This window comes from Aythya fuligula, chromosome 1, assembly GCF_009819795.1.
Source record: "Aythya fuligula isolate bAytFul2 chromosome 1, bAytFul2.pri, whole genome shotgun sequence".
In the NCBI taxonomy this organism is placed as follows: Eukaryota; Metazoa; Chordata; class Aves; order Anseriformes; family Anatidae; genus Aythya; species Aythya fuligula.
In genome coordinates this window covers 118,539,362-118,642,250 of record NC_045559.1, presented here as the reverse complement: position 1 = coordinate 118,642,250, position 102,889 = coordinate 118,539,362, and the positions used below count along the sequence as shown (strand labels likewise).

The 102,889-nt window shown below is 37.6% G+C and overlaps 2 protein-coding genes across 2 annotated transcripts; one reads left to right on the top strand and one right to left on the bottom strand.

Annotated features, from left to right (window-relative positions):
• Positions 1–22,285: 22,285 nt before the first annotated feature.
• On the bottom strand, positions 22,286–69,834 carry RPGR (retinitis pigmentosa GTPase regulator). Its single transcript, XM_032197470.1, has 15 exons — positions 69,786–69,834; positions 68,220–68,345; positions 61,633–61,725; positions 59,422–59,484; positions 57,679–57,837; positions 56,035–56,184; positions 47,355–47,513; positions 35,429–35,584; positions 34,768–34,892; positions 33,054–33,236; positions 31,944–32,109; positions 30,613–30,716; positions 27,620–27,685; positions 24,861–26,540; positions 22,286–22,312 (listed from the first exon to the last, which is right to left on the bottom strand). Exons 1-15 carry the CDS (start codon positions 69,823–69,825, stop codon positions 22,286–22,288), a joined length of 3,297 nt encoding a protein of 1,098 aa, XP_032053361.1. The 5' UTR covers positions 69,826–69,834.
• A 2,505-nt stretch (positions 69,835–72,339) lies between these two features.
• On the top strand, positions 72,340–99,744 carry OTC (ornithine carbamoyltransferase). Its single transcript, XM_032180873.1, has 10 exons — positions 72,340–72,416; positions 76,768–76,906; positions 77,499–77,580; positions 83,653–83,740; positions 89,042–89,195; positions 95,636–95,758; positions 96,079–96,132; positions 96,242–96,391; positions 97,550–97,687; positions 99,685–99,744. Exons 1-10 carry the CDS (start codon positions 72,340–72,342, stop codon positions 99,742–99,744), a joined length of 1,065 nt encoding a protein of 354 aa, XP_032036764.1.
• Positions 99,745–102,889: the final 3,145 nt, after the last annotated feature.

Here is a 102,889-nt window from a genome sequence, read left to right as displayed (position 1 = left end):
AAAATCCAAACCCCTGAGGCCACAGCCACTCTTGGGTCACCTTTGTGATTTTTATTTTTTTTTTGGCTGCTTTTTACTATCCCTGGGTTGTCAACTGCAGGGGTTTCTGCAGAGCTTAGTGCATGAGCTTGTCTGGGATGCTCTTCTTCCACTACTGTCGAGCTCTTGGGTTGCTTTAGGTGCCCTGGGAAAGGCAAAAGGATTTAATGGCTTACATAGCTTTGGAGTTACAGCTCAACTTTAGATGCAAGTGTGAGCATAACTAACAGTGTGAGTGTATCCTTGACAGACTGGTTGAAATCAGCCCTGTAGACGTGGCGATACTGAGATGTGCATTCGTTCAGATGGGATTTGGCTCCAGAGCTCACCTGTGCAATGCAACCCGTATTCTGTGCCTTTGTTAGGATGGCTGTTAGGCAAAATCACCCAGAAGACTGAGGCTTGAAAGACAACTTCAAGACATCTTTAAAAAACTTCTCCGAACTTGTAACACAAGTTAGATTTTTGTGAAGTCGTTTTCTTGCTTTTAATAGGAGAATGGATTTGGTACTAGGAATGTATTGAACAAGTATCACATTTCTTGAATTTGAAAGTATAGTCTTGGTCAATTTTTCTTCTCAGCTCAGCTTTCACACAGTCATAGAAAAAAATTCCAAATATTTAAGTTTGTGGTTATTTGCAGTTCCAGGCACTACTGGCACTGCACAAGAAATAACCACCATGATTTTCACTGAAGATTCACAGTTTCTGACTGTTTAGAGGAAATGAAATGCAGTTCTCAAATAAATAAAGCTCTTTAAAAATAAAATTAGCCATGAGTATGGGATGGAAGCGTGTGGGAATGTCTTAGTTAATGCACAATACGACCCAAAGCAAAGTTAAGTGCTGTTGGAGACTTACAGGTATATTCGTAATATGCCTGTGACTTAATTTAAGCACATAATTTCTCTTTCATGCTTTTTTAAATAGAGGTACAGAAGTATAATTTTCTTAGTCTGTACCACAAATGCTGTCACTTAGCTACAGTTACAAAGATAATACAAAAACAGCTATTGATGGGGGAGAGAAATTCAGTAAAGTACTATTTTTTATAAAGTTTAACAATCCGATTTAAGTTTTTCACTGATTAGTAAAGAATGGTAAGAAAAGAAAAAAATAAGAAAACAATGAAACAAGCCTAAAACAACAACCCAGCTGCATGTAATTAAGCTTTGGAAGCCCCAGCTAAGACTTTATTAGTCATGATAAGAAGATGACAAACGGGGGGCCCAATCCAGGAAACTATTACACTCGTGTTTTTACCGCGGTGAATTGTCCTGGTGAATGAGAATGCTCCAATACTTAGAGTTACTCCTGCTAATTTCTGCAGAAAGCTCTAAAATATCAATAATTTAGCACTGTGCAGTTCTTACAGTTCTTGAAAGTTTATGAATGACTCTTTTGTCATGCAGCAACAGTCTGAAATGCTTGGTTGTTGCTCTGTGTTTACTGTTACCAGACCTTCTTCTCAGCATCTTCTGCCTACCAGCTCGTGGGGCTCAAGTTTTCACTCTGGATGTCAGCCTGTTGCACGTGAACTTGGTCTCTGGTCCCGCTCTGGGGGCAGTCTGGGTGTTTGCAGGCCGGTTGGCTGCACTCCGGTGTTGGGATGTTTCTGTGACTCTGACGATGACAGGATGGAAAAGGAAGAACAGACTGGGACTGACCTGCGGAGATGATGGGAAGGAAGAGAAGTTCTGGGGTGGGCGCTGCTGTGGTGAGGCATGGGAAGCACCAGGAGGGAAAAAAGGCAAAAAAGCATCTGGGGAAGACAATGCCAGAAAGAGGCAGATGTGTCACACACAGATCAATCCTGGGAATGAAATACAAAATTTCTCAATCTTACCGTAATGCTGCTCTCAACAAATCCCACCGTCAGCGCCTGTGCTTCAGTTCACACAGAGTAGGTGCTTCATTCGGTGCTGCTTGCAAAAGGCTTCTCCACTGCTGATACACTACCGAAGTGCCTGTCAGAGACCTTGCTCATTTTGCATTTTAAGTGACATATTCATCTTTTCTAATAGAAAGATTTTGTTTGTTTTCTACAGACAGAAAAGAGAACACTAGAGACTAGGCTTGAAGACTTTTAGCTTCATCACTGATAAAAATATCAGAAGGATGTAGACCAATGGAAATTCTAAAAGCTTCCAAAATGGAGATAATTATCAAACAGTTTCTTGCATGCAACACCATTCTTTATTTAATGGCTTACGCCTTGACAAAAATATTGAAGTATATACTGCTCTGGCTATATACTTCAGGGGAAAGAAATGTTTTTCAGGATGGCGTGTTCCTTCCCCAAGCACATCCCTCAACAGTGCACCCTGTGCCAGTGATCTGACCCAAGTCTCTTTGCATCTTCACAGATATTGGTGGCCTCATGCTCTCCTGTCCTGCAATGGCATAAAGACTTTTCCTCATTTTCTCCACTAGTTTTTTTTTTTTTTTTTTTTTCTGCATAAAATTTCAACTCAGAGGTCTGGGTCAGTCGCATACATCGCATACACGTAGTATGCATACGTAGCAAGTCTCCAAGAACACCGGTTGCATTTTCCTCCTTCCATCTGGATGACTCACAGTTTTTTCAGCAGTGACAAAACAGAAGGGAGGGGGAGGGAGGAAGAGAATATTGGATTCTTAGTTAGATACTGTAGAATATTTTCAAGAATAGTATGAGCTGTATCAGCAGATATATATATTAATGTTTGATAGATGTAATGAAGAACAAAAGCTCTGTATTTTTCTATTTTTTAAAGCTGTTAACATCTCTTAAAATTGTAACTGGTAAGATCTCTTCAGTTTTTGATGAGTTTGATTGGAAACAGCTGTGTCCAAACTGTTTCAACATAAAATGAGAATGGGCTTGAAAATGAAAGATTTCTTTGTGTATAAATAAAAGAACAGCAATTTAGCCAGATTTAGATTTTGCAATGTTTTTGTTGAGCCATTACTATCTGAAAAAGAGACTGGTAATTATATTCTGTGATTGAAATGCAATTCCAGCACTGTCTTAGAAGCAAATAGGTTGACGTTTGAGTGACACCTGATCAGTAATAAGGGATTGAGCAAAGCAGATCCACTATCAAAGCATTAATTTTCCCAATTCTCACCACTAGTAGCGATCTCATCACACTTAACTAGGACACTATTTGTGTTCTTAAAGGAATTCAGATATCACGCAGTATGAAAATATCCTAATCCTTCCTTGCAAGTAGTATGAACTACATAGCTCTTAAAAACACTGTTAGGACATTTCCAGATTGTTTATATTTTGAAGAGAGAAAATTCTCCAGGGATGCTGTGAATGGTTATCATTTTCATATCCAACATCTGGGTATCTTTAAATTTGCTCAGAATTGGATTTTAATAGCCAATTCAAATATATATCTACTGCTAATTCACATACTTAAGATTTTTTGAAACTTTTTTTTTTTTTTTCTGTTGTTTAGCATCCATGCTGCAAGGATGATGTCGTAAATCTGAGTGAAGCATTATTACTTCATCTGGAGGTAGACGTCCAGCATCCTGACAGTAGTATCAGGTGTGGTCGTGTAACTACTATGTTGCTTTATGAAGGACCCTTTTCTCAATCAGCAGGGAGTCTGGCCAGCACTTTCAATGGAAATTGAGTACAGAATGAGAATGGGTTTTGGGTGCAAGAAAGCATTTCTGATACACTTGACTAAATGAAAAAAATGCTAGATGTCAAAAGGCACCTGTAAAAGCTGGCACTTAACATCTTATTCGTGAGTTCATTTCAAGTCAACCCCTCCTAAGTTAATCAATAATCACATAAGATTAGGTTGTGCATACATGATTGTCGGGACTTACATTAGATTACCATTATGGTATTAATTCATTTCAACTACTCTAATGACAATAACATGACTTAAAACCTTCCTTAGGGATAAAAGTTGGACACAGCTTGCCTATTATATAACTATTTCCTGGAAGAAAAAGGAAAACGTTATACGAAGTTCATTCGGTATTTTAGTATAACCTTTGGGTATAGAAAGTACTGCCTGAACAGCATGTTCTCTCCTTTTCTATTTCAGTCATCACAAACGTCCATAGGAATGATAGATGCAGGAATGAATCCTGTGCTTCTGGAAATCAGCAAACAAACATATATAAACATACGTATGAAATGGTAATTTCTGGTCATATATATAAATTATTGATCATTTACAAACATATACTCACACATACATATGTATATATATATGTATCTTAGTATATATACACATACTTTTATGTGTCAGCATATATATTCATGTATACATAGGCAAGATATATGAAGGTTTTTTTTCAGACCAAACATTTACCTGAACTTCTGTGTTAGAGTTTTCCCACTGAACATCTACGTATACATTCAGAAATACAAGTGATTTGTTTTTTCTGCCCTTAAATGTTTATGAATGTATTTCGCTCTTACACTTTACAAAAAAAAAAAGCAAAACAATAGCACTATATAAAAATGTTAAGGTACTAGAGGACCTTAAAGCAAAAAGCGATAATCCAGACAAGATAAAGCTTTCAGATAATTCTGAATCAGAAGAATTGATAGAGTGAGTATCTTTAACTGCTTTTTGGGGGCCCGGGGAAGGAAAACTGCTGGCTGCAGAGCCTGGGACGATAGAGTTACACCTCCGAAGAACACAACCTCCACCTAGTGGTAGCTCCGATGATGAAATTTTAGAAAACCAGAAATCCTGAAGCACGACCTCAGTTGTAAAAAGGCTGTGAAATCTAGGAATAAAGATATAGATTATCTTTGGGAAAGTAACAAACGATACAAAAATATACCGCAAATGTTTCTACATCTTTTTGTTATTGTTTAGTTGATGAAAGCCTTTTCATAATAAAAGCAACTTACATTTTTATCATAAGGGTTATGAACTTGTTAAAGAAGTTTTCAATTAATACACAGATACATATAGCTTGTTTTACTTGTTTATTCTTTTTTATTTCTGAGGAAGACATGTAAAAAAGACATCTGAATGGATTAATTTGCTGCTGCTTTTTCCTAAGCAAACTGGACCATCTGGTATGGTCCAGATAAATATACAAGTTCCTGAAACCAGCTTTGGTGAACATCAGCTTAGACTCCATTGCATAAACTTTGGTAGCATTAAGTTCAAGGATACTTACCACTCCAACGTACTATTTTCCTCTTAAATAGTTCACATTTAAGAGAAGTATTTGTCCTTATGGTAATAATTTCTGTGACTGAATTTCTCCCCTTAAAAATAACTAAAGCTCATTTAAATTACTGGGGGCACTATTGGTCTATCCCTCCTTTCCCACTTCACTGTTCCCAATACTATCCAAGCAGAGCAGAAATGACATGTACATTTTGGAAAACAAGAAAATGTGTAAATATAATGCACACTGGGAAAAAAATAAAAATCTCATGTACATTTCATTGCAGAACTCAAGTATAGCCCAAAGGAAAGTAACAGTTCAAAACAAAAAGATCTTGCGTAACTCTGGCAACGCATGACCCAAACATCCAGTATTCCTAGGTTTTCTAAAGAGATCACCTGTCCCTTGCAAAGTATTATGACAAGTACTCAGTTTAGCATTAATTCTTTATTTTATAATTTATCCTATGGCTTGTGTATATTCATAAAAACTATGCATATCTGAGTAAGGGACAAGCAGATTCATCAGAGTAAGGGTTATACTTCCTATTTATCTAGATTAAATGTTCAGAAATCAGATTTCATTTAGAGGGAATGCTGGTAATTAGAATAGTGGGTTTGTCACTTTTGCTTCTTGGACTAATTAAAACAACAAAGATTCTGCTCATCCATGCCAGTAACGGGATTCATTACTCATTCTTTCTAATCACCATCTGAAGAAAAGCCAGGTTGCCTGCAAAAAGTGTGAATATATAGCCCACAGCAATCTGCTTGTAATATCGAGGTATTCCATAATAACTACTATTGCATTCTTCTGTAAGAAAAGCTTCGCTGGAGACTGACTAAAGTATGGATGTTCAAAGACTATAGCATTAGGATCCAACTGAAACTACAGTAAGGATGTCCACCTTTTATTCTGTGAGGAGAGAGTCCCGTCACCTTACGTTTTTTTCAGCAGGAGTGAAGGCATTCAGCATCTCTCAGAGATGAGAAGTTTGTGCAACTCCCAGTTTGGCAGGATTCTGACTTACATATTTATGTCATTGTTAGAGGTACCGTTTTCAATGGAACTGCTGCCATTTATGAAATGAGGCACACAGTTAAGTAATTTCCTCAACGAGGGCCTACATGTTATATACACAGGGTGTTTATTGCTATTTTTCTAAGTCTAAACAGAAAGAGGCACATGTAAGTGTGTACTGTCTTTTGTACCAAGTGAGTACATCTTTAAAATGTGAACTTCAATATTCTCACCCAGTTTGTTAAGTCAAATAATATCTTAACATCAAATATTTATAGTTTTGCAGGAGCATCAAACTGAAAGTGGTGATCTGTAGACTGAAACAGAATAAAGTTATTTAGCAAAAACCATGAAATGCCTGTATTCAACTTTTCACGTAAAAAAATATATTTTGTTTTACAACACTAACAGTTAAGGCCACAGAACTCCAGCAAGATTCTGATAGACATATCAACTGCAACTATTAAAATTACCAATAAATACCAAGAAAATGGTCTGCATGTTTAAAATCACAACAATCAGATCAATCAAAGCAACCATCAACAGCTTCAGCAACTCATAACTGTTTTCAAGTATAAATTGTATTATGTGCTTTAAGACTGTCACATTCTTACATATTATAACAGTGTTAGAGTAATATACAAGTAGCAGATTTCATCCTTCTATCCTGGTTAGTCACAGTTTCCTTGGAATTCTCCAATGTATGGTTCTGATTTTCATCTTTACTGTCTTCACCAGATAAATCTTCCTTTTCTTTTTCTTGTTCACTCTGGAATGGCTTTCCAGATAAATCCTCCTTTCTGTTACATACGTTCTTCTGGCTTGTCAGTGGCTTTCGCTTAAACAGGGAAAACTGGAGTATAAAAATAAATAAATAAATAAAAATGCCTTTTGAATATAACAGGGTCAATTTAGGTCACAAATTTATCCTTGGTGAAATAAATCTTTTTCTTTTTTTTTCAAAACAATATGACTATTTAAAAAATGCTAATGAAAAACACCCCGCTGCACCATTTGAAATGTGTTAAAGTAGCAGAAATTAATAAAAGAAGTTAAAATGATTTAATTTTGCCAAATTGCACATTATACAGTTTGTACATAATAATGCAAGTGGTGCAAAATTATTTGTACTTCTTTCAAACAAGTCTGAGAAAAGAGCCAGAAATAAAGGCTCAGATCAGCAAAGCCCCAAAGCAGTTAATGCTTAATATGCTTCATTATAACCATGTGTCCCATTAAAGTTAATAACAATATCTTTTTATGTCAATGAGACTACACACATGCTGGAAGTTAACTGGTGCTTAAGGACTTTGTTCAACAGGAAACACAGCAGCCAGTCTCTGCAGAAGCCTTTGGGTCCTAAACATGTAAGAAGTTCCATGTAGAGTATACCTCAACATACACATATATATACATATATATATATCATAAATCAGTGCATGTTGGAAACAGATACAAGATCAACTAGCTGAACTGCTGCTTTCAGGAGGAAACATGGTAGAAAAATTATTTAGCTAATGTTTCATAAGAATCAACTCCTTAGCTTTCACCTCACTGAAACCTGATGTGAGTAACAACCTGTCTTTTATGGGTGTGCTGTACACAATCAGGTGATAATGGGCTTTTCCTCATTCCTACTGACAGAAATACTATGATTTATTTTAATAGAACATCTTTTCTTCTGTTCTTGCTAACTCTTACTAATACATAATAGCCATTCACTGTTAAAAAACACTCACACTAGGCTAATTAAAACAAAGTATAACAATTTGCAGACTGACTTATATACTTGCTTGTAGAAGAAATCAAATTAAACTAACCATCAGTTACATACAAAACTTTTTTTTTAATAATAAATTGTAATTCATTAAATAATCTCTTTTTTGTACCAGAGGATTTCTGCCTATGAGAGGGTCAAGCATCACACAGTTATTCTTTAAGGGCAACAGAAATAACTCTGGGAATAGCAGAGAAGTTCTTTGAAACATCAAAAGTGTAGTTATGTGGCTTACTTGCAAACTAATTATAGCAATGTCTTTCTTATTTTCATTCACTTGCTATTTCTTATTGCAAAATTTACCACTGGGTATATGCCTTAGAGAATTGCCCATTATAAGCTTCATCAGAGCAAATGTATCAACAGAAGACATTTTTTAATAAAGGAAATATATTGCATCTGTATATTACATATACATAGAAAATATATAAAAAATAAAGGAAATAAAATTTAATAAAGGAAATATATTGCAATATTTTTAGCCTAACAGGAGTTAAAGTCATAAAACTGCCTCTTAACTTTTTATAGCTTCGCAAAACAGTTGTTTTTACTGCAACAACACAATACTTAAAATAGCTACTTATGTTTTGTGTTATTCACGATGTAAGTTCCAGTTTTGTGACTGTTCCATTTACATTCCCTATTATGAAATACAACTTAGTTTTATTTTTAACCTTACATTTTTTCTCCCTCACATAAGCTGGTGTAAAACCAGAAGACAGCACAAACATACAGACGGCAAGAAGGAGCGCTGGAGATTTGGGTGATTACTTTTAAAAGACTGTTGTCTTGTTCCCTTCAGTCTGTAGTCTGAGTCGGTGTCTCTTCCCAGGTACAATGCTGTATTTTTCCTTACTAACATTTCCATTTTAGGAGGAAATCTTGGAAGATATTTTTGTGAGTTGAAAGGGTACACTCAAGTTAGTGTGGAATTCTGCTATCCCTAAATGTATTCCATCTTAGCTAAATCTTTAACAATTGGTGTGTGTGTTTGTGTGTTGGCTATTTATTCATTCCTCCTTGCAAATGGGGACTTATCATTCTCTCTCCTCCTCCTAATGGCAAAACCTTCGTGAGGCCCTGGCTTACACCTGAGTCCAGTCAAGTCACAAATGAGCGACAGTTACAGCATAGATATGTGCTGGACATGCACACAACTCAACTGAAGGTTTGTGGGTGATGGGTGTAATAATTTGGATTTCATGAGAGAGGTGTCCGTTGTCCACATGCAAGGTGCACATTTACTCCTACCACGCAACCCTAATAAAATCTGCTTTGGCAATAGAGTTGTATACTTCGTTTGACTTTCATTTGACTTTATTTGAGCTTTATTTATTTTATTTGACTATATTTCACATTTGACTTTCATTATACTTTCATTTACTACTGAAGAATTAACAACTTTTTTCCTTCCCCTGTAAGACTTTTGCATTACTTCCAAGTCTAGTTTGATCACTCATAATAGAGTTTAGATACATTAGTTCCCACTATCTCAGTTTACCTTCTAGTTTCCTGTTTTTAATGTTCAAATAAAGGCAATGTTACAAATGGACAAGGAAAAAAAATCCAATGGTAAGAGCAGCTTGTAATACTTTGAGACACATTAAGAACATGAGAAGACAATGGGCTACCACATGAAAAAATCCTAACAAAAAATACTAAATATCTGGCCTTTTTCCATAATAGTAGCTATTAAATTACATTAAGCTACAGGCATTATCTATCTTCTCTATCTACCTAAGTCTATATATTATCTCCCAAGCACTAAATGATCAGATGAGGGGAAATGGCCTCAGGTTGCACCAAGGGAGGTTTACATTGGATATTAGTAGACATTTCTTTACTGAATGGGTTGTACAGCACTGGAACAGGCTGCTCAGGGAAGTGGTTGAGTAACCATCCCTGGGGGTCTTCAAGAAACGTGTCGATGAAGAACTTGGTAGCATGGTTTAGTGGTGGACTTTTTGTCCTAGGTTAAAGGTTGGGCTGGATGATCTTAGAGGTCTTTTCTAAAACCTGAATAATCCTATGATTCTGTGATCTAGTCTACAGTGAATTATGACACTGCTGTAACGTCTGGATACGTCCATAGGCAGTAGTATCCCATCATTCTGCAGTGCAGTTCCACTAATGTTATCATCACTCTCAGCTTTCAGTATGAGCATTTTCTGTTCTTTCCCTAACTGTACCTGTCATCAACATTTTGGAGTCAAAGAGCCAGGAAGCATGTGGCACATCTAAGGTTATAAGACCCTCTATAATTTTAAGGGCAGGGAGTAGAAGTATAAAATACACACCAACCTGCATGTCTTACAATCTCTGTCAGAAAAATGTTGATATACATGCTTAATACACAAGCTTCCAATATGAAGATGACAAAATATTTAATTTTGATCCATGGTCAGAGCATAGTAACAAACACTTCCACAGCAAGCAACACACACAGGTATCACAAAATAAAATCAAAATTTAAACAGAAACAACGGGTGGCTCAGCCGTGTAACTGGTTTTGCAGTTCAGGTAAATGTGGGCATTTGCTTCATCTCTGCAACTGACCACTGACTTCTTGGTCACTACTAAAATTAGAAGGAAAAATTAGGCTGCATACCTTCTTTCTCCCAGCTATTCCTTCAGCTATTTGGTCCTCAGTGTTCTCTGAAGAATCATTCACAGTATGATTGCCAGTGCTTTCTTTCTCTACAATAATATAAACCTTTATATTAACTTCCTTCCAATTCTTGCAAGTTCGGATCAAAAAGACCTCTTATTCAAATTATATATGAAGTAAAAGTCACTAACTAAAATGTGTATCTTAAGCAATCAGAGTATTCAATTCAACTTGATGCCCAGCCTGACAAGAATGTTTTTTATTTTTTTCATTTCTCCATATTAAGGCCCGTGTATTATTCTCCAAATGCTTGATTTTCCAGAAAAGAATAAACATGGCAGTAAGATGATATAAAATGTTTTGACTTGGACACTCATAGTTTCCTATTGTGGACATAACACAATGTCTTGTACACAGATTTTGAAAATATATTCCAATTTGGAAAAGCTGACTTTTAGGGCAAGAGTTATTGTTCAGCATTAATCTTTATTCCATAGAATCTTCTGGTGAAGGAAAAGGTTTCCAACTGAGTTGATATTCCCATGTTTCAATTTTCCTATACTCTCTGCATGAATGATACAAATTTAGAACTTAATACCAAAACTTCCAGCTCACTGAATGATGGAAAATATGTAAGCATCCATTCCACGAAAGCTGTTCCAGTTATAATATTGAAGATAAATGGCATGGCTTCTTCATTATTAAAGGGAGTTATCTTTTTTTATATCACCATTATTTTTTCTTACAAAAGAACAATTGCAGATTATTCTAGAATTTCTAAAATTCTAGAGAAAGAAGCTTTTTTGAGTTGTCTTGCATATAGGGGAGCCAAATTCATGCTCCCCTGCTTTCTAAAGGAATATCTGTTATCAGCCTGCTCAACTTATCCTCAAAACTACAAGCAACATCTAGACTCAGATCTTCAGCCTCTTTGAACGGTGTTCAGAAATTACCACGTTCCACCGAAAATAATCTGTTTATGCACAAACATAATGAGGAAATGGCATTGGTGGGTGGGATTACAAAAGACTTCTGACGAGCTAGTCCACTGACATGAAGAAACATGGCACCTAAAGTTGCTTGAGAAATAATCCAGTTACCAATATTTCACAACTAGAACTGCTCTTTTTCAGTAAATCAATCCTTTTAAGAGAAAGTCTTTTTTTGTGGACTCCATCCAAAACGTAACTGGGAAAAGCATTGTGGTTTTTTTGTTTCTTGTTTTTTGTTTTTTTCTTGCAACTCATTAACAATTAGTAATATTTTTTGCCTCTCAAACTTCATTTTCTCTCAAGAACGTCTTAACCAACCATTGACAGCAACTGTATTGTTCAGTATTTTTATAATAGAGATTATTTTATCTTTTGAAATGTTTTATATTTTATTTAGAATTTATACAATGGTCCAGTTCTTAGGAATTGTACTCTTACCCTGCTCAATGATGGTCTCTTTCTGAGTAGTCTCTTCTGTCTATAGAGAGACAAAACAATGAAATTTCTACTTTCAAACTTGCTAAAAAATAAAATGTTTAACTATAAACACCTACCTATGTATTCTTCCCTCTACTAAGACCACCCCAAACAACTTCACATTTCTAAGATAGCTATATTAAAATAAATGCAAGTTAAAGAAACAAATTATTTCACAGACAATAATTTAAAAGGAGTAAAAGATTTTACCTCTGCAGTTTCCACTGTGGTATTACTGCTTTTCTCTCCCTCGGGTGTTTTACTATGATGTTTCTTTTTTTTGGATTTTTCCTCCATTGCCTCTTTGTCTGTTTCTTCTCCTTCTCCTACTGCTTCTCCTTCTTCTTTTGCTTCTCCTTTTTCTTTCTCCTCTTCCTCCTCCTCTTCCTCTTCATCCTCGTCTTCATCCTCATCTTCCTTCTCCTCTTCTTCTATTTCTTCCACTTCTTCCACTTCTTCCTCTTCTTCATCTTCTTCATCTGTCTCCTCATCTCCAGATGAGTTTTGTTCCTTTGACAAGATGGCCAAAAAAGAATTTTGAAATGCATGCTGCATGATACTATTGTGCTGCTAACCATACACCAATTCATCATACACACCACTACTTGACTAAGAACAAGAAAATGCAAAAGAAAATGTTCTAAGGTAGATAAAATCAGACAGGAGTCCTTATTCAAGGTTCACTCTCAAACAAGGACTCTCAGAAATATAACTGTGCCCTCAGATCTGTGCCTTCAGAAAAGAAATATTATGTCTCTTATCTGTGAGCACAGTTGACTTAGCTCATGTTTACACCACAAAGTCTTACATTTTGATATGCAATATCAACTGCTTTGCCACTGCATGACTTACTTTTTCAAAATGGGGAAAAGACTTCTTTTTCATCAGAATAATTCTGCCTATGTTGAAAAGCAAGGGTTAATATTTTCACAGATCCTTTCACCTGAAGAAAGTGTTTAACTCAGCCAGAACTTTCGTGATGCATGGAACAAATTTCCTGTTACCATATGTAAGGGCAAAAAGTTCATGAGCTGCATGCTTCTGCATCAGCTTCCCCTTCAGCATCTAATACCTGTGGAGAACGTGCTACATTCTGTGAACGGCTGTGAAAGTGGGCTATCAGCAAAGACCACATGCTGATGCTACAGGGAGCACCTGGAAACCAAAAGCATCCCAGTAGTATGTTATACCGCCAGCTACATATGCCAGGAAAAAAATAAAAATAAAATTAAAAAAAAGGAAATTTCAACTCTAACAAAAGAAAATTAAGTGCAAAGTATTTGGGTGAGATATCTTTTCACACAGCGTGTAGACTGAACAGCACTGCTGACACACTCCATCCTGTTTAGACATACTATTTCTACATTGCCATCTGGTCCTGTGACCTTGTGTGCTATTGGGAAGTTTCCCAGGAGCTGTGCAAAAAGATTCCATGTGGAGATCCCACTGTGGTTTCCCTGGGGCTCTGCACAGTGGAAAGTCATCGAAAGAACACTAACAATAACTGCAAAAATCCTGTCTGCTGGCATTTGGAACAAGGATAAGGAAAATGACAGCAGGTTTCTGGAAGGGTGTGAACGTTTTTTGAAATGTCCTTGATTTTTTTGTTTGTTTGTTTTAGTGAGAAATTTGATTAGGAAAATAAACATGACAAACTCTTTATGCACTTGATTCTTCTATAATATGTTCAGACATCTATGATGGAAAGCAAAAGCAAATAACTCTTTCACCTCTCTAGGAGATGAAAAAGGTTGTTTCTTAGATATCAGTATATCAAATAAAAAACTGTACTCAAATAAAGTATTTGAAATAAAAGTATTTCAAATAAAAACTGAAAATGTTTTCATCTTAACTCCTTTGGAAGTGGTGTTATGTATCATTGGTATACTTTACCTGTAGGCTTCAATGTACCACTATAGGACACTGCAATATTAAATACAGAAGTGTTTAGAGATAATGCATGCACAAGATTTGCAAAAAAATGTAAAAATAATTCCACTAGATAAAATTCTGACACACAATCTTCCAGAGGACTGTAAGGTTGACATGGAATTACTCAGAATGGACATCTGTGAAAAAATAATTTTCTATTTTTGATTTCTTTACAATTAAGACAGTTTTCAGAGATATTAAGCATATTAATGGTCTATGGAAGAGACTCCATTTAGTCACTGCAAACTGGAGAAAATTTATGATTAATAGCACATGTATGCACTATGCAACATTCCTCTACTAAATGGAGCATAAGGTAAAGATAGCTAAATGTAAAAGAAAAGTTTTGTCCAGCTTTGAACCAACAAAACCATTTATCCCAGTTTATAAACACATATAAGTATCTCTAGCTGTGCTGACATGGGGATATTATTCAAGCAATCAACAACAAAAATGCTGACATTCTGTCTAGTGTAGTTAATAAAAGTAGTTAGGATTTGAGTTCTGAAGGGCCATGACATATTCACATCAAAATTAGTTCCCAAAGCCAAACTGATTTGAAAAAGCTCTTCTTCCAATCCTCACTTGTTCAATTACATAATGCAATCTCAAAAATCACCTGTACTTCTGGCCTCACCTTTATTCACACTTCATCTCCAGCTTTCCATCTACTCACTCCTGCTTTCTCCCTCATCTAAATATTCAGAACATAATATAACAGTGCAAAGCATATTTTCTTCCAAGACCATTTCTTATGCACAGATAATGTGTCTAATGACAAGCAGCATATCCACCAGAGGTAACTAAGAAAAGCTAACTTGGTGTTTATACCTACTGTTAAACTGAACGGCCTCCCAGCCAGACCACATTCCCACCGACTATACTTGCAGCTTGGCAGAGGTGTCCCTGGCTGTCACCTCATCTTCTCAACTTCTAAAGTAACCCATTTTCAATGATAACTCTTGATAGCATAGTTTACTTACTGTCACTTTTGCATGCTCATTTACAGGCATGTTTTGGAGAGTTTTGACCAATGTAAGTGAACAACAGATGAGCATGCCATACTACAGACATCCTTTTTTCTTTAAAAGATGAAACGTCAGGCCATTAAAAATACCTGAATAGTTTGACAGTACTATTTAAAGCAAATATACATCCTAGCATAAACACTGCACTATTCTCCATCATCATGCTTTAGAAGGTTTATCTTCTTGTTTCACTTTATGTTCCCTGGTCATAGAAAGATAAAGCTGTAAAAATAGCTTCAAGAGTTTTAAATCTAAAGTTGAGACACTGAAAAGATGACTTGGTCAAGGACACACACAGAAAGTCAATAGCAGCAAAGAATATACATGGAAAGTACTTGAAATGGCTTTCATTTAAGCCTGAGATTTCAGTTTCTTCAAGGCCAAAAAAGTTGTCAGCCCTACGAAACAACCTTTTCCATAATGCTGTCAGACCTCTTGTCATGCTCTAGCCAAAAAACAATCACAGTGAAGTTTGAAGACATGTCCCATGGTAAACCTTGCTCAAACGACAGCTGGGAACCAAGTTTCTCAATATTGCCTTCACTGTTTCACATAATTTACAGAATCTGAGCTCTAGCAGCCTGGCTGTCCATATTGAACATTTCAGAAGGGGAAGTCTTATGGTATCTTTCCAAGTCTCCTCAAGAAGTCAAAATATTTTTGGTTTGCCACCATCAATTTATGTTTCTAGGGAAGAAAATCTCAGAACCACTGACAAAATATATCTGGATCTTCTCAAATCTTTTTAAAATCTTGTGAAAACTCACCAACAAAAAGAAATCTGTAATTCCTATGTGTACCACTAAGAAATTCTGGGAAGTTCTGGTCTACAGAATAGATATTTCTATTTGTCTAGGAAACTGCTCATAATCCACAGAGGAGTTTATTATAAAGACAGCTGAGAATGAGGTAGTTAGCTACAGGCTTCTTTGGCTACCTTCTGCCAAGCAGCCACAAATTTGCAATTGCTTATCAAGAGTTTTTAATCATGGAAGGAACAGATTCCCCCCCTTACCTGTCTAGCCTTTAGATGCCCCAAAGTATCCTGTGGGTCTCTTACATAGTACAACAACTGAACTAAATACACCCCTAATAGGAGTTTCACTGTGAAGAAGACTCATGGAAGACGAGTATGAGCTCTATAGAGGTTGATCTATGGGCCACAGCACATAATGCTGTCATATGGGAGTTAATGCTCACTTTGTAAAGCACTGGTAAGAACAATGACAAAATACACTTCTACAGACCGATCCTTCTTTTTTGATGCAGGATTGAGGAGGAAGAGGTATAGGAATTACAACTTCTGAAGATCTCCGAAACACTAATGCTTGTCAATGTCACTCCTGAATTGTCTATGCTGGGAAAATACACTATGCTAATATTTTACTAACAAGGCATATAAAGTAACAATGTTAACCATTGATTTACATATAGATGAAGAAGACAATAAAAATAATTCTGTTTACCCTTTGTGGGTTAGAAATATATGGATGGGTAGGCACATAACATTTTGTTGATATTGATCTTGCAAGGATGTCAAGATATAGAATGTGAAGTGACTGGAAATACTTTCTTACAAAATTCTTCATAAGGCTAAGATACATACCTCACAGTTATTTAGGGGTTACAGTGAAAGCTTAATATCTTAAAACCCATATAGGGCTAGCCATGTCATTAGGAATTTGAACTGGACTTTCATTTTGTAGCTATTAATATAGAAAAGCTATTAGCTCAGCTATTCTAACCCTTAGAGAAGTATTTTCCACTTCAATGATTATTAAAGAAAAAGCTGTACAGATTAAAGATAGAAGTATTCAAATGAGAGTACTCAAATGAGAGATTTAAAAGCTTATTCTTTCACTTACAAGCAGTGAGGCAGTCAAAAAGCCAAAGCAGGCTTTCCTTGTATATTTTCATGAAGACAAACAGGGGAGCTCAGCTGAATACACGCAGAAGAATTTTCAGTAAACCGCAAAGCCCATCACCATACCTTGTCTAAAAATTAAAATCTGGAATCCTACGAGGTTTTATTTGTTTGGTACTTGGATAATTCTATGTCAAGAGCATTTGACACAGATTATCTGATACTTTTAACAGTCCCTTAACAGGGAAGACTTGTGTCATGCAAGTGTCCTGGAATATTAATGTAATGCTGAACTCGTAATTTCCTGCACACTGTGCAGACAGTCAAGCAAATGAAAGTAATTTTTATGTAAGGCATGAGTTTCTGTTCCTACATGTCAAGCAAAAACTGAACTCTAATGATAGCTGTGTTTTTTTGTTAATATGATGGAAGAAAATGTTTCAAAGTATTCGATGCCCACACAGTAATACAATGACTACTATGAATATGTGACGACAAATTACTACAATAGTATTTGTGACACTACAATTGCATCCTCTAACAGGACGGTGTCACTTGAGAAACCTTGAGTAAAATAGTGAATAGCTGTAAACAACGTAGATAGAAACTGAACAGACTCATTTTTCGTTGTTGTGTTCCTAAGTCATCTCTGACTGCACTTTACTAAACAAAATAGTTTGTTTACCAGAAATCAAACAAGAGGGCCTGTAAGTTTCCACAGATCTGTCCACTTTTGTTGCAGGCTGGCAGTATACATACTTTGCATTAAAAATAAATCTGATTGCATTTTCAGGACTTCAGATATCACTCAGAAACAGTACAGTGATGTTCAGTACACAGTACTAGACAGCCCTTTGTTGCTGCCAGTACCTTATAGATTATTTCAGCTGGCTGGGATGTAATTAGTCTGTGGCTTGCCGGCTTGTTATTGTAGGAGTAACTGAAGAAAGATACCTCTCTGAATTTTTGTTTGAGTATAAACAACTCCTTAACAATGCTCGAAACCTTAATGTAAAACTACTTTCTAAAAAAGGCAGCATTTGTACTTTCAGGTTTGCTTTAGATTTTGACTTAATCTATTAACTACAAAAATGATTTAAACAGAATTACCTAAAAGATACTTTCTCCAGCAAGTCAGAATAAATTTTTATTATTCATTTCCCAAGATAAGTCAACATGTGAAATAGCTCAGATGCATTACAGCTTTCATATACAAAACAGTATCTTCTCCAAAAAGTCTGCTTTCTTTGGAGAACAAATAACTAATATCAGTTTCAAAGGTGAAAAGAAAAATAAACAAGCAAAAAAACCCAACCAACTCTGCAGAAGTAGCGTGTTTTATGAAGAATCACAAAACAAGTTGAAGACGATTTACGTCAAATATAATTTCTTATACACCATTTTACATAAATACCCTTTAATCTTTAATCACTTGAAAAAAGCATACCAAAACAAATCCTAGGTACTTAAGCAAAACAGATGAAATATGAGCAGCTTCAAATCAGAATATATTATCTCAGAAATTTGGTGTGTCTTTGAAAGATATTATGCTGCGTAAAAAAAAAAAAAAAATGAATTCTTAATGTTAACAGACAAAGGGTCTGTCAAAAGTATGTTGGGAATGGATGGATGCATTTTCTGCATTTTTTTGAAATTCTTATAGAAAAATGTTTACATTGTTCTGTTTTTTCTTGGAAATGACAGTAAGTGTCCATTTTGCAGTAGTTCTGCTGCTGCGTTTCTAATAACGAGAGGCATTTTGCGACTTGGCTAAACACTGGATAAAATGAAAGTAATTATTTTAAACTTCCTTTTAAGAAAATCCAGCCTCTGCCAGGGCGGCTCACAGCCCCAAACTCGTATTAAGATGATGATGATTGCTGAGTTTCCAGATGAATGTCCCAGCAGTCTCTTGTAACATCACTGGTATAGAGGAAGAGGGAAACATTACTCTTCAACACTAGAGTGATCTACATCTCCTCAGGTATAAATGCAGATGAAGGCTTTGTTTAATACATAATTCTAGTTACAGCTACCTTTGTTTAGCTCACTCTCAATATGTAACCACAAATACTTTACATTTCACACAAACCACTAATACAATTCTGTGTGAAAGGAGGACTACTTATTACAAATTACAAAGCTCCAGACCCAGAAAATTAAACCTGGGACATTCCATCAGGCTGCCCTGTAACCTACCCATCACCCAGAGGAAGAAAAGTGTACTTGCTTTGTCTTTTTGCAATAGAAAAGTAAAGCCTCAGTAACTCTCAGCAGTGCAATTTTTTGACGCCAAAGATATCTCACGAAAATCTTTCACTATGCATAAGCAAACCTCTCTTCTCTGCATTAAAACATATGAAAAAGTGTAAAATATGATAAGTGTAAAATATTATGACTTAATGAGTGACTTCAGGTCAAGAACATGCTCAGAACTTAACTGAGGACAGAACTATAGGTTTGCCATTGGTGCAAAAAAAAAACATTAACTCGGTTGCTCGTAGAATGCTACAGGACTAAACATCACCATTTATCTGAATTGCATACCTAGAAATGAGTTGAGAATTTGCCCTTGTGTATCAGATACCATGTAGTCTATTACAGGCTACAGATCTGACAACATTCTTTTGTCTGAAGATCCTGTTATTTCTGAACTTGATTTGGCTTCCCATAAAACTAATTTTAAAATTAAAGACATACACAAAAGTTCACAGTTCATAAATCTAGTCTATATGTCCTAAAAAAAAGGTCAGATTGCATTAAAAATATAAAAATATGCTTTGCCCTTTAATTTTTTTTTATTTATTTGTACCAGAAAGGGTATCTCAGCCATGCATTTGTCAAATGACTACATTCACACTGCAAATTCAGTTTGCTGTTCCGAGAAGTAAGATCAATAAAGTATCATTCCTTTATGGAGAAAATAAGCTAAAAGTTACCTTTTAGCTAAGAAAAGCTTGGGGGAAAATGTAAAAGCAATGGAAACAAAAGCTAAACGTCCTTTTCCTAATGGCCCCATACTGAAGAATAAGGATGTACCTACCCAGATAAGACACCAGAACAAAACATAGTTAATCCAAACCAGGTATTTTCTGTAGTTTGGAGAAAGACAATTTTGTTTTTCAGTACAAATTACACAAAGAGAACAATTATTTGAATAGTTTGATATTTTCAGGTATAACATGACAAAATCTAAATGCTGAAATTTTGCAAGCATGAGGGAAAATTTATGGTATAACTTATTCAGAAATAATTTGGGAAGAAGTGAACCATGATATCACAGGGCTTGCTGTTTTTCTGGAGAGTAAAGACAAAAGCTCATGGTGAAGATTTGCAGAGGGGGTTCATTGTATAAAGTGAATGGGTGACAAAATTCAATGTTGACAGATATAAGTGCATGGAAGGTGAATACCAAAACCTTGAGCATTCATTTGCCCTCAAATTGACAAAGAGAAAATTGACAATGTCAAAATATGTTTAAAATAAGCATTGGGTGGATTACACGGTAACAAAGAGACTTGAAAACCCAAAGAAAGTCAGAGTCGGCTTGAAAAGAAGTATAAAAGCACCAATTTGTGACATTAGGGGAGGGAAGTGGGAATAGAAGAGTGAACAAAACTGGTTGTGATACTACTATGGGCTCCCTCACCAGCACCAGGACCTTCCTCAAGGCCTGAGAGAACAGCCTCTCTGCCAGATGCCTGCACGCCAGCTGCTGGACAGGCTACAGTATAGAAGCAGACTCACACCTCGTGTGTATGGGTTGTTACGGGGTGCTTTCTCACCAGCATGGGGATTAGCAGATTGAAGGAAGCAGCTTGGGTACTGATAAATCTCAAACATGCTGATCTCTAACAGGAGGTGTTTGGCAATAGCTGATTTGCCCGTCCCCCTGAAAATCAGGCATGTGCTTGTAACTTGTGCCTGGTGTGAGGAGACCTGTATTTATGTGCAATTCTGTGAACGTGCTCTTGAAGGTGTATGTGGGGATTTGAGTTTCTGAAATCAGCAGCAAAAGGCTGCTCAGAAATTTGCATCTGCTTATTAACATGTTATGGAGGTCTAGTATTGTTGGTACCTGCTGTGTTACTGCTATTGATCTTGGATGTGCAGTTCATTGATTGCTGGTTAACTATTATTAACATATCAATAAACCACTTTGATCTCATCTTGGTTTCAACCACAGAGTTGAACACTTTTTCCCTGTAACAACTATGAGGAAATAAATCATGAGAAAATTAATGCTCTTCTCTAATACAGAGACATCAAATGAAAGTATCACGACAGATTCAAGACAAAGAGAAGAGTTACTTCTTCATACAACATTTAAGGTAATCTAAGAATTGTTTGCCAAAACATGGACCAGACACAAAATGCTTCCATGGGTTCAAAAAGTTAGTGTAAGAAATTAATGAAGGAAAAAAAAGGCTATTATATACAACAGATACAACTTCTGAAGCAAAGATTATTGAAGGCTGAGTGGTTATACAGGAAAAGTATTGTTACATACTTTTATTTATTTTTTTGCCAGGCATTCACAGGTTGCCTCTGGCAGAAATAAGACATCGGGCTAGATAAACCTTTGGTCTGGGCAGTTATGTCTGTTGTTTTCTCTCTCTATTTCAGGATTTTTTCTCCACTAGAAACTAGTTTGAGAGTACTTCTGCCATGTTGTTTAAGTACTGCACATAAATCTTTTTTTCTATAGTAAATACCAAGGACGTGCTGAATTTCCATAAAACCACAACTACCAAGCTTTATAAATCTGCATGAGTCAAATAAAACAAAATTCCACTCTAGTTATGCTGATGGAGTTCCAAAGTCCCCCCAAACATTGGCATAGTGTACAATTTATGTAACTGTTAAGTGGAAAACCATCAGAAGAGATGCAGCAATGCTCTGCTTTTCCCCTACCACAGGAATGATCCACAAAGCAATATAAAATCAGTTCTCATTTCAAAAAATTTTTATCCAGACAGAATAAAGACGAGGAGATGCCCACAACTTGGCTTCTTTTACACTCCAAGGAAACATTGGGAAGACTTATACTACCAGCATGTGTAAAGAGAGCAACAACAAATGGTCTCCACTTACCTAAGGATCTAGATTATAAACTACACCCAAACAGTAAATGAGGATTTATTCCCATGTGGAACCCGAAATCACTTGTTTCAAAGTGCTCTCGTGTTGTTGTGTTTGTTTTTTTTCTCTCTCTCAAATATTATTCATAAAAAATAACAGAATTTTCTTAGCATACAGCATTCTTCCAAGACTGAATTTCAGAATCGCAAACAAGTAGGCATCGTATCCAAGATGCCCATGGTCAATAAACATGGTTTTAGGTCTATAAAAATACTTATTACTATAATATTAATAGTTAATATTAATAGTATAGTATTAAGTTTAGTCACAGTAACATCCTAATCTTTCCTAAGAAATAAAATAACACAGTTTAGTTAGTTTCAAACATACGTATTTTCACAGCACTCCATTACTAGAGTAAGCTGCCTTCTTAGGAAGTGCATTTAACTGTTAAAATATTCCAGTCTATCACAATATCAGGATACTTACCCTTTTCCAAAGACTTACACATACTCATGTCAGCATAACATATTCCAGAAAGTTCCAAAGGTTGAAAGTAATTTCACGGGGACAAAATACAGTCACAGGAGTAAGTATTCTTGCTATAGTTATTGCATGCAGCATGTTACTGAAATCGATCTTACCTTCAAACATGGTACATGAAAGGGGTGATTGAAGTAGGAAAGGTTGAACTGAACTAGAAGCTACTGGCAAATCATTAATCTACCACAGTCTTTAGAGAAAATAAATTCAGGAGACACTGTGTCAAAGATTGTTTAATGTCAGTTATCTTACAAAACAACATTAAAAATGATTCATAATCTCAATATAATCACCCATTAACATTTTTATTGAGTGATGTTTACTCATTTTGGCTTCTTTCTTCTCCTGCACTCATTTTAAATAAGTTTTAAATAATAATTCTTCCAGGAAACGTCAATACTGAGATCTGTTTACAAAATTTCCTCAGACCACCTATTATCATAGTAATAACTAATAATGCTGAATGACGAGAGTTCATTTCCCTTCTTTTGCTGGTTCAACCACTATTAGCACAGCATTTCAAAATCACAAAAATAATTTTCAAGATCTTTTTGTGCATTTTAAGGAAGCCTTAGAAATATTAGCATACTTTGTAATTTACAAAAATAGTTTAGACTTTCACACCACTTTTGCTACTACTCCATCTAGTTTCTTGGTTTACTACAGTATCTTCTTTCTGGAGATCACTGACATGATATTTAGGAAGGGTAAACACAAATCTCCTCCAACGAGAAGAAGCTTAAGCTCTGATCCTGAAAACATACATATATACTTCACACTGCAACAAATACATTCCCCTCCTTGGGAACCTTAAGAGTTAGATGACTAATGTAGTTTAGACTTTTGTAGGCAGCTATTGAATCTTTTTCATCTTTTCTGTCAAATTACCTAACGTGAGAGTCAAAAATTATCACTAAGCAAATGTATTCTGACTATACTGCAATATAGGCCTAATTCTGAGGCTCTTGTTTGTCTTTTTGCACATAATTGTGCACACAAAAATAAGAAGTCAACCTTAAGGCCTTTGGAAAAGCCTAGGCCACCATTTACCCCAGTTTGCCTTTCCATTTCCCTCTCATATACTGATCCATGCAGATTTGGCAAATTGTTCTTTCTTTAATTTATGTTGAATACTCAAACAAACATTTTATATAAACAGAAGAAAAGTAGTGAGAATTAATATGGTAAAATAACATTTTAAGATGTGTTTCTTTTATGATTTACTGACACTCTTTTTCATATAAGGCACATTAACAAGTAAGCTGCAACTAAAATTCATGTATTACTTCAAAAAATCTGATTCAAAGGCAAAGATTACACTATTAAAATGTGTAATTCATGTTATCAGCATGAAGTTATAATCTGAGGCATACACACTTTCCTTCCTCAGCAACTGTCATATATGATTAAGATGACTCTGCAAATGACTTATCTCATAAGAGCTTCCCGAATCTAAACATTTCCTTCAGTCCTTTTCAAGAAATAGGCACTTCAGTATATGTATAATAAAAAGTTTTGGCTACATTTTAAAATCAGTATACCACAGTTCCAGATCTTCCTGAGTAGGCTTAAAATGCATATCCAGTAGTCCATACTACTTTAGAGTTAAATAATGAGGCAGCACATTGTTCCAAAATTGTTCTGAATTATGCAAACCATTTGCTACACACTGTTTGGACTTAATTTTTTGTTTAGAGCTGTTTGGTACAGCAGAACTCTCTGTCTTCCCTGGTTTCCTGGTTTGGCTTTTCTTTTGTGGAAGCTTATTATTAACAATTTTTATTTTACCTTTCCCCTTTTCTTCTTCCTCCCCTTCTTCTTCCTCATTTTCCTCTTCTTCCTCCTGTCCCTCATCCCCTTCATCTTCTCCTTCCAATTCTTCTTCCTCCTCTCCCTCTTCCCCTTCTTCTTCCTTCTCTTCCCCTTCTTCTTCCTCTTCTCCCTCTTCTCCTTCGTCTTCCTCCTTTTCCTCTCCTTTTTCTTCTTCCTCTTCCCCTTCCTCTTCCTCCTTTTCCTCTTCTTTTTCTTCTCCCTCTTCCCCTGCCTCTTCCTCCTCTCTCTCTCCCTCTTCCTCCTCATCTCCCTCTCCCTCTTCCTCCTCACCTCCCTCTCTCTCTTCCTCCTCAGCTCCCTCTCCCTCCTCCTCCTCAACTTCCTCTCCCTCTTCCTCCTCAACTTCCTCTCCCTCTTCCTCCTCAATTTCCTCTCCCTCTTCTTCCACTCCCCTTTCTCCTTCTTCTCCTTCTCCCTCTTCTTCTTCCCCTTCCTCTTCATTTCCCCCCTCCTCTTCTTCCTTGTTTTCATCTTCTTCTCCCTCCTTCCCTTCTGTTTCTACCTCTGCTTCTTCCCCTGCCTCCTCCTCTTCTCTTTGCTCTTCCATTTCATCCTCCCCATCTTCTTCCTCTTCCACTCCAACATCCCCCACCTCCTTAGCCCTCTTATCTTCCTCTTCTTGTTCTTCTTCATCTCTCTCTTCCTCTTCTCTCCCTGACAATCCTTCTTCTAACTCCCCCTCTTCACCCTCATCTCCTTCATTCTCCCTTTCTTTTTCTTCATTTTCATCTTCTCCTTCCTGTTCTGCCTCTATCTCCTTTTGTTCCTCCCTGTCTCTATCTTCTTCTCCTTCCTCACTCTCATCACCTTCCTCACTTTCACGCTGTTCCTCCTTTTCTTTTTCAGTTTGTTTGTCTTTTGCATCCTCCTCCTCCTCCTCCTCAATATTCTGTTTTTCTCCCTCACTTAATATTTCTTCTTCCTCTATCAACCTGCCTTTCTCATCTCCTTGGTCTGTGCTATCTTCTGGATGATTTTCTTCAACTTCTGCATTCTCATTCTCAGTGTCTCTTTCAACCTGTGATTCATCTCTTTCATCTTCTTCCTCATTATCTCTTTCCTCTTTATCTTCATCTCTTTCTGCTGAAACCTCGTCTCTACCTTTCTCTACCTCAGTCTCTTCTTCTTCCTCCACTAGTTCAACTTCACTATCAACTGTTTCATTCAGTTGATATCCATTTTCTTTTTCACTTTTACCCTTTCCACTCTCTTCACTTTCCTGTTCTTGATTAGATTCCTCATCATTCTCGATTTCTAACTGTCTCTCTTCATTAGATTTAGCTTCTGAGTTTGTCTCTTCTTCATTTAGGCTTTTTATATCAGTGTCTTCTACATAGTCTTTCATGTTGTTTGTAGCTTGCATCTCTTCAATTTCACTAACTTCTTTTTCTAAGTCTGAATCTTTTACATTTTCTACTGTTTTCATTGCTTTCTGGATCTCTCTGCCTTCATAATGGTCCCCTCCTTTTTCCCTACTTTTAAGTATGTATTTTGTAAGGTCATTACAATTTTCTTCACTTGAAGATGATGACATAGTTACTGCTCTTTGTTTCAAAATCTGATCCTTTTTTTTAAACTCCCTCCCCTCTACATTATTTTCTTTCCCTATGACACTGATTCTTTCACATTTATTAGATTTTTCATCAGCATTCTTTATTTTGTTTCCACTTTCTACTGCTTCTTGACTTCCTTGACTTTCAAAAAGATTGGATTTTTCTGCAATTAAACCAGTCTGGAGCTGATTACTGGATGCAGATGGAAGTACATCTATTTTAAGGGATTGCTTAGATCTAACAACTTTTGACGTTTTATCTGAATAATTTGCTTTTTCAGTCAGAATTTGTTTTTCAGTGGGAAAACTATGTGTTACTTCCTCTCTGGCAATTTCAGGATTTTCTGAATATTCTTTTTCCCTTTTCACTAATATACTTTTGTCCTTGGTTTGTTGAACACCACTTTTCGAGGTACTAACACTTTGTGCATGCTCAGATTTACCTTTCGTTCTAATTTTTTTGGCCACAGGCTTCCTTACAAAGGCACTTTTTTCTAAATCTGCATGTTTTCTTGGTGACTCTGAAAGTGAAGACTGCTTTTGTAAAGAACCAGAGTCTAATTCTGGACCTTTCTGCATGAAATCAGAATCAATAGTTTTCAGCCCACCCTTACCATCTTTTTTAAGTTTCACATTTTTATTGTTCTTCTATTCCACATGAGAAGCAGAAAATTAAAAAGAAAGAAGGAAAACATTAAGGACAAATGACAGCAAAAGAAAGACTACAGAGACATCTGAACAAGAAAAGAAACAATTTGTGTGATGGGAACAAAAGGTAACATAAAAGGTGGAGTATTTCAAATGAAATTAATTTAGATGTATATATATTAGAAGAATATAACATCCTGTTGATGTCAAATGTACTGTTTTTCACTGTCCAAGCACTCAACGTGAATGCAAAACTAACTGTTCAGCCACTATCACATCCCATAAGCTAGAGTAACAGCAAGTTGTGAGAGTGGTAGTGTGAACAGAAGGAAAGAATAACGCTTCTTATACACCTTTTTCCACCTGTCCCCTTGGGAAATCTTCTGATTCATTGTTATGTTTTTTCTATTAAGTTTGAAAATCTTTTGTCTTTCTGCTTTGAAGTCTACTCTTATTTAACAAATTCTGCAAAATCTTTTTTTAAATGTAGAATGATATGTAGAAAAATAATGAAATATACCAAAATGACAAAACACTGTTATTGTTTTAGAAGTAGAGCAGAGTAATAATTTCAAGATATTTTAATTTTATAATTAAGACCAGTATTATTGGTCCTTTAAATATATTCAACAATGTGTTTTGTTTGTTTGCTTGTTTTTTGTAAATAAAATCTTTACTTATTTCGTGTCCCGAAAGTCAGTTAAACCATTCTGGTATCAACAGAAGACATGTATGTTACCGGAATAAATTACAAAGTGTTTATGATATCCTCTTGCTCCTTAGACTGGGAGAGTGCTATACACTCTCAAACTGCTCTGGACATGCAAGTTCTATGTGCCTGCACAAATCCTCCCTGACTTCAGCTAGCTTTTTATAATTTTACGTCTTGGATATTCCTAATATTAGCAAAAAAAGACCTATAAAATTTGTCTAGCTTTTGTTAAAACTCAGAAAAAAACAATGACATACTTGGATAATACAAGGATTAAAAATATTTTATATAAAATATTTTAAACATATTTTATATAAAAATATTTTAAACATGAGTATGAATATAAATATATAATTAGTTACAGTACCTTTTGTTTTTGGATTGGCGATAATTTTAAGGACTGGTCACCGGAATTCAATTTCATCACATGTGTCTGCAAAGAATGAGATCTCAGAATGAATATAACTAGTAAGGAAGGGTTGCACAATGACATCGTATCAACATTTTCAAAAAACTTTTTCATTGGAGAATCTTAGACTATTTTTCAAGCCTCATGCTTGCCAACTACATTGCTAGTTAAATGAAAGCTATAGTTTCTGTAAAGGAACTTAAATCTTCACACTATTTCAAAGGAAATATGCAGTATAACATTTAAAAAGGTTCCTGTGTATCCTTACCATTCTCATTCGGTAAGGAAGATAGGTAAATGTTTGTCTTTAGGTTAGGCTTCTAAATGTTATATGAACTTAGTCTATTGCTTTTATTTAGCTGATAACTTTTGAGTCAAAAAGCACTTTAAAAATCCCTGAGCTAGAGATTAAAATACTGATTTTAAACTTATTATTTATCAATTTTCTCATTGTGTTGTCACTAGATGATACACATCTAACCAGTAAACACTTTCATACATGTTAAAAATGTGAAAGCACCCCAACAAGTAGAGGAAAATTTGATTAACAGAAACTTATACCTACTTCTATATGCTAATTACATTCTTGCTGACAGCAAAATGGCAGGGCCTCTTTGGAACATACATTTCGTAAATAAGCTTACTTAATTAAAAAATTAATAAAATCATAGATTCTTATGTTCAGACAATTATTAATACTATGTGGGCTGCAGATTTTCACTACCTGAAGGTTAGTGCTTTGTTTCTGTTCTCATATACATAAGCATATTGCATCAACTGGCACTTCCTCTTTAAAACAGTTGCCAAATTAATCATTTCTCCAGTGAAGGAAAGGGATCAGGTAATTTGCCTTTTCAGGTCATCTGGTTCTTGGCTGAAAGGACAGTGAGTTGCTCCTCTGAAGAGCAGAGGAGGCAAAAGGAGACCTGAACAAGAGAAATGACTAGGCAGCACCATCTTCCATCATAACTGTTACTTTTCCAGCTACCAACACTCTAAGGGACAATCAGACTTCTTCAGAAAAAGGCTTCTGAGAAAATGCTGGATCTTGCAGTGAAGAACTGTTGAGCCCCCGAATAAGCAAAGCAAAGTTGTAGTCAAAAACTGTAATCAGAGTAAGTTTTCTTTTAAATTTACAACTGCTATTTCAATTATGACATTACTAGTAAGTTAAAATCTGAAGAAGCGGTGCTATTTGATTAAATCGGGAATGCACACAGCTTTTGAGAAGTGTGAGAAATGCAAAGCACAGCACCATCATGGCATATGACCACTGTTATACTATTGCATAGCCAGGTTGAGAAGAAGTCTGTATGATTATTCAAACTCATATATTTTATACCCACTCCTTCATTTATTTCTTACAAAGAGTGAGAGTGGTAAGCAGCTTATATGTCTATATTGGAGACTATGGAGACTGAAAACTACATGCCTTCTTTTAGTGCCCACAAGCACATTTTATATCCACTTCCCACCCAGTGTGAAGTTGTGGTTACAAATTGAACACTTTACTACCTTAGCATCCCAGCCTTCCGCTTAACATCCAGTTTGATTCCACAGCCTTGAAAGAACATGTTCAAAGAAACACTATAGCAGATTTTTTCATTGTAATCTGATGCCTTTATCTTTGTCTCAGCAAGAAAAATATAAAAGGCAAGGCAATGAAGAATGCTACTAGGTGGGCAAGAACAGTGAGATTCTTGCCATTCTTTCCCATATACTATAAATGAGTAGAATATACTCTCTGCAGCTGATAGCTAACTGCTTATGCTTTAACCACCATATTCTTTTTCAAGACAATGGGCATGGATAGTTCTGGTTTCTGACTTCCAGAACTTTATCATCAACATGCCATTAAAGGCTTTTCCTGCTCAAACACTGGTCAACAAAATATGTTTCCACAGTTTAGAAAAAATTAAACATCTATGCTGTAACAGCTTACTTTCATTTAAATTCATGAAGATCAATTGGTTTTGTTTTTTTATGTTGACAAGTTTACCTGACAAATGTTTTTCAAATCTACTGTTTCATTCTGATATTTTGAAACTGGCTCATAATGGATACAAAAATAAAAAGGGGAAAGAAGTCCATTATATAAAGGGTGCGATGTTATGTCTCAGTAAATTAATTAAAGCCATGTTGTTCATCACATCTGAAAACAATTTTTTCTTGTAAACGAAGTTTTCTAAGTTTATATGGTATGCACAGATTGTTAAATTACTAAGTACTTGTTAAGTACAAACAAATTCCTGTAAAATGTGCAATCCCCCCAGTACAACTGACAAGATATCTTGAGCTGAGTCCACAGTGATTTGCACATTTGTTTACATTCCACTGAAGGAAAACAAAAACTCTCTTTCTGCTGCACTGGGTTAAGGTCAGGATATGCCCTACCTGCTGAGAGAATAAAATGTTTTGGGAAGATGCACAAGTGATAAGGTGAACAGTTTTTAAATAAGAAAAATATCTGGGAACATGCTTGAGGATCACCAAATAATCAAACTGTCTCCATTTTGGTCTTCCCTCTAATATGTTCCACCTATACTAAAAAAGCTCTCTGAGGAACAGAGAGATCTGTTTCTCTTCCTGCAGTTCTCTCTCCTGGAAATCATCAAGAGGAAGAAGTTCAGAGATAGAGATCACTATGGGGTATCCAGTGCTCTTCTCCTTTTCTTTCTGATATCCAGAGCAGAGTGTTGGGAGGGGTTGTGGTAACAACTGCTTCAATGTCATAATAAAATATCACTTGGAAAAGGAAAATAAATGTTTTCATTGTATAACGATGACATGAAATGTATGCTTGTTTAATAGTATGTCATTACTTCTTCATGCCACATATGAAGTTCTGTGCTACACAAAAGTTCTGTACTAGAACTTGAAACGTGACTTATCTGCGTTGTCCCCCTGCACAAAAGCAATCAACTCACAGATTCATTAGTGGAATATATTACCATGTTTAGGATGTCAGTTGTATCTCCAAGGTTTCTGTCTTTATTTTCATTATCTGAATCTTCTGCAGAGCCTTCACCAGGTTCATCTTTTTGATGATTCTTTTCTTCAAGGTAAACAAATACCATCTGAGTAAGTGATATATATCAAGCAGTACAGCCTATTCTTGTAAAAGAGAGATTACTGGTATTTTACTAACATTGGGCTGAAGTTCTGAGATTCCTCATCCTCCCAACCTAAGACACAGCAGAAACACTTCCACCTCATTTTGATCAGTATTAACATTAATGGTAGCTCAAAAATCTAGCCTCAGTGCACTGCCGATCTCTGACCATTTCTGCAGGCTTTCAAAGGATAAATGTTACAAGGAACAAAGCTTTTTTTTTTGGATAATCTGTCAATAATAGTGTAGCAATTACAGTAAATTATCTGCAGTCATATTACCTACATTGCACATTACCTGTGTAGAGGATGGAGAGTGAGTTTAGTAACTCCAACGCAGCATTATGAAAATGTACCTACATTCTCGGGTTCATTACGTGTATTACTATTTTCTTATGGCACAAAATCCTAGGTTTTGGACCTCAGAAGACTCTAAATGCACTTCAAATTTCACTGCAATGCTTTCCTGGAACCACTATAGACATGCTAGTAACTCTACTAATAATAGTTTTAATTTTAGCTGAATTAATTACTGTTAAATTGGATTTGACTGTCCAATCAATCTGAACTAATTTTTACATGAAACACTGCATTCTGCACTCTTCAGCATTCCTTCTTCCAGGAAATTACACACCCCAAGGAACTCAGATAACTCCTGTACTGCTCTAGAGAACCTGTGCACAAGTCCAGCACAATATCCATCACTGTTACCCAGGTTTTGGCACTAGGTAGGATATTCCAAGCCCTTATTATATTAGACCACAAAAAGTGAACAGTACTTTTCATTTCCAAAGGAGGAAGAAAGCTTCTGTATGAATTAGTATACCTCTTTTCTTATCCAAGGTCTCTGTTAAACCTCCCTGAGTCTTTAAGATGTTTCCTAATCACTTTTTCTCTGTAATTCTTTTTCATCATGACAACAGAGAAAGTGGTTACTGATCTTTTTATAAAGTTGTATTCCTATAAGCTTGTATTTCTATAAGCACAGGAACCACAATCTGAGCATTGTTTTTCCTTCACTCATCCCTTCTCTAAATCTTTATGCACATTTTCCAAACATGAACCAAGTTTGAGGCCATTTCTTGTACATATTTCTCAACTCCTGTGTCTGTATTCTGCCAAACACTCATTAATTCTCAGAAAAGAGTAGCAAAATGTGGTGACAATTCACCTTTTTCATGATGTCTCTCCTCCACAGGCACAGCTTTAGGATGACTTGTTGCAGAGAAACAGAGCGGGGTGGTGTTGCTAGACACGTGCAATGAAGATTTTAAGAAATGATCTCCCAGTGGAGGCAGAGTTCGTGACATTCGAATCAACTGTTCTGGTGACCTTTCCTTTAGAACATTAAAAAAAAAAACAAAACATATATTGAGAAAATCCTTAAGATAAGGGTAGAAAAATTAAACATAAGTAACCTCCCGTACATAAGAATGATGTTTTCGTTCATTTGATGATATACCATTCTAACTTTGTTATACAAGTATAAACTTGATTTCTTGAACATATTGATTATTTGTAATCCTAAAAATTGGAGAGATGTATAATGGGATATTTGAGATGGTTTCTACACAATAATCTCAAGCAGTCTTAAAATATAGAAAAAGAAGAAAGAGAACTTTTATTTTTATTTAAAATAAAAATACTTGTTTCTCAATTGCATTGAGGTATTTGATCCACAGCATCACTACATTTTTACAAAATAAAGGAAAGTATTCTGTTGTGTTTTTGTGGTTGAGCTGGATTTCAGACAGGAAAGTGAGATGACCATCTCACTGTGCTGCTCAAGGAAAACACATGCAATATGTAGCTGGAAATAAAGGAGAAGAAACACTGTTGCAAGTAGCAAGAGGATCTTAAGATTGTTTTAAGACGATAATGAGAGATTCTCTTTGAAAATGTATAAGCTATAAACTTGCTCAATCTATCCAGGACTCAGAGGAAACATCAAAAGGAGTCAGATTCTTTCTTATTTAATTGTATTTCTAAGATATTTTGAAAAATGCAAAGGAACAGAATACATATTTTAGAATTAAAAAAATACAAGCCCAATTGGAGTGCTTTTCATACGCATAAACAAGCAAAATCTGGCCAATAGCTATGTTTTTACCTACATCAATTTTGGGAAGAGGGTGGATATTCATTCTTCTTTTTACACATTAAAATTAAACACATATTTGAATGAGATACATTTGTTTGCTGAGTATATGCTGCTACTTCAGTTTAAAAAGTGACTGTTTCCCACAAAAAGTACAGCAACTCTCAACAACTCTCAATTTACCCTCTCTCGACGTCGCATTCGTGCTGATGTTAGTTGTAAGGTGTTTGTTACTAGTGACTCTCCACTCACGTTAGAGATAGTAGCAATCAAACGGCTCTCATATAAATCTTCTAAGAGTATTTCTTCAGATTCTTTAGGTCTCGGAGTAGCAAAAACAAGCATGTGACAACCACCACAAGCCACCTACAGCAGCAAAACAAAGTTCTGATTATTTCATTTGCAAGAATATAAACAAGGATCTCATCCCCAGGGACTTAGATCATAAGAAAACTAAAACAAAAGTAAGCGATACTAAGTTACTTCAAATCTAGTTGCTTTAGTTAAATAAAAGTACATAATTATGATTATTAATGACTAATGATCTATGTTCATTTTTCCTCACTAACATACAATATATTTGCATTCAACAACACATTAGGTAAGGCTAAGAAACTACTGATACAGAAAAAAAAAAAAAAAAAGATATTTCCACTGATTTTCAAAGGACTGTTGCTAATTATTTTCAGTGAGCCAAATGTAGACAACAGATAACTACAGTAATATAAACCCAGGTATTTTATTACAATATCCACAAAATGTAATGTAAAGTCCTACAACCTCGAATAGACAAGGTATTATTGCTCAGAGGTTTCCCTTTTAAAAAAGTTTAAAAGCTGTACCATTTCTGACAAAACTTTATTAAACTCTATGTCCTGTAAACAAACAGCACTGAAAGCCATGTACTTAAGTCTCAAATTTTGCTCAACCTCTAGTAATGTTTGCATTTTTCATGTTGGCAATTCTATTATGTTTATTTCTTAAAAACCCCAGGACATATATACGAATAATGCTCTTAAAAAGAAAAGAGTACTTCTCGTTTCTCATCCCATATGGATTGCAAAAAAAATAAATAATAATAATAAAAATCTGAAGATTTTACAAATATCCCACTGTACAAATAATCATTAAAATTAAATAGATATTTAAATAGATATCATTCTGGTGTTTTCAGAGAAGATTTAGTGTCCTTCTCAGCCTCCCCCACCCCAACTGCCAAAACCAAAAAGAAACTAGTATTTTCTTTTATGACTACTACCGGCTTTACAGACTAAAACACTATAGCCCAGTGCTACTGAATAAAATCCCCTGAAACAGCCTATATGTGTAGTCCAAAGAAACACATTCCAAACTAAAGGTGTATGCGATAAGCAAAAACAATGTCCTTTTTGTGTTTCCCTTTGTGTTATCATGGAATCACTGAATGGTCGAGGTTGGAAGGGACCTCAGGAGGTAACCTACTTCATCGCCCTGCTCAAACAAGGGCTACCTAGAGCAGGTTGCCCAGGGCCCACGTCCTACAGCTCTTAAAGATCTCCAAGGTGGGAGTCCCCACAACCTCTCTGAGCCACCTATGCCAGTGCTCCATCACCCACACAGCACAGGAGTGCTTTCTGATGTTCAGAGGGATCCTCCTGTGTTCTAGTTTGTGCCCACTGCCTCTTATCCTGGCACTAGGCACCACTGAAAACGGCCTGGCTCCTTCCTCTTCACACCCTCCCTTCAGGTATTTATAGTCATTGATAAGGTTATTCCTGAGAATTCTCTTATCTAGGCTATCAACTAATTAAACGTTGCAGGAAAAAATCGTTCTATAATGAGATTTCAGCTCTCACTAATAACATTTCATAAGAATCTAAACATCTTGATGTCTGAGAAGCATGACAAAATGTTTTACCAAAAGGACTGTGAAACTCAAAAAATTAGAACACAGAGCGGGGTCAAACTGATTCGCAAAATTCTCTTCTCCAAGGCCCAACTTGCCGTGTCGCCCATCTCCAAAAGTAAACATGAGGCCATTCTCTGCATGTAGAAAAAAAAAAAGATGTTATTAACAACAAAGATTCAACAGAAAAACAGGACAAAAACATTACGAACAAAGTAACAGGCCATGCAAGTAAGGAGTTTTTCTCTTCCCAAAGCAAAAACTGAACAATTATTTTTAGATTCTCAACAGATGAATATGATCTAAAAGTACGTATTTTTTCAGACAAAGAACTGGCTAAGATTAGAGTTAGTCTAGACATTTGGGGGAAAAAAATGAAACAATAGGATTGAAACTGTGTAGCAAAAAAAAAAAACAAAAAAGGCTTCTAAACAAGCATACTTGTTAGCAACACATGATTATGAGGTTACAATTCTCCAGGAGATGTTGTATACAAAACTATGCATGGTTGTGAATCTCAAATTCCTAATATTGAATCTGAATTTGTCACTAACTCCTTAACCTTTAGAAACCAGTACATTTGCAACGTCTTCTTCTACTACTCATTTTATAACAAAAGCTTTAACAGCACAGAGAAACTACAAGTGCATTTCTGAATTTTTCACATACATACCTGCTATTACAGCAGTGTGATTTTCCCCACATGTAACATTATGTATTTTACGTCTCCTCAAGTGTTTCACAGACTTTGGTACTGAAGTTTCAAAAACAAGAGTGCCATGTCCCAGCTGCCCATACTGTCCAAGTCCGAAAGTATATACATCTGTCTCTGAAAATGTACAGGCAAAGTTAACAATAAATATGCTGCTACAGGAAATTCTTTACTCAGAGGGTGGTGAGGCACTGGCACAGGCTGCCCAGAGAAGCTGTAGGTGCCCCATCCCTGGAGGTGCTCAAGGCCAGGCTGGATGGGGCTTTGGGCAGCCTGGTCTGGTGAGAGGTGTCCCTGCCCATGGCAGGGGGGTGGATCCAGGTGGTCTTGAAGGTTCCTTCCAAACCAACCCATTCAGTGATTCTATGATATATTATAACCTGCTTTCTATTAGCAGAATGAAAGCCAAATGACATCAGCGCTAAAAAGCACTGTTTTAGCAATTAAAAAAAATACCACCTAAACGATTAAATTTATCAGTTAATAACAAAATAAAGTAGAAAAGAGGCAACAATATGCAGGAAATAATTTTGAATGGTTCAGTATTGAATATTTTTAACATAACTGCAAACAATCCAGACCACATGTACACATAATATTAGCCAATGCAAAATTTTATGGGAGTTCATGCACCACAATTAACTCAAGACCACTATGTTTAGTGCATTTTCAAGTACAATAGTCTAATCTTAAATTCTGGTTACCTACATATACACTGTATGACCCCAAATGTAATAGAACAGACCTCTTTAAAACACAACTGATATGTGTGGAAGAAGATCCTGGAACAATAACGGAAGAGGTTTCAGTATTGTCTTTGGCTACTGAATCAACCCAGCATGAAATACAGAGAACATTATAACTATGTTATCTTGTTACAGAACAATAATCTTTCCACGTTTATATTTTTTCCATTTAATGGACTGTCTGTGCCAGGAAAAAGAATGTGATGTTCTCCAAGACAGTAATGATTGTTGGTGTGTCCATCCCTTGCATTCCATCACAACAGGAGATGATTGAGAAGCTTAGAAATCTTGATGAGGTGATGCATGAAATGAGAAACTCAAAGACTACGTATTTTTGGGAAGACATTCTTGTAATTTTACTTCCTGTGTGGTTTTGCTTGTTTGTTTTTATTTAGTTGCTCGTTTGTTTGTTCTGTGTTTGTTTTTGTTGTTGTTGTTGTTTTTCTGCACGTAGGCAACAAAGGAAAAGCTAGAAAAATACTAACTAAAACTTGTAAAAACTTAATGAAAATCTGTGAAGGATTGGAAAGGACAAAAAAAAAATATCCTACCTCAAGCAAACAGTACTGTGAGTTGGGAGCAATATATCCTTACATCATTAGTATGAACACAGTGCAGAGCATGCCTGCTCTTGCCACATGGATGCCATCACACCAAAAACTTCAGCATCTTCAAGAACAAGACAGGAATAGGCATTTACAGCTGAATGTGTGAAAAAAGAATCAAAGGAGAATCTTTCCTTTTTGAGCATTTTGAGTCAAGGACAGAAGGTCACTGGAATAGCCAAGTAAGCGTCAGTGCCACAAAAGTAATTTATTCTGTGCAACTCTTTTGCTGTTGTTCTTGGACCAGCAACAAACCGCAGAAATATTAAAAACAAATTATGTTACCATTCACTCCAAACTAATCTTTCACTACCTTCAGGGAAAGAGAAAGCAGAGAATGGAGCAGATTTGATATTACCACCACAGTAGCACACTTACTGCTTTATACTGAACTCCAGTTTCAGAGGAACTATGATGAAATACTGCAATACTAAATATGGAAATTTTCTTTTTAGAAAACAGTTTGTCCTTTCTGCCCCTTTCAAAATTTTTCAATATGAAGATGTCACAAATTTGCATCACAAAATAAAAAAAATTAAAAAAAAATGGTTTCACACTATTTCAGATTGGAGATGCAAAATACTCATCAAAGTCATTTTTCTACTAAATATAATAGCAAAGCTCCCTCTACTGGAAATTGCAGTGTAAGAAAGCACTGAGCATCTCTGGGGATCTTTAAACAATCAGAATTTTTCTGTGACATTTTGACTTTCTGGATAAGAATCAGTAAATGACCCCTGAAAGACACCTGACTGTAAGTGAACTGAAGAAGTCTAATCTTCATTTCAGTAAACAGCTTTCTCAGGATGGCTGATTCCATAAATCCTATTTAAAACTATGCTATTTGTCTTACTTCTTTGAAAACCAGAAACTCTTGTAATTTTCAAAATATTTGTCTCTATCTGATTCACATAATTATTTTGAGTGAAGTTGGAGTGTTTTCGTATTATCTTTAATCTTGGGTTGCGATATGCAATGCCTTTTTCATAAAACAAGCAAGACCTCTAGAGGCATTGGTGTTTAGGATGTTAACTTCAAAAGTACAGGATACTATTTTCTTCCCCCAGTGCTACTGTCAATGAGGAGAAGAGATCAATCCAAAACCAGTTCAGAGTACCTTCATAAGAAAAATGAATTCCTCTTCTGCCTCTATATACCACAGGCACCTAAATTTTGCTCCTCTTAAAATTTGCTTATTAGTCCATTATCAAGGTATAGAAAGGCAAAAACCTTGCACCGTTCTTAAACGATTCATCTCTTGTGCAAAAGCGAGGCCTAACCTCAGTAATAATTCCACTTAGCAGAAGTGGGGATAAACAGGAGTCTGTAGCAAAGCAATCTCACAGACTTTGTGAGCAAATGACAGAGCTGAACTCCATCCTGAACTTGTGTTTCCACCTTTACAAGCTTCTTCTGGAGTACATAAGAGCTCTTCAATCTCAATGACAGTTGTCACTATAAATTTAATAGTCCTAGGCAAAAATGTATGTGTATATATTTTAACACATGCTATTTGCTGAAAGAACTGAAGGAGCTTCAAGAGTCTCCAAGATCCATGCATTCCTTGCTACACATTTAAGGCTACATACAAAGTTAAAAATGTGCAGAAGAATAACAAAAACAGTTATGCTCACAGATCTCCATATGTCTTCATTTCCCTTGAACGTTATTACTATTACTCTGTCAATGGGCTATTCAGTCTTACTATAGCTTTATTTTTGAACAGCTTATGCAGAAAAATGTTACCGTAAAAATCAGCTGTTGACATAATACTCAGTTTTACCACAGCTCATAATTGGATTTGGAGATTTCCGTATCAATAGTATGCAGACTTAAGAACTGTTTGAAAAATCTCGATAATCCTATACAGTTTGAACAGTCTCTCAGTTCTGTCATAAAAAGGTAGAGCTTTTTCATCCTTCTCATTCTCTTTCAAAAGGGTATCTTGACTTCCTTTTCTTTTTAAAAGACCTTAAGACAGAAGATAAAAAAATCCATCATTTTACATGCTAACAAACTAATGTGTTGTATTGTAATGTCAAGTGACCCATTCTCCAAGAACTGCTTCACTTCTTTCCTTTGAAGAGATATCTTTGCTTTCCCTCCCTTCAGAGAATAAAAGGAGGTAGTGTATCCTTTTATAGAGAGGATTATTCCCAGAAGACCTGTCATCATTTGAAAAAAAAAACAAAACACTGAGGCCACTCCCAATCATCTGTTTCTTCTCCAGCTTCTAGATTCACAAGTTGCTTTCATGCTACTTTTTAAAAGGCTTTATTGAAAAAGTACACAAGTTGGGATTGCTGCGCTCTCATTTCTTTTCAAGGTGATGGTACCAACAGCTTCCATTTTTGGTAGGAAGCTTTGGCAAGAATCATGGATAACAGTTGTTTTAGTCTGAATGAAAGAAATCATCTGAAATGAGGATATGAGCTTCATGAACTGGCTGCTAAGACCGTTATGAAATGAGTAAGATTGTGCTGCTATAAAGAGAGAAAACTTTTGCAGCAACTGAATTTTAACTGTTCTTCTGTTTATTCTCTGGAACAAATGCAAATAGTAAAGGAAGAATTAACAATAGGAGTTGTAGAGAAGATGTTACCCAATCCTATATTAAAAATCTCTAAAGCCTTGTATATTTAAAAAGTTTTAGTTTTTTTTCTTTTTCATTTTCTTTTCATTTTTTCCCCTTTACTACTGTTACCAAGTAATAGCGGTATTTAATTTTTTGTTCTCTGGAAAAAAAAAGTTTCCCGTTTTGGAATTTCAGACCACAAAATCAATTATTTTCCAGTTTAGGCTCTACCATTTACTCCAATACATTGCTGGAGAGATTCCAAACAGCAGTTTGATTTAATAACCCAGATAACAATGGTTCTTACCATGTAAAATTACCAATAGAGTAGATAAGACAGTCATAAGAAAGAAATCAAATGAAGTGCTTTGGAATAGACTAATTATGCATGAGAGTCAGGAAGAAACTTGTCTCATACTCAATAAAATAACTGGATTATGCTTTCTCCTAATTTGATGATCCCTAAGTAGAACTGATGACAAGAAACGAACAAAGATGTACAACAATTTCTCCCTATGACATTTGCTCCTATCTTATTCCTATGTTAAATGAGATAGATGAAACAGAAGAATATACAATAACCAGACACTCACTCCTTACTGTTTAAGACTGAAATGGCACACCCCGAAAAACTGGAAAGACCCTGGAAAGCTGAAAACTGTATCAGCATACATGGTGTTACTAAAGCCAAGCAGTACCCATTTGTACATGACATGAAATTCAGGATTTCTGCAAAATTGGAAGTTTAGGAATTTATTAATTTAAGAAACTGAGCTTAAAAGAGATATAAATGTTTCTGAGGCTCTTTGAAGCTATATCCCTCTTCAGAATTTTGAATTTGTGGTCATACCACTTCATCTTGGGATGCAACACACACTCTAGTACATATTCCATGTTGACTTTATGGTGCAAAGCCTAAAATGCATGTATACTACACTCACTTTTTAAATGGTTTCAGAGGCCCTATATAGCTTGTTTCCCAAATACTTTTCACAAGTTTGAGTCAGAAAAATTTCTGTATGTCAACACCACTGACAATGCACCTTTCGTTTTAGATATTTCTATTAACTTTACTCTTTTGTTCAAAGTGCCTGAGGCAGAATTTCATAGCTGTAGCCTATTTAATGACAGGATCATAGATTTAAGAATACCCCAAATTGGAAGGGAGCAACAAGGATCATCAAGTCCAACCCATGGCTCCACACAGGACTACCAAAAAATAAACTGTATGCCTGAGAGTGTTGTCCAAATGCTTCTTGACCTCCAGTAGGCTCAGTGCCTTGACTGAGCAGAGCCTGCACCAGTTCCCAATCACCCTGTCACTGAAGAACCTTTTCCTAACATCCACCCTGAACGTCCCCTGACAGCCCCATGCCATTCCCTTGGGTCCTGTCGCTGGTCACCAGTGAGCAGAATTCAGTGCCTGCCCCTCCGCTCCCCTCGTGAGGGAGCTGCAAGCTGCTATGAAGTCACCCCTAAGCTGTCTCTTCTCTAGGCTGAACAGAGTGACCTCAGCTGCTCCTGATACATGCTGCCCGCTAGACCCTTCACCATTTTTGTAGTCCTCCTTTGGACACTCTCTAATAGTTTTATATCCTTTTTATACCATGGTGCCCCAAACTGCACACAGTACTGGAGGTGAGGCCGCACCAGCACAGAGCAGAGCAGGATGATCCCTTCCCTTGACTGGCTGGCAGTGCTGTGCCTGATGCACCCCAGGGGATGGTTGGCCCTCCTGGCTGCCAGGACACACTGTTGACTTGTATTCAATTTGCCATCAACCAGAACCTCCAGATCCCTTTCCACAGGGCTGTGTTACAGCCTCTCATCCCCCAGTCTGTACATGTATCCAGGATTGCCTCATCCTGGGAGCAGAATCCTGTTCTTGGTCTCGTTAAATTTCATACAGCTGGTGATTGCCCAGCCCTCTCACTTGTCAAAATCTCTTGGCAAGCCCCCTCTACACTTCCCTGTTGAGGGAGTCAACACCTAATTTAGTATCATCTGCAAACTTACTTAGCATGTTTAGTATTAGTTAGTTGAGTCCCGTGTCCGAATGATTAATAAAAACACTGAAGAGAACTGCCCCTAAAACAGTCTTTGGGAACCCCACTAGTGACTGTCTGTCCCCATTTAAATGTAACCTCAGTTATTATAGCCCTTTGACTTCCAACTGTGCACCAATTGTTCGCCCATCGTATTATATACTTGCCTAGCTGTATGCTGGATGTTTTGTCCACAAGGCCCCTCGCTACAAGAAAGACATCGAGGCCCTGGAGCATGTCCAGAGAAGGGCTATGCAGCTGGTGAAGGGCCTGGAGCACAAGTCCTGTGAGGATCGGCTGAGGGAACTGGGGGTGTTTAGTCTGGAGAAGGCTCAGGGGAGACCTCATTGCTCTCTACAACTGCCTGAAAGGAAATTGTGGGGAGCTGGGGGTTGTCCTCTTCTTGCAAATAACTAGAGTTAGAACAAGAGGAAATGGCCTCAAGTTGCACCACACAAGGTTTAGGTTGGAAATCAGAAGACATTTCTTCTCAGAAAGAGCAGTCAGGCATCGGAACGGGTCGCCCAGGGAGGTGGTGGAGTCCCTATCCCTGGGGGTGATCGAGGAAAGATTGGACCTGGTGCTTAGGGATATGGTTTAGTGGATGATATTAGTGGTATTGGTGGTAGGGGGATGGTTGGACCAGATGATCTTGGAGGTCTTAATGATTCTATAAGGATACTGTGAGAGACAGTATTGAAAGCTTTGCTAACATCTAAAAAGATTACATCATCTGGCTTCCCTTGGTCAGCTAGGTGGGTAACCTTGTCATAAAAGGAAATCGAACTAGTTAAACAGGACTTTCCCTTTGTGAACCTGTGTTGGCTATGACCAATGACTGTCCTGTCATTCAAATGTTATTCAGTAACTCCCAGAATAATCTCCTCCATAACATTACTAGGCACTGAATAATAATAGCTGAATTACATTTAAAATCTTCTGTCTGACCTTTCACTCTTATCACAGCAACTATCAATCTTTAAGCATTTTTGTCAGAGGATATCGTTTTCTTTTTCTCTTGACCCAACTGGAACTACTGGCACTCAGCACTTTGATCATCAACTGACAGCTAAGCCAGCACTGAATTTCTTATGTGTCTTCTATTCCATCATCTATTTCCATAGGCAAATAAATCTTACATAGCAAGACACTGATTTACTATGGTGTTTTCTTCTTTTTTTTTTTTTGACATTTATAGTTCGCCTCTGTGTTCTACTTTTATCTCCTGTAAAATTTAACTCTAATGCAAATATCATCCAGGTCTACATCTTCCTACAAAATCTCTGTAGAAGTCATTTGTTTTAATGAAATTTTATCACATGAAATACCATTAAAACAAAATATCTTTTGGTTGGTTTGAGATTTATGGTCAAAAAAATCAATAATGATAATCTAATTCTTTCTGCTGAACTTCACTTTATAACCCATAAAATAATGCTAGGATTTATATATTTGCTAGCTTTAAATTTATGGTAATTTTTTTCCTAATAATGATAATCTGATTTAATGTAAAGAAATTTATTTCATGACAGAATGCTGCCAGGGTGAGACTGTATGTTGGTGAAAGAACAGAGACAAAGCCTTTGAAATGTAGACAAATGTTTGCATTATTTCCCAGATTGGCTACTGTTGTTTCCTCTTCATACTCTTCCCAAAGGAGTTTTGATTTACCCAGAATCTTGCAGCTTGTCTCACCATTACACATAACTATTTCCAGCACATCACTTCTACCTTTATTCTCTCCAATGACTTGCAGTACAATATCACATCAAATTACTTAAAATCCCCCCCAGATAGATTTTCAGTTTATATTTTAGAAACTTTGATTTCATAACCTTGAAGACACTCTGCCAGATTGACAACAGATGACTACTTAGCATTTCCAAAATACAGATTTAAGGACTTACAAAACCTACTTGTTTTTATAGCTTTTGCATTTTGATAGAAGATTAATTACAGGCATGCTATACAGTTGTGGAATTCATAAAAGCTAAAACTGATAATTTTGAAATCATCTGTTGAATGAAACACCCCTTCATCTCTTAAAACACCCCTTTCCTGCTTCTATAGTATTTTATAACTATTAAATCCAATGAATAGAAATTTTGACAGGCAGATGGCAACTCAAACAGGATAGTAAGGAAAGGTGGAGAAGAAGGGAAGTTTTGAATTACTGAAGCTCCCAGTAGTAAGATACATGGTTAGATTAAAACAAGACAGCCACAAGAAAGGCTGTAATGGGAACATGGAAAGAACTATGCCAGCAGATTACAGAAAAACATAACATGCTTTCTGAAGGAGACGGCAGACTGACTGTTCCATAATACCCTGCGTCCTTCTTTGTTCACAGAGATACCACAACCACTGAGATGCCCCAGTTTTCTAAATGTATCCATCCTTATGAAGGAAAATTCTACCTAACTTAACCTGTGTTGCAACCAGAGTCCTACTCTGAGATCCCACCACGAGAACAATTCATTACCTTATTTCTATGGAGGAATTTATGCCAGTGAAAAGTAGTGCCATGTCTCTCCTTAGTTTTCTCTTTCTTAGCTTAATCGGTTCCCCTTTTTTAAAACTTTCCTCTCAGGGTATGTTTCCTTACCCTTTGATATCCCTGTTGTTTCACTACGGACTCTCCAAATCATTTTATGCCTTTTCAAAAATGCAATGATCAAAATGTACATGCTGTCCCAGCAGAACTCATAAAAGTCCTTCATGTAGTGGAATGTAAACTTGGTGGTCTTGCACATGTATTGGGTTTATGTGGCAAGGTTTTAGCAGCAGGAGGGCCGCAGGGGTGGCCTCTGTGAGAAGAGGTCAGAAGCTGCCCCATGTTAGATAAGGGCCAGTGTCAGCAGGCTCCAAAGGGACCTACTGCTGGCCAGAGTCGAGCCAGTAAGTGATGTTTGCAACCTCTGGGAGAGCTGATTTAAGACAGGGAAAAAACTCTGCTGTTCCACAGAGGCTGGGAGAGCGAGGAGTGAGAAGCAGCCCTACAGACCTCCAGGTGAGTGCAGAAGGATGGCAGGAGGTGCTCCAGGCAGGCAGCAGCAGTTCCCCTGCGGCCTGTGCAGGGAGAGGCCCCTGGTGGAGCAGGCTGTCCCCCTGCAGCCCATGGGTCCCACATGGAGCAGATCTCCACGCTGCAGCCCCCCCATGGGTGGAGGAGCCCCCGTGGAGCAGGTGGATGTGGTCTGGAGGAGGCTGCGGCCCATGGAGAGCCCCCGCAGGAGCAGGGGGTCTGGGGGGAGCTGCCGCCCACCCGTGGGGGACCCGTGCTGGAGCAGTTTGCTCCTGGGGGATGGATGGACCCCATGTGATGGAGCCTTGTGGGAGCAGTGCTTGAAGAGCTGCTGAGACAAAGCATCAGGGACTGACCGCAGCCCCCATTCCTGTTCCCCTGTGCTGCTCAGGGGGACGAGGTAGGAGAGGGTGAATGGGTGGATAGGTGGTTTTGGTTTGCTCTTAGTTCTCGCTGTTCTAGTCTGCTAGTGATAGGCAATAAATTATATTAATCTCCCTACACTGAGACTGTTTTGCCCATGATGATAATTGTTTAGTGAGCTCCCTGTTAATCTCAACACTTGAGCCCTTTTGATCATATTTTCTCCCCCTTTCCCTTTGAGGAGAGGGAGTAACAGCAGTTGTGGTGGGACTGCCCAGCTGGGTAAAACCACAGCACAAAGCTTCTTTTTACATATCTATAATGTTACTACTAACAGCACTTCTTTGCAATGTGCAGTCCTCTATAGTTCCATACCTGATCCCAGAGAATCCCTGTTAAAAGCTATTCAAAAGCCTCATGAAATTCAAAAGATAGTAAGATCTAGTGGCCATTACCTTCTGATAGGAGAAAATTGTATTGGTCTTATAATATTGTCTGAATTATCTTCCAGTAGTTTATGAACAGGCTGTTTAATTGTCTCAACACTTCTACACAAGTAAAGAAGTTACAGTGACTGATCTGTAATTTTCAGGGTCTTTAGACTCCTCATCCCTCCTTCCGAAATTTTCAAGACTTGCATATTTCTATGTCTATCGACTATGTCTATAGTCTCATTTCTTGAAGTTGTTCAGGTTGAATTTTCATTAGGTCCAGACTGTTTGGAAACATTCAATGTAATAATAAAGATCTAACTTATTTCTCTGTTCTTTCCAAATTTCCTTTTCCATTTTACTATTTGTGTATTACAGCTGATTACAAAAGACATTGCTTTTCTCTCTTATTACTTTTTTTTTTCTGTCTAAAACAGTCCTCCATATTGACAAAAAAAATATAATTAAATTAAAACACATAAAATAATGCTTAAAATAAACACTTAGCTATTTTGAGGCCAAATGGTAGGAATTTTTGTTCTGACAATGGCTATGAACCTCCTAAATTCCTACCTCCTAAAACCATAACATTATTTTGCATACTCTGAACCCATCTATGCAATCAGCCAGTGAATGCATTTCAACAAATCAAATTATGACAAACAAATGTATACTAAAAATAACATTTTTTTCAGTTTCTCATTCAATTTTCTAGAAATACAGTACCATTCTTGGCGTGTTTTAAGTGCTGTATAGCATCCCATTTCCTTTACTCACTCACTCACCCAAAACTTTAAAAAGTATTTCTTATATGCACAAAAAGTAGTTAACTATCATTTTCTCTGGTACTTACCGTACCAGGCATCACCTCAAAGGTGTGAGATGAGCCATTTTACCCCACCCACTGATACCCTCTGTAACTGATGGAAATAGCTGTAATCACTGAGAAAACTTCCCATTCAAATCAGCTGGTTGAGATATTTCAAAATGTGCTAAAAAAGATTTGTAAAACAGTAATATAGACCATATTTCATCTTCCAAGAACTATAAATTCAACTCTGTGAACTACTATATAACAGTTTTATTCAATGATTTTTATATACTTGTATGATATATTTAATATGCTGTATCTGTACTAGATTTCACACATGTGAAAGATTCTGCTCACCTTAATACAGAATTCACCTGAAGTCACAGGTGTTGCCTGTATTACAAGAGATATTTAATCCATTTAGGCATCCACTAGATTGTGCATTTTTTTTGCTATTTAAACAGCTAATTGAAAAGTGACTTTCTAAACACCGCATATTCTTTGTCATTTAAATTTACTACAGATTGGAAGCTTTCATCTAAGGCTTCCTCCCCACACTCCCAACACCAATTTCAGGCTCCTCAGAAGAAAGAAACATTGATCATTGGTGTTGCGGTAGGAGGTGCTAGCCTGTTAGGATCCCAGTAAAGAAGGCACTCAGACTTGTAAGTATCTCTTAAAATGCTATTTATTAGGGATATTTTATTAGGGATGTTTATTAGGGATTATTTATTAGGGATAACACTATAAATAAAAAGAGTTTAGTACAAATAGTCTTACATCCCTTCATATGCTGGGAATCCTGCGCTACATGGAATTGAATGGGCCTTCAATCATGCACAGAATGCCATAGAGATCCCATCCCCAGAAAGGGATGAGATCATCCCTTTTGGTCAATTGAGCTCTTACAGAGTTTTCTTACAAGAAAAAAAAATAAATCAATTCATCACTTACACTGTCATGACATTCACATAATAATGTGAAGTTTTAGATAAAAGCAAAAGCACTCAGGTGAGATAACCATTGGTACTGAGTAGGAGCTGCCTGTAAGCTTTCTGTTACAATTAGCTTGCAAAGTTTATCCTCCCGCAAAAGGGATAGCACAGCTCAGTGCAGGCCTGCACTTATTCAGGTTAACCATCATGTGGATTTCTACCTCCTTGATATACAATGGTCTTCTGGTTAGCATCACTACAGAATCTTACTTTACAGTGGGATGTACATTCTTTAAAGCAAATTGAGATTACTAAGTTATAGGGCTGTACAAAGGCAATTAAATACCTTACCTGTAAGCACTACTGTGTGTTCTCCACCACAAGCAACCTTATTAACCTTTTCCATAATTCCCAGTACAGGCTGTGGGACTCTATTGTTCTTCAGCTGTTCAGGCAATAATCCCAGTTTGCCATTCTCAGGTTCTCCAAAAGTATAGAGTTCACCATCTCCTGTGAAAATACAGAAGAGAAGAGGATTCACACAAAGCACTCAGAAACAACTCTGGATAATCTAGACAGCTGCAGACACAAGTCAGTAAGACAGAAAAGTGTATGAACCTTACAGGACAACTGAACATATCTGTATGATGTCCAAATAGCTGTGTATGTATGCCTTAATGGGACTTGGAGGAGCTAAATTTTAACACCACCCTCTCCACAAGATATGAACCACAGCATTTAGCCTGCAAGGAATATAGCCAGGGAAAAACAAAACAATAAACATCCCATGTCAGAGAGGTCATTATTCCTTCTGTTATCAGTATTCATGTCAACTGAAGTCACTCGTAAGAGTCTCAGTTAAAACAGAAATCTTGATGGAAAATACACACTTTCTTCTTGTGAGATACAGAGAAAAAATAAAAAAGCTGAGTAAATGATATGAAATTGCATGAAGTCCAGATAACAAGAAAAGAGTTACAGATCCAACAACAGTGGTTCCACAGCAATAACTCCACCAAAAATAAGTTCAGAAAAATACTGAGAGGTCTTTACAAATACATTCCTGCAGCCTCTTTCTGATCTGCCAGAAGATGATACCAGAAGAGCCTTCTCATTTACCCAGTCTTTTTATGAATTCAGTTCAAAATTTGTTCAATCCAAAGTTTGGGTAACTTATTTTACTTTCAAAGTTTACTTTGTTTCATCTTTCCAATCTCTCCTTTTGATTTTTCACTACTGTTGGAGTCTGAAGTACCATTCAATATAGCATCCTTCTACAGTAGTTAAAGAACTAACATGTAAAATGTACTTTCCATTGCTATATTTACAATTTATCTACTCCTGCCTTTACCTACATTTCTGATTTTCTGTGCTAATGGGCCTCCCACTATTCTAATGGGTCAGAGTGAGGTTTTGATGGGAAATGTTTCCTTACTGTCATGAACGGCTTTAAATTAATAGCTGAGTGTTCTCCACTCCAGAGAAAAAATGAGTTCTGTGGAATAATATCTTCTTAGCAAATCATGGCCCAAAATTTATATGTGAAAATATTTACCAAGCAAAAATCAACACACACTATTTTGTAAGGAAAAGTTTGTTTTTAAATCTCATTTGGATATAAAAAAGCACATGGATAAGCAGAACTCTCACATGGAGCTAGTCCAAGATAATTAAACATTTAGACTAATGTAGGAGCTGTCTGCTCAAGGAAAATTTGAAGACATAGCTACACTTACGTAATCCACATAATAACAAACCACATGCTTATACTCCATTACTAATGCTCAGTCATCAGAAGCACACATTTGCAATACTTTTGGAAATGTGTACATTTATGTTTCTGTACAAAATGTACTTTTGCTTTCAGAGGGATACTTTTAGTGTTCACAAATTTGCTTTTACAGAACTCAGAGGCATTACTATTGCACTATGCACAACAAATGTATGAGAGATTTACTCAAAAGCTCTAAATTCATTGCCAATATTACAGCTGAATTAACTTTAGAAATGCTGGTCTTTGCCCAATGACATTGAAAATAAATGTGCTCTCAGTGTTTCAAAGCTGAAGCCTTATTTAGGTATTCAGAACTGTCCATTAGAGAAGTCCCACTCTCTCCACTGAACACAAGCAGGGAATAAGAAAACAAACTCACTACTAGTTTTATGTTAGCCTTTTTTCTTAGCATAGCTGCTATATTTGTTACTTTTAATTCCACTTTGTCAGCCAAAACTTAAAATTTGGGAATTTAAGGTCAGTGACAATGACCAGAAAAATAAGCTTACACAGAAATAGAAAATGCGATCTAAAAGTAAACGAATGCATCAAAATGCAAAGTAGAAAAAATGAAGCTATACATGCTTTCTAAAAAGCAAATGAGATTAGCCATATGATCAAAATTAAGTCAATAAAAATGGAAGAATATAATTCAAAATGAACTGAGGTTTATTAAAACTTGAGTGTTACAAGCCAAGGCAGGAATGGAATTTTTTTGAATTTTTAATCCTGAGATACAAAAGTCAAAACTGGTGTCAGTTAGAAATGGGTCTTTTTTATTCATTTTTCCTGACTTTTACTCTGGCAATACACTCATTTAAAACTTCCTTTTGCATGAATAAAAACTGAGCAAGAATTTCAGGTAGCAAAACTGCACCTTCACTATGCGTAACTATGGGACGACTAGTTACGTGTTTTCATTTAAGTTGTCTGATATATTCCAATAGATAAACTGGATTCAAAATGTTTTTCCTGGCAAAGTCTTTTGCCAGTGATGCTTTTTTTTTTTTCCTCTGTGGTGCTTGACTCAACTATTTGTGCTGAACAGTGCCTACAGCAGTTGGTGCACACACAGAGCAGCACAGAGACTGCTGTTGCCAGGACCTTCCATAAAAATGAGTAGAATAGAATAGAATAGAATAGAATAGAATAGAATAGAATAGAATAGAATAGAATAGAATAGAATAGAATAGGTTTAGTTTAGTTGGAAGGGACCTACAAAGATCATTGAGTCCAACTTTTGGCTAATCAAAAGTTAAAGTACGTTATTGATAACCTTATTCAAAAAAATGGATAAGGTCTCAAACACAGACAGACATGGGGCATCAACCACTTCACTGAAACCAGTTCCAGTGTTTGACCACCCTCACTGTAAATAATTTTTTCCTAATATCTGGTCTGAACCTCCCTTAGCACAGCTTTGTGCCGTTCCCACATGTACTATCAACAGTTACCAGTAAGAAGAGAAGTGCCTCCCTCTCTATTTCCCCTCCTTAGGAAGCTGTGAAGAGCAATGAAGTCAAGAAGGGTTCTGATGCATTCAGAAAACCCTTCAACTATCATGTCTTTTAATGAAACAGTGCTTCTCCTCACATCCTCTCAGAGGAAGTAATTCTGGAGCTGTCATGCTGATCTAAGATGTATGCTACCTTTAGATACATGTATCTAAATTATGAAGTATTTTCTTCAAATGAAGCCTGAGGATAGGTTTTCAACGAATTTTACTTATAGAGAGAATCTGAAGTATGTCTCATGTTTTATGGTAACATAACATTCTGGACAAAAAAAAAAAAAAAAAGAAGAAGAAAAAAAAAAGTTATGCATTTTTAAAGATACCTAAGCTTCAAAACAATTTAAATTCATAAATCAATCAATTAACTTGAAAATTCTGGTGGAAAAAATGTATCCCATAGTCAAAGCACAACAACAGCAAAAAGGCCATTTTTTTATAAAAGCCAAATTCCTGCTTTAAACAGAAACTGGGTCCCAATCCTCAGTGCAAAGCTATAACCCAGCACTTGCATCAAAAATTTAGAACCTGACTTTGACGGCACAATATTTATATCTAAAGCTCACAAGACCTACCCAATTTGGCCTCTGCCTTAGTCAAAAAAAAAAACTATTTTATATGGTTTTATATGGGTTCTTAGTTTTTCAAGATTACATCTGCCTCTCCCAATGGTATGGAGTCTTCAAATACCACGCTTCTAGGCCACTAAGGCCAGCAACTGAACTAATTGTCTTTTCTGAATAACTGACCACAGATGCAATCAGGGAATGACAATCATACAACTATACGCAACATCAAGTTTCTTGCAGGGTTTCACAGGAGTCAAGTTATTAAGAGTGGCCACCCACAATGCATTCACAGAGCCACATTATCTTTGGCAAGGTAAGGAATCAGGTTAGCAGCTGTATTTCCTACCTACCATCATCAGAGGTGTAACCACATCCTCCTGCCTGTCCTTATTTTATCATTCATTCCTGACATTTTCTCTTTTCTTTCATTAACGGCATTCTCACACAAACCATTTAAAATGACACCAATAATGTTACAACGCTCCATTTATTTGCAAAAATCTGTGCAGAAATGTTTTTGTTGCATGCTTCCACACTCTTCTAAAAGGTATTTCATAGCCACTTCAACGTGTTTTTTTAAAGAAACGGTAGATAATCTCAGCTGCTGAGAAGTGTATTTCATTTCTAAACTATGTGTTTAGACTTCTCTGTTTGGTTGGATTTTCTATTTTAATTCCGATCTTTATTCCTATGTGCAGAAACACTCCGAATAGGCCTCAGTAACAAATACTTTGCAGTTATGTGCAGTAGCATTTTTTAAATTCTAAAATATTAGCCTAATTAATAACAACAACAACAAAAAAGAATCAACTACAGTGTAAGAGTTTCTATAACCAAACAATTCCATTGACAACAAGAGTTGTTGACGCTCTCACTGGAAGACTTTTCCTGCAAGAGGAAATAACAACAACAACAAAACTTACATTTTTGGGGAGGTAAGTATTAATGTCTTGATATTCTCAGATCTGCCATATATTTTTGGAACAAATCCATAAACCCCAAAAAGCACTTAGGGGTTAACTGCTAATGCAATTCTCTTTGAAGACACCACAGCATTTTTTAAAAAACACTACTGCACAGTAAATATTAATCCAATCACAATCTAATTAATAGGATTAGAGATTCGAATGGTCAAGCTTCCATCGACTTCCCAAACTAATCAAGTTTATTACATTTTTTAAACTTAATAATCCAGCTAACAAAGATAAACCCATTTACTAAAGCAATTTTTGAATACATTACATATCCCTTTAAGGCAAACTGTAGTCTAAAAATTATGAAGAATACCGATAAAATGTAAATAGGATCCAGTCAAACTCAGATAAATTTTCATAACAATTATGTGTGTGTAGCGCATCTGCATTTTAAGGACATTCTGTTCAAAATAAGTCCATGGAAACTGGTTATTCAATTTTTTTCCTCTCATATGAGTCTTCGCACATACTAAACTTTCATAGTGTGGTATGTTTTTGGTATCACTAAACACAGGGCACAGGAACATGTCAAGGAAATAAGCAACAAGGAAATAGAAAATTATCATTGCTCCTCAAAGATAGTGAGTACTGTAGAAGACAGAAGAGATGAGATCTGGCTGATGGCAGGAGACAAAAGAATTGAATCACTCTATGATCTCGAATAAATAAAGAAAAAAATAAAGGAAAAAATAAAAGTATTTTTTCCAGATTAATTTGGTTGACACCTCCTCAAACACTGGAATTCTAAGCATGGAAGTCTTTGGAATGGATGACCTTTAAAACTGGTCCTTAAAAACAACTGTGAATTACATAAAAGGAAGGAATTTGGGGAACCCACAGATCTCTCTATGAGAAGATATCTTCTCAAGGAGAATTTACTTTAACCTTGCTTATAGGTAATGGTTCTGGCAGGGGAAGCATCAGAAGATGTTTAATATATTCAATTCCTTTGTATTTCCAATAATGTAATTCTGCTTTAGACACCACAGCAGTGCTTAGATACATCGGGGTTTCCTGCCCTGCATCTCCTTCAGAGGACAGATGAAGCTATACACACTTGCTAAGCTTAGCACTTTCCAAAAAATTGTTCCCTCTGGAATGAGTGTGGCCAAAGACTAGTCAAGTAAAGATCTGTAAATGGACTCAAAAAGTGTTGCTACACTCTTTCAGCTCCTTCTTTCTCTGTTACTTTCTCTGGGAGACACTGCTCATATGGGTCTTATGTCTGCAAAAAAAACTTTTTATTTTTTGGTAGAATCAAATTACAAAACCACAAGATCAAATGCCACGTAATTTCTATAAAACATACTTCTATTTACTAAAAGGTCTGCATCAAGATTATACTCCTCATTGACTGCTACTGTACTTTACAGTACTTTTCTGGTAGTTAAGCACCTCAAAACATATGCCTACTGAACCTACTGAAACAATCTTCTTAAACAAAAGCAGTTTCAAATAAATAACATCTTTAATTAAAAAACAACAACAACAACAACAAAACCCTCAAATTCCTACAACATAACCTTTTTTTTTTTCTCAATTGTTTCTTATTAATGAACATCCTGACCTGGAGAGGGCACTCTGTGACCATGCTATGTATTCTAGTGTGTCCTCATTAACCACCTTACATGTTTTAACCCAAACATGCCTGCGATCCTACCAGCCCACTTAGCCAGGATGCAATTTATGTTAATTGCAAATATATTAAGAAAGGGAACCATATGGTGACATGGTCATCAGTTCAATCCTGCTACACATATCAAGATCTATATATATCCTGAAACCATGTTTTATTATTAAAGATTGTATACTATTCGATGCTTTTTAAAGTACAAGACATGTTTAAAAAGACAAAATGTGGTAATGATACAGTACTGTAATAACTGGCAAAAGAGGTGTTGGAAGTTTGCTAGTGACATTTTCTTCCATTTCCATCTGCACAGTAATAGCAATCACAATCTAAAAACGTTCCTTTGTATTGTGTTGAGGGAATTAACATTGATTATACACCCACCTGAACTATTCCAAATAACTCTTAGAAATACAAAATCAGTTTTTTTTCCAGATATTTCCTCCAAAGTTATATATCAAAACCACCACTAACTACTTTAAATTCTAGTGCACATGATAAAATCATACAATCAAAACATACGGAAAAAACCCTGTGCTAGACAAACTTTAAAACATAATTTAAGGCATAATTCAATGACTAAATGGCAATTGAGGGAAGAAAAACCTATATCTCTCTTTTATAAGAATATTCCAGATACTCCATAATTATCTGGTTTGCCATGTTCTACTACCCCTCAGAGGCAGACTACTGAGGATGTGAACCACTGTTCTGAGCCAGTCTGGCAAGTACTACAAGCAAGTCTCTTCCGTAAGGAATAAAAGAATCCTACCGGTAATAAAAGCATCACCTTTTTTACACTTAAATTAAATTAAAACTCTGTGCAACAGAAGATATTTTCTCTAAAAAAGTCCAACACTAAACTTCTATGCTAGTTACAGTATCAGTCAAAGAAAACTGCAAGGGCCCAAAGGAAAATAAATTTTCTTCAAATTTATTTTTTCCCAAAGGAAAATAATCCAAAAATATTTCTAATTCCACCATAAAAAGGTCATCTGTGTGCCAGTAGTTTCAGGAAGGTAGAGTCAGGATCAATTTTTGCAGGATTTCCAGATATTAGAGGCTGAAAATTAAGATCTCCCATCCCACAACCAGGCTTGTTTAAACAGTAATGGGTTCAACAAGTCCTCATTTTCACTGGTGATAACCAGTTTACCTTCCTATTAATATTTTAAGGGGCTCCATTTCTCTCACTCAGCTGTTACCCTAATTCCTTTTTTTCATCCTCCTCCATTAACAATTTCCACTTCCTCAGAGCACCTGGCACACACTGTTATCTCCTTGCTCTTAGATGCTTGCCCTCAGCCCACCTTTTAATGAGCGCTTTGTCAGATCCCATTGCGATCTTGTCTGAACTTCAGCTCTTGGCTCTAAGGCAGAAATACAGACCTTCTTACAGACCTCCTTGAATTAATTTTTTTGGTTGTTTTTTTTTTTTTCATTTATTTCAAGTTCAGGAAGATGTAGACTTCCCAACAGGTGCTGAGCTCCTGATCAGTCAGAAGTCCTTTGTTTATTTAATGTAATAAGGCATTTGTAGTAAAAGTTGCATACTACCAGCGTAACACCTAATTAATACCTCGACACCGTAGGAAGCTCTCATTCTGTTAACAGCATGTTCTTAGAGAGCTGTATAGATATTCTGTGTGGAAAAGTAATATTTATCAAGTTGATGGAGTAGTTACTGGGTACCTATTAAAGGCTTTACAATCAAAACTATTGATCCTTCAAAATCTTTAATTACTCTAATTTGCTATACTGTGAAGCTTAATAATGTTAATATATGACTGAGAGGAATTCATAGCTGCTCACATTTAACACTATCCGTACTGACTGATAAATTCAACCACATTGGCATTGTTAATAAATGAGTGGTATCACCACTTTGTAAAGAAAAAAAGAGGTGGGAATATGTAGAGGTGGAAAGCAGCAGAGAGATGGCTTGGAGAACAGACACCAACTTATTGTAGTGTATGCTTCTCCTCACAATGTATATCGCCTGTTTAACTGACTTAAGAATAAGGCATAACATCGAACTTTGACAACGATGTTCCACTGCTAGTAAATGAGATTAATTTTACCTCAAAATACAGTAAGTCTACTCAATATTTGTATTTTCTAGATGATCATCACACAAACAAGTGTAATTTCAAGAAAAACTGGATTATTGAAACCACGGTATTAATCTCCATTTGTCATAACCTTCATGAAAATAAAATTATATATAAAACATTCGTTCTTCCTAATATTCTTCACTGTGCATATGCAGAATATTTACTGCAATTTTTTTCTCATGGGATTGTTAAATCAATAATAATAAACGATTAGAGAGTAGTTATATATAAGTTTTCCAAATAAGTTATATGGTACCATGTTTTAGAGAACCTCTCTCCGATAAAATCTCCCAGTGTGATACAAAACCACACAGATGACTTTCTCTTTCACATAAGAGTTTATAGCAACTATGGCCTCTATAGTTTCAAAAGCAATGAATGTCTTATTAACTACCTTTACCAAGAAAACAATCTGGGAACCAGTGATTTGTCTCCGCTCACCATTATCTCATCCTCTTACCTGTTATCAAGGCAGAATGATAATAGCCACAGGATACAGACGAAACGGGTTTTCCAACATCCACTTGACAAGGGACACAGACATAAACTTTATCAGCCAAGCCAATCTGACCTTCCGAATTATCACCCCAGACAAAGAGCTGCCCATCCTCTAAAATGAAGACACAGAATGTTAACGGATTTCAAAGCAAAACTACACTACTAAAAAGTTAACTTACCTATTTAAGAAGCATTTCATAAGCTCTGTGTACAACACCACTAAACATCGTTATGTCAGGGACATAAAGTGATATTTAACACAATGCAACAAAACAGTCTGATGTATGAGGGTATTCCCTAAGCTTTTCAAGAGTGACTCAGAACACTTAGTGATCCACTGATATTAGACCATAAATAGCACCAGTACAAGAGCAATCCTTCAAAACATTTCTTCAAAAAGAGGAAGACTGAGAGTGTAAGACAATTCAGTTGCCAGAAGTCAGCATGAAAACAAGGTGAATTGCAGGCATATTCTCGTTTCCAGTAGCACGTCACCACCTTCCTGTTCTTCCAAACCTGTTCTCTATTCTGACTTTGGTACTCATCTCCCTTATTCTTTCCTTATCTTTCAGTTCTCTTCACAGGTTATTATATTGCCCAGCTTCATTTTGTTTTACTTAAACTATCACAATAGCTGTTCCAGGTTTATTAAGACCAGCCTCTGGTGACACAAAGACCAATGGCAGCAATAAGAAGCAAAAACAGGTAGTGAACAACGTGAAAAATCTCAAGAGTTTTCTAGAAGAGATAAGGTCTTCTCTCTGCATATTTCTTATTGGTGGGAAATAAGCTGTGAATAAAACAACTACCACATATAAAGCTACTGGCTAGTGCTGCTTGGCACTAAAACCATTCAAAGTTCATTTACAAATCTTACAAGAATGTTTGCAATTGTCACAAAAAATACAAACCAAAGAAAAGCTGGCTAACATCTTTCTTGAGCATTCCTCTGCTCTGTTGCTTTCTGAAGTCATAGACTCAAAAATTTGTCCTACACGTGTACAGAAACAGTTGCTTTGTAACAAGTCTTGAGAAATGACAGGGTAATAAAGGACTATGGCTGAATATATTATAGCTGCGTAGACTTCATCAAGTCATGATCATGTAATGTCGCATTGGAGAAGTAAGTCATAGGTGAGGCCACTCTCAGAATTAGTAATGACACTATTGTGTAGCCTGTACCAGCAGACCAAAATAACCATAGTGAAAAGTAGAATTAGAGAATCTTCATTTCTGTTAGATTCATGTTTTGCAGCTGGCTTCCCCGGAAATTAATTGGAGTTTTTCCCATTTGAGAGTATTCATTCTGTCCTTCCTTTGTACAGATTCTGTAAGTAGTACAGAATGAGACCAGTTGCAGGCCATTGCCCATGGAAAAGTTCCATTCTCACAAAAATTTTAACAAGTTATTCAGCAGTCACCTTTCACCACATTGTGCTGAAATAGGCAATTGTTTATAAAAAAAATAATCTTAGGTTTACTGGGGAAAGAAGACAGGGGCACAGAAAATATACACATATATGCAGACAGAGAGAGGGAATAAATGTTTCCCTGAAACACCAGGCTCGAACACACATAAATAGATTTTATTAGCTGTTGCTCTTACCAGTTACTGCTGCTGAAGTGTATGATCCAGCTGCTAGCTGTTTGATCTTGTGCTCGTTGGTAAAAAAACTAATTAAATGAAATGTGGTCCTTTCCTCGGTGTCACCTAATCCCAACTGACCTTCACTGTTACCTCCAGCAGCATACACATTTCCTTTTTCTGCATATAGAAAAGCACATGTAATACACAGAATGAGGATATTCTCAGCAGTGGCAAGAAGTCGGAGAAATTGCAGAAAGTAATTTAATTTTCTATGGAAAAACATTACAGAGAAGTCGGGGTCTACTGCCCTGAAATATTCTAGAGTTGAAGCCAGATGTTCTTGTTGTAATTAGCGGGGAGGTTTTCCTGCACACATTTAGATCGGAATAGTCTAGAGGCCTTACATGTCTGTGAACTGAATGTGTTCCCAATCATTTTGGAGGCTGATCTGAAAAACAAATATAACCTGAAGTTCTGCAAGAGTCTTCATAAAATTACTACCTGTGGCCGTAACAGTTGGAAGCAGCTCCTTCCCTAAAGAATTTATAGTTTAATTAAGATAAAACAGGGGAAAAATGGAGAATGATGTCACTGGCAAGAAAATTAAAGTCATACTAGTACATAAATTCAAGAGATACATAACTTGATAGTTTTGAACAGTAGGAATGAAATACATTTTTACTTACATTTTTATTAGAAATCTTTTACTCATTTTAATATTTAAATCACTTTCATTAATTAGCTTTTATTTTGTTTTAGAATCTTAAAATTGAAGTTAAAGCTGATGATTGATATCTTTAACTTAAAAGAACTCCAAAATTTATATTTTTAATTTTAGTATGTTTCGTATTTAAAGTGCTTATCTACGATGAAAAAGACAAGGCTCATTAATAACACAAATCCCGACACAAATGTGATAAGCAACTGACGTACAATTTACAAATGGTCCATGCTATATAAAAGGTCACAAATTATTTAGCCAGAGTGTACGCTAAAAGTGACTAATATTTACGCTGTGCAGTCTTGCATACTCAACTGTTATTAAAATGTTCTGTTTTATTCTAATAGGCCTATTTACAGTGCTCATGGTTTCCACATGTGTAAACTCCCTAATAAACAAGCAATCCTCTTTATCACATTACTGCAAGCTACAGCATTGCTACCACAAAGATGGCTATTCCATTACACAACTTTTAGAACCGTGACAATAATTTGCATCAATTCTCTATATACTCTCTCCCTAAAAATGTATTTATTTTCAATTTAAATTTAAAGTTTATTTATTTATATCTTAGTAAAGTAACTTATCAGTGAAACAGCAGACTACTTCGTCTAACTAAAATGCAACAAACTTTGAAGACTTCAAAACATAATGTTCTAGTATCTTTACTCAAATACATAACTTCATGCTAATAAAGATACATTCCTTGTCAAAGGTAAATTTGAGCACTGATACATAAAAACACTAACATACCTATAAAGGTAATAAACGTAATATTGGTAATTGTTAGCCATACCTCTGTAGGCAACAAATTTTTTCATCTCTGTGCTATTAGTGAACTCCTATAACATATTACTTTCTAAATGCATTGCATAGAATAATCCAAGCATTCAAAGAACTGGATATCAAAAAACAAGTTTTAACAGCCAGTTTAGCTTTTTCTTCTTCTTTCCTGAACACTCACAGGGTTACCAATGTAATTTGGCATTAAAACAACAGAAAAAAATCTACCTTCAATATGTACATAGTATGTTACATACCTGTGTAAACTAAAGTGTGGTTTCTTCCACAAACAGCAAGTTTTGTTTTTTCTGGTTTTAAAGCTATGCATTAAAGGCAAAGAAGAGGATAAAGTTACAAACAGTCTGATAGTTGGTTCAATAACAAAATGTTCTATGCTCCAGAGAAAGCTATGATTTTTTTCTTATTTTCACCTAAAGAACGACTACAATGTTAGTTGACCATTTGATCTTAGCACATGACTTATTAATTGGGATTATCCCAGAAGAAAACAGACATAGCTTAAAAACTTACAGCTGTTATACTCAGGATAACTTGATGATGACTACTTTATCCAAATGCCACATTCCACAAAATTTACCATTTACAGGATACGCCTCAAAGAATACATCAATTTGCAGTACAAAATGCATGCTTAGAGCTTTCTTCATTTTTCATTAATAATATTGTTCTTAATTCACTCCTTCACTTCTCCCACTATTTTAAATCTTTAAAATCATACCTTTTTTTTTTTTTTTGGCCTGTCAACCATACCTTCCCTCACTATGCACAGCTACTTTCTTGCTAGACTTTTGCTTTGTACTGACCTTTTGTTAATCACTAAACTCACAACTGGTAAGGGCAGTCTTACCTGGACTATTGCCTAAAATAACATATTTTGCATATTCCATCCTAACTCAATTTCAGCTCAATTACCAGCCACCCATGCATATCTTCTATGCAGTCAGGTCACACCAATTTACCTTATACAATACTCATGATGCTCTTAAAACAACATTATTTTTACATAATGTATTTTTTTCCACTGCACTGGTCCATGAGAAAGGCAACAACCATCATCCCTTTCACAAAAACCTTTTCAGTCCTTCCAAATCAACCTTCATCAGCATCATAACATTAAAATTAAACTCCCTTCTTCCTACTGAATAAATCTACCGACTTAAGCAAGAACTCTCTCTGGTGTATCATATAGACACAAAAAAAAATTGTCCAAACCATTTATACCAGTTTAGAATCACAGTATTTCCAATATTAGTTTCTTCCTAAAATTTAATTTGCTGCTTTATATCCCACCACTGTCTCCTACATCAGCCTGATAAGCTCAGCAGAAGCCTGTACTCCCTAACCTCCCACTTATGCTAATCAATCACATCCAATGAGCCGTGCAATATTGACAGCATTGCTGGCAGTTTTTCATAACCAATCACATTAGTCTCCAGTTAAACTCCAGAACTATTTTGTCAGAAAATGAGCAGCCACAACTACTTGGCCCTGAGCAGAAACTGAAATGTGTTTTTGCAACATTTGCCGAGAGCCAACTGATGCCTGAAAGCTAGTGAGAAAAGCTCCAGGTCTTCCTCCTGCTGCCTACTGCCAAGAGAGGAAAGATAACCCCTTTGTGACATTTTTTCAGTGGAAACCAGGTCTCTTTTGAATTGCTGTCATCTCTCTGCTTTTTGTTGGTTTGTTTTATTCTCCATTGCAATCTGACAATAAAACAGAATTTGACACCCAATCCATTCAAACCAAGGTAAGAATCAATCTCTCACATGGCTGACAGAAGATGTGAACCTGAGAGTAGTTGCATTCTCCCTCTAAAGTGAAATAAAGAGAGGAGCAGAGAAAGAATAGTAGAATAAACTAAATTAGGAAGAAAACAGCTTGAACAAACACAGTAATTTGTTTTCAAGCAATAAACTAACAGATCGATCTGCTCACAGAAAGGATGAGGATAAACATTTAAATGTGAAAAGGAATGTGTTAATGGGATAGATCTGATTTGACATAAGTAAGGGGATAGGGAAGAAAGTATTAGTTTTGCTTGACAAGATAGAACTGGCTAGGAAAGATTCAGAAGATAAAAGAATGCAAAGAAAACATATTTTACAGCATATGAAGCAATATGGACATTCATTTTACTGTTTTTCTACACTTCATACAAATATATTTCCATTTATGCCTCCTCAGGCACATCTTACACTGCTAAAAAGATGAAAAAAGATTGGATTCTATGTATCTGAAGTTATTTTCAGACACAAAAGGACCCAGAATCTGGAACTGAAGGAAAAGTAGCCAGGCTTCCTTTTAAACTATCTTTATGAGCTTGTGCAGTAATATGCTACACATGATGAGTAAAGAAATCAAGAGTCTGTTACTCTGGAACTGCATCCTATAAAGCACTTTTTCACAAGGGTATCCTTTCAAAAGGACAAAAGAAAAATTAAACAAACCTTTAACACATGTTGGTTTGCTGACAGTATTCTTTGATCCTAGTCCTAATTGGCCCCAGTTGTTGCTGCCGAACATGTAAAGTTTACCATTCCCTGAAAGAAGAGGCACAGTTAGAATCCGTATGAGTGTTTGAGTATCTCACGCAAGATGAGATGGTCATTCACACACTGTATTATTTAATACATCCTTTATAATGGAAGATCCAAAATTAGGCACTTCCATACCGAAGTGTAAGCAATAATTAATAGCCTTGTGATTTCTCAACGTAAGAGTAGTAATTGCATTGTGTACGTGTCCAGTAAGAAAACCCCTGCCAGAAGGAAGGACAAAAAGGCAGAACAGACATTCTCTCCTGTAACTACAGCACAGATAATGCACTCATCATAAAATAAAAAGGTGTTTTCTTGGACAGACCCTGGAAGTGCAGGAAGCAGTCTCTACAGGGCTTCTTGTAAAATAACAGTACATTTCACTGAGCACACACACCTTTTACTTCAGAGACAGGGATGAATAATGCAGCTATATAACCAATGCAAACACAAAATTCCAATATTCGGATTATTTTATTGTCAGTTGGCTAGGAATGGTGGTTGTTTTTGTGTGTGTTGTTTTTTTTTGTTTTTGTTTTACTGCTAAATCTCTTAAAATGATTTACAGATCTGCACTTCCATAGAACATAGCTTATGATACATTTTCAAACATGTTCACAAGTTGTATGGGTTTTCCTTTGGACATATCAGGCCTACTACAAGAGCCTTTTTGCTTCTCTGCATCTTCCATCATGGATTAACCCAGTACTCTGCGTATAAAGAAGAAATGCATAAAAAAAACCATGCAGTCAGGGAATTTTGTGTGCCTAAATGAAAACATTAGATTAGAAATCTTCAACAGGTATAATGCTAAAATTTTATTTCAGAAGCTGTTATGACATAGCAATGAATTTGCAGGTTTGACCATTACGAACAGTGAACTGAACCATTAATCTCATTTATTTTTTTAAACTATTACCTCTTGTAAAGCTGTAAAGTTCACATCCAAAGACAAAACCCCTCCTTCAGCGTAAATCTTTGCAAAACAATAGAAGCTGATTTGTCAAAAACAACCCAACACCACAAACACAAAAACCAAAAATCCCTTTTACAACTGTTCAAACAAGATTGTTTGCTTTTGCTCCAGCTCTGCAGGTCTCTGTAAGTTAGATTCCATCACGGAGCCGTCATGTAGATAAACTCCTGGTCACCAGAGCCATCAATTATCACATGAGCACAACACATTTCCACACAGCAATGCCAAAATATTATGGCTGTTTGTACTTCAGTAGCACAGGTTCCTCATGAAGGTTCTGAATGCGATTTACAGAGACTTTGCTATATGATTTGGAGATTTTTAAAATACAAGAATACTGTTATAAAAATACATTTATTTTCTTAAATACAACCACACATTTAAAATAAAATAAAAAGTACTCAAAATGAAACGTAACTAGTAACTAGAGTCTCAATCCAATTGTCAGATTTGACAATTTATGGAACATTGGGCTGTGTGTCAATATTAAGTCTTTCCAATAGGTCGAAAGGGAAAAAATTCTGAGGTCAAGACAACGCTTACCAAATTTCACTAATAGCATTTATATCACCATCCCAACTTTGGTAATGAAACCATGCCAAAACACATGCAGAGGTGTGTCACTGAGGGCAAAACACACCCTGACAGAGAAAAATTTATTAGCAAATAGCATCCTACTTTGTATCCTTACTTTATGCTTTTCAAATGCCTGTGATGATGGTAGTACTCGTGGGAATATGATGCCAAGTTGCCATAATTCAGTTTAATTACATTCTTTTTTATCTATTCAGAATTCCAACAGGTCATGCTTTTAATCCTATAATCTGCTTTTTCTTATATCAACATGTAAGTTCTCAGACACTGCGTTACAAAATCAAGAAGCTTAACAGATGAGAAGATTTTTTTTTATACATATATTCTTTACCAGCTGAGTGACAGCCTCTTATAATTTCAGGCTTCCAAGATTTAGTGTAATAGAAAATAAGAAAACTGAGACGTGGGTAATTCAGACGGTGAATAAAAACTAAGGCACTACAGAGGAGCCGTATCAAATGCCTGTAATGAAGCAACATTTCTGGGTCCCTACACCAGACCAGGTTTTAGAACAGGCATAATATGGTCAGGAGACACTACAGGATTTTGTATGCAAAATGCCCAATTTTCATAACTGTTTACAGAGTAATCTCTAGTCATCACCACAGATCCACTAACGTGAGAACTACTTTCATGTCAGGCAAACAGCCAAGGATCATTTCAAAACATTGAGAACACCGATTGCTTGTGTCTTTTTTTTGCGTCCGTTTTGGTGTAAATACACACAACCCGTGGCCATCTGCCATAGGGCATAGCAGGCAGACTGGTCCTCAACAGTAAGATTACGATTCTGGGCAAAAGAAAGGATACAATAGGGTATTAAGAAAGGGACTACTTGGAGTGTTTTGATAATGGAAACATACACCAAACACCAGTCTCCACCCTCCTTCTGATGCAAAACTGGGCTACTTCTCCAAAGTATTTATGCATTGGCACATCACTGATGTTACACCAACTCCGAGCTATTAACAAAAGCAACAAGGTGCTTACATCTTTTGAAACAGCAAATTTTGTAAGAGACTTCAGGACGAGGATACTAACCAGGAAATTTCCCATATGGGGATGGCTACCACCACTGTGATTCCTCAGAACCCCATTTGTTGTGTGCAACCCCAGTTCATGAAGCCTGGCAAGAGGCATTATTCAGCAGCTGGGGAGTACAAGCTGAAATACTCCACATGCTTCATAATATCAACAGGCATCCATCCATCCCTATCACCTGTGTTTTAGGCATTTTACCCCTTGCTTTCTACATGGTATTAGTGTGGGATAAAGATAAAATGGGAAGAGTACACACAGACATTCAACATTACGAGATTCAATTGAGAAGCTATATTGAGTATTTTGGACAGATTCATACGCCAGGCATCACGATTTTTTTTTTGTATTTATTTGTGCTGTTTTGTGAATAAACTCTTAACACATTGTTTGAAATTTGTACACAATTCGAATACATCTCATGAAAATGGGAATGACATCCATTTTCTTAGGCAAGTCACAATATTCTCAAAAGTTTTATTGAGCAGTAAGAACAGTCATGCTTAGGCTATTTAGCGTCATACAAAAAACAGCACAGTATGTTGCTTGCTCCTAAACGTATCAAAAAACTAACACAAACACATAGTAATCTTCCTCATTTTCCCCTTACAGCAGAGTGCATAAGACACAGAAGTCACGTTCTGATGGCCTGCCAACAGGCAGAAAGAATAGATGGAGTATTAAGTCCAAAGACCTGGAGGGATTCCAATGTCTCTTTTGTGTAAACTGTTGAATATTTAATGCCTTAGGTAACTTGAAATTATATGCATACTATCTTGTTGTGCTTCTGCGTGAACCTCCTGGAACTCCTGTTTTTCCTTTTCATACTTCTTTCTTTACCCTCTTGCACCAGGGGCTTCAATTCTCTCCAGAGCTCTGAGTCCAGAAGATACATTTTCTGCCATCACCATTTCCCCCTTGTGAACTGGATCGGTCTCTTCGATAGAATGTAGGCGATCTGCCTAGGATACTCTAATTAAGGCCAATAAACAATAAGACAGCTGTTAACTTTAAGAGGTTTGTAGAAAATAAAATTATTAATAGAAAGGTACTGGGAATAGATCCTTAAAATATGATTAATGCCACTTACTTCATACCAGCTCCCAAGAGGATGAATATATTCCTTTACAAAGACTACAGTTACAAAAGATGCAGGGAGTGAACTGTCAGTAAACTGTTCTTGGGACAAAAAATATAGGAATGGGGCAAGAAATTTTGTTAAACATATTACAAGGGATGCTGGAAGAAAACTGCTCAGACAACTGCTTAAAAAATCTGCTTGAACATCTTAGTCAAAATTGTGCTTAAGGCAGAAAGAGAATGAGGAAAGAAATATAAAAATTCGATCCCAAATTCCAAAAGCAGAGGAAGAAGTGTTTCCCTGCCTAGCTCAACAAGCCAACTCAACGTCAGCAAGAAACTATCACTGATTCGTTAGATTCCGACATACAGCCATGGTATGTAAATGCAATTTATTTTGGACTCAAAATCCTAACCTAGAAAGCCAAAGAGCAGTTTTTTTATATTCACTTTACACTTTTCTCCCCAGAAGTCATATGGGAATACTGACGTTGGAGTAGATGAAAGAAGTATTTGAAATGTTCTGAATATTTTGTCTGAATGCTGAATATTACTTCCTGTACATTTTCTTCATTTGCATTTAGTCAACATTCAGTGCTAGATGTCGCTGTCTTTCCTGCCCAAAACCAGCTGTAAGGAATGTTTTGAGTCAGTGTGCATGACAGTTTTGATCGTTGAGACATTTAAAAATAAATCTGATGCATTTCTATCAGATTTGAATCTACCTCAAATTCCCACTGTCCCCTAAATAGATAGTTCCCCCTACTCTTCCAGGGGGTGGAAAATAAAGGAGTGTGAAATGCTGTGACCTGTAAAGACTGAAAGTAATAAGAAGCATGCAATACACACCTGCTTGAGATACCTTCCCTTCCTCAGCGATGTTTGTCTTGTCTTTCTTCCAAGTCAGGTTCAGATGGATTTCAAGGAACTCCTGCTTTTCCACATGGTCTGTGTCCTTCTCAGTAAACTCATTACCACCATGCCCTTCTGTGGCTTTTTTATTCCAGGTGTTATTGCAGTTCAATGTCATTCACCAAGGGCTTTAATTCCACCGTATCATCTAACTCCATCTAATGGCAGAAATGTGTGGTGCACATGTGCATGCACAGGTGTGAAGAAAAAAATGAGGGACAAAGATTTTCTCTTTTCCTTTTTTGCCATTTGCATGACTCCTGCAGTTTCACTCCCTTTGTTCAGTGTTGGTCACTATTTCACCCTCACTTTTGCTTCTACTTTATCATGTCCCCAAAAAACTTTTGGTATCAAAGATTTATTTATTTATTTTTAATTCATGTTTCTACAGTTCCCCCTCTACAAAAGCTTTAAGAAAAAGATGATCTTATTTAGAAGTATCCCACATGACTTATCCACACACTGCAGCAAAGGCCAGCGAGGGAGACCGTTTTCAAAATATGCAGTATATATTAAAATATCAGGGAGAAGGAGAAAGAGATGTACAGAAATGGTGCTACATGCATCCCTATCTAAGTTGACTTCTTCAGAAGCTTTATTCAAGTGGCCACTATTACAGGGACATGGGAATTAGTGGATTGTTGCTGATTAGTGTAACAGCGCTGGCATAAGCACATGCTGAAGGAGTTAAAGGAGGCAATTTAAATTGACCACTCTGAAACTGAGAATAATACTAGTGTTATTTCAAACTGGATGTGGGCATATGAAGGGATACACTAAAAAAAAAATAAAAAAAAAAATCGAGAGGAAAATTTCACAGTGCCCTAGGTTATGTTCTGATTAATTTTATGCAACAGGCATTTTAATAGTGTGGGTTCAATCCAAAAAAAAGTGTGAAGTTTTGTTCAAAACATAATCTATTCATGCATAATTCATCTTCTATGAAGTTAGGCTTGAAAAATTCATCGTATAATTTCACTTCAAATTGTTCTGCAGTCCATGAAATCTATATTCTTCTTTTATCATGTTTGGAACTGTTCATTCTAAAAAATCCAGCATTTCCAAATTTGCTTGGGGATATAGCGGGAAAAAAAAAAACTCAAGAAATTATTTAATGAGCAATGACAAAGATACAACACTGGGTCCTAATGAGGAATAAATGCACTTCAATAAAAAACATCCTGAAAATATGCATAGGAATTTCATGATAAAAAAGTACGGTTATCTATCTGAAGTTGGTTGTCAACATAATTAACACACGTTTTCATCACAAAAGAGTAGTCTCTTCCACATAAGAAATTGAATGAACTCTCCGATGAGTATTGCTTCCAGCATTTCAAATAAATGAAAAGGAACATCAATAACGACGGTTCAGTGTATTGCTTCCGAGCTTCTCTGAATGCTTTTGCAATTTATTTCTGATTTTAGTAGGATTTGCTAAAGTTCTTTGAGTTGTTCTTTCAAGGGTTGTTTTCAGTTTACAGTTACCTAATAATTCAGAACTTCCTTTCAGAGATACAATTTTGTCTATCGTTTCAGGCAAGTGAACTTGTCAACTGAGTTCAACAGATACTATTTACTTTCACAACACAAACCTATATACTTAAGATTGTCTACTGGACACCATCAGATTTACAAGAAACATTTAAGCTGAACAAGGTCACACTTATTTTAAATCCAACACGATACATTAGGTTATTACACATTCATTCATGTTCTTGGGCATGTCTTGTGAAAACCTTCATTGACTCCTGTTAACTTCAAAGGCATCCAACAGCCCCAGTGTGAAGAGTTCCCTCTCCTCTCCACACTTCAAATATTACCTCAGAATTGAAATAAGAATCCAAGCTGTCCAAATGTATAACCTTTTATCATACACTCCGCTTCCGATACTGACCTGTAACAACAGCAGTATGCTCATCTCCACATGATATATGTACAGGCTTGTCATTTTTGAACCAGAATTTGCTAGGAACATTTTCTGCAAAGCTGCTTTTTCCAAACGTGAAAACAGCACCTGATTCTAAAACAGAAAAAAAAAAAAAAAAGTCAATTTTAGTGAATATAATTTTTTCCTAAGACATTTTAAAATAGCCATTTCCTATTAATCCATTTGCACATTTTAGATACCTATCTTTTTCCTTAAAAGTAAAAAAAAGCATCTGAAGTATTTTTTCCATTCTGTTTCATCAAGACTATTTGATTTTCAGGCTCACATTTTAGTCGGCCTGATACTTGTAGCCTCCCTGAATTTCCTAGAAGAACAGATACTGCTGATGATACATTGTATTCTGAAGACACAGAAACTTACTTGAAAGTACAATGTACTTTATCACTACCCCCTAAGAAAAATTACTGGATGCATAAAGCAAAAAGGACTCTGACAAACTGTCCCCAAAAAATACACTCAAAAGCTCATCCTGAAAGCAGGTCGAGACGAAGAATTCTCACTTACGGTCATACTTGAATTCAAACAGGTTTTCCAAATTGGATTAGAGAGAGAGACATACACACTGTAAAGAGGTGACAGGCTCCAAACTGACCACTCCTCCTCACCCATCTGAAAAGATACATGTGCTCTCAAAATGACCCCCTAAAAATAAAATCCTCAGCCTTCAAAACACGGGATGCAACAACTGTCCTTGTTCGTAAGACTGCAATATAAAAAAAGCCCAAAGAAAAGCACCCCACAATGAATCCCAGAAGGCTCTTCCTCCCTTATAACCAGTTTTCTCAATTCTTCCCACTTCTAACAGCGCCAGCCCCGTTGCTTTAAAACGCCCCACGTTAACTATTCATCCACCCTTCGCTCAAGCATTTTGTCAAGCACTTGGCTCGGCACGGAAAATACTCGCTCTACGGGGAATAAATGAACTTACAAGTTAAACCATTTGCCAAAACGCCATGCAGTGTGCGGCGAAGCAAAATCAGGCCTCTTATTTAAAGATGTCAAACCTCGTGCTTTACTGGGGGGAGAGGGGGAGAAGAATAACTATTATTTGCTTTTTTTTTTTTTTTTTTTAACGTATAGGCTATGGTAACACACAGAGGAACACTAGACTGCTTCTGTAGAAGTATATATGATTCAATAATACCACTGCTTTCACTGAAAATATACACACTGAAACGCTCCGTTGGCATTGATGGTTTGCACCCCAGCTCCAAAACCCACGGCTCTCTCTTGCCCTGTAAACCTGATACTCCTTTTGGAGTGAAAGTTAACGATATTAGTAGCGAGATGCAATTTCACGCACCACACGCATCACCCATTTACAGATTTGCATTTACTGCTCCTTCATTTTTATTATTTTTTTAACTTTTTAACTAATAGGCACATATATAAGCATATATATTCCCGGAGAGCAGGAGGAGGAGCCCTCCCCAGCACGGCAGCGGGCCGAAGGGAAGCGGCTGTGTGTCCGTGTGTCCGCCTGTCCGCCCGCCCGCCCCCGCCAGCACTCACCGGGCACCGTCAGCTCGGGCTCCCCGGCGGGCTCGGCCATGGCGGCGGCGGGCGGGCGGCGCTCGGCCCCGCGCCCCATGCGGGCGGAAGTAAACAGCGGGGCCTGCCACGGGCAACGGGACCGGCACCGCCCCGCACCGCCCCGCACCGCCCCGCACAGCCCCCGGGGCGCCCCCTGATGGCTGGCGGGGGAGCGCAGGCTGCCCAGGGCCGTGCCCAGGCGGCTTGTGGAGGTCCCCGAGGAGGAGCCCCCACAGCTCTCTGGGCAGCCTGTGCCAGGGCTCCTCATCCGCTGGGGGCTCCCAACATCTTTTGTGTGGGGCCTTGGGCTCCCAAACCTGCCCCCTCATAACCCCACTTCCTTCGCTGAGTCTCCTGAGCTGCCATCCCTCAGCCACATACGCAGAATATAATTCAGAATCTTTATTTTCCCACCCCTAGGGCACTCCTGTCCTAAGGGTGCCTGTTTCTCTTTGATGGCTTGTGAGGCTTCACCAAGCTGTCCCTCTGAAGTCTTCTGACTGTGTATTCAAGCAGACATTTCATCTTCCATTCAGCCAGTGATACCTAGATAACAACAGCTGTCCTGCAGACTCTTCTCCCCTTGCACTGTCTCTGAGTTTTTTGGGGAAAAGGTCTGCCCATTCCTTGACTGTAGTATTCACGTTTTGTAGGGAGCAACTGCAGTGTCCTTCCTGTCAGGCACCTACCCAGCCCCTCTCCAGGGCACAAGTGAAACATTTCTTGGCTGTAGTGCCCACCACATGGCACAAAGGACCGCAGTTGTAATCTAAAGCAGACAGCAAAGGCATTGGGTTGGGATTTCCATATTCCAGGCCCTGGCATTTAAAGTGCAACCATAAGAGCGCATGGGTTGAGACACGCTGGTGTAGCGAAGATAATGTAGTGTCAATCTGTATTGATAGAGAGAAAAGTAGTTTAGGAAAAGGAGTTATATTGATATTGTCACCCAATATGAATATCAGCCTAGCTGGTCTATTAAGCTATATGTCTTATGTGAGTTTATCAAGCCTGCACCTTGTGAATACTGCTGGAATTACAATTGCTGTAATTGGATTGAATGTGTTGCTTTCTCTTTTTTTTTCCTTTCCTTTCCTTAATGCTTCAAATCATCAGCTAAAATGGTCTTAAACCAAAGATGGAGTTTAAAGCAATGATGTTCCCCCTGCACACCCTAACACCCTAATGACTAACAATATTCTTCAAATTATTCAGCATTGAAGGTTTTTATGGCAAAGTCCCTCAGATGCCTTTTTATTGGTGTTAGTTAGTGAGCAAGATGATAACACATTCAGCTCATGAATATTGCTTTTATTTTCACATTTGAGGAGCAATGAGGAAATCTGTCCCTTTCACTCCATGATATTATTAATATAACTTTGCCCTATTGTTGTACTTTGTTGAGGGAATGCATTAATTTTAAGGTCTGAAAGACAACCCCTTTGTGAAGGTAAACCCCATGCAATCCTTGAAAACTCAGGAGAGCTCCAAGTTGATATTAATTACATTAGTCATGACTGACTAAGCATGGTAAGCTGTGATTGTACCATGAGAAATGTGTTGTAATCAGGCATCACAGCTTGAGTGTGAATCTTCGATATTTAACAAATGTATGTGTATGTTTTCTGATTCCCAGTATTGGTGCTGATTTTCTCTGAAAAGAAATAACTGTTAGTAACAAAACAAAACAACAAAAAAAGGCAGTTTGGACCCTGCTCTTCTTCTGACCATGTACTCGGAAGCTGACTGCTGCTGCCTCTCAAGAAAGGAGGTGTCAAGGGTCAGCCTCCTGCCAGCTCAGAGAGGAGACAGGCTTTCAGTAATCTTTCTTCATCAGCCTGCTCATGCCCTCCTAACCTGAGGCACAGACCTGCCACCCTTTGGGTATGCAGATCTCACATTGTCCCTTCTGGAGAGGAGATCAGCACTTGTGCCACCGTGAGGAGCCACCACCAGCCACCTCTCCGCAAGATGTGGGAGGCTCATCTCATGTGCAAGTAGCCCCATAGAGTTGGCCACACCAGAGCTGCCTGGTGCCAGGGCTGGGGCTGTCCCGTTGCCACCAGCTGTCTTGCTCCTGGTGGGGTGGTGGGATGGGCCCTGGCTGCCTACCAACCCCATAGGGAGCCCCATAGGCTCAGCCCCCAGAAGCTGCCCTGCTCTTCTTGTGCCATAACAGTTATTCCTTCGCTTTTTTGTTTCTGTTAGGATATGTTCCTGCACAGATATTTGACAAACATGAAATTGCTACAATATGCTATTGACACAAGCTGTAATATGATGGTCCCAGACAGAAGAGCACAAGCTGTGAGTTGTGCAATGGACCCTGTGAAAAGCCTTTATCTGTAGAATTTTATCTAACCAAGGAAAAGATTCAATATGAGCCCTGACCAGGCCCGGCCCAGGCTGGAAAAATCGAAGATAAGATTGTCTGTTCTTCATAGTATCCTCAGTTGCACAGTGGCTGCTTCACACAACTTCATTTCTGTTAACTTTGATTGCAGGACGGAGAGAAATCTACTGTGAAAGGAAGATGCTTTTTAATTTGAGGAGCTTTTTCCATATTAAAAAATTAACATGGAACAACAAGCATCTGCTGCGACATTTTTGGTAAGTTAATCCTTTTCTTTTGTCTGGCATTCAGTGACATTTAATCAGAAAACTGGAGACAAAAGCAATTGAATTCTGTGGAGGAGTGAGAGATATAGGCTTCTGCTAGCATTTTTAGTGCCCTTTTGCCTTCTCAGGCAGCAAGCTTTGAGTCTTCATGAGACTGGAGGATTTTTCCTTTTTATGTTTTGTGAAATCTTGTTAATTCTTTCCATGGGATTTAGCTTCAAAACCAAGAAAAAATGTTTCTTCTTGAGTTCAGTGTGCACCGCAGGTACTGTAAATGATAAAGATCTAAATAAAGCATGGGAAATCCTTATGTGTTTAGACAATTATCATGATCAATACTGGGAGGGGAGGGGGGAGTGTGGATTATCTCCTTGAAACTGCAAGGTGAATCAGCTTCAGAGCTGTTTTTTGTTTTTTTTTTTTTTTTTGTTATTATTATTTCTGTGTACATCTGAGGCACGTAGCATTATGTGATATGAGATTCAAAATTAACCAAGGAGACCCATCTGCGTAACCTCACTTGGATTCCTTCTTCAACCACATCAACTTGCCCCTCCCCTATGGCATCTGAAAAGTACCTCTACAACACTGTTTCAGTAAGCTGTTTCTAATGCTTGTCACATCTCAAGAATCAAGTTAAAATTAAAGGCCTGAAATTTAATGCCACATCTATCTATTTTTGTGTTGGTGTCAATATGAATAATATTCACAGCATTTGTAACAAATGATTAGTGTTAGAAAGCAGTATACAGGAATTTCATATAAACAGAAATTCTAGTGTGCAATGGCATTTTTATGTATAATTTCTATATTACAAGAAATGAAACAAACCTTTTCTGAGTTCTTTGGTTTATTTGTGACAGTTTTAGAGTTGTCCTGAAGCCTGGGTGATAATTTCTTCAATGGATTTATGGATTTTCACTGCTGGTAATCAGTGGGAACTTTCTCTGTTTAGCAGCAATGATAGAAAAGCAGGTGTGGAAAACAACTGTGGTAAACCCAGTAAACCTGGTTTTCAAAAATCATCCAATTTATTAAGCTCCCTGTATAATGCTGTCTTTTTTTTTTTTTTTTTTTTACACTATATCATAACATTGGCATAAACTATCAATCGTCACTATCTTATGAACATTACAAGTTAAGCACACCATGGTTGATATCACAAGATAACATAATATATGTCAATCTATATGCTAGTAACCCAAAGTAATTTCTATCCCTGCTCAGAAGGAAATGTGCAGCTGCTTGACCTTGCATTTCTGCCTGTTACATTTTAACTCTGGCTTGTTGTCTCATGCCCCTTAACTGCAATTCATTTGACCACTTCTGCCTTTGTTTCCAAGGTTGGGGACAAGGGAAGAGAACACATTTCTGAAGGTCATAGCAGTAAAGCAGAATCATGATGGGAACACATTGATCAGGAAGGGATCCATAGTCCAACTTTCTTGTAGTTTGACAACAGCTGATCAGGTCATCTATGTCTTTGCTTAGCCAAGTCTTGAAAATCTCCAAGGATGGTAATACCAGATCCTTTCTGGATAAACAATTTTAGTGCTTCACTGTCTACTAACGCAGAAGTTAGTGGTAGGTACTACTTTTTTTAGTGGTGCCAAGTGGTAAAACAAGACCTGTGAACAGATGTCGCTGCTTGAGAGGCAGACTAGGCAATTTCCGTAACTCCCTTCAAGCAATTGTAGGTTGCCATTAGAAACTCAGGGAGCAGAAGCACTGAAGACTGAAAACAGAACCATCCATTCATCTGGATGCATTTAAGTCCATGAGGGATTGACAAGATTTGTCCCAGGGCACTCAAAGAGCTGTTTGGTGTCATCACAAGACCTGTCTCAATTATTTTTCTATGGTTTTGGGAATCTGGAGAGGTCCCAGTTGACTGGAAGCTGGCAAATGTTGTCCCAATTTTCAAGAATGGCAAGAAAGGAGAACCTGGTAATTACAGGCCTGTGAGTCTCACTTCAGAGCCTGGTAATGTTATGGAGAAGATTATTCTGGGAATTATTGAAAAACACTTGAACGGCAGTGCAGTCATTGGTCATAGCCATCGCAGGTTCACAGGTTTGATTTTTGGGTGGTCCTTTGTGGACCTGATGATCTTTGTGGGTTCTTTCCAACTTGGCACATTCTGTTAAGTGGAAATGATGCAGCAAAGGAGAATAGTGACCAAGCAGCAAGCAAGTGCAGAGATGTTAAAACAGGATGAGTATTTTTTCATTCCCCCAAACTGGACACAGCAGCAAATCCCTCTTCTGAAAAAAATATTTTTAAAAGGTCACATTCATGAAACTACAGAATGCACAGAAACTTCAGAATGCACATATTGAAGTCATATACATTGATTTGAATATCAAGATATAGCCTCAGTATTCACAGGACTGGATTTCATCAGCAGCCTGTTTTTCAAGCAATGGTGGAAGCTACCTGATGCATAAATGCCCAACCTTTCTTCTAATGCCAGGCATATTCTATTCTGAAGTTATCAAAGACAGAAGTACAAGAGACCATTTTGCTAGCTCTGTAATACCCACTTCAGTTTCAAAAATGTGGCATTTGGGCATTTGCTAACTGTTTCTGAGTTGTTTACTTCAGTTTGGAGACAGGCATAGAAACAGAAAGATAACACTTAGAGAAAAATATGTAACTTCATTTTACTAATGATTGTAGTGGCATGAACACTAGTCTTTATGTCTTGGAAATGTGGAAATTATTATTTTAAATGTTACTGACAAATGCGTATTACTGAAGTTGTGCATACAATTCAGATTGCATTTCACTTGAGAATCAATTTTCAGCAACACTGTAAGAAAATACATGGGCAACATCTCTCTAAACTTAGAAAGCAAGAAATCTTATCTTACCTTATCTGAATTTATCTGAACAGTGCTCCATAGAAGTGCACCCCTTCTGCAGTCTGAGGACCTGTGCAGAGACAGATCGTACACATTGATGGGAACCTTTGTGGTGCTTTATGATCAGCTAGCTTAGTGGTGGATCCTCCGGCAGTCTGCATAATCTCTGGAGCACATTACCCTGATGTATGACAGCATGTACTGAGCTCCAGCAAAATTAACCACCAGGGCATCTGTATTTCATGTGCTACTTCTTCCCATATTCTCCATGTTCCTGCTGTTAACACATAATCCTTTTCACTGTGAAAAAACTCTTCTTAATAATAGTGGTGGTATAATGTCTATCTAAAGAACTCTTAAGGGTGTCCAGAAAGAAAAGACACAACATTCAATTAAAGGAAAAAAATCTGCTTCGTGATTTGAAAAGTCGTGCAATTTGTACTGCGATGTCAAATTAACAGTAATAATGTTTGGTACTATTAGTTTAAGAGATGCTGTCTTCCCTGTCCAGTTTCAATTTGAGCCTATACAACAGAATTCTGCCCAAAAAGCCCATTCCTTCAGATTTAACCAACACCAAAATCTTTAGAAGCCACATAGGCCTATCTACTACCTCAGCTTTTATTCATCAGAATTAACAGAAGAATGAACAGAAATTACAGTATATTCTCCTGAATTTTCCTAACTGTGGGCTCAGAAGCATGGCAATGGGTAGGTGGTGTAGCTGAGCCTGGCCTCGGAGGTGAGCTCAGGGGAAACCTACTTGGAAATACAAAACCAGCAGCTGCAGAAGCAGCTGTTTGCATCATTGTTTAGTACTCCATTCCACCAGATCAGTTCAAAAATGCTGCTTTTAATTAAAAAAAAAAAAAAATTTAGCTTGCACCCATCCAAAACTTCAGCAAGAGTACAGTGCAGGCTGTGTTACAGTAAGGAGGGCTGTAGATACAGTGCTAGAGAAGGGGCTAATCTGTCACTCTGTTATTAATCTCAAACCAATGGAAACATGGGCTTTGACTCAACTGTTTCATTAATACACCTCACCTAAAATAGCAGAAATTATGTTGTGTAAGGGAAGGAGAACACCAAGACCAGTTCCTCGATGTTCTGTGCTCCAAAGGACTGCTTTACAGTCTCCTCATAAGCCATTTCACCAAGCCCTGAGTGGCTATGTGTTTGGCTTTATTTGATTAGGCAGCACACGGTCAAGTCATACACATATCAGAAGGCAAAAGAAGCTACATCTAATGTGCGGTGCATAATACAATTTGAGACGCTGTTACTGTGGTGATCAATATACGGCATGGTGGCATGTCGTGCCAGCGTGACAGAAGTTATTGAAACCAGTTAAGGCAGTCCATCAAGCTGGGTCAAACGAGGGGAGCAAGACAGATCTCAGCTACTTGTTCATTGGCTTTAACACGAGTACAATTTTGTGTCAAATGCCAAAAGTATATTTTTTTGTTCTTTTGACACAGGCGTGGGCCACCAGCTCAAATGAATGTAAGCCTGAAAGGTCGCGACCTCCTTACTCTACAGAACTACACAGCTGATGAACTGAAGCATTTGCTGTGGATGGCTTCAGATTTGAAACACAGGATAAAGCACAAAGGAGAGGTAAAATCCTCCAACTGACATTTAGGTCACTCAGATGTTGAAATAAATATTATTTTGAAAGATATTGGGAATTGGCAATTTAGCTAGCTTGTCCTAAACATCATCATCTAAGCTCTTTAATACTGTGAACCACATACTGCAGATCAAAGAACATTCCTGTAAAATGTTCAGAGATATTCTTTAAATACTGCAGAAGACTTTGCAAATGAAAGAGTTAAGCAGTGTTGCATGGCTGGCCCTGTTATTGGCCAATTACACATGGTGTATGTGCAGCACTAAATGTAGGAAATAGAAGACAGTTCCCTGTATTGCATGGGAATAAAATTAGTAACAGTTCTCCTTAATGGGAGATCAATTTGGGTGCCGAAATGCAGTGTCTTTGTGCCCCTATAATTAGATTTTTCTCTTTAACCTTTTCTGTTGCTAGATGTTCTTGAAGGGCAGAGGAATAAAGTTACGTGGTTTTGTTTTTGTTTTTTTAAAAAAAGTTTTTAATTTTCTAATGCTGAATTAAAATGTGAAAGAAGTATTTTTACAGTGGAAAATTGATAATGACTATAAAATTGAAATGCCTTCAACTCCTGTTTTCCAGTACTTACCTTTAATGCAAGGAAAAGCTTTGGCTATGATTTTTGAGAAGAGAAGTACAAGGACGAGATTATCTGCAGAAACAGGTATATCAGAGCAATGGCACAGCCACGTTTTATTTGAAATTGTATACTGTGAGTATTACACTGAAAAACACCAGATAATTTTGTATCTAGCAGTTTTTAATTAAGAGACACCTAATGTTTTAAAACAAAAATAGGAAAAGAATGGTAGCTAACGGTGTTTCACCTGGCATATTAATGGCCACTGAAATTTCACCAGATCATTCCAACACATGATAGACCAGAAATAAAGCAACAGGTTAAAGTGAACGTTTCTGATGTAAGTTCTCACCAATATGCACAGTTCCCAACATAAATTTCAGTAGGCATCACAAATTACATCTTGTGGAAGCTCTAGTAAATATCTTTCAAGTGTATTATTCATTACCATTGTCACATTTCAGAGTATGTGTTTAGATGGGGAATCACAGTAATGCCTTGATATGTGTTAGGGAAAAAAGAAATTTAACATGATTACCTACATGGGAAGATAACTCGATGGAGACTCAATGGTATTAGGCTAATAAGATGAGGCACTGGAACACTATTCTTAGGATACAGTCCTGCAAACACTGAAACACATGCATATCTTTATTTACATGGTAGTTGCTCTGAAGTCAGTGGGACTACTGAAATAGTTTATTCATGTGTTTGCGTGGTACCAGGAAAACCAGGAATAACTGTGAATTGGTGATTGTCTTCTGAGTACATTTTTACTTATCAGAGAAGAAAAAGCTTCTCATAGGTTAAGAGACAGAAAACTCGTTGAGTATTCACATTTCTTTACAAGACATAAAGGAAAAGGTAAAAATAATGCGAGGAAGAAGATGGGTCATCTGCAAGCATTTCTAATTTTGCCTTCATATCATATAGCACAGGCCTTTACCTGCTCATCCTGGTCTTTATGTAGAATTGTTGTTCCTTTCTGTTTTCTCTAGATGAATGTGTTTCTAACTTGTGTTCCCTCTTTGTAAGGGCAACCTGCCTTTTAATACTGGAGTTTTTAGGCCATTTCCTTGCTGCCTGCCATACTTATAATGGCAGGTAATCATGAATTCTCTGAATCTGTTTATCCTTCTTGCTTCTGTATTCAGAGGGAAGCACTATTTAGTCCTTGGCTTTGGAAGGCTTATGGAAGAAAGAAGCTCAGGAAAGTTCAGATGAATTAGCTTAAGGATGGGAGCTAATGCATATAAAATCATCCAAGAAGGATTAAGCTCCAATGAAATAAAACCAAATTGTTTCTGAGTGAGAGCTTCCACAAGGGAGTTTAATGCAGTTTAACTTCTGTGCATTATCTTCACACCTTCAGTTATTTGGTCTTAAGTCCACTAAGCCTAAGACATTGTTTCAAAGGCAGACTCGAGTTTTTTCTGTCCATGGAAACTATGTATTTCACCTACTTTTTGTTATACACAAATTGTCCCTTGTAATTTATAGTTGAAAACAATGTGGGGTCACATGTGTTCCTTATCACTGAATAAGCTCATTTCTTGCCAATTATCTTATGTCCAGAGGGACTGTGCATTGAAGTGGATTGGAATGTTTGCTTATAAAATAGAGGAGTCATCTCAAATAGCTTTTCCCAAAAGCTGCACCTTCGAGATGTTGAAAGAGGTCAGTTGTGGGACAAAGTTCTGGTGGTCAGATTGATCTGAACAAACTTGCAGGAACAATTAGAGAAAAATCAATGTGTTTCAATTTAAAGGAGTAGAAACTGGGAAAAAGCTGGTTGCAATATCTGCTCTATGCAGTGTCTAGAAGATTGCTGCCATATCTGAACACTGTGGAAGTCCTTTCAGAAGTCCTGCTGTCTCTATGCCTCTGAAGAACTCCATTCTTGAAAAACAAATAAACATGGATTTATAATATAACAGAACAGCTGAAGTTGCTTTTCCAATATACTGTGTCTCTAAAATATTTTTTTCTTACGGCAGTGGGACTGTACTGAATAATGTATAGGTCCCTGTGGCATAATCCATGGTCCCTTTACCCTGTTGAACAAATGTAATCTTGTCTTAAAGCGTATTTCTGAAACCCGTATTATTTTACCATTTTTAGAATAGTAGTGGTCTTGTAAGTTTGATGAAGAACTACATATAACTTCCACAGGCTATTGGTAAAGTAAATCCAGTTTTACAACACCTACTGTATTTATTGCTATCACTGGCTATTATATTGGGAAATGTGACATCTGTGCTATTATACTGGTAAATGTCATTTGTTTGCAGTCAGAATCTCACACACATTCTGTATAAGATCTTGCATACTTTTTGAAAACAAAGGTATTCCACATGGTCATATATTACTTGTAAAATAAACATCCTCAGGTATGGCATAAAGGTGAATGCCCTGTTTGTGTTATAGCTTTGTTGTAAAGCATTCTGTTTGTCAGTGGTACTCTTGAAATAAACAGCTTAAGTTACATTTTAGCTAGCAAATTATGAATAAATCCCATCCTTTCACAGACACTGAATGTAGACAGTATGTCACAAGGAAGAAACAGAGTTACAACAATGCAGGCAGAAAATCCCTATGTACCTTCTTTCCTTCTGACAGGTTTATAGAGGTTTGCTGCCACTTGCTTCATCAGAATTACTCCCAGCTCACGCCTCCTACCATGGGAGTGAGGAGAAGATGAAGGCAATGCCTGAAGGCTACTACATACTGTCACAGAAATAATTGCATCACTTCGCATGTTCTAATGTAGTGGGGATGATATTACATGGCAGGAATATATAGTATGTTTTTTCATTAGAGTGGCTAGTGTTGTTTAGCTTGGCTACGTTACAAAGTGGGCAAGAGCACTCTTTTAGCTTACTCTCCAGTTAGAGGGGTCACTTTAAAAATGATTATTGGGTTTCAGGCTTCTGCTTTAGGAATGCTCCTGTAATTGTTAGCTAGAAACATTCTTTGTTATCAGTCTAAACTGAAAGATACTTGGTAGATTGTACATCCTGCAGGGAGGCAGGCATCCTGGCAGTGAGGAAACTAACAAATCTAAATCTAGATTCTTGAAATATAAAACAGGATCCTTCCTTTGAGTTTGAGAAGATGGGTGTATATGGCTCCTGGTGATAGCAAGGCAGCCACATAAATGTGTATCCAATGTATGAACAAGAGGATTCTCTTTGGCCCACTTACCCAATGTAGCATCAACAGGTTGGAATGGAAATTTAACCCAGGTCTGTACAACCACCAGAAGTCATGTCCTCAGTAAAAGCATTTGCATAAGTGGGATCAATAATACCACAGCCTGGGACATAAAACTGTCCATTATTTACAAACTAACAGCAGTAAGAAGTTTGGTAATGAGATAATAATCTATTCTGTCTCCCCAGTATGAACATTTACTGTGGTTTGTTGAAGATACTGAGATCCATATAAACACTTAGCAAGTGGCTTTGGATATAACCAGATTGCAACAACAAAGAGGATTAGATCTTGCAGTTTAACATAGCACTCTGGAGTGTGCTTTTTTGCTGAATATCTTCAAAAGTCTTTTTTTTTTTTTTTTTTTTTTTTTTTTCCCTGTCAGTAGTCTGGATGAAAGAGTCTAAAGCATGGATACTTCCCCTGCAACTACACAGCAGCTAGAGCACAGAGTTCCTATATTTACAGATGGAAAGTTTTGGGTGGAAATATGTTCTCAGGCCCTACACAGATGGCCAGTTCATGAGCAGAAACCCAACACATTAGGAGTCTGCTATGTACACAGACTCCAGGTGGCGGATCTGACTAGGCTGCCTGACGCCTGGCAATTCTGAATAAGTGTCCAGATTCCTCTTTATCTACTTGGGCATCACTTATAGAAAACAGAACCTGTCCATGGGAGTCTGCCTGGACTGTGAAACATCAACCAAAGTGTTCTCATTTAGAAGCCTGAAGTGCAGAGCTGTTGTATTGTGTGGAACTTCCTGGGATAAACCACTGACATTATCATATATAACTTTAAACAAACAAACAAGAAATCTGTCAGGAAAAGTTACTACCTATAACTTTTCATCCATGAGATCTTGACTTAAAAATTGGCATTGAATAAACAGGCTGTAATGTCTAGGCACCAGTTAGCATGCACATTCCCATAAATGCAGTGTTTGTGGCTAAGCTGCAAAGAGGAGGTGAAAGTATCTGGGGAAACCTAAACATTTTTTCCTGCCTTAATACAAAAAGGCTTCTGAATAACCAAGAAAGAAGGGTGAAGCAGCAAGCATATTGATAATGTTTTTCTGAAAGCAAATAGTAGCAGTAGAATAAGTGATGCTTCGTTCTTAAAAGTTTTTTGGGTCTGAATCCAGTCTCACTGTGATTTGGAGCAATTCTTAATAATGACAAAGGGAAAGTAAGGTCAGGCCCATTAGCAAAAATAAATATACACTGGATGGATGGAACAGAGAGTTGCCCTGAGGGTGGGATCTGGAACATCATTGCTTTTAATCCTACTTTTGGGGAAATTGAGGCCATCAAAAGGCAAGGTTTCATTTTGAAGTCTGGAGACTGGCTGAACTGATCCGAATTAGAGGACCTCACCTCAACCTTGCTTCCCGCATGGGACTGAATTTAATAAGGGCTTCTCTGTGCTAGGGGCCCCACTGTGCGGCCCACACCTGCAGCCTGAACTTCATTGCTTGGTGTTAGCTGTGAAAGGTTTTAGTGTTCATTCCTGGTTTGATCATTTTTGAAGAGTAGTTGTGGGGTCAATTTTTTAATCTTTGACGTGCTTTTACAAACATCACGTTAAGGCTGCAGTCCTGACGATGTCTGCAGTGCCATCTAATGGCTACAACCAGCCCAAGCAGCTTTTAATCTTTTTGCTTCTTAATTTTTAAAATAAAAACAGTTAGCACCTCCAAGAGATCACATTATGGTACAGAAGGGCATCTCCACTCTTCTGTGCTGTATGCAGCCTTTCTCTTCACAACAATAAAAATAATCTGGCCTTTTATCTAGCTTTTTGTCTCTGTAGAGGCTCATTCCTCTGAGGGTTTGTCTCAACAAGGTTGGTGTGTCCACATCAGGATTCTCCAGAATTTCCTCCATAGTGGCTATTAGAGACAAGGCAAGACCTCCCTGACAGTTTCTCTACTAGCAGGGGGTTGTTTTTATGTGGAAAACTGTTCCCACTGCACAATAAATGCCTTAAAGAGCTACTTACAGCACAGTTCATACCCTCTTCTTCATACTTTCCCAGTGGTAGGATGCTGTGTCCTGTGCTAGGCCTGTGCTAAACCATTAGTGAAAGTTTCTAAGACAACCCCCCTCAGGGCCCATCCAAAAAAAAAAAAAGAAAAAGAAAAAGAAAAAAAAAAGCTGTTTCCTTCTATGTTTGTGTCAGCTGGTCGCTTGTGATATAGCTTTCTTGTGGTGGTGCGATGGAAATAAGGCACGATGGAGCCTGAGATTTGCCCTTAGTGTGAGATTTGTCAGTCTAAAATACTGTCAAGTTTCCCAAAGTGTTTTATATTCTTAAATGATGCTCAAGTCTTTCCCTGATTTCCTGTTCAGGAACGTATTTCAGTCTTCAGACCTAATCCATCTGGTTCCTTGTCTCACCTTGTAAATTCCTTACTATTGCAGGGTGGAGGGATATGGACAGTGCCCGAGATCTTTCCTTGTGTCCCTGTCACGTCACTGTTTTTAAGACACTTGGTTATTTGTGACCCAGATTAAGTTTATAATGATATATGAGGAAACTTAAGGTCTTCTATCTGAGTGAATATCCTTGCAACTTCTTGCAAGGATGTAGACTTAGACCTAATGACTCAGATGGTCCTTTCTAGTTCTATGATGCAAAGTCCCTTGAAGTACATCATAGAAATTCAGCATGATGAATGGGTTACTTAGCTCTTAATGGGAATAACTGATCCTATGAAAACAGATCAGATCTCATGCCTAGAAATTTTAGCAAAGCATCATATCTGAGGAGTTTTATTCTAACACATTTATTTGCAACTCATGGTGCCTGACTTTAAGCATTTGGATGCCCTGCTGACTTTTCGTTTTATTGCTGTGAATACCTTTTGCATGAAAACTTGGTTGTAAGTATGAGGTGCCGGTGTTTAATTTCTTTTTTTTTTTAATTTGTCCTCATTGTAGGATTTGCTCTCCTTGGAGGACATCCTTCCTTCCTTACAACACAAGACATTCATCTAGGCATTAACGAGAGTCTCACAGATACCGCAAGGTTGGTAAGACGTCACTTGACTGATCACTATATATCTGTTAGATCACAGAACCATAGAACCATTTATGTTGGAGAGGATCTCTAACATCATCTAGTCCAACCTTTAACCTAGCACTGCCAAGTCCACCATTAATGTTTAAGGAAGTAGTTGGTCAGGCTGAAACCTGTCTTGCAGGTTTTTCAAAGTTAATATTTTCTTTATGGAAAATGTCAGAAGGCACTCCAAATTCTTAAATACTTACAGGTCAGCTCACAGAAACTGTAGCTCTGCACACCATCAGTCCAACCATTCTAGCTCTCCAAAACATCTCGCAACAAGAAACAATTTTATTGAATTTTGGTTGTGGAGTGATGACAAGAGTGACAGTCACACAAGCAGAAACATATTACAAACCTCTGTAGGACAGCTCCACTGATAATGGCACATATATTCAGATAAGACTAGAACCTTCTTGTCCTGTTGCTCCTCATGGAGACAGAAGTACAGCTGACTGGTAAATCAAAAAAACAAAATCAGAAAGCAAAGACTTTATTTATCCTAGTTATAGTAGCTGCTGATGAACTCCTGCAGGGGAGCACTGAAGGCCACTCTGATCCCCCCCTTTCAGCAGCACCGATCTTGGCCAACACTTTGCAGCAAATTTTTGATGCCATGTGCCTTCCTCCACTGCCACACTCACTGCCAGGACTGCTTGGAGGCTGGGCTATGGCATCACTCTCTTATCAGCACCTGTGGAAGATCTTAATCATGCTAAGTCCCACCTGCATACAGGAATGGGTAGCTAGCAGTCTATCCCCATTGCCCTAGCTGGAAAGAACTTAGCTTGAAGTAGGCAGAACATGAGGTTATCTTCTGCAGATGCCCTTGCTATTTTTCAGAGCCCTCCATATGTTAAAGACTCACCCAGCCTCGGCATTGTGCTTCTTTCTAGGAAGCCCTTTTGCAGCCTGGGGTTAATTCTCTCAGGCTCAGCCGTTTAAATGTTAGTAGCATCTGGAAGATCCTTTTTGTTCTGGTGAAAGATATGCAGTGTCAGGTTTGTCAGGCTCAAGTCAAAATATGCCATCAGCCAGACGAGGTTCCATTGCCCCGCTGTGTATTACAGTTTTCACGGTCTAGTGGGAGAGATTGAGAACTGTGTGGCTGTTCTCTATCTGAGGAAACCCAAGGAAAATGTAAGAAAAATATGAAACACTAGAACATTTAAAATTTTCATTTCCTGCCTTTAACTGCTGAAGTGGAGGACATATGGGTGTTGATAGTAGAAAGTCAAAATTTCAGTCTCTTGAGGCGTGAAAATGCTGACTTCCTGCTAGGTATATAACTGCCAATATCACAAGAAGCTGCAACTATAGCATTAGACATTTCAGTGAAACTGTCCCAATGACTTGCTTTAGTAACTATGAGTTTCAGTGATTCAAAAATTGCGGAAACTCATGAGCCTACAGAAGGACCAGATTAATCTGAGATTTCACAGTCAAGTCTGAGGTATATTAGGTCACTGCATCCACCTGGCCAGTTCAGTAGAGCTGCCAGGGGATGCAAACACATCCCCTCAAAAGAAATTCTTCATACATCATGGCACATTGCCCCAGTTTAATTACTCTGTCATATTAAAGGTGAATGGAAGACATATTAAAGGTAGCTCCCCCTAAGTGATAGAAGTATTATTCTCAAAGGATTTCCCCTCTTTTTCATTCCAACCTCCAGGTTGGAGAAGGATGTGGTCAGGGCCCTTGTAGAGTGATCCTCTGCAACAACCTCTCCAAGCACCATTGCACCAGACATGTAGTGCCATTGTCTGGAGGTTCTCTGTTGTTCACATACCAACCCTATGGCAAATCCAGCCCTGTTCTGATCCACAAAAGGACATGTCTTCTGTAGACCTTTTTTTTCTTTTTCTTCCAAAATAGGGTAATAAAGGGCCATTAAATCTTTGGTTTGCAGTATCTTGAATGACCTTTGCTTGCACAAGCAAAATGGAAGAGGAAAGATGGACAGACTCCAAGAAATAAGGCAAAAGCCAGAAAGAAGCAGATCTTCCAGCCATTCCAGAGGAGTCTCCATTTGGTAGAGAAAGCTCCCATTTCCTGTGCAAGCCCTCATCCCACCTTTTCCCTGTCACTGCTTCCCTCTTCCAGGTCAAGTTGCTACTCAAGACCCTGACCTGGGGATTTTTCTGCTCTGCTGAGTCACAGCACTTGCCTATGACAGCGGAGAGAAGGCTTTCCCAAGTCACTACAGAGCCCCACGTGCTCTGCTTCAGTCCTGCTCTCATTAGTGGAATTATTATTGACTTTGCATAATCAAGACTGAGTAGTTTACCCAAAAGAACAACCTGATTATAAATTCCTTGGCATATATTGTGAATGAAGGATGACATGCCAACCTCATTCAGTTAATGTGAGAATAAAAAAACAATGCTTGTAGTAAACCCAGAGGGTATTTAAAATATTTACAGCTTTGTGTCTAGGGCTCTGAAGGCCTTAGAAGTACTTAAGATTGAGACTTAAAGCAAAGGGGACACAGAGTTATAAAAGTCCATGTTTTTTATTATAATTGCAGCAGGTAAGGGTTGAAAGCATTTCTGCTGTGAACATATTTTTAGTGACTTATTACTTGGTCATAATACAGTTCTTCCATGCTTCGCAAGACATTTACATTTACACTGACACAGTAGCAAAAAGTTACTACCCATTAAGGAGCTCTAAGCCTTTCAGTGTTTAGCATGTGTGATCCACGACGTGAAATGAAATATAACTATTGCATCTGTTTTTTCCAGTGTAGAGAAGTTCTGTTGTGCACCACTATAGCTCAGTGGCCATAACATTCAGTGGCAGTAATAAAGAGCTCCTAGGATGATTGTACGAGTCCATTGGCATCATCAGGGGATGAATCTCTCCATCTATGGTGGGTGGGTTTACTTCTTACTAAGAACAAGTCTACAACATGCCTCTTTACTACTATCAATGACAATGAAGTAGTCTTTTCAGGAAATTAAACCTTTTGAACTGATACATACTTTAAAAAAATACGTAGAATACTTCAAACTCTGGATAACAATATTTTACCCAAAAAGCACACAAATGCTCTAAAATCACAATATTGGGTTAAAAAGTTCAGAGGTAACGTCAAAAGACATATTCTTATTTGTGTTTATTTTTGAATTCCATGGGGGATACAGCTGAGCAAAACTTCACAGCTTTTCTAGGTAGAAATAAAACTTATTTTGAAAAGATTCATATGTAGCATTCCAATGTACTCATATATTTACAAGCTCTGGGATTTTGAAGGTTAAGTTTATAGGCTCACAAACAACAAACAAACAAACAAACAAACAAAAACTTGTAGCCGGTGATAGCATAGGAACCTTAATAACTCCATCAAATGCAAAATCTCCTGATAAACCTATGCTTACTCCCCCTCACCTTCCAAAACTTCACTAAAGACTTTTTTCTAACTAGATCTTTTTTACTATGCAATTCCAGACTTATAGGGTTTCCTTTACATTGTTTTGCTTACAAGAGACTTCATTTCATCAGATAAGCTCTAGATTTTTGGCTGGATTTAATTTGGTTTTGATTTCATGAAAGATTATCCCAGTTTCCATCTGGACTTCCTCCTATGAGATATGATATCTAGAAATGCTAGAAAAAGAACAGTCTGATGTCTTTCTGGTAGGAGCCCAATAATTCTAGTACCTACTTTCAACAGGGTAAAGATGGAAATGCAGCGGTATTCACTAGTTTGTCATTGATTATGACTGATTTTCCTCTACTGCCATACCCTGTAAAGGAACCATCTTCTTGAAATGCCTTATCTGTCATGTGAGGTAGGAGTCAGCTGACCTAATATCCTATAAAATGTCCAAGATAAATGGGCAATTTTTCAATGTGATTGCCTCTTTTCCTTGTCTGAAGTGGAACTAGATATTTCTTGTTTAGGGTGGACACCTATTAGATGGCTAACAACAGAGGTCATGCATCATATCTCTGATAGCTAGTTCAGAACAGGTTTTCCAAAGCCATATACTTCAAGCTAGAATAAAAGAATCCAGACAAACAAAATAATAGAAATCACGAGCCAGGAAGAAATAGTCACACAGACGGTGTTCCAGTAGCTTACAATCAGTAAATAGTTTGTTCAGTTCCTCCTTTACACTTGTGGCTGCTATCAGCAGTCTTTCCTTCAGAAAGAGCTCTACTGGGAATCTTGTAATATTTTTAAGAGTTTTGCTTGTGTAAGGAATGTCTGATGTCAGTATAAAAAAAAATTGTTGCTGACTTACTTCATCAGGAAATTTGTCTGTGTAAAGGCCATGCGGTTAACAGCTATATTTCCACCTGAGGAGGTATCAGAATCCTTTCTGGCTAAACAGAAAGAAATACTGCAACAGTTTTTCACAGTCTTCTCTCCAGTCTCTTCTTTTTTTTGTTGTTTTAAGGTCCTATTAAAGATAACATTAAAGCACACAAAATGCTACTTCAAAGTCATGCTTCAGGGCTTGATTAAAACAGAAATGCAGAGCCACAATCCATGTTTAATTTATCTAAAGAATTCAGAGCACACTGAGTATGCTATGCTAATCCACCATGCTAATCTCTGACTCTTTCACACTTTGGCAAACGAGGCTAAAGCCGGAGTGGCACAGTGAATCCTGCATGCCCCTATCCATATAATGAGTTTCAAACTCGGACATTACTTTAGTGCTGATATCAGGAGTGTCAATATACAGATATATAGATAGGAGAAAGAACAGGCTGGTATTGTTGGCCTCCTGTTCCCATGTTTGTTAAGATCAGTAAATGACTGTGGTGATCTAAGACAGATCTGTAGTCCTAATCCTCACAAAGGTCAAGATACCATGCAGAGGCACTGTAATATCCAGTCAATACTACATTTGTTCTTCGATGAAAGACTCAAGAAATCTTACCTCCTCCAAAGTTACCGAATTCTTCAAGTATTACATTGTTGTGCAATCTCTTATCTTAGTTCATTTATTAACGTAACATAACATTTATTGATGCTCTATCTGTAGCTACAATCAAAAGCTGAAGAGAAACAGCAGTAGTTTTCATTTACTTGCTATGGTCTGTTAATAAGTAAAACTGCTTGCTTATTAGCAGCTTGTTAAATATCTGCATTTAAGTGCTTTATGCAGGCATCATACATTATTCAGAAAGCTGAAAAAAAAATTGATTCATTACCACTTCTCATTAATATTTATGCACTGCACATTGAAGGGTGCAAAAGGGATGTATTTATTATGTTTGACTTGGATATCTTCTGCTGTCCCCTAGGGTGCTGTCCAGTATGACAAATGCAATCTTGGCTCGAGTTTATAAGCATAATGATCTGGAGCTAATGACGAAAGAAGCCACAATCCCAGTAATCAATGGATTGTCTGATTTATATCATCCTCTACAGATTTTAGCTGATTACCTAACTCTTCAGGTAACAATATAATCCCTGCTTAATAACACTGAGAAAGTCAGGTTCAAAACTGTTTAGTCCTAGGTTTTTCTAAGTGGTAATTGCATGACACTTGTTATTTAAACAGACCTTTATTCAGGAATATAATTAAGAAACTTTTTAATTTAAAACAATTACTTAGTCCTACCTGCTGTAGTGGTACTGAAGTTAAGCATAAAATTAAGCATAAAATTAATCATTGGAATTAGGCTGCAATTTTAAAAATGTGCAGGGAGGGTTAAATACTAAGATAAAGGTGAGATGCTGGCTTAACCAACGCTAAGGGAAGTTTTGCTACTGACTTTAAGAGACTCAGTAGTTCACTCTTGATGCTTCCATAACCCATGAACAATGTAAAAGGAGTCGTTATCCATATATTGGGAAATTGCTTTGAATTTACTTTGAAAAGCCAGTTAATGCTACCTGTGCAAATCCCCAATGTTCAGGCTCTTAAACCTATTTAAACTTTGCTCACATCAAAGAACAGTTAACAAAGATCATATTTTGTAGCTCTAATCTAATGAAATATTTGGTTTGACAGCTGGATGACATTTTACACATAGAATGCCAGATGTTTATCTGTGAACAGAAGGACTATGCTGTTTTACAATCAATTGAGGAACTAGCTTATTAAAAAATATTGGTGTACTGCAGGGCTGGTTGACAACGTTGATGAGCTCTTCTGACCTTGTTTGCTTTCTGAATGAATAAGAATCACACTGCTTGAAAAAAGGAGGGTTAGAATAATTTCCTGATTCATTCAGCTGTGTTTCTCAGCTGTCAAAGACTCTCCTATAGGACATTTGGTATATGGAAGAGATCTAGTGAGAGAAATCACAAATTATACATGCCTTTAACTTTAAATACTGAACCATTCATATGTTTAGTGAAAATACTTTTTTGTTACTTTGATTACTATTTTTCTTACAATTTTCAATAGTAAGAATGAAGAGACTAGCAAAAAAAAAAAAAAGTGAAATTGAGATTAAAATGCTTTGCATACCTCAGGATACGTACATGTGGGAGATTACTTTGAGCCAGCTTCAGTGAGCTGTTAAAATTATGTAAGATGGTAAGTCATAATGAGAACGTCATCAAACACTGTAAATCATCTTTTTATTTAAACACTGTGCAGCTGTAAAACTGATGGATATTATCACTGTGTTTTGGGAGGTTCTGTCCTACAAACACCTTGGTTATTAGCATTTTAACAATTGAGAACAGCAAGTTTCACCAGTAATCGTGACTCCTAGGCTCCATAACTGTTGGTATCTCTGCCAGTAAATCTTGTTTCATCTACTGCTCTTGTTCATGCCACTGACTGCGGCACCAAACTTCAGTGTTGTTGCCCTGTATTGCATCTCTTGTCAATGAAGGGAGGCTGCTGAGCATCTCAGTTACCCTCTAGAGTTGTGTCTCTTTCTCCACTGAATTTGGGAGAAACCTGCTGAGATTGGCAGAATGAGTAGATGCCCTGTTGATCATCCTTAGCTTCTCCTCTACTGTGTCCCTGAATAGGGCAGAAATTGTAGAAGCTCCAGGTGAACATGCCCCAGCAGGGTGGGCTTTCCCTTGGTTGGAATACCCAGGACAGCAGCAGCAGCAGCCACTGTTACATCCTTGTTACATCAAGCACTGCGGAGGGAGTTTTTGGAATAAGTGTCCCTGCCCATTTGACATGATGAGGAAACAGGTTTATAACAGCTGATGCTCAAAAAGAAACATCCAACGTGGAGAGGTATTGTGATAAACTGAGCATTCACTGAGGTCTCCGGGAGTGACTTTGCTTTTGGACAGCCATGGAAGCGTTTTAAAATTTGCAACACTTTCCCAGTCAACCTGCTAGCAGAGCACTCTTTCCTCCAACCACTCCTATCTCTCCCCTGACCTTTCCAGCATGTTCTTAAGCTCAGAGTTTGTCTGAGCAGCTGGATAGTTGCCCACCTTGCAGAGGGCACGCTGCACTTTACACTCTTGCTTTCTTACCCAGGAGGCAGGGAGGGAGCTCCCAGCAGCGCACTGCGGGTGTTGGCACCGTGTGCTCTTTTCCTTTCTGCCCTTCTGCTGCCTTTGTTCTTTTCTGTACAGTATGCTGAGGTGAAGAAGGCTGGTCTTACAGCACCTAATAAAACAGCGTTTCACTCGTGTAACGAACTTTACCAGTTCACAGAAGTAGCATTAACACTTGAAGAAGTGGGAGCCACAGGGTCTAGTTGGTGCTTACCACAACCAAACTTCTCATGGGATTCTCTGCAGGGTAAGAAGATGTTATCTGAGCACTCCCTGCAAGAAGATTAATATGGGGATGTTGAATAGCACCACCGATTCTTTATATCAGTTAGAAATTCATATATAACATTCGGACTGCTTTTCTGCAATGCAAAAGCAATTTATTTGATTTATGCATGCATGCAAAATACAATAGTGGCACAGACTGATAGCCTTATATTTACATATGGCTACAGAATTTATGCAGCTGATTTCTCCTAAAAATGTCTCTTCTTTATCTCTGCAAATACTTTCTTGCCTGTATTTGGCCTCTCCCTGCTGTCAGTACACACCCAAAATGTACTTTTTTCTCTTCTTTAATCTCCCTTGGTGTTTTTCACTGCAGCTCTACAGGCATATTGGCCCTCTTCATGTTTAGCACATCTTTATTCCTCCATTTTCTAAATCCTGTTAATTTTTCCAGATGCTTTCTTGCATCTTCTTCAAGAACTTCCTCTGCCTTGTTTCCTGGTTTGTTTTGTCAGGTTGTCTTCCTGCTTATGGCTTCTGATTCCTATTTCATATGTGCATTTTGTGTTTGTTAGGTTGTTTGTTTGTTAGTGTATTCTAGCCCATTCCCCAGACATTTTTATTACTGGGTTTATTACTGGGGCTGTCTCTTTCTCATTCTGTATTGAGGGTGCTCTTGTCAGGCTACAAACTGTCATGAGTATTGGGGTGAGATCCTTCAGGTTCAACATCCTCTTGCCCGGTGCCTTCTTCCTGAGCAACCTGCAGCCCCTCACAGGTTTTCAGTCTGCATGGGCTCTCCCCTTTAATACTGCGGTCAGTATTAATGTCCTCTATTATGCCAACAGGTTTGTTTTCCTTACCATACCTGTTGCATTCTTTCTAAAAATTGGTTTGTGCTGAGTTTGCTCTCAACTTAAAACCCACTAGAAATGGTTGTAAACATTTTGCAACCTGATTTGGAGAGTGTGGGGGTTTGGCCTTAAAAGACTACAAGTTGGCATGCTGCTGCTGTGCACATGGAGGGCTGTTTTATGTCCCTCTCTGTGCTGAAGAGGTACAACAGCCGCTTCCTGAGCCCACCCACTGCCTCTCAGTCTCCTGGGCAGAAGCCATGGCTCTCAATTTCTGTTCGGCGAAGCTGGGCTGACGGGCAGCATCACACAATTTGTATTCTGGGGACAAAGCAGGTATTGACATTGATTCAATTGATATTAATGCCACTGGCCAAATCAGCTAGCTTGTAGCTGACTGCAGGATGGCCAGACTGGTAATTAGAGTGGATCCATATGCCACTAGCTTTTATGTCACTGGTCTGAAGGGAAATTTCTTTTTCAGAAAGAAATGGTTGGCATAAAGAAATGTTTAGCATAACAAATGCATCGGGGGTTCCTTTTCAAATAGTGCAACAAATGACAGCATCACCCTGTTTGAAGGGAGCTGCTGTCTATTCTCAATCTTTTCCCAAACTGTAACCCAAAGAGCTCAAATTATTATAATCTTTAAATTCATCACCATCAGCAGCAGCATTATTCTAACAATTGGAAATCCCAGCTAAGATCCGGACTGATCCTCTGGAACACACTGTTTCAATAACCATGCCAAACACCGAGGTAGGAATAAAATAACTGGTGCAGCATATGCCTTCCAGGATTGCCCTGGGTTTTATTTACCAGGTCACGCTGTCTCCCAAAGGGCTAAAGCTTTGACTGTCCTCTGCTTTCCATTTAAAATTTTGATGGACTATTGATTCATCATTCAAAAGCTTGCTTTAATTGAGGGCTGCTATGACCATTGAGGCCAAATGTTTCAGACGGAACTTATAGTGGTGTCAGAGTTTCTGCCTCGCTGTAAGCAATCCCACATAGAGTCAGACATGAAAGCCCCTAATTAGTTAATTAGTTAGTCGTCTCTAAACATACAACAGTGCCATACTGTTGAGCATGCTTATTTTTTCCCCGTGGTTTGGTGCACTGATACACTGCAACCACGGAGAAGAACAGAATGAAACATAGCAGAAGAAGCAGGAGGGTGAGAAAGTTGACTGTAAAATTGGCATTAATTATTTAGCAGGGATTTTTTTCATGAGAATAGCAAAACCAGGTTTTGTTTCACTGAAACAGCAGTCATCAGCTTGCCAAAGAGTCACTCATAAGGGAGAAGGACTCTGGATTTTCTAAATATTGTTTTGTGGTTTTACCAGTAGCCTAAATATTTTGAAGTCAGGTCCCAAATATAAAGAGAAACTGCAGAACACCCAATCAGGTAAAATCCCTGCATTAATATAACAGAGTTTGGAAAAACTGGGGAGTGATACAAGGGGAAAAGTACCTTCAGAGGGCCAGGTGAAAAGATTATGGTTTAACCTTGATCATTACAGTCATGGGAAACACTTTTTGCAGGTTTTCCTCTGTGTAGCTGATCAAGCATGTGCTACAAAATAGAAATACAAAATGTGTTATTGTATTGCCTTCATTGGTTATGACCAGTGCAATCCTCTCATCTTTCTCACGTTCTTGGATGCTGGGGATGTATCAATACAGGATGCCCTGCAGCAAGTATGCACTGAGGATAAGCACCAAAGCCACAATCAGAGTGAGATGGCTTTAAGTGAAGAGGTAGGAATTGCAGCAGTTGTTTACCAGCAGCAGCACAAAGCCTAGCACACGATGTAAAATAGGCTCCACTGGCATGCACACAGCTTGATTCTGCCTTGACTACGACTTCTTCCATTAGCTGAACATCTTCATTAAGGATAGCTCAGCTATGTCCACTACAGCAGTCACGGCAGAGGTGGCTTTGCAATTTGCAGTGCACATTATGAGGGTTATTATACAGACATCTCCGGTATTTTGTATTTTATCCATACCAGCTAGTAGCTAGGGAAAACAGAGGAAAGTATTTAATATGCACTGTGCTTCTTTTAATGCAGAGTAGCAGCTGGTAATAAGGTGGAGGTTATTTAACATAGCAGTGTATTTGTGACTCACTAGTCAGTGCTTTGAGCATTACAGGCTGTGATGTCTATTTTTAAATAGTGAGATCAAAAGAACTGAGGGTTCTCTCATTTGCTCCTAGCTGTGGGTTTGTGTCTCAGCTATTGCTAACCCCTCGCTGGAAACAGCTCCTTAAAGAAATGCCTCAGTTTGGCCTTCTCCTAGGAACATCATTGCTAGGAGATGTGGAAGGATTTTGAACGATGCTTAGAGACTTGCAGAGCTGTTCTACTAAAATAACTTCCATGTCCACAAGGTCCTGCTTTGCTCTCCCATAAATGATGCCCTCGCATCACAGCTCTGCCCATGAGCCTATGGTTGTCTACAAATCAAAAAGCTATAGTTTCACGACATGATATTTTTAGCTTTTAAACTGTAGGCAGCCTAGGACTCTTAGATTTAGATTTCAACTGCATTTTAATGGCATTAAATATTTCAGATGCTACTATTTTTGACTCAAAATTGTGCTCACTAGCAGAAACGACAGTAAATTTGGTCTGCAACAACTTTACAATCATTTGTTTAGGAATGGCTGCTGCCAGGAGAGGGGCATGCAGTTCCAGCCCTTCTCCTGTTCAGCCTTTTGGCATCTTTGCTGAGCCTTCCTGCAAGGTAGCCTGTCAGTACAGCTCTGCAGTCTGGATGCTTATCCTCTCTGACAAGCACTGAACCACGTCATACAAAGTGTTGAAACACTGTCTAGCTTCCAGCTAACACAAGGCAATAGTATTGAGGCCCAGTTTTGAACTAAGAATAAAAGGCTCTCCAACGTGCCATTAGCCTTTCGAGTCATGAGGTGGAGGAGTACAGAGCAGGCATAGAGAAGCACTTGGTTACATCTCTGCAAGTTTTCTGGTCTCAGCTCAAGTACCTATAAACTTGCCTATTTAAAACAAGCCTTGCTAAAGGGCTTCAAATTGTCATGATCTGCAGATGGGTGCTGCTGGTCCTCTTGTTCCTCCTTAGACCTTATCTGTTGGTGTCTAAGGGCCAGAGTAGCTGCACATGTACAGGCTGTGACTGAAATCAGGCAAAGCTACAGTCAACACTGCAGTGCTGTTCCAGGTTAGGGTAATCCATACTCTCATAAAATCACTGCATTCTTTGGCATCATCCTTGCTCCCTGTGTCATCATCTTGCTCCATTCTCCTGGCACATAACCCCAGGGCTGTGTGGTTCATCTGGCAGGAGCACTACGGTGGTCTGGACGGACTCACCATCACCTGGATCGGGGATGGAAACAATGTCCTCCACTCCATCATGACGAGCGCTGCGAAGCTAGGAATGCATCTGCATATTGCAACACCCAAGGTAAGAAAGGTGTGGGCATGGAGAAAGAAGGGCAAACCTTTGATTTTGCAAGATACAAGAATCAATTTAGAACAAAGAATTAACTGATGTATCGGTATTTCATTCTGTAACTGATGAAATACATTTTCCTTACTTTATCGGAATGCTTTCTACCAGTTTATCCCCAAAATGAACTTTCAACAAAATCAAAGTAATTTCCTGAAGCTTTACAGTGCTGAATAACATGCTTTTTCCAAAGGAAAATGGTTCAGTCAGTATTTTTCTACTCATTAAATATCTTATGTATGTTCCATCGTGTTATCTATCACCTCTTTTGGCAGGGCTTTGAACCAGACCTGAGAATAATGAAAATAACTGAACAGTACTCCAAAGAGGTATGAGACCAAGAAACAGCCTGTTACAGTAGTTTGAATAGTTTACTTTTGCTATAAATGAAGTTGAAGTTTTGTGATTTCCTGATCTTCCTTGTTTTATTCACATTAGTATGGTACCAAGTTGCTTCTCACAACGGATCCATTGGAGGCTGCAACTGGTGCCAATGTCTTAGTTACAGATACATGGATAAGCATGGGACAAGAAGAGGAAAAGGAACGGAGACTAAAGGCATTTCAAGGTTATCAGATTACAATGCAGGTAAAAATTCAGATTTCATTTTTGGTTGATCCTTTTACAGATTGCATTTGTAAGAATCAACTTCAACAAAGCATGGGTTTGGTGTGGTTTTGAGTGGAGCTATGGGGAAAAACAAACAAACAACAACAACAACAAAATGTGCAAACCTTACTTCAGCTTGAAAACTCACAAAATAACAAGTTTTGGGTTAATATGTACTCTTCACATGGCAGGCCTCTCTCAGAGCTTCCCAATGAGATCTAAATCCAGAACATAACCAGTGCAGGAGAGCTAATCCTTTACTTTTTTATAAAACAAACAAACAAACAAAAACAAAAACAAAAAACACTATTCCTAACCTTTCTTTTTTTTTTCTTTTTTTTTCTTTTTTTTTTTTTTTTTTTCTACCAGAAAAGATCCCTTGCATTTTATTTAGTAGGAGCAGCTCACAGATTAATTCATAGTCTGGGCATAATCTGGAACAATTTTGTGTCTATCTGCCAATGTATAAAGCACAGAATAAATGTTTTTAAAAATCATCTAGTTGAAGTGCATATCAGAATAAAAACAGACATAATATGATGTCGTAAACTATTAATTGTTCAAGATAAAAAGGACATTTTCCTTGCTGATAGAATTACTGCTGATTTAATTGACTGTATTTTAACGTAAGTTCATAAAATACTATTAATGGGTATGTCTCTGAATTGGCTTAAATCTTCATTGTTTATTGATATTAGATCAATACATGTATATTATGAGTGACAATATCAAAAGGAAAAAAAAATCACAGCCTTTTAAATAATGGTTTAATGTGTTCTTGTTGAAATTATCTATAGTATTATATTATTGTGTGACATTCGAATACAGATTTATTGATCTGTACTTTATCGATCCACTAAGTCACTAGAGTTTTTACTTCCTTCTAAAGTCAGAGAAATAGAAGTAAAAAATGGAATTTGTGAAAGCAGCACTGAACTCTTACTGACTTCAATGGGAATATTCCCACCTTATTCACTGATAAGCAATTCTTTTGATGTCAGTGGAATTCTTCTGAGTTCATCATCAAAGTCACTAGAATGGGAGCTAATGTGAAATTTGTAAACCTTTTTACCAGTTAAAGTTTTCATTAATGTAATAGTATATGTCTTGATTTTTTTTATTCTTTTTGATCTGCAGACTGTGAAATCTGCTGCTCCCAACTGGACATTTTTACATTGTTTACCAAGAAAACCTGAAGAAGTTGATGATGAAGTATTTTATTCTCCAAGATCACTGGTTTTCCAGGAGGCAGAAAACAGAAAATGGACAATTATGGTATAAAAAGGAAGATAACATGATTTAGAGGTTAGGTCAGCTTCTGTCCTGCCCTACTTTACAGGCTTGGATTCAATATGGTCTCTCAATAAACCATAAATATTAATACACATATTTCAAATGCACCCCGCTGCACATCATGGTTTTGACTGTAGGCAACATATATTTGTAGCTCAAATACTTCTGGACACAAATGTGACCTATTTTGATAATAGTCTGCAGTTGCTTGACCCAGTTTTTATCACTAAGTGAAACCTGAAGTATAAACTGCAATTTTATTTTCTTTTATTTTTATTTAAATCACCAGATTTACACTAATGATTAACTTAGCTGCTCCATTTTAAAATGTTAAATGCTGAGGTCCCAGGGACTGTTCTGACAAACTACAATTTCCCAAACACTTAAAGCAGATGGTGCTAGAGATTCTGCATTTTTTTCTCAAGAAAAGCTGCCACTGAAACCAATGGGAACTTTCCCTGAGAAAGCACCACAAGAGCAAAACTTTGAGGGACCCTGCAAAGTCATGGTGTGTGTGATACTGTGAGATCCATGGGAACCATGAGAGGACACTTGGCACTTAATGTAAACCATAACGCCTCTCTCAGCATTCCTAGAATTTCAGAAAATTGCTGCTGGATCTCAGTAGGCTCTTATTTATTGGTGGCGTTAGAACTGTCATGTTGACAAAAGCTAGTGAAAACTTTGAGATGAAAAACCAAACACAAATGGCATTAACATAGCTCTCAGATGAACTATGAACTCTAGATGTGCTTTAAATTAGTAAGCGGCTGAGTATTGTATGTACCAAAACATGAGATTCTGGACACAGTGAAAATTATTAACAAATTTTATTAAATTCAGTGCGGTGTTTTGGCCTTAAACTTCTGAAAAGTGCTCGTACTTTTTATTTTATTTTTACAACGTTTAATGACCCTAAAACAAACACATAAAAAACACCTTTACTTTGGGTTCAAACTACACATTTTGTTTGGTTAAGAAAAGTGTCAGACTTGTATTTTATCAAGCTAAAAAATAAAAAATGCACAGGCTTTGTATGTACCCTATTTTCTAACCCTTCCAGCTCAGCTAGCAAACTGAAAAATAAATTATTTGTGCAGCTCTGGAATGGGCAGCAGTGGGGGGCTGCACAGCTGTGTGTTCAGTCCCCACCGTGTGCCTGGGTCTACCTGTCACACTGAGTGGTGCTGTGGGGAAAGGAAAGCCCAGCAGCAAGAGCACAGCCCCTGTAAATCCTGGGCCAAAAGAACAATGTACAGTCAGATATCTCTGGGAAACCACGACAGGGTGAAGCAGGTAATACCTTCTCAAAACTGAGCAAGAACAGGGGCTCATTGTGTGTACAGGTGCAGGGAGGACAGCAAAGCTGCCTCAGCACTATTTTATCTAGCTGACTTTCCTGTTTCTCATTTCATGGCCCAAGGGTTTGTTGGAGCTGTGTATCAAATACTAGGGGGGAAGCAGGAGGGGCACATGACAGACGATTAACCTCAGTGAGTATTTTCCATATTTTACCACAGAAAGTATAGCTAAACTGGGATCCATTTTGAAGCCCTTATTCAAGCATGGCTGTTGCTGATGCTAATGGCAGCTCTACTGAAATCTGCAAGCAAGCCCACCTGCTGTTTTGGTACCTACAGCATTTCCTAGGAGCAGCTGAGGATACAGTATAGCACACCAAAAGGCCTCAGCTTTTGGTCTAAATGTGCATTGTCTGAATTTGTGCTAGGCTGTCCATTAATATATTTTGTCTGCACTAAAAAAACCTATCAGCTGTGATACAGAACATCCTAAGTGATTTTCAGCTCTTTCCTGATTCATCATCAGAAATTCTAGCAAATAAATCTAAGCGTGCACTTTTTGTCAGGCCAATAACTCTCAACACAAGACTTAGAGCTAGAAAATGTTTTCCCCTTATTTATTTTTATGGAGTATCTGTTTCCAAAATGATTGGATTTTTTCTTTTCCTCCTCCTCTAGGCTGTCATGGTTTCCCTGCTGACGGATTACTCACCACAGCTACAAAAGCCTACATTTTGATGCTTGGATTCCAGCCAAAAGAAAAAATGGCAGAATATTCTGGTCCGCAAATATGTCTATCTTCTTCAGAAAGGATTGAGGCAATGAAGGATGCTTTAATAAAACTGTGTGGTTAGCTCTGCTGAAGTATGTAATATTGCATTACATTTGTGAAAATGTTTGAGACAATAAATGCCATTGCAAAAGCTGCTTCCTGTCTAGAGCCTCTAAGCTGTGTACCTTCTCTAATGATCAGCATCGCTGAAAAATTTCCAAAGTTGTTCTTTAACGATTGGCTCTACCAGCATCAGAGGCATATTACAATCTGCTTTTTTTTTCATTCTTTTTTTTTTTTTTTTTTCTATTTACCTTGTAGCCCTGTTAGAACTAGCACTGTGTAGTATGACAGACATAAACTTCTCCCAAAACTGATCCAACTAATTGTTGATCTCAGGGAGGGTGAGCAGACCAGCAATGCTTTACTGTTGGCCTTCATTGCCCATGCTTCCTGGGTGCCCTGGCTGCTGTTTCTGTCCTCCAGCTAACCTCCAAATTTCCCTACTGTTTGACACTGAAAATATAGAGACCCTGAGAGCATTATCTTCCTCCGTGACATTCCTGTGGGCTGGCACAGGAGGATACTGCTGCATAACTGGAACAGAGCAGCTTCCACAGAGTTGGATGCAGAGAGATGCGGCTGGAAGGAATCAGTTCATCCTTTGTCCATCTCTCCTAGATCTTTACTCCCTAACCAGAACTTTGGCTGAAGAAGCAAGTTTTCTAACTATTTTTCTAAGCAAAAACAAGGGGCAGATGATGGCATTGTGTACAGCTCCTTTGTGGAAAGAATTTGTTTCATTTCATCTGGTGCTGTAACTTGGTGTACATTTCAGCTAATCCCTCTCAACAGTGAATAGATTCATGACATTTGTATTTTTTATGATGGCTGGATGTGTGTGTATTTCAGCTAAAGCTTTGTGAGCTATCAAAAAACCACCTTCTTTGTTGTCACTAATTAGTTTCAAGAACATGTCGGCATGTTTCCTACTGTAATACTTGAACAACGTCTGTGATTTTTTAAAAATCTGCAAATTGGTTTCCATTTTGTGATCAGCTGCAAAATGTTATTTAATTAATTTCAAAATTGGAATTCACTTCTGGGCCACACATAACACCAAAATGAAAATAAAAGTACGTTTGTTTATCTTATAATTGATTCATGTTTTTTGCAAGCGTTTGTGCGTCTCTTGTTAAAATTAACATTTTCCATCAGTACACTAGAAGTGTTTCAACAAGTCAGTGATCATTGACACTTCAGCAGACATCTAGCTGCAGAAAGAATGGAGGAGTAAAGTATTTTATAGAAATCAATATTTTACTTTACAATTTATCACAGAATCATCTAGGTTGGAAGAGACCTCCAAGATCACCTAGTCCAACGTCCAACCTAACACTAACAAGTCCTCAAAGTCCTCAAGTCCTCAAGTCCTTATCCTATGTGAAAAAATGCATGCAATACAGTATACATCTGGCTGTATTAGATCCTGCTTTGTGAACTGGGTTCCAGTTCAGCAAGATGCTTAAAACTGTATTTGGTCCTTTTGGAACCAGTGAACTATGCCAAGTGCTTAGGCTGTCGATATCCTTACTAACCTGAATTTAGTGCTGAGAGTAGAGTAAGACAACTCGTTTGGATAGTCTTCTCATGAAAAAGTATTACTATCAGTTTAATTATGTTGATTAATATGCCATCAGTGAAGTCTGGCAGATTTAAAATAACAGAATTGTTTTGTTACGTGTTTCACGGTGAGCAGATTAAGAATTATCTTCCACCCTTTCACTTCTCTGTGCTCTGATTAAAGCCAACATGCATCTAGGTTATCACAGACTCTTTTTATACTTCGGAATCCAAGCAGGATGCCAGACATCTGAATCCCCTCGACATTTTTAAAACACATGGATAGATCTGCTGCATAGCACATGAGCAATGGAGTCCAGCATGTCCAGTGGGCTGATTTCATGTGATTCTATTCCTCTGTGATGATCTACAGGAAAGGATGACGGTCCTTATAGTCCATGATCTGTCTTGGACAAACTACTCACACCATCAGCTGTCCTGATACTTTTTGGAAGTACTGAGTAGACTTAGAGCTTACTAGACATTTCTACACGTGCAATGTGAGCCAGGCACATCCCTGCAGGTCAGAGTTACTGAACATGTGCAGGCTGTCTGCACAGTGCATGCTGAGCAGATCTGATGCTTCCTGGAGGCATTGGGCTGGTACCAAATAGGCATGTATGTTTCTGCTGCAGGGACCAAAAATACGGTGTCCTTAAGGCTTATTGTTCTGCCTGAAGGGGCTTGCACTGCTTTCCCTGGCATCAGAACAGCTCTGAGTGGCTTAATCCACCTGTGCAGGTTAATCATTCTGGGATTGCTGCATGGTAGTGTGCAAGGCCCCATTATTATGCCATCCAGACTTCTGAATTCATTACCCAAATTTACAAGAGATGACTGCAAATGCAGCATGTAAAGGAAACAGCAATAATATGGAAAGATTTTGTAGGGGAAAAAAAAGTTATCAGCATTCAAAAAGCTTAAAACAAATGCATAACAGGTAGCAGTCTCTAATAGCTTACGGTGTTTTTCATTACATTTATTATGCTTTAATCAGTAGAAGTGCTGTTTTCACTGATGAGTGCACTTGGAGTATAGGCTTTTTCTTTTATTTATTTATTTATTTATTTATTTATTTATTTATTTATTTATTCTCCATCTTTTTACACTCAGGCTCATGCCTGGTTCCTGGTAGTCAAAACCTTCCTATCCCCAAAGCCCCTCTCTTCTGTTTGACCTGGACAGCAGTCCCGGGTCAGGCCCCACACACGGACTGGCAGTGTGGGTGTGCCGTGTCCCACACTGACTTTGGTGCCCAAAGACTAACCACAGCTCCAAAGCTGGTACTAAACCTGGCTTTGAGGTGCCCAGGGTAAGCCTGATTCCAGCTGCGGCCTTCTCGGACACCTACGGGCCTCAGAGACACGAGCACAGGCCTGGCAGATGTGGCACAGTCTGGTGGGCTCTTAGAGCAGGAGCTGGTAGCCAGCAAAGGCAACCTACAGTGCCTCAAACAGCCCTAGGGTATTATGTTTTGGCATCCAGTCC

Excerpts from the sequence above, each read along its gene's own strand:
- RPGR (XM_032197470.1), bottom strand. The coding sequence starts at position 69,825 with ATGGCCGAGCCCGCCGGGGAGCCCGAGCTGACGGTGCCCG. Across the intron at positions 68,346-69,785 it reads GCCCGAGCTGACGGTGCCCG|AATCAGGTGCTGTTTTCACG; the intron begins GTGAGTGCTGGC and ends TTTCTGTTTTAG. Across the intron at positions 26,541-27,619 it reads CGCCAATCCAAAAACAAAAG|AAGAACAATAAAAATGTGAA; the intron begins GTACTGTAACTA and ends CATGTGGAATAG.
- OTC (XM_032180873.1), top strand. The coding sequence starts at position 72,340 with ATGCTTTTTAATTTGAGGAGCTTTTTCCATATTAAAAAATTAACATGG. Across the intron at positions 96,133-96,241 it reads CTGAACAGTACTCCAAAGAG|TATGGTACCAAGTTGCTTCT; the intron begins GTATGAGACCAA and ends TATTCACATTAG. Across the intron at positions 97,688-99,684 it reads ACAGAAAATGGACAATTATG|GCTGTCATGGTTTCCCTGCT; the intron begins GTATAAAAAGGA and ends CTCCTCCTCTAG.